We start from the raw sequence: 104809 nt of genomic DNA on the forward strand, positions 1-104809 counted from the left end.
CAATTGGATAATACTTGAGTTAAGACAATTTCAGTGCCAACCCGTTGATTCCCAAATTTTAACAGATAAGGTTAGTAACATTAATTTAATTTCAAATATGAGGGTTTGTTATTAAATGCAATTAGAGATGATGATAGTTTTAGTTTAAGCAATCCCCATACATGATATGTGAGATTCTAATTTAAGCAACTACCATAAATCCAATTACAATTAATATACAAGACAACTAAATTAATTATCCGGGTTTGGGTATGATAGCGTTTCCAGTTCTAGTAACTCTCATGCGTGACATGAAAGCTCTAAGTTAGGCTTACGCTCTAATCCAAACCTAGTGATTTCTCAATAATTAAGACACACTCATACTGAAATTTAAATTAATGTTACTCATTTAAAGCACAGCTTTCTTTGGGAATCATTGGCATTGGACACTGTCATTGCCTTAACCCAAGATTAGATTTAGCTACTCATTTCCATGTGAAAGTTAATTGACATGAATTTAAACGACGTAATTTAAATAACAGAATTTAAATGACAAGAATTAAAATAGTAGAAACTAACCGGCCATTTAGGCGGTGGATAATTAAAATACAAGAATTAAAATTACAGAAATTTAAAGACATAAACTAACCGGCCATTTAGGCGGTGAATAATAAAGTAACCATAAATGACATAAGAATTTAAAAGAAGAAAAAAAGAAGTAAGATCACAAGAGAAAACAATAGAGAAAGAAGTAAGAACAAAAGCAATTCTCAAAGAGAGAATTCTAAGAAAATAACTAAACTTTGATTCAAGAATAATAATCACACTTATAAATGCAATCAAGTGAGCTATTTATAGGCCACAAGATGCAATACAAACCACACAATTTCAATTATTCAACTAAACATAATTATATCTAATGGGTACTCACACACTTAAAGTTAAATAGATTTTAGCTATAATGCACACCTAATATTAAATGGATTTTAGCTAAAATACATACCTAATAAAGCACTCATAAAGTTAAATGGATTTTAGCTAAAAAACACACCTAATAAAGCACTCACATTAAAAAATAAAAATATATTTCTATAAATTGATTTTTGATCTTCAATAGGATTAAAAATAATTCTTGGGCTTTCTCCAAATGATATCTTTCATGGGTTGCTCAAGTTGGACCTTAATTCTTCATGGGCTTGATTCTTCATGGACTTTAATTTTTTCATGGGCTTGAATTCTTCATGAGCTTGGATTCTTCATGGGCTTGAATTTTTCATGGGCTTGAATTCTTCATGCCTACAAAAAAAATAATTTAATGTTATTAATAAATTATATATTATATATATATGTATTACACATGGCACATATATATATTATATTATATTATATATATATATTACATGCAAGCATATAATGATGTATATGTATTTTATATATTATTATTATTATTATTATTATTATTATTATTAAATTTTACTTTAAAATTTCATTTCATTCATTTTTCAATTTAAACTTGCATATAATCATAAAATATATATTAATATCTAATTTAAACCATTTTTAAGATCAAAAGAATGGTATAATTATAACAAAATTTTTACAAAATTAACCACTAATTATCCGCCAACAGATTGCATCTTCCAACGAAGTGCATCTTAGATGCAATCCGCTGGAACTTAGATACAGTCCAGCGGTAACTAAAATTTATAATTTTGTGATTAAATAAAAAATTAAAACTAAAAAAAAAAATAGTTTTTGTGGGCCGCTAATTTGATAATTTAATGAAGCTTAAAACCAAATCAAATATGCAGTCCGCTGGAACTTAGATGCAGTCCAGCGGACTGCATCTTCCACCAGCGGACTGCATGATGATGAAGGCTAAAGAACACTTTCAAGATTTGCCCTTAATTTGACAACTATCATTGCTGCTGTTTCTTTCATGTTTTTCCTCAAATCCATACAAACTGATTATGAGCTGTTTTAATAGTTTTAATTAATATATTAATATATATATATATTTATATACATACCCAATGTGGGCATGCTGGGAGAGTTAAGATGCAGTCCGCCAACAGATTGCATCTTTCGGCGGACTGTATCTTAGATGCAATCTGCTGGAACTTAGATGCAGTCCAGCAATAACTAAAATTTATAATTTTGTGACTAAATAAAAAATTAAAACTAAAAAAAAATAGTTTTTGTGGGCTGCTAATTTGGCAGTTTACTGAAGCTTAAAGCCAAATCAAATATGCAGTCCGTTGGAACTTAGATGCAGTCCGCTGGACTGCATCTTCCACCAGCGGACTGCATCTAAGATGTAGTCCGCTGGAACTGCATCTTCATCTTGTTGGTGGACTGCATACTTCATCTTGTTGGAGGACTGTATACTAGATGTATGCAATCCGCCAGATAGTGAACTACATCTTAGTGCGGATTGCATCTTAGTTGCAGTCCGCTCAGTGTGGGCAGACTTCAACATAGATGAAGTCCGCCCGTCAAGTTCGAGGCAAGGTGGTAATTTTAAGATAATCCATAAATGAAATAAAATAGAAAGAGAATACATTGATTACAGTCAATTGTGTACTGCCACCTAAGTATCATGACTATCATTATTCATTTCATAATTATTTTTTTTGCTTTGGAAATGTGCAACTTTAATGTGTTGGGTAATAGTTTTAAGCGGAAGTTTTAGGAGGGAAGTATACAAGTGAAGACATGAAATTTTTATAAGATTAAAATTGTCTTTTTGTTTTGTTTAATATAATTAAAATATTATAAAATAATACATAACAAGCATTAAATACTTTTCTATCCGGATAGATTCTATCCAAATAAATTTATCGATATGTTAATATAGCCTTACCTTCTCACCAATTTCAATGTGATTTTGGGCCAAGCAATTACTCTCCAATTTTAATGTAATTTCAGCCATAAACGCGGAAGCTTGGATTAGCGTTGGAGAAGAAGAAATCAGAGGAATTAATTGTAAATAATGATGGCAATTGAGGAAGGGATATATTTGTAGAAAAGTCAAAAATTAAGAAAATAAAATGGTGAAGCAGTGGCTGCCGAGTTCGCTTTATAGTTATATATATATATAAGATGTGTGTGATAACTTGAATTAATGAATATTATAATAAAATTAAATGTAAGGCAAGTCAAGGTAAATTATTGTCAAGTGTGGAAAAAGATGATCTTGGAAGAAGGGATGGCCATATTGGGTGCGGGAAAATTGTCAAGTGTGGTCAAATGGATTGGATAGAAGCAGGCAGGCGTCATGATACTCCTAGGGAACTTCAATTGGAAATCTAACCTCCATATTGCTAAAAATTAATTTGTGGTGCAAATAAAATTACAATTCTATTTGTCTGCTCCTCCCTCGCGTCTGTCAAGTCTTCTAGTCGCTATCCATGTATATAAATATATTTATGTTAAGAGGAGAGAAGGTAACAGAGGAGGCCGCACGTCGTGGGCAGCAAGCCAAGCCAGTTAAAAGAGGGAAATTAAGGGAGCAAATTGGAGGAGAAGATTGAAGAAGAAGAGCAATAAGCAGCAGCGAAGAAGTGGAGAAATTTGGGGTGAAGAAGTTTGGATTTTAATTAGTGTTTGTATAATCAGGTATGTAGGAAATAAGTATATTAGACACTGTGCGGTGGATTTAATTTTTAGACGGATAAATTTAGTATCTAGACTGTGGCTTTGAAGTATTAGTAAAAAGTTATTATTTTGCAGCGGTTGAGCAAGGAAGTTGGAATCCATTACTGGAAGGCAAGCTCCTAACACTCTTATCGTGCTATTTATTTCTTGTGAAAGTTTTTGAGGTTTCTTATACTCTAAACCCTTCCTCACCCTGACTCGGTTCTACGCATAAATAATAATAATTCGCGTAGTAACCATTTTATGACTTTTACTTTATTAATGAGTTTATGGTTAATGGGATAAGCTAAGTAAGGATGTCATGGCGTCTTTTATTTCGACTGTCGCGGAGCTTCGTATCGCTCCGTTTTCCTTGGGAATGATGCTGAACCCGTTGGGGTTAGGTTCTTAGAGAAATTGGTTATGGTCAGAATTAGGAGAATGTGTTAAAAGAGTCTATTATGTATGTGGAGATAGTTTTCTATGAATGAGGAAGAATGAGAATGGTATCATGATGTCATGTGGTTATGTACGTGAAGAGTTTTGGAGAAATGTTAAGTTTATAAGCTAATAAGTTAATGGTGTCAGTAAGTGTGTCTAAGGGTATGGGTACAAAGCCACTGTCTGTTGACCATGGGTCGTGGCAGTTGATGGCTGGATGTATGAGCGTCAGTCATCGGTTGTTACGATAAGCGCTAGACGGTCAGAAGAACAGGTACTCCAGATTCCCGCCTTGGTTTGTGCATTTCATGATGTGTGTGCTTCAAGGGGCCGAGTTGCATTCACGTGGGGACATGCTTTGTGTGTGATGGGACGTATGAGCATTTGCATGACCCGGTTGGTCTAAGAGCCAATTTGGGTATCCTACGCGAGCATATGCATTTAGACCATGTTGCATGTGTGTATTCCTATGTGAGGCGTAGCAGGGCCTGATGCTTGGTTTATGGGGGCCTTGTCATCACGTTTATGCTACAACGGCCATTGCATTTCCTATGTGTTGCATTGCATGATTTTATTATTATTGTTATTCTGGACAGGAGTACCGTGCCAGGCGTCGGGAGTACCGACTCATGTCAGGATGTATCAAGTATCAGGAAAAGTCGACCATATCAGGAAGACGGGTCTTTATGGATCATGAAATGGTAGCCTATGTTAGGCTACAACAGGTTTGTATGTAGGACCCGGGTGCCAATGTGTGACTTATGTGGGCCCCTGGTTCCTTATGTGCAATTAACTTTATGTTATACATGTAGAAGTAAGATACGTATGGATCATGACATGGCATGATTGCATTGGCATGAATCACATGGGGTGTCATGGGAAGAGTCATATCCTAAGCCCTCAGCCTTTCTTTCTAGAGTTTGCTGGGTCTCGCGACTCATGTTGTTTTACATCATTCCAGGTACATTCATCGGGGTTTGGGTCCAGGCCGTCAAGTTATAGTAGCAAGTGCAGAGCTCTCCCAAAACTAGATCCTGGGTGTCATCATGTCTTTGATAAGGTTAATGTTTATGTTTTCGGAGTTTGTCATATGTTATGTAAGCCCAGGTGGGCCAAAGTGATGAATGGTTTGTAAGGATCATGATGAGATGTTATAATAAAGAAAAATTATGATTTCTAAAAAGATTATGTGTGTGTTGTAGGTGCGTCATTGTTCGATATCATTTTAATAATGACCCTCTCACAGATCCTCTTTGTGCACGAGGAGGTTCCGGGAGGCGGGCCGTTACATAAGTGATGGATCTTATTTCGACATTCACAAGCCTTCATATGTGATAAAGCCACACACAGTGATAGTTTGTCAATGACTCCATTAGAATCCAAAAAACACCAAAGCGTAACTAGTCAAATATAAGACAACCATCACTACAAAAAAATTGGTATTTAGAGGCGATTTTTTTTGCATTTAGCAGCGATTTCTAACTGTCACTAAGTAATTTAGCAAACCGCCACCAAATCAACCGTCGCGGATTATTTAGCGACGATTTTGACCAACCGCTGGAATAACTGCCGCAAATCATATTTTTGCGACGATTTTTAAACTGCAGCAAAATTAGTGATTTAGCGGGGATTTTTGAACCATAGTAAAAATTATAAAAAAATTAAAATTTATAATTTTAGTGGCGATTCTAAAAACCGCTGCTAAAATTAAAAATTTAATTTCTCCCATGTGGCCCGCCCACCCGTGCCTAGCTGCTTGGACCCTCCCACCCACACCTACGCCCAGCCTCTTGGACCCGCCCACCCCGCCAAGCCACGTGGCCGCATGTCCGCACACCAGGTGGCAATGCTGGAAATTAAATTTTTAGCCTCCCTTTCCCCAGTTTCGAACTCGCAACCTCCCCTATGCGCGTGTGCACGCAAAACCGTCTAATCTGCCAAGCCCCCTTATTATATAACCGCGTATATAAATTATATACCAAAACAACCACTATTTTTTAGAATTATATTTTATATTTTTTTAATATAAATTAAAAAATATTAATTAATTTATTATATTTTAAAAGAGTAAAGGAATAAATTAAAAATAAATTAATTGAATTAAATTAACTAAATTAATTGATTAAAAAATAAAAAAGATTTTATATATTTTTTAAAATTATTAAAATTTTCTTAAATTTATTTTTATTTTTTTAAATTAAAATTTTTAATTAATTTTGCAATTAATTTAAATTAAATTTTAAGATTTTATTTTTCTTTTTATTAATTTAATTTTTAATTATTTTCTTAAATAAAATTCAAATTTTTAATGAATTTTGCGGCGATTTTGAAAAATCGCCGCAAATGTTAATTTAATTTTAATTTTAAATTATTTAATTATTTTTCAATTTAGCGGCGGTTTCTCAAAAACCGCCTCTAAATTCAATTTTTAATGAATTTTGCTACAATTTTGAGAAACCGTCGCAAATGTTAATTTTATTTTAATTTTGAATTATTTAATTATTTTTTAATTTAGCAGGAGTTTTTCAAAACCACCGCTAAATTAAATTTCTTAGTTAATTTTGCAGTGATTTTCAAAAACCACTACAAATATTAATTTAATTTTAATTTTAAATTATTTAATTATTTTTTAAATTTAGCGGTAGTTTCTCAAAAATCGCTGCTTAATTCAATTTTTAGTCAATTTTGCGGTGGTTTTGAAAAACAGCCACAAATGTATTTTAATTTTAATTATTTAATTAAATTTTATTTTAATTAAATTTTAATTATTTAATTAAATCGTCGCTAAATTTAATTTTATTTTGTAATTATTTAATTATTTTCTAAATTTAGCGATGATTTTCAAAAACCGCCGCAAATATATTAAAAAGCCGCCACTAAAAACATATTTTGCGATAGTTCACAAACCATCGTAAAATTCCATGTGTTGCGGCAGTTTTTAAAACTGTCACTAAAAATCAATTTTTTTGTAATGCATGATGTCTCAAGTGTAATAACCAATCTGCACTATTGCAATACAAAAATTTCAATTCGACATTAAATAATAATCATTAGGAATTCTGTAGCGGGTTAATTTAGTGTATTTATTCTTATAATAAGCACTCACATATATGCACTAGTGTCCTTACACCAATGTCCATAAAACAAGACATTCTCTTGATTGAGCATGCATCATATGTGCTAGTCTATCCGAGTTATTAATGTTCAATCATAATAACTCTATGACTATGAACATTTAAGATTAATGTAGATAAGGAATATGTTTCATGATCGTCATCTCTATGCACGACCATATTCCATGAGCCTGTTTGATCTATGAACTTTGTCAAATATGGAATGCAATAAATAATAACGACAACCATCAATGACAAATAAAAACATAATGTCTTACAATAATAATTGATTGAAAATAAAAAATACCAATATAAAATATGATCAATTACATAAAACATAATTGGCTTGTGGGGCATAACTCTAACATACACAACAACAAAAAATTAGATTTTAGCGACGATTTTTAGTAACCGTTGGAGTAATCGCCGCAAAGTTATATTTTTTACAATGATTAGTAACATTTAGCGACTGTTTTAGAATGGTCACTAAAATCGGCTAAAATCATTGAACTTTAGTGGCGGTTTTGAAACAGCTGTTGTTTTCAAGGCGCGTGCGTGCATGGCTTTCAGTCATGCGCTTGTGCTCGCACGGCTGCTCGCCTCGCCGCCTTGCGCGTCACATGGCAATGTTGGAATTTTATTTCAACTACTACCTTCCTCAGTTTCGATCCCAAAAAATATATTTTTCGACGGTTTATAAATCGCCACAAATTCCATGTTAAAAACCACCACAAAAAAATCATCGTAAAATATCAATTTTGTTTGTAGTGTTGGGAAGTCAAATTTGATTGTGATTTGAACTTCATCTACAATTAAAAATTTATCTTCATGATTCATCAAGATTTATTTTCGTGGCTCATCTTCTGATCAGGATATAAATTTATACAACTTAATTCTTTTTTTGTATACATCTGTAGATGAATAATAGATCTATAAATAAGTATCTAATACCTTGAAATTATCACAGTAATATTATTATTGTAACAACAATATCATCATAGTGATATTTTGTTCTTTTTTGCACTTAGTTTTTTGTTTCAATTTGAGTTTTCCACAAATCTTTTGTGTTCATTTGTGTACTTGATGGTTTGATCGTGATTTATTTTCAATCCTAAATTCATACAAACTAGTACCAAAGCTATTGGATCAAATTATTAGCATATTTTCAATCTCATCTATTAGATCTGAAATCCTTTATATGTTCGTCACTTAGGGCTTCTTGCCATTACTGTCGTTAGCTACATGTTCATCGATCGCCACCGACAGTACATCTTCTCAATTATTATGAATGATTAGTCATTTGTAGTTGATGTGTTGATTGTTTCCAATTGTCGCACGCAGTCATTCGTTTTCTCGAACCGCTTGTTCATCTTCTTCAATTGTAGCTTGTTTCATCATCATCGTCAGTCACATGTTCACTACTGTCGATCAACCATCCCTTTGCCTTCGCCATTGACTGACCATCTAGGTTTTCTAATTTACATGATTCGACAATTGGTTCGCCTTCATCTTTTACGGCCACATGTTCGTCTTCGTTGCCCATCGCAATCGACTGTCATCCTTCTCCTTTTTGCTTTCTGCCATCGTCTAAGATGGCTTCTATGTCACCTGTCATTATTGTCGACTATTCGACGTTTTGGTTGTCATCTTCCTTCGCCAACGATTCTGTCCATTTGCCTTGGTCTTCTTCGATTGTCATGTACCATCGTTGTTTTATGTTAGGCCTTTCTTTATCAATCTTTAGACACTATTTGGAGTTATTTGATATTAGCAATGGCAACTTTTGAAATATAATATTCCATTGTAGGATCGAAATATTAGGCCTTATTCTCTTTGCTATTTTCAGATCGTTTTTAATTTTTTAAAATAATGAAAACGTGTTTACTTTCATATTTTCAAAAATGCATTTTCGAAAATAAGAAAAAAATTTGTAAAGAAAATTCAAAATAATAAAAAGTCATTTTGATTCTTTTCATCACAAACAACCCTCAAAATTTCTAAAACATGAAAAATATTATAGACAAAAAGAACACATTTTTAATAATCTCAAAATAGGCACTCAAAACATAAAACTGAAAATTAATTTAAGACTCAAAATTAAAAATTAATTTAAAACTTAAAACTGAAAACTAAAACACAAAGAGAACAGTCTCTTAGATTTTCAAGTGAAAATGCAAGCAATTTTGGCATAGATGAGTTTAGATGACGTGAGTATCTTTGATTTAAATGAATATAAGTATATTGATGAATATGAAATCATTAAAGTCAACAAAGACATGCCAAGACAAATCTTATTACCTATATTTTGAGTGTGGTTAAATATATCAACTACAGTGAACATTATGTGGATTTAGTTAGTATTAGTTAGGGAGATTAACTCTCCGTAATTTTACTATAAGAAAGAATTATAAATAAATTTACATTTGAATTTATTATAATTTTCACCTAAAATTCAAATTTAACTGTGTTGGATATTTTAAATTTAAATAATTTGTATATTGGGTTGATTTAAATGTACAGCAGCGCGCATTGGTGTGGGTGATTGGCTAAAATTGGCTGTCCCTGCCTGGAGAATGTTAGGCATTTAATTTTCATTTGGTGGGCAGTAGCTTTCAAGGGTGGATCGTTGTTTGCCAAATTAATATTATGAAATATATAGGGTACGTACGTACGTAGTATTCAAATAAATTAATTTATTATAAATGATTACTATATATTATATTAGTTATATATGTTTATAATACAACATATAAACTATAATAATAAAGAAAGAATTTATACAAGTAGAGATAAATAATGTTTTACCTTAGACTTGGAAAGTGAACAAAATTTTCTTTCATACAAGTAGAGTTGATGTTTTGACTTGGAAAGGGAACGCAAAATTGGGCGCAGCCGCAGCCGCAGCCGCAATGTTTCAAACTTGAATTGGCGAGAGTGGTCTTCGTTAAATTTTGTTTGGACACGGAGAAACGAGAAACACAAGGAAAGGGTCATCACTCATCAGACATCATCCCCGTGGAAAGGTCTTTAATCTGGGGCGGATCAGAAATTTATCTGGGGAGATTAATTTTTTTTTTTAAAGTATAAAATTATATATTATAAATTTTGAGGTGAATTGTATTTTTTTTTTTTACTGAATTGTTATTAAAAAATATTTTTTATATTAAAATATTCATTTTTATAATAAAAAATTAATTTTAATAGTAAACTACCCTAAATCACACCTAGATCCGCCCTTGTCTTTAATAATGTCAACAAGACGAAAATCTCTCTCTCAAATTCTTAAATTAAAACTTTTCTAAAATTCTCAGGCCTTAAGAGAGAAACCTTCCATCGTCGTCGCCCCCGTATTGTCGTCACCGCTGGCCACAAAGGCCATTTTATTGTAATTTAATTAAAGAAATTATATCTTCTAACTTCTTAGATTATAGTTTCTAAAACTTAGAATAAGTTGTGAACCTGTTTGCTGCAACTTCTTAGAAGTTGTAGTTAAATAGTTATAGTGTTTGATATCATAAGTTATAAAATAACTTATTTTTGTATAATTGTCCATAATACCCTTAGTAGTTATAGAATGATAATTTAAAAATTAATTAGTATATATGTATAAGTTTCAAGTATTATAAAAAAATTAATTAAAATATATAGAGAAAGAAAGATGGTGAGAGAGATGAAGAGATCTGAAAATGGAGACGGCGGTGGAAAAGAAAAACCCATGATTGCGTAGACAAGAGGATAATTCTTTGTTAAAAATAAGGACAAAATTGTCATAAAAATGTAATTATTTAAGTAGAAGTTGCAACAGTTAGGGTACCCCAACTTTGAAAAAGCCAACTTCTATCCCTTCTAAAAGTTAGTAAAAGTTATAAGTTAGAATTCTATAAGGTAAAACAAACACTACATCCTAACTTTTTTAAAATTAAAAGATATAAATTACAACTTAAAAGCTACAACAACAGGCCCCAAAAACCCGCCACTATCGCCAGTCACATTTACTATCGCCCGTACCTACCTACACCTACCACAACTATGCTAACCCAAAAATCTCCAAATTAAAACCCACAATCATTTGAGGGCTTGAGAGAGAAAGGGAAACTGTTGGCCACTACACCCGCCGCCAACTATCGCATGTACTCGCCACCTATCGTCACCTTTACCCGTCAACCATTAATGATCTTGGACAAATTTACCCTTAATTTGAAGTCTTATATGATAATTGGGCTTTATTTGGATGGGCTTCATTAATTAAACTCAGGCTTCAACTACATGGATGAAGTATGATTCTAATGTTTTTGATCTTTGAATATTTTATAAGGATAAAATGGTCATTTATTTACTCTCCAATTTGTACAAGTAGATTCATTCTTTAATAAAAATATCCCCTTTGTTTTGTAATAATCTCTCTCTCTCTCTCTCTCTATATATATATATATATTGGTATTCATGTAATTAAACTCTAGCAAACTTACAATATTAGGAAAGAAAATTCAATGCCTAATTATGGAGAAAATTATAACTTTTCCAGTGACAGACCACCTTTTATGACATTATCTATTTAATAGGCCTCATTAAAATGATAATGTGCAACCATACTAAGCATAAATTTTGTAATTAATAATTTAAACTAATTAACATAACGTACGGTCGATGTTGAATAAACATTAATTCTGACGATGTTCACTCTAATTAAAGTCCGACAACACGCGCACATGCATGCATGTATTTGAATAATGGTCTCAAGAAGGCAATTTTGTTGCCTTCGGGGTATTTAATGTTCCGGGAGAATGCATGCATGCATGCATCACGTTACGTACATGATGAATTAAAATTGAAACGAAATTCCTGAAGTCCGGCCGGCGTTAGTTAATACCAATGGCAGTGGGTTGGCTTCGCAACGAAGGACTTCTTCCACAGGATCAGATAAATTAATAGACAAATTTTTAGAATAAAAGTTAAAAAAGATTAAAATATTCTCATTTATATTATATTAAAAAAAATACAATATAATATGAGTAAGAATATTTTAGGTTGCGTTTTCTTTGTTTTTTAATTTTTAATTTGGAGTTTTGAATTTATTTTCAGTTTTCTATTTTGATAATCTATTTTTAAAAAATTGAAAACGCGTTTTCTTTATCATTTTGAAAAACTATTTCTCAAAATAGAAAATTAGAAAAAGCGTTCTCTTTGAACTTTTGAAAATAATTTTTTAATAATATTTTATTCAATAAATTTGTTTATTTAGTAAATTAAAAATATTTAATGTTAATAAATTATTAAAAAATATATACATTTTAAAGTTAATAAATTTTATAATATTTTTTTCTATTATAATAATAAAATACAAATAAATAAATGTGTTTTGAGTTTTGAGTTTATTTTGAATGAAAACACTTGTTGTTTTGAGTTTTCTTTATAATTTTTTTTATTTTCAAAAATATATTTTTAAAAATAACAAAAAGAACGAGTTTTCTTTATTTTAAAAAATTAAAAATTAAAAATAATTTAAAAATAACAAAAGAACGCAGTCTTAACCTTTTAATCTTATTCTATAAGTTTGTCCGCTAATCTTTCTAACTCTCAAAAAAAAAAATTCAGAGTGCCACTGTCATGCGTGCAATCTCACCACACCACACGTGTGTTGAATAACAATTAGTCGTGGATACAGTCAGTCAATTGATTATATTAAATGCCAAATTTCTAGGGAGAATGGTACATACATGTGTTTTCTGTTTTTGATAAGACTTCCGCCCAATAATCCATTAATCATGAAATTTGTCTCTAAATTGGGTTTTTTAAGAAAAATCCAAATTTTGAACGCAGAGAAGTAATTAATACGATCTCTCTTAATTGTTCGGATGTCAATTCTTAATTGAAAAATACTATTTGTATTCCCTAGCCAATACTTTAAACTACACAATTTATATAAAATAATAAAAATATTACTTACTCAATACGATATAAAGAATATTTTAATTATTTACGCACATATATGTATATAAGTAAGGATGTAAGTAGTATAATTCTTTAACTTCATCTTCAATGTTTCTTTGCTTGCTTTCAGTGCATGCCTTGTACGGAAAAGTTTTAATATATATTGAAGGTTAAATACATATTTTACTTTATGCATTTTCTCGTTTTTTATTTAAATAATTAATTTTTTTATTATTTTAATTACATATCTAAACTATTCAATTTTGAGTGAACTAAGCTTTTGAATTTTTGCTGTTTCAATTACACTTTTAAATTATATAATTAATTGAAATAATAAAAAATTCAAGAGTGCAATTAATTTGAAATTTCAAGTTTATAAGTGTTTCTGAAATAACAAAAAGTTTAAATGTGTAAATGAAAAAAATGTGCAAGTACAAGGGTATATTTTTTCATTTTTTAATCTCTATAACCAGTCTCACATCGGTCGTAGCCATCTCGATTAATCTTGAGCCTTCCTTTTTACTCCGATTAGCAATCTGCAAGTCATGAATAACCCACTGTTCCCCTTCTTTGACTAACGATCCGTGACCGACCCACCATTATTTCCCTTCTTCTTTGCTCCGATTGACAACCCACAAATCAGAACTGATCCACCCTTCTCCTTCTTCTTTACTTTGATTGGCAAACTTGCAACTTATCCACTTTTCCCATCTTCTTTGCTTTGATTGACAACTCACAACCTATTTACTGGCAAGTTTGATTACTAGATAATTAAGTAGTCAATAGATGTAAATTATAAAGGTTAAATATTCAATGTCAGATTTGAAGTTTAGGAGGCGATGGGTTTTCATGTAAAGTTTAGGAGAAAAATATGGGTTTTGACTTATATTAAAATTATGTTAAAATTTTAATCGTATACCTATATATAAGATTTAATTATCAGAATAAAATATATTTTAAAAATATAAGTCAATTTTGTAGGGTATTCGTGTTGGGTATTCATTGCCCAATGGTCATGTCAAGTTAAAGAAGAAATATAATGGGCAAGTTTTCTAATAAACTTTGTCTAAAAAAATACCATTAAAATTATATATAAAGCAATACCGATAGTATATATACGATTTATTCTATTATTTAGGTGAATACTAAATTTAGTTTGGGAAGCTTTTCTTTTCTATTTTTAAAATGCCCTTTTTCATATTTTAATTTGTTTTCAAGATAAAAAAAAAAAAGAGAGACAATAATAAAGTCACTCCTTTTAAGTTGAACCTATGACCTCAAGTCACAATAAATTTAAAAACAATTTTACCGTTGTATGGAAGCTTATCCTTATCAAACAAGGGTTGATACATTCCTTTTAGTAATTAACATGTATGGGCCACACCATTAATTATCTGGGACCATTTTCTAAGACAAGTGTGAATAAGATTTTTATCCCCACATACGTCGTTAATTAAATGGTTGAAATATTCGTGGCATGGCATGCACGGGCAAGTTGGCTATAAATAGCTTGCTAGAGCTAGAGTTGGTTTATAGTTCATTATCCAAGGATAGAGTCGTTGTTTAATTTGCTTATTACAAGTAAAATTGTCCAGATTATATATAGCTTGGCTTGAATAATTTCCATGGTTTCCTCACAGTCCTCAGTTCAGACACTGGTTGAGAAGTTCAAGCTGGAGATGTTCTCTTCTTCAACCTTTGACGTTTACTCTTTTGTTTCCCCTTCCGCCTATGAGACTGCCTGGTTAGCCATGGTTCCAGATCAGAGCCATGGCGATCAACCCATGTTCAATTGCTGCTTGGACTGGGTTCTCAACAACCAGAAGGAAGAAGAGTTCTGGGGAGAATCCCGGCCCGATGGCCGCCCCACCATCGATGCCCTTCTTGCAACTCTTGCTTGCGTTCTTGCACTCAAAATGTGGAATGTTGGAGACACCCTCATTCAGAAAGGTATGTGATATGCGAGTATAGAGAGAGAGGGCACGTGAGCCGGCCCATGGTACGAATTGATTGATAACTGTTAGGGTCATAGAATACACTAATATACTCAATGAGAATGACCTCTCTAACAGACTACGTACCCCACCCCTGGAATTATGTATGTACAGAATCCCACATCTCAATATAGTTCAAACCAATGTCAAAACTGTTTTTGTGGTGTGCATATCGTCTTATAATATTTTTGAATTAACTTTGATATATACCACTTTAATACTACTAAAGTTAATTGGATGAATAATTCCGAGATTTATGAGACTACGTAACATACCTATCTCTTAAGTAACATTTGTTAAAATGAATAAGATAAGATTGTATCAAGATAAGGTTGAAATACCTTTCGGACCAATATACAAAATGATTAAAATAAGACTAAGAAGCATTTTAAGATTTTTATCAAACTGTTTGTTAAATTTTTTAAAATGCATTAGAAGACACAAGTGTTATTTTTTTATTATTTATAAAGACCAATATATGTTTATTTTGAGAGAGAAAAAATAAATATATCTGAAAAAACTTAGATAAGAAGTTACGTGATTTCTTTTTCAAGAATCGCCGGATAAATTTAATAAATATATTAGAAAAGACAAAAATCTGAAATGCTTTTCATATCTTATCTTTTTCGATCTATATATTGGTTAACAAATATTATCTTTCAAATAGATTATTAACATAAAATTAAGTCATTGTGCCATTATATTCAAGATTTTTATGCGACCCCTATATATATTTATATATATTATTCGTATTCTGTCTTCATTTCTGGTACGAGATAATGATTTGAGAACTTACATGTTCCAACGTAATTTAGGTTTGGCATTTGTTGAAAAAAACACCGGGGAGCTTCTCAAAGAGAAATCTGGCAATCTTCCTCGCTGGTTCACCATTGCTTTCTGTGGAATGATTGAACTTGCAGAAGCAAGAGGATTGGATGTTCTTCCCAGTGAAGAGCTGAAAGCACTAATGGCGGATGTTTTCTTCAAGAGGCAGCAGATTCTTGAAACGTAAATTATTAAGTATATGCGTATATCTGTGTGTGTTCTCCTACGTACTGATCAATAGCTTTCAGTTTGGCCCAGGCTACTTTGCTTTTTTAGTGAACTTTCTCTTTCTTACGAAAAAATAAAAAAAAATAAAAATTGAAACTGACAACGACTGATCTGATACCCATGAATAATTTGCAGGGAAGGTCTCGTGGATCAGTGCCCCTATCCGCCATTGTTGTCGTACCTGGAGGTGTTGCCATCGACATGTGATGTCGATGGAGAGCTTATATTGAAGAACTTGAGCAAAGATGGCTCTTTGTTTCAGTCTCCTTCTGCAACAGCTCGTGCATTTATGGCTACCAAAGAGAGCAAGTGCGAGAAATACCTGCAATCTCTTATTAGAAGATGCTCTCATGGAGGTGACGAATTAATTAATTAATTAATTAAGTTTCTTAATTTCCATCAACTGCTTTCTTTAATTACTAATCCCAAAGGGCTCGCACATAATCTTCAAATGGATAATAATTTATAATTGAAGTGTTGTTTTTAACAGCTTTTGTTTTCATGAAATTTTCGTAAAAAGAAATTTGTTTGATTGTTATCCTGATTCATATATATATAGAATCGAATGACTTAAATTTTGGTGCAGTTCCACCAATGTATCCCATGGATGGAGAATTCGTAAAGCTTTGCTTGGTAAATCAAATCCTGTTGCTAGGGTTGGCCGAGTACTTCACCGAAGAGATTGGAGAAATCTTATCAGAGGTTTACAGGTATTTTATTTGATTCAACATTTCAAATGAAGGCTCGCCCTGGACCTCGACTAGTCGTGGTGCTATTTCACTGTGATATAGACATTATATATGTTCAAATTAGCAATTCCAAGTCTATTGTATGTAATTTAATATAGATCTAATCATATACTGGTGCATATAATACTGAACTGACACTGTTGTCTTCTTCCTTAAATTATTGGCTGAAACTGTCCCTCTGATCTGCAGGACGTACAAGAAGCAAGAATCGCGGGCCACATTAATTGATAATCTAACACCAGCCAAGATGTACAAAAACTCTCTGGCTTTTCGACTCTTGAGGATGCATGGCTATGATGTGTCTCCATGTGTGGCGCTCTCTCTCTCTCTCTCTCTCTCTCTCTATATATATATATATATATGTATGTATATGTGTGTATGTATGATGTGATGATATGAGACTATGTGCAGGGAGCTTCTGTTGGTTTCTGAGGCATGAAGACATCATGGCACAGATGGAAAACAATAGCGGTCAGTTTAGGAGTGCAATGTTGACTGTGCATAGAGCCACCGATCTCATGTTTCAGGGAGAATATGAACTCAAGGAGGCCAGATCATTTGCCCGGAAAATGCTAGAGAAAAACACGGTGCAGCTCAGCTGCTGCGAAGAAGATGATCTTGTCATTGTCCCCAATTTGCAGACTCTGGTATGAACGCTCGCAGCTCGCTGATCCGCCTTTCTCATCATGCATGATTTAAGCCTAGAAAGTCAATCCCCAAGCCTATATATTCAACTCGCCATTTTATTCACATGCATGTATATATATAATATTCAAAAAATTTCTTACTCTGTCATAATAAAAAACAAGTAGTCAGCTAATTTTAGTCTGAAAGGGAAAGATTTTGCTGGAAAGGAAAGAATTCAATTCAGTAAAAGATACTGAAAAGGAAAGATTTTACTCTTTAGTCTTTTTTTGTCGCTTTCCCGTCAAAACGTTCAGTAAAAAATCAGACAAATAAAACTTTTAAAGGATGAGAATGACCATGTATTCAACCGGTGGATGATATACACTTCAATCCTTTTCACCAGCATCTTGATAGTTATAATATTTGTTTCTGTTTGCCCTGGATTCCTTCTATCTACTTATATTATTGCATGCACGATAATGTTTATCATCTATCACTAAATTACCACATTTTTTGTTCTTTCATAGATTGAGCATGAGTTAGATATTCCATGGATAGCTCGAATGGATTATCTTGATCATAGGTTTTGGATTGAAGCAACTCAAGTTGATTCTCTTTGGCTTGGGAAGGCCTCACTCTACAGGTATATAAATATAAAAATGATTCTTCTTGTAAAATATATATGTATATAATGAGCGTTTAAGTACTAATAAGAACACACACACACACACATATATATATACTATCAAGGTTTGATTTCCAATCTCGTTAACTGAAATTGCATTAGATATACATGGGTGAGAAGCTAGTTAATTAACTAACATCAACCCAAAACTTTGGCTGAATTATGCTAGGTTATCATGTCTTCAAGCTGAGAAGCTAATGGTGCTGGCCGTGGAAAATTTCAAGTTTCGGCAACTCATCTACCAAAGCGAATTGCAACAATTGGAAAAGTACGAGTAGATTGCAGTTGGATCATATATATATAGAGAGAGAGAGAGAGAGAATTTTTATAGAGATGATTAATATTAATGTGTAGCATTCATGATTCATGATTTGTGATTGAGCATCTTCCTGGTGGATACAATGACAGGTGGGCCAAAGATTGGGGGCTTCGAGATATGGGATTCGGGAGAGAGAAAACCACATATTGTTACTATGCTGCGGCCACCTCATCATCGTCCACCCTACCACCCGACTCGCTCGCCCGCCTAATAGTGGCCAAGACTGCCATTCTCGTCACAGTCGCCGACGACTTCTTTGACATGGAAGGTTCCCTCAATGAGTTACGTGCCCTCACTGAGGCAGTTGAGAGGTCCAAATCCTTCCTTCCTTTTGAAAACTAGTTAACGCCAGTACATATACATGGCCTTGAATTGTCAATACATTCGGTACATTAATATATTTAACACCCACTTGGCTGGTCGTGTTTGTTCAATGACACTGTCACAGATGGGACGGGCAACATTTAAGTGGGCATTGTAGGACCATCTTCGATGCCCTTGATGGTTTTGTGACCGACATGGCCAACAAACACCTTCATCAACATTCAAGTGACATTTTAGAAAATCTTCGGAATATGGTAAGCTTTTTATATCCAAGCCATATTATTTCGTAAAAAATAATTAGTTTAAATACGCGACACTGACTCTCTTTATTTAGATTGATCATGAACCCACCACTTCAACTTAAATATCTTATTTTTAATACATGTTCTCATTTTTTTTATATATGAAAATGTGGTGGGATATTTTCAAATAATTCATTTTAGATATTAAGCTCTGAAAATTGATTCACCAAAATATATATATATATATATATATATTATCCACAAATTTTTCATGAAGAACTTCATGAAAGAATAACTCCTAAAGTTATAACCAAACAACCACTTTGTGAAATAAGAATAAGGCTGCGTTTGAAAATGACCGCATGCCCTTGACCTTTTTAAGGTTTGATGGTCTATGTTATATATGCAGTGGAGAGAAACATTTCGATCATGGATGATGGAATCAAGCTGGATGAAGAGTGGATATGTGCCATCAATGGAAGAGTACATAGAGACAGGGATGACATCCATAGCAGTGCACATGCTGGTTCTTCCACCTTACTATTTCATCAACCCTAAATTGCCTAAGCATAAGCTCATACTTTCCCACTATGAAACCATCACCAAGTTGCTCATGGCTGCTGCAAGGTTGCTCAACGATATTCAGAGCTACCAGGTATATATAATTAATTCCCACACCAATCTTCTCTAAATATGTAATAATCTAGGTATAGGTATATATATATATATATAAACAATTTTTTTTATATAAAATACAAGGAGATTTATATATGTTGTGGGTTATTTACATCCACTAGCTAGAAACAAGTTTAAAAAAAATCCATCAAGTCAATTGGGTTCTATAAAAGATAGCATTGTCACGTATATATAGTAAAGATGCATATCAATAATTGTTGCGCGCGGTTGCTCACATCCCTAATTGTATAATTAGTGACATGGGTAAAAGAAGTGGCGATGGTCGACCTTAATTAGGGGGAAATTGATGGCACTGGTGGGGGCTTGGGTGCCTAGGGTTTTTTGTTGTTAGATCTGGTGGCTTTTGATGGGCATTTGCTTGTTTTGTTTTTTAGTGTCTCATGGTCTGACGATCTATGTTAAGTCTGTTTGGATCAAAGGTTTAGTCGACCTTGCTTGTCTGGTCTGATCGATGAGCTATTCTTTCCTTTGCATTTGGGGCCTTAATAATTTGATGCGTGTGCATATATATATATGCACTTGCAGAAGGAGCAAATAGATGGGAAGACAAACTTAGTGTTGCTCACCTCAAAAGCACATCCAGAGGCAGGGATTGAAGATTCAATTGCCCATGTCCAAGAGATTCTTGATGAGAAAACAAGAGAGTTAGTAGAGCATGCTTTCATGGATCACTCCAGTGACTTGCCTAAACCAGTCAAACTTTTGCACTTGTCATGCCTCAAAACCTTCCAGATGTTCTTCCACACTTGCAACCGATTCGACTCCGACACCTTACTCAGTCATGACATCGAGAGAGCGCTGTATAGGCCAGTCGAGATTCGCAAATCACCTGAGCCCGTGAAGCCTCAGAAGAAGAAGGAGTTCTTGACAACCTTCGCTACCCTCAATCAAGCCTTCAAGCACCATGGGAATGGAGCCTTTGCCCGAGAAGGTTTCTTGAGGCCTGTTCGGGAAGACGGGAACTGGAGGAAAGTGTGTTCCCCTCCCAAGTTCAGTTTGAGTGTCAGTATCTGATCACCATTACATATTGTGTTGACTTGTACTGGTGAGTTACTTGCTATATATATAATGTGTACAATTAAGTAGGCAAAGTAGGGTTGAGCCCTTGGAGCCATGGCTGTGTAGTCTAAATCCCTATAGCATTCTTATGTCGAATGCATGGGCTTGTGTCCTAATATATATACCAATAAGGGCTATAAAGTATTCGCGCCCTATATAATATTAAAAGGTGTTCATGTGATGAATATTGTATACATATAATGTTTCTTTTTTTATTATGCAAGGGGAGTTGGTTCAATGGATTTTAAATTTTCAATTATATCTATCCACAATCATATTATCTCTAAGATTATTATAATTTTGTTTCTCACTAGATTTTTTTCAATTTCTATTTTTTTTTTCATTATAAACTTTTTCTATTTTATCCGATCATATATACCTGTCCGCCTTTTCCATAACACCATATAAGAAGCAGCTGGCCTTTACAAAAGTTGGATAAAGGTCCAATAGGCCCATATAATGAAACTACGGCTTCTTCATATGGGCTGAAAAGCCCAATTTAATTCTCACATTATGAAGTTCACTTGGTCCAATATAGTCAAAGGTGCCGAGGAGAGACTGATATTCTTATGAAGTTTTCTATATGAAAGATGTATTTTTTACAAGTACTAAATATAATAAACTCTTTATGTCTTAATAAATCGATATAAAATAAGATAATAAATTGTCCACATTGAGTTTATGTCTTAATCACAAACTCTACTCCCAGCTTATTTCTATCCCAAAAAAAAAAAAAAAAAATTCACATGTCACTTCAAGCTTATAGCGTAATTTTATTTTTTCTCATAAGATAAATATAACATTCTTATAATAAACTTTAAGATTTTTAATCATATTTTACACTCAATATTGCTTAATTACTTAATATTCTAAACTTTAAGATAAAATTAATACAACCATCCAATAAAACTTTAATTCTAGTTGTAAAAAAATTTACAATCACATAAAAGGATCAACACTGGACTGCTTAATTCTCTAAATAACACCATCCATGATATTTTCATAAATATGTTTTAGTTGAAATTTATATAAAAATTTTATTTAAATATCGCCATCTTCCACATACATGAGTTGAGGGCGTGTGGCACAAATGCCAAGAAAAATGGCAATAATGGGCCATGCACCCGCACCGCACCTGCATTAAAAGTAAAAAGAAAAATGGAGTACAACATGCCATACACTGCAACTGCAAGGACACTGCAAGCCAACATTATGATTCCATTTATATAATTCAAGAGCTGGGAATTTGGACCCAATGCCTGAATTTATTCTTCTCACTTTCTAGACAACCAAACAGGAAACAGAGAAGACCTAACTCTGTATACTTGGTGCAGCACCAAACCCATTCACATATGCCTAAATACCTATTCTCCCAGCTCTTTATTGCCATGCAGTTGACACCAAGCCTACTCACTTACAAGTTACAAGAACAAAATCTCTTGACAAGCCACTGCTTCTAAGACCCATTACTAACAGTTCTTAGCGCTGGAGGGGTGGCGATCCCCCGCGAAGGAAGGACGCAAAGAAAGCAAGCGATTCGCTCGGTTTGAAGATGGGAACTGCATGTCCAGCTCCTCTGAAAGTTGCAAATGTAAGCCCTTCATATTCTTGGAACCAGCCACCAACCTGATCCAAGAAAAACCAAGAAGTTCCTCGGCAAAAGCTACATGAACATGCTTTATTCATTCATCGCTTGAAAAGGCAGAGAATATAAAGGAGCTGTTTGTATAGACTTGTCAAGCTCACAATCAGAAAGATTTTGGTCAAAGTATTCTTTGTTTAGATATGTCATAGCCCCTGCTGCTAGATAATAGGTTAGGCTCTACATAGAAATTGTGGAGCCTTTTCAACAAAGCATCTTAATTGGTTTTCTATATTCCATGGGCCTGAATATATTCCTTTCTCATGCAACCTATGGGATCTATGGCAGAACATCTAATCCAAGGACCAATAATCAACAAAGATACTCACAATTTATAGTTGGTCTTGGTAAATAGATTCCTCTCTGTATATAATCGTATAGAAATTCAGGTACTCACAATTTATAGTTATTATTCCATAGAAACAAATAGCAGAAAAGAAGCATCAATAGTCTCCACTTTATTGACTACAGCAGAAACTAAACTAGAAAAGATAATCCCTGTTGGGTGGTGGCCTTTTCGGATAACTACAACAAAAATAGTGAAAGCTGATTTTCAGTCCCTTCTTCTCATTTTCAAAGTTAGAGATCATTCCATAACTTATCATGTACCTGCTTCATGTGGTACCAGGGCCTCCATGCCTTTGTGATGGGCAGTCCCAGAGAACTTAAGCTGTATCGCGTGGACAATACAGGGACCCTTCCATCTGTGTCTCCACTGAACCACCCAGAGAAAGTTAAAGATCAAATATGAAAGAATACGTATGATTACGATCTGTAGAGGACGTTGGTTGGGAATATATATCTACCTGTACAGCCATATTCTAAGCCCAGCAGCAATAAGATTCTTGTATATGGGAAGAATTGACTCCTTTGAATCTGTCCAATCATTGAATATTTTCATACTGCATCCATTGTAGTTCAGTGAGTAATTAAGTAAAGGGCTTAAGCTTGTACATTGTTTTTTAAATCCTAAAAGAAGTATACTTTGTCGTGCTCAAAGAAAAATGACAATCATCATAAATAAGAAAGTGAATTACTTGCAGATGCTCCAGTTCTTGAGGTGGCAACCATCACTAACATGGAGGGCCTTCTGCACATCAGGTCTGTTGTAATAAGTTGTTGCATATTCATCAAGGCACGGATCATAACCACCCATGATCCTTGGCATCTGATAAAAGCAGAACCAACTGGCATCATTATGATTCAATAAGCATGCTAAAGGAGTCTGACAATACTCGTAATCTTAGTTTTGTCTCCACTCAGTTTGATATTGGAATTCATAACTAGAACTAGATGAACCCTTCAGTCATTCAACCAGTACATGGTTAGCTTATTATTTTTTCTGCAAAAGTACAAGGCTCACTAGTTTTAATCCCTTGGCGGCCACTTTATTGGAATTAAAGTAAATGGTTGATGTTTTATGGCTCACCATCTTAGAAGTGCTACTAAACATAACTTGCAATGATGCCTGTTGCGAGCCTGTTGAATTACTGATACAAACTGGGGTATAAAGGCTGTAGATGTCAATGTCCTTGTACTGTCTGAGAACCTCATCAACAGCTTGACTACAGTCTTCATTGCTCCATGGGTTATTGCTGTCAAAATCACAGGTCTCCTTGATAGTTATATGAGTTTCATCTGAAATCACAGCATGGCTCCAAGCATAATCAACCAGACCTTTCCAGTCCTCAGCATCACACATTTCAGGATTACCCAGCTGCACATAAACATAGATGATCACCTCATATTCACAGATCCCGTAAATATATATGGTAGCTAAAATGGTATAAGTATCATAATTAACAATACTAGCCGGAGAAATGTAAAATGGAGAGCAATAACAAAGATTAGACTAATGTACAATGAATGCAGAAATTATATGATGCACTACTGGAAACTCATGAATCTGTAATCCATTGTTGGAAATATGGTTTTAATGGGGGTTTATTATTTGGGAAGGAGAATACCAATATGCCCCTCAGGTTAATGAATAGTGATGGATTCTTGTTCTTCTCCAGGATGAGTTCGGCCAACTCAGGTACATATTTTCCTGTTATGTCACAGGAAAATGGGGAAATAGGTAAGATATATAATTAAGAAGGGTACAACAAAACATTAAGGTGAAATATATACCTGCATAGCTCTCCCCTGCCACATAAAACATCCTCTCTTTATAGGATGGGAATTTGAGGAACCATTTATGTAGGAATGTGTAGGCATCATTAGCTATTTTTATATTCCATAGGACAAACCAATGCAAATAGTTAGATAAGCAGACATCTAGCTATCCAGATGCAATAAAAAGATAATATGACAACTTAGGGAGGCATAACAAGGACAGATGCTACAAGCAAAGAAGCAACATAGATATTAAAATTTCTCCCATCCCCTAAAGGAAAAAAAAATAACAAAACAGAACAAGGTAAAGAAGAAACAAAACAAAACAGAAACAACAAAGGTAAAGAAGAATGCCCCCTTTAGGTCCTATAACATAATAAGATAAAGAGGCAGTAACTTAAATGTAGTTCACCTGTAAAGTCATCTCCAAGATTATTATAATCGGTAGTTCTATTTGAGTATGAAAAACCAACTCCAACTGGGGATTCCAGGAATAACATGTTGGCTTCTGCATCATCAGCATGAAGAATTTTTAATAAGATACCGTAGTCAACTATGCAAATATACATGAATAGTGGCCCTCCAATTTAAGTTGAAAGCAACAGTTGTTTGAATACACAAATGTGTGATGACAATAAAGCTGCACTAGTTAATTGCATGCATATGTATGCTTGTCCATAGATTGATAGACATCACACCTGTATTCCATGCAAAAGGATTATATTTAAGGGCATGTCCATCCTTGTCTACAATAAAAGGTCCAATCTCTTGCGTTGCTCCATATCCCACAGAAGAGCATCCAGGACCTGAACATATATAGTCTCTTGTCACCTTATTTGAGAACATGGATAAAGCACCAAATACCTTGTAATATTTGCCTCCGTGAATGATTTAGAAATGAGAAAGAAAAAGAACGAAGTCCACGAAGTGATTAAAAATTGGATAATCATAATTTATCTTTCAAGAATCATGATTATGCATTTAGAAATGGATGTTCCTTGATTGATCTGCAGGACTGTTAAAAGACAAGGCAGCAGTAAAACTACAAGAATCTCTTTCTCTCTCACACACACGCATGCGCAATTTTAGGTTGGTGTACATTTGCTTGCATATACTTGGGTTGATAAATAGATTAAGTCAAAAGATAGTTATTGGAATCTGAATGACCCTGAACATTTGGAAATCGGATAAATAGCTTCACCTAAGAAATAAGTAACTTCAGAAATAACTAGAGTACCATAATCATGATATTCTCCTAGACCCAGTCAAAACCCATAACTAGAGTTTCAGAACCGGGAAGGTGTAATAGCCAATAGAAGCAATACAATGGTACTATCTTGAGTTATTCATGTAAAAGAAGCTGCAGACTATGGAAAATGACATCCACCCATACCAGTTACAAATATTATTTATCAAAAATAACGCCATGTAATGCTAAACAAGCTTACCTCCATTAAGCCATAGCACCAGAGGTTTCTCATCAGGGAGAGTTGATGCCTCGTAGAACCAGTAGAAGAGTGATCTTCCACTTTGTTCATTCACTGTCACATACCCAGCATAGTGCAGGAAGTCTACCTTAGGCTGACCTGGCAAGTTAGTCACAATGTCTTGAGATGCCAATGAGTTCAGTTTCTTCTCTTCATACCATGGTCCAAGTCTAGCTCCCACAACGGGCTCCAGGGACAGTGGTGCAATGAGAGAAGGAATAAGTACAAACATCACTTTTACTACAACATCCATGAAAGAATAAAACACTAATTTATAGACTACTTAAGCACTGGAGGATGAAAAATACAAAGATCCACGTCTATATATACTTGAGGAATACTTCTTGCCAATCCATGACCAAAGAAACCAGAAAACAGTGAAGATTCTATGTGGCATAGTGACTTTATTTAGGTCACAGTCGTGTGGCATCTAATGTAGACTTGAAGCAGGTTCTAGAGATTTTCTTGCATATGAGAAAGAGTGAGTGGAGCCTCCATTTCTTTTTGGGTTGTTAGATCAGAGTCACAAGTGAGTAAAATCAATGAAGTTACTAAATACAATAATATTTCTACCACGTCTGATTTTTTCTGGCTAGAATAGATTCCTAACATGTCTGATTTTGATTCATATTGAACCCAACTTCGGTTTTACATAGGAAACTCAACAGAAAATGACACAACTCATGAATATTTAATTTTGTGTAATAAAAAATTACAATTCTGTTATCATTATCTGTCCTTTCTCACATAATCATCATCCAACTTTCCTTCTCTATTCACTATTGGCCAACAATTTATTCTCTCATATAAATTAAGGACTGATCCTGACAAGGGGGCAACAGTGGCATTATTGATGAGCACAAACCCTGGAACAAATAATTTACTTCATCAATAAAGAATAGAGCCATTCCATAATAAAGTAAACCTAGATTGCACAAGCTCCTGGTGTCTAAATTGTGGTTGGATTTTCTCATATTTTGCATGTTGAGACTACTATCAACTCAAAAGGATTCAACTTGGGACAATAAATCTATCCAAAGCATGTGTTTCTTCAAAGCTTCATCCTTATTTCCCAAACTTCATCCTTTACTGGACTAATAAATTTAAGGAAAGAAATCCTGATGGCAAGTAGGATGGAACATATTGCATTGCTTGTCTAGCAACAAGAAGCATTAACAAGCACTCTGGTTTATCCTTTTGGTTGATTGTCACAAGTCTCGTAATTGAGAAAGATACTAAACATATCAAAGAAGTAAAGTAGAACTATTACATTTACTTGCAAGCACCCAGAATAAATCTATCTTTGATTCAGGTAGGAAACCATTTTTTTTTTTTTTAAGGTTTATGGAATAGGACAAGAAACTTGATGAATTAAAGAAAATAACAGTCTGATTTCAATTTACCAATTTAACAACCAAACTATCAAACAAGATGCCTAGCATGAAAGGATTTTCTGCAGGACAACCTAAGGCCATTGGAAGTAATATTCCCAACACACAAATAATTCAATTCAAACCACTGGACTGTGAATGCATCAAAACTGTTTCTTTTCAGAATAATATGATAATGTTCCTTTTCACATCAAGGCTACTGTGATAGAGTCAACAATATTAGATGATTGTGAACAAAAAAAAAAAGATGGATAAGGCATTTTGTATCATTCAGTAATTTGGCTGTGCATATTGGACACGTTCTTCCTAGTCAGCATTCAGTTCATAAAAGAAAATGCAAACTGGAAATACATTGGTGGTCTACATATTCCATATGAGTAGTGTCTCCAAAGTATTACAAAAAGGTAAGCTTCCTTCAGAATCTCATCATCAAAGAGAAGAAAGAAACAGATTTGTGGCGAAAGAAACAGATTTGTGGCGACCCTTGTTGGTTGACTCCTGGATCTGAAGTCACTATGGTGTAAAGAAATAAAGGAATCAATCCAAGATGTAAAATGAGTTGGATTCCAACTTTTTTTAGTTGAATAATGAGTAAGGAGACCATCTTCTGATTATTTAGATATTATCTTATTCAGTGGTGCTTGCAATTGCCTATACAGGATTACATTTACCAGAAGTCTGATCATCCTATGGGCTTTTGAGAATGCTTCCTATGTCAAAATGCTTGTGATTCATGCTCATCTTTCTCTGTTCTCATGAATTCTCATACATCTGGCTTATAGAGGATTATGTTTATCAAAAGTCTGATCATCCTATTGGCCTTTGAGAATACTTCTTGCATCAAAATGCTTGTGATCCATTCTCATATTTCTCTATTCTCACGAATTCTCATACATCTGGTAACATGTCTTATCTCCCATAATTATTGATACTATATTGCTAATTAGTTTGAGAGGTTTTTCTTTCCCTCGTTCTTTTTTTTTATTATTATTATTAGTAGGTTGAGAATTTTTGTAAAGCTTAAAATGCACTTAGTAATGGGATACAAGGACCAATATGTTATGCTTTTAAGGTTACTCAAGGACTAATTTAGTAGCCTAATTCCTACACCTTACATAATGTAGCTTTCTTGTATTGACTAATAACCCACATATTTCTGCAGCAGACCCATGAGGTCACTTCTTGCTGATTCACCACAATTAAGATTAGTGAAAGTTAAGAAAGAACCAAAAATATGTGCTAGGAATCATGCTTTGCGTTATCAAATTATCCATTATCCAACTATTGTGTTTTGTTTAATAACCATGAATATGCTTGTGCAGTGCATGATTTCTTAAATTAAAGCTAGTCAGTTTTGAATGGCTATCTGAAGCACAAGGAGACATGCTAGCCTGATTTGTGAGCTCCAAGAAGAGCTTCATGAGGGAATTTTCCACCATAATCATTCATCTAGAATTCATGTTGAAGAGATCCGACAATTTTTAAGTTGGTTGTTGGCTACCTACCTAACACAATCCTTTTTCTTTATCTGCAGAATACTTCCAATACAAGAAATGTTAAGGGGATTACTCAACCCACAAATGGAGTTTTAGAGTTTCACCACCATCGCATATCAAATTCTTAGGGCTCTAATTGGTAACTACTAATAAAATCAATTTTCTAAAATTGAGATAAAACACTGTCAAGTATCATCTTAGCAAAAGGAAGCATGTGTCAAATCCATAAGATTCTAAAATAAGTTATGACATCATGGTTGTCAAAAGCACACCTAGGCTCAAGGCTCAGTTGAGGGTGCCTTGCTCTATGAGGTGCGCGCCTAGGCTCTAAGGCAAGTGCCTCACCTTGAGGAGTAAGGCACGCACCTTCAGTGCCCATGTCATAATTGTTTTTTTTTTGGTTTTTAATGTTTGATGGACTTGTTAAAATATAACTAGTAATAACTAGGGAAAAAATTAAAATAAATTTGGGAAAACAATAAAAATACCCTACTAGCTATCTAATAAATGAGTGCCTCACATCCAAAAGGCTCGTGCCTGTGCTTATGCATTGCATCTAGGCTCCAAGCACTCTTGCGCCTCAGTGTGCCTTGAGCCTTTGACAACAATGAGTTATGTGTCACTAAGATCATCTAACTTTTGCAGAATGTCTATTACACATTAACTGAAATTTTGACCTCACTGTTCAATATAACTACCCTATGAACTTGAATTATGTAAAACTATGGGGTCATCCTCTATTAAAGAACTTAAGTTGGCCAGTGATAAATCTTAACCCAAGGACAAACCAAGTAGTAGTAGTATTACAGATGTTACTTATCATGAACTTGAGCTATGAAAATAATTGGCTTTTAGACCAATGACTGTTAAAACTCAACTAACAAAAAAAAAAAAAAAAGAACAAAGAAAGTGTATGAACTCAAAAATCCATGGAATGACAAAGCTCCTTCCCCTTCATCAATATAGTTTAGGAAACAGATTGTCTACCAACTAGCCCAACTAATTTCAGTACTGATGATACCTTAATATTAATTAAATTGTACCTGCACTAGAAAATCTAATTTCCAGTGTTTTAGTTAACCAACGGGAACACCACTTGATCACACTAGTATAGTGCAAACTTCATTAGCACTAGCCTTTAAAGCAGGTCTCATTTCTTAAATAGCAACTCTACCTGTTACTTTCAGTAGACTAGCATTATGAAATCAAGAACGTCTATGTTGTTCCTTTTTCCTTTCCATTGTTAAGCAAGCTATCCACGTTTGTTGAGGAAAGATCCTGTCCTGTTGAAACAGTTAAAAGTTATGACAAGGCAATGATTTGCTACTTACATTTGATCCCATGAAGGCTCACATATGACAATTCATCCAAGAAAGGAAAATAACAAAAAAAAAATTTGAAATAAGATCGAACTAGTAGCAGCATTTTATACATTTTTTATGCATAAATGCACTAACCATGCCCTGAAATAAAAGCATCAACGATTATGAAGAATGGGTATGCATGCGCGTGTGTGTGTGTGCTGTATGTTTCATAATTCTAATTCTCTTTTCCTGAGGTCATTCCTCCAGCTAAGTTAGTACTTGTCACTGAACAACAAGCAGTCAAAAATTAAACCATTCTCCATTCCAACTGAAAAAGTAAAGACTTTCATTTGGAACCGCACATGAAAAGAAAAAAAAAAATGCAGATTTCACAACTTTGCATTTTCTTTTTAATCTCCCATTTTTCCCAAGTATAAAATATGTGAAAAGAGTAAAAAAGAGAAAGAAAAGCAAAAAGCTGAGACATAGCTTTCTTTCTTCACCCTTTTTTATCATATCTCCCATCTTTCCATATCAAACAATATAAAAGAAGGGTTTAAACAGTCCTCCAATATCCTATAATAGGCACCACTACCCTTACGAAATTTTAAGGAGAGACTGACAAGGGATGCTTTATTCACACAAGAAAATTTTTGCCCAAACGGATTTGCCCACAGCTCTAATTACCCAAATTTCATTTTGACATCCATCACCACAAAAATCAAACAGGGGCTGTTTGATCAACATAGCAGCACAATCACCAATCTTTATATGCATAGAATACAAGGGATGAGAGGCGGGCATGGGATGCTCTATTCACACAAGGAAATTGTTGCCAAATGAATTTGTCCGTAGCTAGGTAACCAAATTTTATTTTGTCAATCCATCACCACCATATGGAAACAGAAACTGTTTGGTCAACATAGCAGCACAATCACCAATCTTTATGTGCATAGAAAGGGATGAGAGAGACAATGATGAGAGAAAGACGAGGGTGCTTTATTCACACAAGGAAATTTTTCCCCAAAAAGGATTTGTTTTTTTACTAATTACCCAAATTTCGTTTTGTCAATTCATCACCACTATATGGAAAGAGAGCCTGCTTGGTCAACATAACAGCATAATCACCAATTTTTATATGCACAGAACAAAACAGAAAAAGTGATGCTTTATTCACACAGGAAATTGTTGCCCAAATGGAGTTGTTCATAGCTCTAATTACCAAATTTCATTTTGCAAATCTATGCACTATATGAAACAGAGTCTGCTTGGTCAAAATAACAGCATTATCACCAATCTTTATATGCAGGGAAAACAATCACCTGGATCTCCAATCCAGTCTTCATATTTATGGGCTCCTCTCTAGACTTGTTTTCCTTTAGGTTTATGCTAGTGCTTCCACTCAAGTAGTTGCATGATAATTCTGAACCTTGAGAAACTTTTTATCATGTAATGTGACAGACTTTACATAAAGTTTTGCATGGATCAATGACCTAATTTGATAAGCCTCAGCATAGATGCCATTCTTATATTTTATAGGTAATGCATTATGAAATATATGACTTTAAAGTTTGGATAGAAAGCACAATCTTTTACATCTCAAATATATGCTTTTTGAACGCATGGTATCATTTTGGATTAGGCACAACTAGGAAAATTATCCAACTTTCATGATGGTCTGAGGACCTTAAAATTGGTTGTGGGGAAAATCAAACATCTAAATTTATGCAGCCACTACAATGCATTTACAAGCAGCAGAAAAATATTGATTTGTCACAACAAGCTAGCCCAATAGACAATTTCACGCATGCGTCAAATATTTTTCCTAAAATGGCTTCTCTATGCCCTAGTAGTAGGTAAGATATATAGCAATTATCACAGATCAGGGCCAAAAACAGCCATCCGATAACTAGGTTTGACAGACAGACAAGTGCTTGTATAATATTTTATACAACTTGAACAGTGTACCAGTTACCATTCCCTCAGTTCGGATGCTGTGGAGAAGAAGCTTTATTAATACATTAAAAAATGAAGGAACTTTATTTTCTGGAATAAGTACGTTTTTAACTACTCTTTCTCATTCTATATTTAGATATTATTCCAGAGGATATTGAATGCCACTTTCATAACCATCTCCTATTAGCAAAGAACTGTCGTTTCCCATTCAAAATGCTTTTGGGGGGCACAGTTAAATAAGAATTAGACCAACCCTAAATGCTATTCTGCAAGGTCCATCTTGGCTCCCACCCCCACTACAAAAGGCACTATAGAGTCAAAATAACCTTATTTGAGCCACCACCATCAGTACAATTTCTCACATGGTGTGAACCTACCAATCCATTGTGGTATAAGGCTAGAATATCATATAAATCTTATCTTAAAGTCATAAAATGATTCTCTTAGTGGGACATAAACCCAACCTCATCCTAGAGCAATACTGCACAATCCAGCCTGCCAACCCTTCTATTCCGATCATGTGCTTGAAATACTTTTTTATACTTGAACAAGGATAATTGGGCCATAACCTCTCCAACTGGATTCTTGATAATAGGACCACAACTTCCTTGAGTTAGATTGTTAGGACAGGAAGGTATTACATTGAGTTCCTCCACTTTTTTCTCTTAATTTCCTTGTTTTTATTTTTCATGGCTAACTTCATTTTTCCCCTTGTCCTTGTCTGAAGAGAAAGAAAAGGGAAACCTTTCCAATTTCACAAACCAGCCCAATCCTTTCTTATTCTCTTTCCTTCTACAATTCTATCCCTGTTTACATTTGCAAGGAATCTGTACCGCTCGCGTGAGCATATCATGGAAAAAGTAGAGGTAAAGGAAACCAGAAACAACAAAAGGGTAAGTGGAAGGGAATATAAGTACAAAATGGCCTAAAAGCATTATTTTTTGTTAAGGAAATCTGATAAAAAGTGCTCCCATGCTAGAAATATTACTTCTGGAATTTAGTCCGTCTCACGTCAATATTGTATAGAGAGGTTTTGAAATAAAGGAACAAATAACATAGTTATCTAAATCTTCTTTCGATTGACCTCCATGACCATTACTTATGACATCCAAATCAACCCACGGACCACCATGGAAGCACCCTCTATTCTCATTTCTATTTTGTAAATCAATATATCTTTTGCTCGAGGTAATGAAATCATGATAGAAGGTAGTCATAAAGGCATTACCAAAGTGGCAGTTGATGTAACACAAATTATTCACACCAGTAGCAGTGCCCAGGAGTAGTCACAAAGGCATTACCAAAAGTATTGACATTTATTCTTATGGTAACTTGGCAATGGTGCGAGATGGATGCAATTTTGCGGGTATGATTTAAAAAAGTGCCAAAATACAAATACTATTGTAAACAAATCCTGACTGAGGGAACAACTCGTTCTGGCTTTAGTATCACATGCATGGACTTGGAGAAAGGAAAAGATAAAAGAATTATTGGCATAAACAAATAAAGAAACCTCGACCACAACAAAGCAATCTATCATTTTCTTATAAACAAACAAAATAATACCTCTAATAGTCCATACAAAGTAAGAAAAAAGATCGAGCAAGTTGGCAAGGCAGTCTCTTGATTTGGATTTGGCAAATAACAATCGTTCTTGAAGCAGTGATAAAAATAAACAGGTAGTGGGCACAACCGCGAAGACCTCAGAACCATGCTACTGACTTTAAAGTCAACTTGGATGAGCCATAGGCCAAACACAGCTCAACAACCCACCGAGTCACTGAGCCACTTCCGAATCGGAACCAGCTTAACAGTCAACGATTCAACAAGCCAACAAAAATCATCCATCATCAAACGCCAACCACAGAGCTCCGCCATATCTCTCTCTTCTGCTTCCCCCCTTTCCAACCGCTCAAAAATGGAGGAAGAAAAAAACCGCCGGTATTATTGGGGAGACACTCCAGAGGAAGAGTATTACAGCAACCATGGCATCAAATCCACCAAGTCTTTCTACACCTCTCCCAGAGGCCCGACTCTCTTCACCAGATCATGGCTGCCACTGCGCACCCCACCACGTGGCCTCATCTTTATGGTCCATGGCTATGGTAACGACATTAGCTGGACCTTCCAAGCCACGCCAATCTTCTTGGCCCAAAATGGTTTTGCTTGCTTTGCACTTGACCTCCAAGGCCACGGCCAATCGGAAGGCCTCAAAGCCTTCGTCCCGAACGTCGACATCGTTGTCGACGACTGCCTCGCGTTCTTCAACTCCGTCACCGCCCAAAACCCCCAATTCCGGCACCTCCCAGCGTTCCTGTACGGCGAGTCGATGGGCGGCGCAATTTGCCTGCTGATCCACTTCCGAACCCTAATTCCTTCAAGGGCGCAATCCTGATCGCTCCGATGTGTAAAATCTCTGACAAAGTCAGGCCTTCATGGCCGATTCCTGAAATTCTGACTTTCGTTGCGAAATTTGCCCCCACTGCACCAATCGTGCCGACAGTCGATCTTCTCGATAAGTCCGTCAAGGTGCCGGCGAAGAAAGTGATTGCCGGGATGAATCCGATGAGGTATCGGGGTAAACCAAGATTAGGCACTGTGGCTGAGCTTCTCCGAGTCACTGATTACGTGAGCAATCGGCTCGGCGATGTGAATCTTCCGTTCATTGTATTACATGGAAGTGGAGACGTCGTGACCGATCCAGACGTGAGCAGAGAGTTGTATGATCAGGCGAGAAGCAGGGACAAGACCCTGAAGATCTACGATGGAATGATGCATTCGCTATTGTTCGGGGAGACCGATGAGAATGTTGAGATTGTTCGAGAAGATATATTGTCATGGTTGAAAGATAGGTGTTGAATGCTAATCAATATGATTGCTGGAAGCAAAACATTGAAATTTGAATAGATCTGTTGTTGATTATGATATCAATTTTTAATATGAACTGTAATTACTCCATGAAAATGGATGGATTGCTACGACTGCGATGCATAATTTCCACTGGGCATAAACTGTTTGATGAAAGTCCTCAAGAGGAAGAACTCTTCTTTGCATAACCCGAGGGCCAAAATTTGATGCTGCTTCTTGTTCCTGTCCACTGAGCTGCTTCTTGTGGTAACTGAACTTGTTTGCAAGTCCCCAAATGCAGCTACTGGTCACATCAAGATGCATGTTTTTTTATGTCTTGTTTTTCATGGTTTAACGTGTTTGTCCAATGGAATCAGACGAGCCCTCCCCTTTGCTGGGGCCATGACATGCTTCCAAGGTTCTTTTTATTCATTTTTCATGGTTCTGATGAGAAATCGTACTAATTTTCTTTTGAATATATGTTGGATAAACTTGCCAAACAATTATGATGTTGTTGAGATGTTTTTGGGCACTCAAAGTCGCAACTCACATGACAACTTGTCCTGCAGTTGTGTGTATGATTGGTGCACATGTCTTGATTGTGCAATTGGTGCTTGTGATTGAGTTGTCTGATAGAACATGGAATTGTATCACATGCAGCAGAGCATAGTCAAGTTTGTTTTCTGAATAGAACATGGATCTAATTGTTTCTTCCCCTTCCAATTGGCCTCTTCTGGCTGTAATATGATATGCCAGCCATTGGCACGTAAAATGTTTAATTTTAGGCTGTGCAGTGATATGTATATTAGAATGCTGCGATGCGATTGTGGCTGAGGAACATTTGCACAGAGACAAAAATATTGGAAGAAGGTCCCACCGAGATTTGAACTCGGGTTACTGGATTCAGAGTCCAATGTCCTGACCACTAGACCATGGGACCATTGCCTTTACTCGAGGTTAATCAGCAATAATATTAATTTTCAAATAAAGATAGAATCAATCGGGCAATGGCGTCTTCAGAGTTACCATCATATAGCAAAAATAAAAGAATAAATTGCAATGACCACCTCCAATCTTTTGAAAATGATGATAATCTTCTTTACTTTGTTTATTAAACAAAGGAATAAAATGACTATTTTAGCCTTTCATTCTCCTTCCTTTCTCCTTTAGTTTAAGAAAATTAAAAAAAAAAAAGAGTAACGGGTGGCAATTGCTGTCATGAATCCTAGTGCTAAATGGTAGGAGTTTTATTTCCATACATACCAAGAAATAAAAGGAGAGAGAGTAGGGGAGAAACCTTCCATCAAGAATAAGGAATTGAACCATTCAATGGTTTGATATTAACTGCCAGAAGCGGCTGAAAAATTAGATACATAAAAAGAAAAAGAAAGGGAGGAAGGTTGCCAAGCAGAACCCATCCGATGGCAAAATCCCATTCGCGACTGGGGGAGGGAGAGAAAAAGAGGAAGAAGAAGATAAAAGATTGTTGTTGCAGCCTAGCCTCCATCCTTCTATCTCCATCCACTGCCTCCAATGCATACTAAAAAAATATTAATGGCAGATTCTCATCCACAACCCAACCCCAAAAATAAATTTAAAAAAAAAAAAAAAAAGCAAGGCTTATTTGAGAATTGCAAGACCCAGATCTCCATCAATGTTTCACATCAAATCCATGCATTAATAGGCTTAGCCCAAATTCCCATTACATCTGAATTTTAGCTTTGTAAAAGGAACGAAAAAATAGCAGAAAATTCAAATCAAGTACGCATATGTAATTCTTATAAGAATAACCATATTTCAAACAAAACAAGCACACACAAAAAAAAAAAAAAAAAAACTATTTACATTTGTTTTATCTTGGCCTAATGAGATTAAGGCATCATGCATTGCTAATGGTGTTGTTTATCTAGATGATCATCCACCAAGCCCATAAACATGATGGCATAAGAACAATAGAACTGACAATGTAAATGGCCAAAGCTGTCTTCTGCATTCATCCCATAATTTGACGTACAGTTCAAAGATTTTACAGCACAAACAGACCCAATAAGAATTTCACTGCCAACGTCCTTCCATAATAATGTCGTGGAGAAAAAAAAAAAAATCAATAGATCACAACAAATGAAAGCGGGAACACCATTACAACAAAAGAAAATGGGATCATAATTACCAATCAAGCTAACACTTTGTACTATCCGTATTTGGTTGGGGGGGGGGGGGGGGGGGATGAACAGTAACAAATCTATCATTTACAATTTGAATGAATGAATCTCCGTTCCGCTCCTATATTTACTTACTGGTAACTATGAGATTCCAAATCCTATCCTCCTATTGCCAAAACACAATCTGGGAGACAATTGGTTAGAGAATGTAACTGAAGCCTTCTTTTCTAATTACTCCTAACAATCTATTGTCAAAAAGCACCGACCGTCGAGATAATGCCGCTGGTAACAAAAATCTTGGCACCCATTTAAACTATGAAAAGGTCTCTAATCAGCCATGAAAAGGTACTTCAAATCCTCCACTGTAAGACGAGTCTGGCGACTACCTGTCTCATCCTCCCCGAATGCAGATGCCACCATCTCTCTCTTCTTTTGCTGCAAAACAGTGGACGAATATTACATTAGCATCTTCACAATATAACAGGATACGGGTACTATGTTGGAAAGTAATCCAAATAAATCTGATCACTGAATCAAGAAACTAAGGAAACATTATTAGTTAGCAAATCAGTCTACTGTCATTACTGTTCCAACAGATATAGCAAACCTTGTCCAGTAACCAAAATATCTACAGAGCCACATATTTCAACGCATCATGAGAAGAGATATGCTCAATCAGATCCCATAATACTATCAAAAACCAATTACCCAGCACAATTTGTTTTATTGGCTAGATGTTCAATCTTAATAAGCCCTTCAAACGGGATTGTAGTGATATTGTTTGGGCTATCCTTATAGAATATGGTCAACAAGATTAATTTTATGGACTCATAGACATGTAAAAGAACATGGGCCCACAAATATTTAAATCACCACTAGGGCATCCACACAAAAGGGCACAGGGAATATTCAATTAAAAAGATGCACTCTAAACTAAATGCGAAACTCCCTTATTAGATCCAACAAACAAAGCGCATTGTATAAATCAACTTGTACAACACTACAATAGTAGAGTTGCAATTGGCTGGGCCGAGCCGAGCTTGCAAACTAGAGCTCAGGCTCAAGCTCGTGTCGAGCCTGAGCTCTAGTTTGCCAAGTCAACCCAAGCTTAGCGAAGCTCGGCTCAGCTCAACTCAGCTCGATTGCAACCCTAGCTCGAGTCAAGCCTGAAAGCTCGACTTGGGCTCGACTCGTCAATTCGGTTGATGAGCCAAGCTCGGGCTTGCCACCACTAAAAGAGGAGGCTGTGCGGCGGAAGCAGTAGAGGGAAGGGTGTGCAACGGCAGTGAGAGGTGGTGGAGAGAGAGGATGCAACCTCGGTCAGCAGCAAGAGGCAAGGCAGCAGCAAGAGGGTCGGTGGCGAGAGGCGAAGCAGCAGCAAGAGGGTCGGCAGCGAGAGGCAAGGCAGTGGCGAGAGGAAGGCAGTGAGAGGCGAGGCGGTGGCGAGAGGAAGGCAGCGAAGGGAAGAGGAACAAGCAAATGTAGACTCTGCTGGAGAAGAAGAGGAACAGCAACAACAATAATAACAGTAGGTCTTAAATTTTACAAGGTGAAGTGTGCCCTGTACTCTTAACTTACCAATCATCTCTATCCATAACTATATCTTTTGTATAACCATTATTTCTCACACCATTCCCAAAAACTTCTCAACTTTTTTTTTTTTTCTCTTCCTCCACCTTTTTAACTACAAACTTCTTCATTCCACCCAGTCAAATCACAAGAAGTGGCAGACCCAGAAAATTAGTTATTTTTTTATTATTATTATAAGGAACTCGAGGTGCTACCCTTTGGATGCACATGGGAGCAAGAATATATTGATAATTGTTTTTACAAAAAAATAGAGAAAAAGAAAAAATATAAAAATAATACATAATTATAATATTCTTTTATGAGATCTCACGCTCTAGAACTATTGTAAAATAGCTTCATTTTCAATGGTGCCAATATATCTCTTTAAATTAGCAACTGGAAAGAAAAAAATTCTTTCTATATATGTGACTAGGCAATCATTCATCCAATATGTGTCTCGAATAAATTGGTTAAAATCTCAAACAAGCTTAACATGTATAATAAATCATCTTAGATTCTCAAATCTCAATTGAAACAAGAAATATAATTATATAAATCTAAAGGCATAAATTTTCAAATTTTATCTTAAGACTAAAGGATAAATTTTACCTAGTAAATAAATCTTCAAGATTGAAGCTTGAAAGAGATTAAGAAAAGGTGTGGGAAAACAGGGAAAACTAGAAAATTGCAATGAAAAACTAACCCAAAAAGCCATCTCTTGATAGATCAAATATCTCTAAAACCTTGCAAGTAGAGAGTATTTAAAACCCTTAAGGCTTAAACTGCTGAACTTATTAGCATGGTCGAAACCAGGGAAACTAGAATGGTGCAATTATTTTATACATGGTTGTGCATGACAAGTATGCATGTGACTTGGGCCAACATCTATACCACAATCGTTTAAAGTTCAATAGTAACAGGAAAGGCCCAATCTAATTTGGACCAACAAAATAAATTATGTATTTTAAAAAAAGGTGCTTAGAGCTTCAAATGACAAGAAGCATTTAGGACTATAGCTTAAATTTGGTGCTTAAACTACTGGCCAAACTACTGCTTTTAATAGGGGAGGGTGGCAACTCACATATTTAATAGATAACATTATTATTTTGTACGTTATCATCACCAAATTAATTAATACTTTTTCAGTGGGAGTAGCCAACCCCCCCGGGGTCACATGTGCATTATAGGTATTTCTCTAATATATCCAAACTATCTTAAACACGTATCTCATATCTTGTCCTCAATAGCCTTTTAACTTTACTGCAAATAACCTCATTTCTAATTTATATTTTTCTTGTATAATTGCACATCCTAATAGGGACAATGATAGGGATTTCTTTATCTTCTTGTGAAATTTACTTATCTTGTTTTGTTTTGATTTATCATAGTTGTTTAGATGATAGAATTATATTTGATTTTGGGATAACATAGAGTTATATTTGATCTAGAGATTAGATTGTTATCTTTTAGGTAGATTTATCTTTTCATTGCCTAAAAAATAAGGCAAATAACGTATTCCTAAAGGAGAGCTGTTGATAAATTTGAATAATATCAATTTTTCTCTTTTGGTTATCCTCTTCCTTCTCTCTTGTTTTTTCCTCTGCCTTGCTGCTGCTACTTTTTCTGACACTTCTTCTGTTTATTCTTCTTCTATCTTTCAGCAAATCTCAATTGTCTCACATCATATTTGGTATCAAAGCAATCTTGAGTATTCCACATCAAATTGGTATCAGACATTCTTTTAAGTCTTCCACACATCCACTATAATTCCTCAACTCTGTTGTGCTCATATTTTACTCATCTTGACACTTAAATGCCAACATCTCATGCCAAACAAAACATTTATATAGATGTTTTGTTTTTAACTTTAAATTGATTTTACAATCATAGTTATCAATGGTGAAAGGCACAAGGAGGAGCAAAGGGTGGTTGGACAGAAGGCACGAGACCCAAGCGCACGCCTCAAAGATGTACATCTTTCCAAAATGTTTATAAAATGCTTCTGTACCATCACTTTTAATTTATTTAATGAAATGACAAATGCAAAATAACAAAATGATATGCGACAAACAAGCAACATTGCACTAACAACTAATATTGAAGTTACTTCAATAAAGTACAGGAGCTCAACCAACAAGCATGAAGCATTATTCAACACAAGTTGACAAATTCAGAAAATCAAAAGCGAGTAAAATGACATGTGAACAGAAAAGGTGACAATATTATTTTTATTATTTGAAATTTGCAAATAACAAATTCCATCCTGCATCTTTTCAGTGGAAATGGAAAGGAAACAGATCCCTTGATTAGTGGGCACCAGTTCCAATCCCTTGAATGATTTTTTTGAATAGGAATATTTTGCAAATAAGTTTCCTAGTTTGGATATTAGTTTCCTAGTTTTATTGTAACCTCCCTCTATAAGAAGAGAGGAATCATGTATTCCTAAGTGCGGGGGAATAGAATCATTCTTCAACAAATCAAGTTTGTTTCTCTCAGCTTATATGGTATCAGAGCAGGGAATTATAGGCAAAACCCTAGACAGCGACTGCAGCTGTCGGCTGCCAACCCTCCAATTGCTCCTGTAATCACTGCCAATCTTGGATCCGCCGCCACCGCTGTTAGTCAACAACTGTCTTTCCCTCTCCGGCCACAACCCCTTCCGGCTCCAGCAACCCCTGATTTGCCACTGTTCGAGTTCTTTGACGCAATTTTCCGTCAAGTTCCAGTGCCAAAGTGGTCCAACACAATTCATCGTCGCCTCCCCTCTCAGATCCAACGACACCCAGCAAAACAGCCATTATCACCCACAACTGCGACATCACTGCTTTGTTTTCTCTCCGGCACCTGTTTCGGCGAGCATCGCATCACAACCACCACCATGCCAGATGATTCCTCGACATCCACACCAATAACTCAGTCACAAACTGATCCTATCAAATTCCAAATCCCTCGGGTCCCCTCCAATTCCAAATCTCATGCTGTGCAGATTACCACTATTCGACTCAATGGTGCCAATTTGTTATGCTAGTCCCAATAGGTTTGTATGTACATCCTAGGAAGAGGAAAAATAGGGTTATATGAAACCTGGGATGCTGAGAATTCAATGGTGATGACCAGGCTTGTGAACTCCATGGAAGAAGATATTAGTTCAAACTACATATGCTTTGCTACGGCTAAGGAGGTTTGGGACAAAATCAATGCAATGTATTCCGATTTGGCTAGTCAACCTCAAATATAAAAACTGAATCTGAAGCTTGGTGAAATCCGGCAAGGGAGTGACATAGTCACCACATATTTCAACTCCTTGAAGCGAATACGGCAAGGCCTAGACCTTTTCAACAATTACAAGTGGAAAAACCCTGATGACTGCAAATATTACCAGAAGATTGTTGATGCTAATCAGGTATTTAAATTTCTTGCTGGTCTCAACGTTGAATTCGATGAGGTTCGAGGTAGGATCATTGGAAGGGATCCTCTCCCTTCAATCAGTGAAGCCTTTTCAGAGGTACAACGAGAGAAAAGTCGAAGATTTGTCAACCCTATTTTACCAAAAATCATCTTTAGGGGAAAATCATGTAGAAGAAGATAATTTTTTGCCAATCCCTGAACCACTACCAAACATAATTGACACCCCAGTTCACTCTGATAAACAATCCAAGGAAACTGGCAATCAAAATAATGAAGAATAAGATTTGTTTAGTTCACAGGTGCTAAGCATGATGGAGTAAGAACGAGGGGGAGAATTACTACAAGGGGATCAAAGCAATCTGAAACTTGAGCTTTAGTTTTATATCAGAAGAAAAACTCAGACAAATGCTATTGATCCAAATATCCCTCCAGCAACTAAACAATTGGAATCTTCGAATGATGGTCCTCTTTCCACTCAAGGTAACTCTAAACTTACTCCATTAAATTCTTCCCCACTTGATTTGTCTGATCTTGATGTCCCCATTGCCACTAGAAAAGGAGTGGGATTTTATAACAAACATCCTATTTCCAAGTACTTGTCATACAAGAAATTGTCCAATAACCACAAAGCGTTTTTCCCAAATATTTCAAACTTGCATGTACCAAGATCTATTTAGGATGTCTTAGGTGACCCAGATTGGAAGTTAGCAGTAAAGGAGGAGATGAATGCTCATAAAAAGAATGGGACTTGGGAGATTGTGGAGCTACCGAAAGGCAAGACAATTGTAGGTTGTAAATGAGTCTTCACTGTAAAATATAAAACAGATGGGAGTATAGAGAAGTACAAAGCAAGACTTGTTGCCAAGGGGTTCGCCCAAACTTACGATATTGACCATTAAGAGACATTCACTCCAATTGTAAAGATAAACTCAATTCGAGTACTTTTCTCTCTAGCAATGAATTCCAATTGGCCTCTACACCAACTTGATGTAAAGAACGCCTTTCTAAATGGAGATTTGGAGGAAGAAATGTTCATGGACCTTCCACCTAGATTTAAGAATAACTTCAGTACCAACAAGGTGTGCAAATTAAAAAAATCCTTATATGGTCTGAAACAGTCACCAAGAGTGTGGTATGAAAGATTTGAAAAGGAAATAAAGAGCTATGGTTACATTCAAAGTCAAGCTAACCACGCAATGTTCTACAAGCACTCTAGAGACGATAAAAATGCTATTTTAATTGTATATGTAGACGATATAATAATGATTGATGATGATAGTGCAAAAATTGGAGAGCTTATGAGAAAGCTAGCACATGAGTTTGAGATCAAGGATTTGGAGGCTCTAAAGTACTTGGGATGGAATTTGCAAGGTCAGAGGAGGGAATTTTTGTCGATCAACATGAGTATCTCCTAGATTTGCTTAGTGAAACAGGAATGCTTAGATGCAAAAAAGCTAAAACTCCCATAGATACAGCTTGCCAAAGCCAAAGACGTGGTAAATAAACAGAAATACTAAAAGCTTGCGAGTAGACTCATCTATTTATCTCATACTCATCCTGATATAGCTTTTGTAGTAAGTGTGGTAAGTTAATTTATGCATTCACTAGGTCCAGATCACTTTAAAGCTGCCTACAAAATCCTAAGGTACCTAAAGGGAACACCTGGAAAGCACTGCTCTTCAAAAAACGAGAACACCTACAAATAGAGGACCTATACCAACGTAGATTAGGCAGGTAGTGTTACGATAGAAGATCCACTTCAAGCTATTGTACTTTCGTAGGAAGTAATCTTGTCACTTAGAAGACCAAGAAACAGAACATAATAGCCAGAAATAGTGTTGAAGCCGAATTCCGTTCAGTAGCCCATGAGATTTGTGAGGTTATGTGGATAAAAAATTACTAGAAGACTTGAAGGTTTTCATTCCCTTACCAGTAAAAGTCTATAGTGATAACAAAGTTGCAATCTCTATCGCTCACAATCCGGTCCTACATGATAGCACAAAGCATATAGAGGTGGATAAGCACTTTATCAAGAAAAAACTTGACAAAGGGATAATCTGTATACCTTACATTCCAGCAATTGATCAAGTTGTTGATGTCCTCACAGAGGGATTGCAAAAGAAACAATTTGAAAATCTAGTGAGCAAGCTTGCCAGTATCTTCAAGCTAGCTGGGGGGGGGGGGGAGTGTGGAAATGGAAAGGAAACAGATCCCTTGATTAGTGGGGATCGGTTCCAATCCCTTGATTAGTGTTCCAATCACTTGATTGATTTTTTAGAATAGGAATATTTTGTAAATAAGTTTCCTAGTATGTAAAATTAGTTTCCTAGTTTTCTTGTAAATAAGAAGAGAGAAGTCATGCATTCCTAAGTGTGGTGGAATAGAATCATTCTTCTCCAAATCTAGATTGTTTCTCTCGGATTATATTTTCAAGAGCTGGATAGACCTTTTTAACACCAACCCTTTTCACTCGGACATAAATATTATAAAAATAAAACAAAAATTTGTTTTCTAATGACAATATCTGACACATTTTAGCTAAAACAAATGACTGAAGCTTAGGAGTGTCTTGGCCATACAGCTATTCCCCTTCTCCTTTTCAAACATGCACTAACCCAGCCTAACACCACAAGAGAGAAGAAAAGAGACAGCAAGGGAGAGCTATAGACAGTGAGAAATAGCAAGAAACAGCAACAGGAGTATGCATCTGACCCTGGAAACTCTAGACCAAAAGAACCCAACAAAGTGTGCAACCCCCCCAACACACACACACACACACAAAGTCTGGCTTATGAAATCCAATCGACCAAAAAAATGGTTATGTGCCCCATGAGACAGGTTTCAGCCACCAGCAATGGGGTTGTCAATGGGTTGGATCTGATCCATATCCAACACATAAGATCCATTCCATTTACATATACATGTCATCCAGATCAGACAGGTCCACTATAATTCAGTTAAATCTGGTTCTACCTAATTGGATCTGGTATTAAACCAGATCCATTAGTGCAAATACATTCTCCTAACTACCAGCTACTCACAAAAACTCAGAACAGAATCTCATATTTCTAAATTCTAATATTCAATTCTCATCTACACATAACATTGTCAAATTTTTTATGATTTTTTTATCATAAAAATAATTTATGCTCCAATTTATATATTTTCTAATGTAAACATTTTCCTTGTTATTCAGTTTTGTATTGAGTGGCTGGAAGATTTGAGGGACTCGGACATGTTTATTTGAGGTTATATGTACGGCAGTGGCAGTTAGGTAATTTAGGCTAACTGTATGTTATATAAAGTGAGGGGCAGTTAGGGAAATGTCCCAATTATATCTCCCTTTGTAACTCACGCCCTTAAGTCTATAAGTAAGAAGTGGAGGGTAAACTGTCAGGTACTTGTGATTGATCATTCTCATTGTTGTGTGCGAGAGCTATATTGTGAGAAAAAGCTAGAGAAGGTAAATCTTGTAATCTCATAATGAGGGTTCTCGTGTATCAGTGAGAGAAGGGATTGTGCGAGTGAGAAGTCATGTACTGTTTTTCATCAAGATCTTAGTGGATTGCTCTCTCTGATCAAAGGCTGGATGTAGGACCGTCTTATGCAGTCTGAACCAGGATAAAAGCTGGGTGTTTCTTGTGTGGTTTGCATGTTCTTTCTTTAATCTTTTCAATTCTATTCTTGTTATATTTCTGTATTGAATTAAACTAGTGTGTGTAAAGGTGTTTTGAGTGTGTATTTGGACTTGAATCGAGGACTGCCAGTGCTCCCAATCTAACATTCTTAAATTATACGTAAAATATATTACATAAAATTAATATTTATATGCATTAGCGGATCTAGATCCATGAGATCCGTATCCAGTTCCATAAAATCTAGTGGATCCAAGAGTTTTGGTCCAGATATAAAATGGATATGGACCAGATCATTACTTTGTCAGATCTGACCCAAATCCAGACAGGCCTACCCAGAACATGAAGGCTCTGGTGGCAGTTGACCACCAATCACTCTTCTCTAGGCCACCTCTTTCCAATCTGTAAGGATATTGCTTCATCTCTTTATTTTCATGTCTAAGAAGAGAAGGAAAGAACAAACGGGAATAAGTACAGAAGAAAGGGGGGAAATTACCTAAAAGGCCAAGTAAATGAAAGGTGTCACTCTTGAAGCAGATGCATGCTTTGCCTCTTGCAATGAGTTTGTCAGGTTTATTTTGTTGTTTATGTTTAATCTCTTAAATTGGAAAATCAATGATAAGTTAAAAATATATATATGTATCTCCTTTGCTGAGACACACAGGGCTACGCCTCATGCGTACGTGTGCCTGGGAACTGTCCATAATCACATAAAATATTGGAGGTATTTCTTCACTTTAACTACTCTGACTTTATCAATAACATTCTTAATAATCTGTCCATCTTTTCAACTAATGATCTTAGAAATCCAAACTGATCTCCATGTCTTACCGTAACATATTCCAAACTTAATATCTTTTATTATACTTACGTTCCACATATTTGATATTCAACTTGTTTTGCTAGGGTCATGGAGAGTCATTTTTGTACACAAGTCTTATGTTATGGCTGAGACTCCTTAGACCTCCAATTCATAAAATTTATAATCATAGGACCACTAAAACCAAAACAGAATAGGCTTATTCCTATTCCAATATTGATTCAGGTTTAGAGTTATTCTTATTGCTACTTTTGTCAGTTTTTCATTACTACTACAAGTCCTAGTATTTTAGGGGACTTCAAATTTGTTACTAGTAGTGTCCAAGTAGGAGTCTTCTAGGGATTGCTTATAAATATTCTCTTGTAATTGAATGAAGGCAATCTGAATAATAACAAACTTTTCTGCATACTTGTGTGCAAAAGATTGAAGGGTTCTCTCTAAGGAGCCCTAGCCTCAACAAAGGTCAGAAAGGACATAGTCTTTGAAGGGATTAGCTGCAAATTTAGCTAATTGCCTATGGACTCGATCCATTAACATCTTACAATGGTTTTGCAAAGAGGTTATTTCCACAAGTTGATCCCATGACCTTCCAATAGGAGCAATCTTACCATTGATACCAAGGCTTGCCCTCAACTTAAAATCTTGGGAAAATATTATTTCTTCTATAAATCCGTGCACACATTTCTACTTTACCATAGGTTTCTATAATAACCTAAACTTTTCCATAGGTTTTTTCCAAATCTATAAACACCATATGTAACTAAATACCAACAATACTTGAATACCAACAATACTCAGGCAAGCCAATGCAAACATTTCTATGCTACAAATCAAATATAAATTTGACATGGCCAATATAAAAGAACTACAAGATTTGAACAAAAAGTAATACCTGAAGTGCTAAAATGCGATCTTCAACTGTATCCTTTACAGTCAAACGCAAAACTGTAACAGGACGAGTCTGTCCAATCCTGTGGGCTCTATCTACTGCTTGATCTTCAGTTGTAGGGTTCCACCAAAGGTCCAGAAGCAGGACATGACAAGCTGCCACCATGTTGAGCCCAAGACTAGCAGCTTTCAAAGACATAATCATAACAGACACCTGCAATGAAGCATAACAGATCAAACCCACAAATTAATACATATAAAAGGCACATTCACTGAAAGAAGCTAGAATCCCTACAAACCTCAGGAAGAGTTTTGAAATCCTTCACAGCTTTATCCCTGGCAGCGACAGACATGGTCCCATCAAGCCTCCGGTACTGAATAGAAGAATTTTTTAGACAAGTTTCAAGCAAATCCAGCATCCCTGTCCACTGGGAGAAGACTATTGCTTTCTCTCCCTCTACTTTGGTAAATTCATTTGCACTTTTAACCAAATCAGAGTCTCTTTTGTCAAGCATATCCGGCTCCACCCCTCTTGAAAGAGTATCAGATGAGTTTCGGAGATCAGTGATACCAGCATCATTGGCCTTTGAAGAGCCAGTTTGCAGTGTACAATTGTTCGGTTTAGAAAGCGATTGTAAGACCTGAAGAGCAGCCTTGATTTTGGAGGAATCAAATGAGTGACTCCAACAGCCAGGCACAAGCTCCTCAGATACTTCAGAACCAGTACAATCCAGGGTATCATTCTGACTGTACTGCTCAGAGAGAGAACACTTCAACGTGGCTCTAGAAAATACTGAAGAGACACATAGTCGAGCTTTGCAGTTTGTGATGGGGCACTGATTGTCATCACCTGTCAGATGTTCGCAGATGCATTGATGGCAGAAAACATGTCCGCAGCTTGTAACTACAGCATCCTCAGGTGGATCCTATATAGAAGTTATCGTGAGTATCTCCAAGAAATAATTATCTCACCAAAGTAATCAATTAGAGAAGTAATTTTATAGAGACTCCTGCAATGAGCTTTCTAAGCAAAAACAAAGAAACAAATATTATATAGACTAAAAATACTTATGGGGACAAAAAAAACTAGAAGCTTGTGAATGAAGCAATTAAAACATGGAGTCAAGTTTCTAACTAATAATATTCCATCTGATTCCTTACCACATCCTTGGTTAACAGGAACCAGCAATGGGCTATGCCCTCAGGGTAAATTTCAGTTAAGACTCACCCCAGAGATATTGAAAATAAGAATCACTATTAAAAATATGAGTGGGGTTCTAGTATTTTTCAACCACAAAGATTAGAATACTGATTAAATAACCAAACCGAATAATCTCATCAAGGTACAAGGAGGCATCACTCTAGATAAAAAAAAAAAAAAGAGGCAATTTTTATCATGGTCATTACCTAGACCTACAGGCACCAGATGTTTAAAAATAGCACACTTTATCCATAAAAAGTTGATTACTATAACAATCAATTTTAAATTAATAATTTTAGAACTTGAAAGCAGGTGTAGCACCTTTTCTGCTTGGACATGGTATCACACCTGATTCTGGAGTTTTTTTTTTTTTTTTTTTTTTGTCATTAACCCATAAACAAGATCCATGGATCCATATTGTAGGGTATTCCAACAATAGGAACTAGAACTAGAATTCATGTAGCCAACCCCATCTAGTAGGATTAAGGCTTGTGATTGTTGTTGTTGTAAGTTATTTAAAAGTTAGGAACTAGATGCTCATATTTGGTCAAATACCCAACAGCATCTCCTTATATATAGTCACGCCCAAACCCTCAAGGGCATCCTCAGGTTATTTATTAAGTGATTTTCCTCGGGTATCCTTGGGTTATTTTTTTGTGTACAGCCTATCTTTCCTAGTTTAGCACAAATGTAATTTTTCTTATGGTGTAAATTACAAACCCTATAAATGGGGCTGTACCACAAATGTAAAAGATAATATACAATTTTATTTCTCCTATTTCTCACATGGTATTAGAGCCCTAGTTTCACTCTTCTCACTACATTCATTGTCTGCTTACTGTGTGCCTTCATCGCCACAGTGTTGCCTTCATTGCTTTACCCTTTTTTGGCCTTCATTGCCTAATATACCTACCAGCTATTGTGCCATGTCAGAAATCTTCGAAACAACCACTCCTATGGCTGCAGTAGATGTTGTTCCTGAATAATTTTGAACGGAAGAGCTTATTGATTCATTTACATGCAACCCTAGTTATAGGGTTGGAATATACAATTATAGGAAGTTTACAATAGGAAGGATTACAACACATTTAGGAAAGATTATAATACAAAGGCTTAGGAAAGTTTCTTAATCTGTTTTAAGAAACAAATCTAATCAAGAACCCCCCCCCCCCCCCAAAAAAAAAAAAACATTCTAAAAACTGCATTGCTGCCTCCTCTTCTTTCCTTTCCCGATAATCCTTTCACGCCAACACTCTCCCTCAAACTAGTGAATGAATATCTATCATTTACAGCTTGTATATTAGGTCTTCAAATCTCTTAGTCACCAATCCTTTTGTCAAACAATCTGCCATATGTTGCTCAGAAGGAACATAAGGAATTTGAATTATACCTTTTTCAAGCTTTCCTTTTGTAAAGTGTTGGTCAATCTCAATGTGTTTGCTCATGTCATACTATATAAGATTATGTGCAATACTTATGGCCGATTAGTTGTCACAAAATAACCTGATTGGTTCTCTGACAGCAATCTTCAAATCTTCTAGCACAATCCTCATCCATAGTAATTCACATAGACCAAGTGTCATAGCTCTAAACTCGGCTTTAGCACTTGATCTCGCCACTATGCTCTACTTCTTACTTCGCCAAGAGACAAAATTTCCTCCCAAAAACATGCAATACCCTGTAGTAGATCTCCTATCAGTTATAAATCTAGCATAATCCGCATTTATATACTCTTGTATATCCAAAGAACCTCCTGCTTTAAATAGGATTCCTTTACCTGGAGTAGTTTTCAAGTAGCACAATATTCTTCTTACGGCCTGCATATGACTCTCAGTAGAGCAACGCATAAATTGACTTACTAAGCTCACTGCATAAGCTATGTCTGGTCTAGTGTGTGATAAGTAAATCAAACGCCTTGCTCACCTCTAATATCTGCCTTTATCCACTGGTGGATTGTCGGTGTCTTCTCCCAATTTCACATGAGGCTCTATTGGAGTGCATACTCCTTTGCTTCCCAGTAAACCTGTCTCCTTCGAAAGGTCCAATGCATACTTATGCTAGGATAGAAATATACCTTCTGTGGAGTAGGCTACCTCTATTCCCAAGAAATATTTAAGTAATCTCAGGTTTTTGATCTCGAAATTTTAGGCCAACTTGTTTCTTAGATCTCCATCAAGACCTCTTCTTCTAAATCACCATGAAGAAATGCATTCTTCAATCTAGTTGGTGTAGCTATCATCTATAGTGAGCTACTAAGGACAAGAGAATTCTTATCATGGTCATCTTGGCCACTAGAGAAAAAGTCTCCAAGTAATCAATCCCATATGTATGGGTGTAGCCTTTAGCCACCAATCGAGCCTTATACCTCTCCAATGAACCATCTGCATTGTATTTTAGGTTAAAAACCCACCTGCAGCCCACTGGAACCACTCCCTTTGGCTTAGGAACCAATTTTCATGTGTTATTTTTCTTTAATGCCCTCATCTCCTCCACCAAATTAGGAATAACAATGGTGTCTAAAGCAATCAAAAAACTTCTATGTCTTGGGGACAGCCTGTGGTAAGAGAGGTAATTGGCTAGGGGATGCTGAGTGCATCACCTAACACCTTTTCTAATGGCAATAGTGTCACAAGAAGAGCCCTTCGAGCCTATTTTTTAAAATTTATGTTGTTACTATTTACTGTTTTGTTGCTATAGTTCTTTAGATGGTAATAGCCTCTTATTTTTACTGTTGTAAGTTCTAGAAGAAGGTGGTTACTGCCATGTGCAAAGATGGTTAGAGAATCTCAAGTTTGTTAGAAAAGTAGGGCCCACTTGGCAGGAGAATCTCTCCTCCCAAACACTAGGGGTATATCTGCCTACACAAACGAGAGAAATGGTATGAATGAAAATTGGAATTCCTATTGTTCTCTCCTCCAATTCTCAATTTTCTCTCTCATTCTCTCTCGTTCTTCCCTCTGATTGCTCTCACTCTTCTTTTCTCTCTGCTACTGCTTCTTGTTCGGGTATTGGGTTCTCCTAATTCATATCGGAATTAGGATATAGAATATTGTCAAGCTAGGCCGTGACAAATAAGAATATCCAAATCAATAGAAAAGAAATAGACAGGCTTAAGGGAACAAACCTTCTTAGGATCTGGCTGAGAATCAAATGTTGTTTCATGCTGAGAATGAGGCATGAACTGTAGTTTCCTATGGTACACAAAAAGGGAGCACTTGAGCCTTACAGGAGATGTTATTCGTGTCCCTAACCTTTCTACCAATCTTATTTCTATTCACCAGCTAACTAAAAACCTTAAATGTCATGTTGTTTTCTCTCCCCATGATTGTGTTTTTCAAGAACTGGGCTAGGGGAAGATGATTGGGGCTGCTTAGGAATGGAATGGGCTATACTATCTAAGGACCAGCTATGATATTTTCATGTTCCTAGGGGTAGATTGGTCCATTCCCTATTTCTATTATACTAAATTGGGAGTACCTAAGCCATTACAAGCTATGCTACGGCAGGGGTACCTTCTAGAAGGACCCCTTAACCACCTATATATATGTAAGAGAGCCATGCTCCAAGGTAATTAGTGAGAATATTCTAATTTCCTTTCTCTCTTCTTTCTGTTATTCTCTCTCTCTCTATTCTCTCTCCCTCTCTCTCTCTCTCTCTCTCTCCAATAATCACAAAATTCCTTCCTAGAATTCTGCTATTGTCCTTGTCAGTCCCCCTAGCACTGACAATAGGTATCAAAGCCAACAATCATTGATCGAAAAACATGACGAAAGGCACCCATATGAAGCAGATGGAATCGTGATTGGACGTCATAGAAGCCGGTTGAGACAAAGCCGTGAACAAGTTGACGAGATGTTGGAAACCATAAAAATGGGGGTCGAAAACACTCAAGAAAATGTAAGTTGTATTCGAGCAGACATATTGGAGGTGGAGAGGAACTTAAGGGAGGATTTCTCACACCTGCGGGAGGAATTCTCAAGGTTAAGCCAGTACTTGAGTGCTGCATTGGCCATATTTTCTAAGCAGCCCAATGCAAGCTTGCTGGTGGATTTCCCACCACGAACAACTGCAGTTCCAATCATCGTCGGAGCTAGGGGGAGACCAGATAGGGAAGAACGGATGGAGTTTGCAGCAGAAGCCACACCAAGGGGAAATGTGGCAAATTATACTAATACCCCCATGCCTAAGCCAGAGATTCTAGTGTTCGAAGGGGAGAAACCTAGGTGGTGGATCAGAAGATGCGAACGCTTCTTCTATCACTATCGGGTGGTGGAGGAGAATAAGGTGAATATGGCAGCTACGTATTTGAATGATGTAGCAAACTCTTGGTTCCAGAGTTGGAGTGGATGGAGAATGGAGATGGCCAGAATTCATAGAGGAGTTTTGTGCTCATTTTGGAGAGAGTAGTTTGATGGATGTAGTGGAGCAATTCATAGAGTAGTTTGATGGATGTAGTAGTTTGATGGATGTAGTTTGAGGAGTTTTGTGCTCATTTTGGAGGAGTTCAGTGTACGCCATTGAAGTAGATGAGGAGTACACGGAGGATGGAATGGCTAGAGCAGAGGACCACCAAGTTGGAAGCCTTCACCTGTTCCCCAAGCAAGGTAACCCCTAATGACTCTTTACACTCTTTATTGGTTGAATTTTAGGACTTATTCTTAGAACCATCATCCCTGCCTCCTAACCGCTTCCTAGAGCACACCATCCACCTTAAGCCTAACACAGAACCCATAAACGTCCGCTCATACCGATACTCTCCTTTTCAAAAGGTAGAGATCGAATGCCTAGTTAAGGGCACGCTCTCCAAAAATATAATACAACTTAGCCAAAGCCACTTTACATCCCCTATTGTTCTTGTTAAGAAGAAAGATAGAAGCTAGAGGTTCTGTATTGACTATAGACAACTAAATTCCCACACCATTAAAAACAAAATCCCCATCCCAATTATAGATGACCTATTAGATGAATTAGTAGGAGCAACTATTTTCTCAAAGCTTGATCTCAGATCCGATTACCACCAGATCTGGATGAGTTGTCCAGACATACCCAAAACAACATTTTGCACCCATCTAGGATTGTATGAGTTCCTAGTTATGCCTTTCGGCCTAACTAATGTACTTGCTACCTTCCAAGCACTGTTGAATCATATTTTTTGTCCCTACCTTAGAAAATCCATCTTAGTTTTCTTTGAAATCTTAGTGTATAGCCCTACCAACGAGCAACACTTGAGCCATCTCAAAACCACCTTCCAAGTCCTCAGATCTAACTGGTTGTCTGTAAAGAAGTCTAAATGTACCTTTGCAGAAGGAAATGTGGAGTACTTGGGGCACATTATCACCAGTAAAGGAGTGACTACAGATCCTAAGAAGATCATGGCTATAGTGGAGTGGCCAACACCCAAGACCATCAAGGAGTTAAGGGGATTTCTTAGGCTAACAAGCTATTATAGAAAGTTTATTAGGAGATATGGGGTGATCAGCAAGCCTTTGACAGAGCTACTCAAGAAGAATGGGTTCGAATGGAGTGACAAGGCAAAGGCAGCCTTCAATTCTCTAAAGAGAGCTACGACACAAGCTCCTATACTAGCTTTGCCTGATTTCACCAAGCCTTTCATCCTAGAAATGGATGCATGTGACACAGGAGTGGGGGCAATTCTAGTTCAAGAGGGCAGGCCTATAGCTTTCCTTAGTCAAGCCTTAGCTCCCAAACACATGGGGCTCAATATCTATGACAAGGAGCTCATAGCAATACTCATGGCAGTTGAGAAATAGAGGTACTATTTGGAAGGAAATCCATTTGTCATCAAGACAGATCACAAGAGTCTTAAATTCCTAGGGGAACAAAGCCTGCACAAGCAACTACAGAGGAAGGGAGTAACAAAGTTGCTTGGGTTAGATTACACTATCTAGTACAAGAAAGGTAAGGAAAATACAATGGTTGATGCATTGTCGAGAAAGGAGCAAATGGGGGAGTGCCTAGCAATATCCGTGGTAGTCTCAGATTGGATCAAGGAAGTGTCAAAGAGCTATGAGCAAACATCTTAGGCTAAGGACCTTATGACTCAGTTGGCAGCTGGGCCACAAGAGCATAAGGGATATACGTTGAAGGCTAGGTTACTAAGATACAAAGGGGAGGCTGGTAATTGGGGAAGACATTCAGCTCAAGAAGAGGATACTACAAGCCTTGCACACATCACCCATTGAGGGTCACTCGAGTTTGAATGTCACTTACAACAAGGTGAGGTAGATATTTTATTGGCCTAGGATGAAAAAATAGGTGATTGCCTTTGTGTTAGGATGCCCTATTAGTCAGAAATGCAAGCATGAGCATGTCTGAACACGCATGGCAGCAAATCTCCATGGATTTTGTGGAGGGACTCCCAAGGTCTGAAGGGAAGAGCACTATCATAGTAGTCATGGATAAACTGACTAAGTTCAGTTATTTCCTAAGCCTAGCCCACCTTTTTATAGCCCCTGATGTGGCTAGGTTGTTGTCGGACTCAGTGGTGAAAGTGCATGGACTACCAGTGTCCATCACTTCAGACAGGGATAAGGCGTTTACGGGCATTTTTTGGAAGGAATTGTTCAAACAGTTGGGGATAGGTTTGCACATGTCCACTGACTACCACCCTAAAACATATGGACAAACCAAACAGGTGAACCAATGTTTGGAGGCCTATCTAAGGTGCATATGCTTCTCAAAACCTAAGAGTTGGAACCAATGGCTACCATTGGCTCAATTGTGTTACGATTCCAACTACCAAAGTTCCCTTAAAAGATCCCCCTTCAAGGCACTCTTTAGCTAAAACCCCCATTGATACCAACAATGATGCACTATTCAAATGTGGATCTAGCAGTAGACTAACATTTAAGGCAGAGGCAAAAGGCCCTACAGGTGATAAGAAAGGAGTTGACAATGGCACATAATAGGATGAAACAGATGGCAAATCGAAAGAGGAGTGAAAAGGAGTTTTGAGGAAGGGGATATGGTGTACCTAAAGGTGAGGAGATTCCAATAGTAGCTATTCACTGGACATTCCCCATCTAAACTAAGCCCAAAATAGTTCGAGCCATTCCAAGTGCTAGCAAGGTGGGCAAGGTTGTTTGTAAGCTACAACTACCAGCAGGACTTGGAATCGATCTAGTCTTCCACGTGTCACTACTCAAGAAATCAGTGGGGGGCCCCATGATCCAATCAGCTCAGACCTACCTACCTCCGAGACAGACCTTTGAGAGGTGACAGAATCCTTAGCAATGTTAGACAAAAGGGGTCATCTATCACAACTCCCTACCCTTGACACAAGTGTTGGTGCAATGGACCAACCGCCGCCCAGATCACACCACATGATAATATCTACCATAGCTACTCGGGCAATTTCCCCAAGTAACCAAACTATTGTAATTTCTTGCAGACAGGAAATGTTTTTAAGGGGAGGGGTATTATCACATTCCTAGGGGTAGATTGGTCCATTCCCTAATTCTGTTATGCTAAATTGGGAGTACCTAAGCCATTACAGGTTTTACTACGACAGGGGTACCTTCCAGAAGGACCCCTTAACCGCCTATATATATGTAAGAGAGCCACGCTCCAAGGCAATCAATGAGAATATTTTGATTTCCTTTCTCTCTACTTTCTGTTATTCTCTCTCTCTCTCTCTCTCTTTTCTCTTTCTCTCCCTTCTCTTTCTCCGGTAATCACAGAATTCCTTCCCAGAATTCTACTATTGTCCTTGTCAATCCCTCCGACATTGATAGATATCTCTAAAGGGGACCAATCTATTCTTGCCTACCCATCACAAACTACACCTACCATGACTGAATTCTGGCTCAGTTAGTTCCGTTTTGGCCATCCTCCTTTCAATCTATTGCAAACTACGTTTCCTTCTTTATTTAAGGGTTTAAATGTTACTAGCTTTCATTGTGAAGTTTGTGAATTCTCCAAACATCACCGAGTGTTCTATCCAATTAGTAATAAACTTTCTTCCATTCCTTTTTCTTCGGTGCATTATGATGTTTGGGGACCATCTAGGGTCCCTAATTGTTCTAGGGATAGATGGTTCAGTTCATTTATTGATGATTGTACTCAAATGACCTAAGCGTATCTCTTAAAAGATAAGGCAGCCACTAATACAACCCTACCATCGTTCCATAAGATGATTTCTACCTAGTTTGGGTCCCTTATCAACAGATTTCGTATTGATAATGCAAGGGACTATTTTAATCAACATCTTCATCATTTCTTTCATCAAGAAGGCATTGTTCATGAATCCTCCTCCATTGATACCCCTTAACAAAATGGAGTTACTGAAAAAAAAATGAAACATTTACTCAATATTACCCGAGCCCTCCTACATCATCATCATGTTCCTAGATTTTTTTGGGGGGGAAGCAGTTGTAACTGTTGCCCACCTCATTAATTGAGTTCCTTCTAAATTTCTCCAAAACAAGTCCATCGTAGTGTCTTTCTTCTCATTTTTCAGATGTTAGTCTTCATACCTTGCTAAGTTCCTAGGGCTAGCCTAGGGTTTGTAATGGAAATTGGAAGGAATTTAGAGTCAAAAAATAGAGGGAGATTAGAACAAAAAGGGAGGGATAACGAACAGAATTGAGGAGAATAGGAGAGATCGAGAGAGAACGGAGAATTGAGAAGGAAAATCTAAGATTCAGTTATCATCTAAAACATAACATTCTCTAAATGATATAGCCTATTTATAGGTTCTTCCAACCTATTCAACTAAAAGGTACAAACTGCTTCAACAAAGTACAACTGAAAAGAAAAATATCTAATATCTATTACTACTATACCCTTGAATCATGACAATTTCTCCCTCCTTGAGAGTGTTTTTTGTAATATCCCAGAATTTGGGAATTAAATAAATAATTATTAAGTTGGTAGGAGCAATTAATAATTGTTAAATATTTTGGGGTTTAAGAGACATTAATTATTAATTATCGCATTTGTGGTAATTATTAAGTGTTTAGTGTTTAAAAAAAATAATTATTTATTGGGAGATTATTTAGGAAAATAATAAAATAAAGTAAATTAGTGGAGTTTCTGGAAATTGTGGGGTGAAAGTGAAATAATAAGGAATTGGGGTGTGTGTAATTCACGGAAACTGTGGGGGGTTAAAATGTGATATGCGGAATTGAGTTGGGATGGGTTTAAAATTAATTAGAGATGTATTTAGGTTGAAAATGCGGCTGGCGCGGGCGATCGCGTGCGCGAGGGGCCATGGGGGTGACGCGGGTTCGAGCCCTTGCATGTGTGCGCGCTGCAAGGAATTTTGGCTGGAATTTTCCAGCCATTCCTTGCCCAAAACGACGCCGTTTTGGGCAAGGCGGTGGCAGCCATGCATGGCTACTGGTGCGCCACGTGGCGTGCACTGGGCCTCTATTTGCTTTAGCCGCTGAACGTCATTTTAAATGCCAAATTCGGCCAATTTTGAGCAGAACAGAGAGGAAAATTGAGGAAAGAAAACGCAGAAGAAGCAACGCGCACGCAGTGAGCAAATGGAGAAAATTTTGGGGAAAATTAAAGATTAAAGGAGGTCTAATTATGGTTTAATTAGCCAGGTAAGTAAGTAATTATGTATTAAACATTCTCTACGGTTGAAATTTCATTTTGGGCATAATTTTATTAATTTTGGGAGTTTAATCTATTTATAGCGTGTATTAATTTGGTGATATTTAAGCGGGGAAACGCTGTAATCAGCTCAAACGAGGCAAGCTTCCTTTACCTTTGCGATCTATTTTCATTTGGTGAACCCCTCGCCTTCCCTTAATTCGTTTCGGTATCGCGTATTAATTATATATATAATTGAGGATGTTATTGGCGTGATTTAATTTAAAATAAATATGTGATTTATTGGGATTTTATTTGAGGTGCACCTACGTAAGATTTTAGACGGTTAAATTATTTATATTACACGGTAAATTTATTTAATTAAAGCTGCAATTTAATTTATTGTCAGCAAATGCTTTACTTCGCAGCGGGAGTGCAAGAAAGGCAGGAAACGGCCGTGTAAAGGCAAGCTCCTAACCCTCTCCTCGTGTTCTTTAATTCTCGTGAGAGACTTCGTAGTTTCTCGTATTTTATCATCTCCCTTACTCTAATTCGGCGCCTAGCCTTATTTGTTGAATTATTATTCATTTGTTTTAATATAAATAAATCCGAGACTTCTAGAGTTTTATTCGTTGAGTGCCTACGGGGGTTTGTATCGCCTCCACTCCTTTTGGGAATGATGTTGAACCAACCTGGAAACTAGGTTCCTAGACGTGCGGGTTTATTTACGATTTTATCGGGTTTATTTACAGTTTTTCTCGGATTTATTTAAGGTTCGGTTAGAGCTATCGAGCAGTAGGGCAGGGGTCGGTTGTTGGTGACGTTGGGGTAGACTATTGTACGGCCCTGAAGTGGACCGTCGGGTAGACACTCCTAGTCACTGGCCGTTGACCGATGCCGGGCACTGCTGACTAGCTCTGCCAGTATGTGATTTACTGCACGTCTAGATTCATTATATTACTGTTCATGATTTGATATGCACATAGGTACGAACTGCATGTTGGGTTTATCATGATTTGATTATGCTTGGTCACGGACATTCTAGTTTGGTTATGCTGCATCCAGCACGGGCATATGCATCGCGTGTGATTTACTATATGGGCGGAGCATGGCCTGATGCCTGGATGTATAGGCACCTTGTATCACGTTGATGCTCATTACGCCATTGCATTTTATATGCATTGCATGGTTACTGGTAGTTATTAGTTCTCGGACGGGAGTATTGTTCCGAGGGAGCCTCTGGCTCGGCTGTCGGGAGTACCGACATGGACGGGTGACGGGAGTACCGACCCGGGATGGCGCGCACAGATTTGCTGGAGGTATTTGTTACCGTCCAGGCAGCGACAGGTTAGTTTGGGACTTGGGTGCCAGGTGTCTTATGTGGGCCCCAAGGACCAGTATATGCTTTTATTATGCTATACTATTGTGTTGTAGCGTCTCATGGCTTGTGTGTACCTAGGGGTTTATTCTGGGAAGAGATTTTTGATTTTGTGTAGCCTGAAGCCTTTCTTTCCTTATGCTTGCTGAGTCTCTCGACTCACTTTGTTTTCCATTATTACAGGTAATGGCAGCATGGGCCATGGCAAGGGAGTTATCTTTTAGCAGCCGAGTCAGTGTGGTATACAAGCAGTCCCGTCAATCCCTATCAACTCTGATGTCTGAGTAGGGTTTACTCTATTATTTTGTACTGTACCAGGTCTTTTCTCGAGTCTCATGTATGTCGGCACAGGAGTCTATGTTTATTTATTTATTATGTGACCGCTGTGCTAACGGGGTACTTGTAGTGCATGCACGTGTTTAGCTTCGCTTCCGTTGTCCTTATGTTCGTATATGCATGCCAGGGTGGTTTTTGTCTTGTGGTTCATTCTTTCTCCTTCCGTAGGCGCTCCCGTTCGGGTAGTCCTGGTGGTTGGGAATATCCGGGCGGGGGTGCTTACAGTTTTTGTCCCCAACAACTTGCAGCAACTAGCCCATTGCTTTAGCCAATCTTGACGTACTCTTCTTCTCCCTTTCCATCCTCTAGTCCTTCCATATATAATAGTTGTCTCCTGCATCAATGGCCTGGGCTAAATTTTTCTCCACATCAATAGCATAGCCCTCCCTGTCTCTTTTGTTCCACCGAAAGAGAGTTGGCTGAATTAGGGTTAGTATAAACCCTATGATTTGGATTTCCCTTCCAGCTACAGACTGTTTGCAGGATGAATTTCAGTTAGGCACTGGTGCCTCTTCATAATGGCTTCTATGGTCATCTCCTATAGTCTTGCACTTTTTGCAGCCTGTTTGACAAACTTTGGCAGCACCATTTTGGCCATTGGCCTTAGCTCTTCGTTCAAGCTATTGATAAAGCTCAAAACGAAGTAGGCTTCACTTAAACTAGGATTGAGATTGATCTATAACGACTTAAGTTCCTCAAATTTCACCTGATATTGCTGGACAGTGCCTTCTTGTCTCAGCTCCTCCACTACATCTACTAGGTTCTAATCACCAAATCTAACACAGAATTCTTCCATGAAATCTGTCCAATTGTTGTCAGTTTGTAATCTGTTCCAGCCTTGAAACCAAGAATCTACCACATCATTCAAATATGTTGAAGCTATAGTAACCTTATATTCCTCTGGTACTTGATACAAGGAGAACAACTTCTCACAATGCCAGATCCACCACCGTGGATTCTCAAAGATATCTCCACTTACATCAGGCTTGTCATGACCCAATGAACAATAGAAGGGCATCATTGTAATAGGGTTGCAATAGTTTGTTAGGATATTTCTCTTTTTGTCTTGTAGTTTAGGTGGTTAGAGAGCTTTGTCTGGTACACTAAATTGAGGTCAGCATTACAAGGTTGGTGTTTTTCAAGAGCTGTTTCTGATGCATCTCTTTTCATTAAACGCACTGGTGCAACAGTGCTCTTTCTTTTGGTGTATGTTAATGACATACTTGTCACGGGTTCTGACCCTATTGCTTTACAAGCATGTATTCAAGATTTGGATGATCATTTTTGTTACTGTTTTGCCTAAAGTAATTGAATGCTGGATTTAATGAAGAAATAAGGAAGAAATAAAGATGATTTGGCAGCAATTAGTTAATAAGACATAAATGTAACTAATTATTTTATTAAGGGTAGATTTGACTTTTATGAGTTAGTTATTTTTCCCTTAGTTAGTTCCGCCCCTCTAGTCTATAAATAGAAGGGTGCGGGGGTTAGCCATGATCATCAAAACATTCATATCTTTCATTCCTTGTATTCGGATATAGTGAGAGGCGAGAGTAAGAGCTGGCCGATTCTAGTTCTTGTTGTCTTTATTAGAGTATTGTATTCAAGAGGCAAAGTGGGGTGAAAGTGGGGTTTTCTTGTACTGGTTTCTTATTCGTTTCTAGTGGATTGATTGCTTCTTGGATTGCTAGATGTAGTGCCGTGTAAATGGCATGAACCAGGGTATATCTTGTGTGCTGCAATCTGGTTTGGTTTTCTCTACTTTTAATTCTGTTTTTCATTATCTACTTTCAGTCTTCAATTTTGTTTGAATTCGGTGAGGTTCTTGAGTGATTCTTGAGAGATCATAGTCTTGGTTTCAACAATTTTGCTCTCAAAACTTTGTGTTCAGTCAGTTATTTTCTAGGTTTTGAAGCATATAGAGATGTTAAAGGTATGTACCTTATGCAGTCAAAGTATACCTTAGATCTTTTGAAAAAGGCTTCTATGCAAGATTGTAAGCCTTGTGACACACCTTTGAATTCTAGGGTTTCATTTACTGATGAAGGAGAGTTATTTTCATATCCTCCTCTATATCAGACTATAATTGGGTCTTTTCAATATTTGACTCATACCCGACCTGATATTTCTTTTGTGGTGAATAGGCTGAGTCAGTTCTTATCCTCCCCTAAAATGCAGCATTGGTTAGCTTGTAAACTTCTGCTCCGATCTCTTAAGGGCACAATTGGTTTGGGGCTAGTGTTTAAACCTATGGCAGGTGCTCTTTCTTTGACTGTGTTCACAGATGTTGACCATGTCGGGTGTAAGGTTACACGACGGTCTACCAGTGGTGTCTGTGTGTTTCTTAGTCTAAATTTTGATCGTCTGGAGTTTTAGGAAGCAGCCGGTGGTGGCTCAGTCTGTTAGTGAAGCAGAATATTGAGCCATAGCTCAAGGAGTTACTGAGATATTGTGGTTACAGTCACTGTTTTCTGAACTGGGGTATCCTCTACATCATACTCCTATTTTGTGGTGTGATAATATGGCAAACAAAAGTATTGCAGAAACCCCTGTTTTCCATTCCCGCACTAAGCACATAGAGATAGATGTGCATTTTGTTCGAGAAATGGTTGAAAGAGCCTACTTTGCATCAAGTGGCTGACATTTTTACCAAGGGTTTGCCTCGTGATCGTCTATATTTTATGTGCAACAAGCTTGGTCTACAAATCTCTCCTATACAGTCACAGTCTGCTTGAGCCTCAAACATCTTAAAGGAGCACAAGAGTTCTATGTCAGTTGGGAGGTCTAAACTGAGGGGAAATGTTAGAGAAAATAGCAGCAAATAGCACTTTGGGTTACTATCTTCTGTCTGTTTACTTTGATTAACTGCTGTATATGTTCTGTTAGGTTTGTTATTTTATGTGTTAGTAGTAAGGCATGGCCTCCTTGTATTAATAGCTAGGTATAAATACCAGCTACCTTATGTTTTATCATTCATTCAATGAGAAACTTGATCGAGGCATTCTTCCTATTGTTTTCCTCTCCTATTGTTTTTCTGATCTTTTGAATCTCACACCCCTTATATCTCAAAAAAATACATCATTTTGCATGCTATGCTAGTTCACTCTCCACCAACACTCACAAAAATAAACAAATATAGCAAAATCACAAAAGAATAATTAACTTCTTGTGCTTACAACCTGAAAGGTATAACAAAAGTTTCTTTGCCAAAAAAAAAATAATAATGATCTTCAAGTTTCCATCAATTTTTTCCTTTGAAAAATCGACTTCATCAACTACATGTTAAATTTCCAATAGTGAGTGATGAAGCTTAGTAAGGGTTTAAAAACACTTTTTATTATATGATTCTCATGATAAATGAATGCTTGAGCGTGAAATAAACAACTTTGTCTAGAGGAGCCAAACCAAATCTCTCCACAAGCCCACTATATCTCAAAACCCATGGACCGCCTTGTGAGCCTCCTTGCTCAAAGTTGACAAGTCAACCATGGTGAAAACTCCCAAAGACCCCCAAACAGCACATAGCTATAGTTTCATGTGATGTAAAAAACCAAACTTTTATATGCACATTTAGCCAATATTCTGATGTTTCTATATAACTCGAAAGAGAAAACACATATATCACTTTCATGTCAAGTTTAATCCAAATGAATACTTACTGTAATGAAGCTTACTTGAAGAATGGTCGAAAATTCTAGAACCCCCCTTCCTTCCCTCTAGAGCAAATAGAGAGAATGAGGCATTGGGTTCCCTTTTTATGGTGGCCACAGTCAAGGGGTGTTTTAGTCTTTTGGGTAATTTCCCATTCCATTATTTATTTTGGAAATATACACACACAGATATTGTACCTTAGGGGAGACAAAGTTCTCCTCCCCCCCCCCCCCCCTCTTACCATGTGTTTCTTATAAAAGACTTACACCTCATCACCTTCTCCAAACACCCAAGTCAATCACTCATCACAAGCCATCATTCCCTATTTCCAACCCACCTCTCAAGTCAACGCCTTAAGTCATTCCAAGATGTGTCTCCTCTTACATGAGGTTTTCAGTCATTTTATACACATCATGTCATTTACATGCACATAAATATCACCTTTGTTTTGCATACCCAACTGCATTCTACCTGGAAATCATCATTCTAGGTGCCATTGAGCTCATCATCATACGAGAAATCCATTTCTGATATCCATAATAATGTCCACCCACTGCTTGAACGTAAATTTTTGGATTTATCAAACTGCCAGCTCGGCAGTCAACCGTGCAATTGTCCGTGAGTCGACTATCGATCATTTTTGCTGACCGCCAGTCAAACAATTGACTGGTCATCGCTTGCCACATGGAAACTCCTGCAATTGGTTGTGCATCAATTGTCACCATCCTCCCATGCTACCACACAGGTAGCCAATCTGACAGTTGACTTTCGGCCAATAGTCTTAACTATTTTGCTGGAATTTCTACAATGCAAATACCATAATATCTCCATAAAATTCCACCAAATAATCTCCTTAGTAATACCTTTATTTACAAATAAAGGTATGGGGAACAAAACACATTCATGCACAAACACGCAACAAAAAACAAAAGCTCACCTACAACAACATATTGAATCTCAATCCCACTAGGTGGAGTCAGCTAAAATAAAAGATCATCAGCATACCTCGACGAAAAAATGCCCCCCTTAATAAAGGAATTGTTTTCAAATCACAGCCTAAAGGATCAATGCATTATTTCAGAAAGCTGTTCTTCAAATAACTTCACAATTCCTGACACCACAACTGCCTAGGTGCCAATTTTTCATACTTCCATTTTTTTTCCTCTCTATTGGCATAGTTTTGGTCAACTCTGTTAAAAAGGAAAACACAAACTCTCAGACAAAAGGCCAAAAAACCATTCAAATTCTATCCATTTGTATAATTCCCTAGAGGAGATCTGTCACATTACATAATCCTCTCGATTATATTCTCATTTGTTGCATGGAGTGATTGCTTCAAAGATGAAGGAAACCAACTTTTTGACAGTTTCATATAGGTCATCCTAGTCATTCACGGATCTAGCACAGAAAAGCCCCGTCGTCATTCACTGAGACTGGGACCACAACATACAAAAAGGGTAGGACTATAGCCACAGCTAAAATATTGGACTTTCAGTTAGTTTTTACCAGAAATCTCACCATGTAGTGAAAATAAACAACGGAGACATTATTCCTACTTGTTTAAAAAGTGTATAAAACCCTCTCTTTGTAAGTACATGCATGAAAAGAACATCCACAATATAAAGGGGAATCCGGTATGGAATGCAAGCGACAGCATAGAAGAGAACAGAATACTGGAAGCACAGAATCCAATAAATCCAAATGTTTGGGTGTAATGAAGGGATGAAGCAGCAGTAGGAAAGGAGGAACACAAACAAATAAGGAAAAGTACATTAGTGAATTAGCAAACAGTGAGAGGGAATGAAGAACAGGAGAGAGAAAGAGAGAGAGAGAGAGAGAGAGAGAGCCAAAGCAAGGAAGGAAGGAAATCCTTAAATTCAACCATATCAACTCTAATTAAATTTAAATTCAATATACCAAACCCAGCAAATTGGGATACCAAATGAAAATAGTTTTTTTTTTTTTTACAAATCAAATGAAATAAATAACTATACATGAATGCTGAAACCCCAAAATATTCCCTCCTTCAGAATCTTCATTAACAAAACCATATATCGATTAGACGACCAAAGAAAAGCCACAACCAATATCTTCACATAACATCTAACAGATCATCTAGCATACAGTTCCCTAAAGCAATCAATAAGAGAAACATCAATAAAAATGTCAAAGAAGTAACTACATACATTGCATATGCCACAAATTGCCAAAGAAGCTTCCAAGCAATTCAAGAGACGAACTTGCATCTCCCTGGGAAGTTTTTTTGCCATCTCAACAGATGATGCAGAACGAGAGCCATATCCCCTCACAAGAAGAGGATGGTCACAAGCTTGTCGCAGACGGAGAAGCATCAACAAAATGTTGACATAATTCTGTTTGACAGTTCCAGCAGCTGCATATTCCTGATATACCATACCAATCTAAAGGTCAAGGGGAGACGTCTAAAAGAGGAATTGTAAGCGTGCTTACAGAATAATAACCATATAGATGAGCAAAAAGAAAACTAGAACCATATCAAAAGGAAGACAGAACAAAATTTCAACATAGACAGTATCATGGAGTAGAAGCGTACAGCAAATTGAGCTCGGGAATCAGCCTCGAGTCTGCAGTAGAACTCCCGCTCTTCCTTTGTGAAATCCACTTTTTTTAATTCTACTGATTTTGGTGGCAAGTTAATGATGGGTTCCCCATCAAGAAGTGTTCCTAGAGCAAAAATTACCCCACTGATCATAAGTGCCTGCAGTAAGTTGTATCCTTCTTTGCAGTTTTGGTAAAACAGTGCAATAGTCATGTGTTGGTAGATACAAGGCAAAAACAAAACTCATAAAAGCATCAAGAAATATATTATTTGGCATTCCATATTGGAAATTCGAATCACATTAGCTGACAGCTGAAAAACAGTAACAAATACCTAAAATAAAAGTAAAAATAATAGCAGGATATGTTCTTTTGAAAATATACTTTAAGGTGCACTTCACAGTACAATCTACAGTGAGCTCATAGGAGCACAATTTGTTTTCCAAGTGCAGTCCAGAGTTTACCATTTTCTCCAGGTGCTAATATAAACTAACTGCGAATGACCCATGTAAACACGAAGGCAGTTTACAAATGATAGCTTCAACCACATACTCGCACAGATATTGTTATAGGACATAATAGTAATTGGCTAGAGACTGATGTATCAAAACTTCTAATAAAAGTGTTATCCTAAGGTCCCAATGGATTTGATGGAAAAGTTCAATGCTATTTGCAAATAGACTAACAAGATACATACAACAATACCACTAATCCAGACACCTTGGGAGGAATGATGATGAAAGCTAAACATTTTCAGCAATCTAAGAACAATACAAAACAACATAAAAATCTCTACAGAATAAGGACCAACAGCAATGTTAGAAGCCCTTCCCCAACAATGATCTTCGAAAGTAATCCACAAGTTACACACTTTTGTTGCAAACATAAAGGAAATAAATGAGGAGAGAAAGCAGAGAGAGAGCTAGAAACCAAATTAAGTCAAATTCACCTATATTATCATTTAAGATAAAGCTAAATGCCACACAAAAATTGTCATGCTAACTTACCTTTTGTGCGACGCAGCATTATTGTCTTCAAAACTGCTTGTAGCTTTTTGTACCCATTTGTTGGATTCCTATTAATTGGGACCTTTATTGTGGAGCAAAACGATTTATATACAGCATATGGGTCATATCTCAGAAATCTGAAGTAGCTATAAAGATCATCAACTGCATTCTGAATAGGTGTCCCTGATAAGCACCATCTGCGTTTAGCTCGGAGCCCCCAACAAGCCCGAGCTACTTGAGTTCTGTGATTCTTAATGCTCTGTGCCTCATCTAGTACAACTCTGAACCAGCCAACCCTAGCAAGAGGTCGAGCAGTGGATTCAAGTGAAATGTTATCAATTCCCTTCTTATCTTTTGCAGATCTTTTATCAGGATATTTCCTCTTCTTACTGGATGAAAGTTCAACAGATGGAACGCCATCAGCTTCTAGCCTTCTAGTCTCATCATCATCTTTATCAACAAGAGGCTGTTTAGGGACCTCCATGCTTACAATTGAATATGTTGTCAGGACAACATCATACTTGGCCAGCTCCCAAGGATCTTTTGTTCTATTGCTTCCGTGATATACTAAAACAGATAGATTAGCTATGCTATTCACCTTATTATGCAATTCCTCGTCCCATTGGCGCAGGACACTCGTAGGACATACAACAAGGGTTCCAGCAGCTGGCCTACCCTTTCCTTGCACAGAAGTGTTCTTGCTCGTCATTGGGAAGCCAATTGGCAACACTTGGCATGATTTGGCTTCCTCCTTTGATCCATCAGGATCAGACACACAGTCATCGTCGTCGTCATCCAAATTTAATGTTTCCATTTTACATTGCTTCAAGTTTTCCAGACAAACTCGGGAAGGTGGAGCCCTTTCCTTGAGTATAAGTGCTATGGTTGATATTGTTTTCCCAAGTCCCTGCCAAAGAATGATGGTACAAACCCAGAATAGCATTAGGAAAGTCTACCCTCAAGTAACAACAGAAGAATAGCATACACAACCGCCCTAAACACAAATAAATAAACAAGAACAAACTAACTAACCTGATCATCTGCAAGTATTCCTCCAGAGCAGTGTGGGCTGGCTGTCTCCTTCTGGACCATCCAAGACAAAGCAATTCGCTGGGCAGACAATAAATAAAGTAAACCAGATTTAATTTTTTGAAATGCTGTAAGTAAACCAGATCCTAATTCTTGAAATGCATTAAATGATAGCTGCACACCCGTAATCAATTAGATATGTATAATTACAATAATCCAATCTATCATTATCAAGTTTGACATTAAAGCATTGATTACATTCTCTACACTGAAACAAGTACCAACTTGCTATGAAGTGTTATATTTCCCAACTAAAATAATTGCCACCCAGTTGCTACAGTTTCCCTATCCACCAGAAACACCTAGATGCTACAGTTTATCTATCCTCATTACTGCAATAGAACATAAAAACTTCTGCCTTGATTTCCAGAAAGAGATTTAATAACGTATTGCTATCTCATTCACCTATGCTTGATCAGGTTAATTAAAATATTTGCTCATCAAAGTAAGTTGCTAACTCAAAATCATATTCCCAACAAAATAAAACAAGGTAGAAGACAAACCTGATGTCTTAAAAGAGGCACTGACAAAACACCATCTGGTGGAGTAGCTTCTGTTTTTGGTTGAGAAAGATCCTGCAATGCAAGCAACCAGTCTAATAAAAAGTTCAGCAATCAAAAATGATAGAAGTAATATATAGTTGGAGGCGACAAAACTTGTAAAAATCATGCAAACTTGAAGAAGCACAGTAAATGTGGATATCTCTCTCACTTTGTCACGACTCCAAGAATTAGGAAGATATTTTCTTATTTTATTTTCAGTAGTTATATATTTAATTAGTAGTTATGTTCTAGAGATTACAGTAATGGAGTTGTGTGGAGGTAGTGGAGTGATTTAGGAACAGTTATTGGCAGTAGAGGAGTGGCAACTGCCACAAATAACTGTTGGTTAGCTTTCTATATAAAGCTGTAACCCCCGCAATGTCAAGATTATGTTATGAGTTATCAAGCTATTGAATTCTCTTTATTCTCCCTCAATTTTATCTATTTTCTTCCCCATTCTCCTGGATTCTCCCTCAATTCTGTCAATTTCCTCCCTTATTTTAGTCTGTTCTCCCAAATGTTCTGCCTGTACCCCCCTCAATTCTTGTTATTTCTCCCTCAATTTCCAGTTCTATCTTCTAAGGAAACATCAATTAGGACTAGGATCCTGACACTTAGTATCAAAGCAACAGTTTCTCAGCTATGATTTAGGGTTCCTACCAATTGATTTCAATTAGAACAAGGTGGTTATTGCAGCAGTGATACACAGTAAATTTTGAAGAATTTGGATTGTGCAGGTGGCTAAAGGAACTCTTGAGAAACTACAGTTGCTGGGGGAAGTATTCAAGGAAGAAATCAATAAAAAGTTATATGAACTCATGATCTTGATGGCCAAAAAGTATCAAGTTAGTCTTCCAGCAGAATTACTTTATAGGAAATATTCCGATCCAATTATTCAACAAAAGGGACCAATCCCTGTGACAGAGGACTGTCCACCGAAGAAGAATGATGGTCAAGTTTTGGAAGGTATTGATAATGATCCTGCTAACATTACATGTCCTAAGCAATCTGCGAATGAGCAAAGCAAGGAAGCCAAGTTCAGCAAAGTTGTTCATGACTGGGATTTGAATTTGTTCAAATCATATGACCCTGTCTCCGTCACCAGTTCGTCAAACATAGTCAAAGATCCTCTTCCTTTAAAGTATCTCCCTCTTCTTTTTCATGGAAAAGTTCAGTCATTTATAGGCATTGCTGATCCAAAGGACATTACAGTCCAAGATGATTCTAGGTTTGTCAAGAAAGGTCAAGTGGTTCCAACTAAACCAACTTAAGACCTTTCACTGGAGGTGGAAGAAGTGGATACGCCATGGAGTGATCTAGTTCTAAAAGAGAGAATCAAAGCAGGTATTTTTTATGTTGTCCATCATGTTGATCGGAAGGGCTTGGATGTATACAGCTTTGAGGTGAGATTATGGCAAGCTGCATGGAAAATTGACGTGGATGAAGGGAAGGTAGAAGAAAAAGACGCTACAAGGATTGGATATTTGGATGAAGCAACTGTGGTTACTGGTTAGTTACTAGATTTCTTGAGGACTGTAGGACGAAATCAAGAAGATTTGAAATTCAAAAATAGGAGAATAATAAGATAAGTCATTATCCTTGTAGAGTAGTTGTTGTAAATTTATATTTGAAGTTTGTATTTTAAGTTTGGTTTGTTCCTAGTTTTTAGGAGATAAAAGAATCCTAAATCATCCCCTAAATTACAGGAGATAAGATAAGGGACTATTGTGTATATATTCTTCCCTATTCTTTTAGAATTAATCAATCAAGCATTCTGTTTTTTTGTTTGTTTCATGGTATCAGAGCTAAGGCTCGACAAATAGCATTAAGGCTTCGTTGTTCTTCTTCTCTTCTCAAAAATCATGCCCAATATTCATCAGAATCCTACGCTAACCGAAGCCTCTCCCCAAACCCTTTTCCTTCTTCTATTCCAACCCCTTCTTCTCAGAATCTACCAACTGCCTCAATCAATAACCATCCCATACAAATTACTCACCACAAGTTAAATGGTAGTAATTTTAGGGAATGGTTTTATTGATGATCAAAGGGAAAGGAAAATCCAGCTATCTCACGAGGGATATGCCTGCTCGTCCTACTGATTCCTCTACCTATGGCACTTGGAAAGCAGAAAATTCAACCATAATGGCATGGTTGATCAACTTAATGGAGCCAAGACTAGGGAGGACTTACCTATTTCACAAAATCGCCAAAAAGATTTGGGATTCGATTCAAGAGATATATTCCGACCAAGAGTACTCCTCTCAAAGATTTGAAATAAGGTTAGCCATTAGGACAATAAGGCAAGGTAACATGAGTGTTACAGATTACTTTAATATATTGGTTGAGCTATGGCATGAAATTGATTTATTTCATACTATAAATTGAGAGTGTACGGCTGGTAGCAAGAGGTATTACAAGATGATTGAAAAAGATAGGATATTTGATTTTCTCCATGGACTTAATACTGATTTAGATGAAGTAAGAGGCAGGATTTTAGAAACAAAACCCCTGCCATCTCTAAGGAAGGTCTTTGTCGAGATGAGAAGAGAAGAAAGTCGACAAAAGGTAATGCTTCATCAACTCAGTGATCAACAAAATTCTGCTCTTGCAACTGTTAAACCAAGAGAAAATCTCTCGAAAGGAGAAGGAAGGGAAAAACAGTGGTGTGACTACTGTAAAAGGCCTTATCATACCAAGGATACCTGTTGGAAGATCCATGGTGAACTTGCAAACTGGAAACCTAAAAACAAGAGAGACAATACCCGATCAACCTATATTGCCAAGGCATCCAATAAGGACAGAAGTAGGACAGATTTAAATCTGTCGGAAGAACAAATTCAGACCCTCTATCGATTGCTAAATCAAGGTACCAGCCCTACCAACCCCTCTACATGTCAGCCTACTGCATCCATGCCTCTACAAGGTAATCCCTATCACTCCTTAACAACACACAAACTGCCTAAGGACGCATGGATAATAGACAGAGGGGCATCCGACCATATGTCTAGTTCTACTAAGCATATGACCGAATACACTCCCTGTAAAGATTCAATTGATATTTCAATAGTTGATGGTACTATATCTCTTGCAGTGGGTCATGGGATTATTTTGTCTTTCAAATCTAAAGCTAGAATCAGTTTTATATGTGCCTGGGTTGAGCTATAATCTCTTATAGTGAGTAGAATTACCAAAGATATGAATTGTAGAGTGATATTTCTTCCCTCATGTTGTGTATTTCAAGACCAAGCATCGGGGATGATGATTGACAATGTTAAAGCAAAAGATGGACTCTATTGGTTGACGAAGAATACGGCAGCCTCATCTCTTTTGAATAAAACAATCCTAACTATTACCTCCAATGCCAAAATCATGTTATGGCATAAACGATTAGGACACCCTAGCTTTCCCTATCTCAGATTCTTCTATCCTCAGTTTTTTATTAATAAAGACCATATTCTTTCTTGTCAACAATGTACTCTCGCAAAACAATCAAGAGCCCATCACCCCATGCAATCTTATAAACCTTCTAAACCGGTTCATTTAATCCATAGTGACATTTGAAGCCCCTATAAACATCCTAATCTTTCCGGTTCAAGATGATTTATAACTTTTATTGATGACCATTCTAGGGCATGTTGGGTGTATCTTATGAAAGATAAATCAAAAGCAAGTAGCATATTCAAGAGATTTCACAAATTTGTTTTGAATATATTTCAAACCTCTATTTGTATCTTTCGAACCGACAATGGTCGAGAATATTTTTCTCATGACTTGACCAACTACTTACTTGAGCATGGTATTTTGCATCAAAGTTCTTGTCGCTACACACCACAATAAAATAGTGTGGCTGAAAGAAAAAATAGGCATCTCTTAGAAGTGGTAAGGGCTATGATGTTCACCACTCATGTGTCTCATTCATTTTGGGGGGAGGATGTTCTTATAGTTAGATATTTGATAAATCGTCTCCTTTCTAAAACACTCAAATTCAAAACCCCACTTGAAACCCTTTGTGAATCCTATCCTAATACACCCTTCTTTCCTTCCATTGAGCCTAAAGTTTTTGGTTGTGCAGTGTATGTTCACAATCACAGTGTGTCTCAAACAAAATTAGATCCAAAAGCCCTAAAATGTGTTTTTATTAGCTACTCTCCTTCACAAAAGGGCTACAAGTGTTATTGTCCCATCAATCAACGGTTTTATACCTCTACCGATGTCACTTTCTATGAGAATCTTGCCTATTATTCACACACCGATTCTCAAACCAACCCTGCTGGTCCCATTCTTGCTTCTTCATTTTTTCCTTCCCTACTGCCAAAATCTTCTCAAGAGGGAGATTTAATCCCTGATAAGATGTTGGCAACAGCAGACCCTAAGCCAATTTCTCCAACTCCTCCTATTCAGTCACCCATCTCTAAACCTGTGCAGTCTCTATCTCCTTAGTTTCAAACTCAACTCAACAGCCTACCAGTCCTCCCTAGCTTGTGTATTCTCGAAGACTTAAAGGTCTATTTGAAGTCTAGTAGGGTCAATCATCCTCCCTTGATGATGGTCTACCAAAAGACAGTAAAGCAGGTGTTGATTTAACAGGGAATGAGACTGAATTAATAGAAGAAACTAAGGATCAACCCAATGGTGCTATTTAAGATGATGGGCTAGACTGGGCAGTACCTATAGCTCTCCGAAAAGGTGTAAGATCTTGTGTTAAAAATCCTAAATATCCTCTATCCAATTATTTACTTATGCAAAAGTGTCTCATCAACTTAGAGCATTTATTGCAAGGCTTGACAGTGCTAAAATCCCTAAAAATATTCAAGGAGCTATGAGAGATCCTAAGTGGAAAGCAACACTGATGGAAGAAATGAAGGCCTTCGTTGGAAACCACACTTGGGATATAGTTGAATTACTCCTAGATAAGAGAACCGTGGGATGCAAATGGGTGTTTACCATCAAGCACAATGCAGATGGTAGTATTGAAAGGTATAAGGCAAGGTTAGTGGCACAAGGGTTCACTCAAACCTATGGAATAGACTATGAAGAAACCTTTGCCCCTGTAGCTAAACTCAATTCTATCTGGGTAATACTCTCAATTGCTATAAATTTGGATTGGCCTTTGTTTCAGTTTGATATAAAAAAAATGCATTTCTTAATGGGGACTTAGATGAGGAGATCTACATAAAAATTCCACCATGCTTTGAAGATGAAATGGGCTGTGAAGGAAAGGTTTGTAAACTGAAGAAATCTCTATATGGTTTGAAGCAGTCACCTCGGGTTTGGTTTAAAAAATTTAGCCTAACCTTAAGCAAGGATAGGCTGACCATATTTTGTTTATCAAAACCACATAAATTGGAAGAAAGTCTATACTAATTGTCTATGTTGATGATATCATTGTAACAAGTGATAATGAGCAAGGTATCAAAATACTGAAAGAGCAACTGAGAGCTGAGTTTGAGGTGAAAGACCTAGGACTCATGAGGTACTTCCTAGGAATGGAGGTGGCTAGAAGCAAGGAAGGCTTATTTATCTCTCAAAGAAAGTACACTGTGGATTTACTCAAAGACACAGGTATGCAAACATGAAGACCAGCGGGTACCCCATTAGACAAAGGCTGAAAATTTGAAGAGAAAGATGATGATATACCAGTTGAAAAAGAGAGATATCAAAGACTAGTGGGCAAGTTGATCTATTTGTCTCTTACTAGGTCTAACATAACCTACATAGTAAGCAAGATCAATCAATACATGCATGCTCCTACAAAGAAGCACATGAATGTTGTGTTTCATGTGCTTAGATACCTAAAAGGGACACCTGGGAAAGGGTCGATGCTTAAAAAGACCAAGAAACGAGGAATTGAAGGGTTTGTTGATGCAGATTGGGCAAGCTCTATAGAGGACAGCAAGTCTACAACTGGTTATTGCATTAAGGTATGGGGAAATGTTGTGACCTGGAGAAGTAAAAGCAATCAGTAGTGGCTCGCAGCAATGCTAAGGCAGAATTCCAAGCAATAGCTCAAGGCATTTGTGAGGTAATTTGGTTAGAAAGCTTAATGGAGGACCTAAGGATACCTTTGACTCAAACTACAAGATCATACAGTGATAGTAAGTCTACTATTAGTATTGTGAAAAATCCTATCCAACATGATCATATGAAGCATGTAAGGATTGACAGGAATTTTATAAAGCGTGAAATTGACGAAGGTGGAATAATTCTATCCTATGTTCCAACCACGGATCAAATTGCAGATGTGTTCACCAAAGCTATGATGAAACCTGGGTTCGAATCTCTAATAGTCAAGCTAGGAATGACTTGTATCTATTGCTAATCTTGAGGAGGAGTGCTCGACGAGATCAAGAAGATTTGAAATTCAAAAATAGGAGAGTAATAAGATAAGGATAAGTCATTATCCTTGTAGAGTAGTAGTTGTAAATTTATATTTGAAGTTTGTATTTTAAGTTTGGTTTGTTCCTAGTTTTTAGGAGATAAAGAATCCTAAATCTTCTCCTAAATTATAGGAGATAAGATAAGGGACTCTTGTGTATATATTCGTCCCTATTCTTTTAGAATTAATCAATTAAGCATTCTGTTTTATTGCTTGTTTCAAGGATAATAAATCTTTTAAGGGGGAGGGAATGTCATGACCCCAAGAATTAGGAAGATGTTTTCTTATTTTATTTTCAGTTATTATATATTTAATTAGTGGTTACGTTTTAGGAATTACACTTATGGAGTAGTGGGGAGGTAGTGGAGTGATTTAGGAGCAATTATTGGTAGTGAAGAAGTGGTAAGGGCCACAAATAACTATTGGTTAGCTTTCTATATAAAACTATAACCCCCACAGTGTCGAGATTATGTTATGAGTTATCAAGATATTGAATTCCCTTTGTTCTCCCTCAATTCTGTCTATTTTCTTCCCCGTTCTCTCAAATTCTCCCTCAATTTTGTCAATTTCCTCCCTTATTTCAGTTTATTCTCCCTAATGTTCAGCTTGTACCCCCCTCAATTCTTGTTATTTCTTCCTCAATTTCCAGTTCTATCCTCTAAGAAAACATCAGTTAGGACTAGGGTCCTAACACTCTTATCTCTCTTTTGTTTTTTTTTTTTTTGTTTTTTTTTTTTTTTGGTTGAATATGTCAAAAACACAGTAGGTGCAGATCATAGTAGACTGGTACAAATCTGCAAAAACTTCTCCTAAACAGAGTTTACTGAGAAGACACCCAACCAGCAAACCAGAGAGGATATCAAAGGAAAGGCAAGAACTTTCTCTGCAACATCTTTGCCACAAAAACCATAAACTACCCATCTATCCAAAGCCTTTACAAAACCAAGGAACTATTGCAGGTATGGTATATTTCAAAAGTCCAATATATAAATTGGATAAGGAAACTAATTATCAGGTTAAGGGAGTTCTGGAGATACCTCAAAGAGGAACTTGCTCCGTGGCATCTAAGAAACACTCAATACTTGTTCACAGTTCAAAAGGAAGTAAAGAAAATTGTGTTTGTGTTCACAAAAAATAAATTGTGTGATATATATACTTATATGTACAGAGATAGAGAGAGGGGGGGGGCAACACAGACATCCTGTTCACAACAAAAAATAGTCAAAGCAGTACTAGGAAGAAAAATATCTGGTGGCCCCATGCCAATACCAAAATACGGGCATAAATTCCTTTTATGCTCCATTCAACATAACCGATGAACATGGAACCATCAAACACAAATATAATTTTCAATTCCAAAAATATTTCAAACTTTAGATACACAAAGGGCCATTAGATTATAGTAGCTGACTAGAGAGAAATCAGCACACTTGCTTAACAGCAATGTACAGGCAAATTTATCAAAACTCACCTGCAGTACCACTCGAAAAATAAGGCGTTCATCATTGGCCTTAAGCTTCACACCTCCCATTCCCATGTAAGTAAGGGGATCACTAAACGTAGAATGGTGCGAAGTAATAAAGGAACTCTTTTTCATTGAACATACATTTGAGCGGGCAGGTTCACTGATATCTTCAAGAATGCATACGTCTGGGTCATCATCATAATGGTAACTGTTAACCATGATATTACTCTGAACTGTTTGGCAACTCACTTTTGCAAGATTAGTATCCATTCCCTTAGGTTGAACCAGAGTACTGTCTATTCCTACACTTCTGCAATCAAACTGCTGCTTCATTGCAGTGCATGGCTGTAGCTGCTGTACACAACGCTGCTTTGAGGCCCTGACTTCCAGACAATGGTCATCAGCAACCACTGGGTTTCTAAGAACAGTTTCATCAATGTTAGCAAGAGTGTGGTGAGCTCTTTTAGACAACAATAACAGATCTTGATTTTCCTCCTTTTTGTGAACCAAAAGCTTCTTACTTGAAATGGACGGCAAAATAGGAGGCAACAATTGCTCTAAGCCTTTCCTAACAGGATACTCATACCCAATACTGAGAGATGTTCTATGACAAGTATCATCAGACGCATCATAAGATGAATATGCCATTCCCTGTGCTGAAACCAGCCCAATATTTCTTTCATCTTTTAGATGAAAAAGAGGTTTGTTGCTAGGCGTGCTTGACACAGTAAGAGGTGATAGCCGTGATGAGGGATGGTTAACAATAGGCCTATGATCTATTTCATTTAAAGAATTTTCCTTGGTTAGAGTTGTAATATCATAACCTGCACATTTGATATTAAGTCCATTAAAATTGGGGTCACCAGTCATTGATGCCTCCAAGTCTGCTCCACATGAAGTTTTAACCTGAGCCTCACGCATAGCAGCACTGCATATGCCTTCAATCTGAGTTGGAAGCACCTCATCAAGTTGATCCTTTGTGTACATTGTCATAACATTATTGTTCGACATATATTGAAGATTGAAACTATCATCCAGAACCCATGGCAAAGTTCCATCATATTCCATCACAGGAGTCTCCATGGTTTCTGATGTTCCTGAGCCTTTCAAGCTATTTTCACTTGAATCACAATGCCTTCCATGATTCAAATCTGATTTCTCCAGAACTGAAGTCACAGGTCCATCTGAAATGTCAAAAATTCTTATTACCTGAATCTCAAAATTTTTACAAGCCAAATATGACACACAAAAATGAACAAGAATCTACAACATATTAGCCCAACTACAATAGTAAAACATAGGTTTTTATTAGCAGACAATCACATACATTGAGTATCCCTCTCCAAAAGCTTGAATTGAAATTCAGCTTCTCCTTCAGAATGATTGGAATTCAAGACCTCCCTAAAATCTGAACCATAATAATCATCTCCAGCAGGAAAACTAAATGTGGCACCACGATTGGGTATCTCATAGGGAATTTCTTCATGATAATCTCTCCCGTAAGATTGAATATCCTGCATAACTCCATTACTCCCTGCACTTAAAGAACCATGACTTGAAATTGGCAACATCCAATCTGCAAGACTTCCAGAGCAGCTAGCTGGAGAACTAATCTGTGCTGAATGTTCCTGCTTTCCATAGTCAGACATGACAGAGTTCCGAGCAGACTCAAATGAACCATCAGAAGGCCCGGCCCTAGAATCTGAAGATTCAGAATTTTGCGAAGGAGAGAATGTAACTGAACCTGCTAATTCAGCACCAGATATAGATGCACTTTGCAACTCCGCAAGTCCTAATTAAAATCCAGGAAAGAACAATCACAATGGATCATTATGCATCATATTGCAAAACTAAGTGTCCAGCAATACTGCATTGCATAAATTGTGGAAATTTTTGGCAGTAGACTAACATAAAAATGGAGGCAGCAGAAGCAAAAAGGAAGATGATCATCAAAGCCATAAATTTACCCAATTGAATCATTGAGATTTCATTATTCCCAACGTAAGAAGATGGTTCACCTTGTTCTTTTTTGATTGATAAATCCTCAGGATTATTCTGCAAATTAAAACACATCTATTCAGTATCTGATGGAAGTCTGCACCTTCAAGAAACAAAAAGGGCCAATTCACATGTACAAGAAAATAGAGTAGGCAGTCCAAAAAATTCTCAAACATGATAGCTTGAAGAAAATAGCAGTCATTAAAATCATAAGAAATTTCCACAAGGTCAAAACTACGTTGAATATGTTAATCAACTCCTTTTCTAAACAAACATTTAGGATATGAAACTAGCATGCAGAACTCAAAAGTCAAGAGGAAACTCCCTAGCTTTTCACAATTTTTAAGCAAAACTTCTTCTTTTTCCAACATGTGCACCAGAGTATACAAAATTTAAGCCTAAAGACAGCTCTACCATAGTAAAGTTCAACTGCAATAATATCCAAAGACTTTATGTTTCCCCTAAACACTTAACAGTATACAAGATAACCATGGAAAGCTTTTCCACAAGGACCATTGAAGTCTTTATCAAAAAGAGATGCATGAAAACTTAAAACTGTCCCGTCCTCCTTTATACAATCAAGAATCACTAATCCACAACCACTTACCCTTTATTCTATCTAATGGTCATTTGACAGCCCTGTAATGCTATTTGCTAAGCATACCAAACACTGACTACATTGCATGATATCTGATTGTGATAATACCAATCCCAGAAGCTCCACTGTTATTTTTCTAAGAACTTATTCCTCATTTTTTTTTTCCTTTAGGCTGTAAAAACTATACACACATACATATACATCCAGATCAATTACTTGACACTGAAAATATGAAGAGATCAACACAGACATGCATCCTCCAGACTCATTACTTGGCATTCACAATATAGAGAGATCAAGGCAAGAGATCACAGTATGTGAATGAACACACAAAGAAACACTAATCATTTAAAAACCCATACACAAGAAAAGAAAGAATCTGATCTAGTAATTAAAGCATGTTTTCAAGCACTTCAACGTCTTAGTGGAGATCGCAAAGAAAATCAGACTGAACTACAAAATCCCCACAATCACTTCAATTTTTTAATCTTCCACAACAAAAAGTCCACTAATTGTTTCATATTTTGACTAGTAAAAACCAAAGCCGAATCAGTACCGACCTGCGAAGGATCGCGACCGGGACTCTCCTCGAGAATTTCCCACAACGACTGAATATCGATAGACAGATTAACATCATCGTCGCCCGTCGACGGATCACCAACAGCCAAAACTTGCGACCAATCGTCCGCCATCAACATAGCCAATTCCAATCAAACCGAAATCTCCAAAAACATAACTTAGTCCCGAGTCCGAAAATTTCCAAAACCCTACGCGGCCTATTCGACAAGTATCGGCAAAATCAAGCCTCCGTAAGGGCGAAAGAAGACGAAGACTCGAAGCTGCACGCGTATACCGCGACAGAAATAAAGCGGACCTATGCAGAGAGATCAAACACTGTTTGGTTGGCAAGAAAGTTCGTAGCGGTTTCGGTGATGCGACTTTTGTTCCTGAATTCGTGAACCTTCTGGAAAAATAACGCCGAGAAAAAGTCGCGAAGGATGGGGTGGCGCAGGTTAAGAAAGCGGCAAGGGGGTGCGCAGCTTAGCGGCTGCCTATTCTCTTTGTTTTTCTCGTGGTTTTGGTATTCTTTAACTGTTCCGAGCGTGAGAGATTACGCGAGGAGTGGATTGCGAGGACTGTTCTTGTTCCGCGTTTCAATGGTCAATGGCGGCAGTTTTAGCACGTATCGTGTGTAATTATTGTTTAATTAGTTAATAATTTAATATTATAATTCTATTTTGAGTCAATAATTTTGGTAACAAGAGTTGTCGATTGGGAAAATAGTCATAAATATTAAAATTAAAATAAAAAATATTTTCTATGTGACATATATGAAGATATATGAGATACAATATAGAGATATTAAAAATATAATATATCGATATTCATGACATAATATAAATATAAATATGGTATAATATAAATATATTTAAAGTATAATGTAAGGATATTCGTGTTGTCATTTAGCAATATTTGTGATATAAGACATAAGAATATTTATGATATAACATAATATTATTCATGATAATGTAAATGTATTTATGATATAATATGGTGATATTTGTTATATAAGGCATAGGTATTCATGATATAACATAATTTAAATATAGAAATATTCGTGTTAAACCTAAGGGTATTTAAAGTATAATATATGGGTATCTATCATATAATGTCTAGATATTTGTGATAAATGTATTTATGGTGTGATATATATAAAAGTTTTCATGATATAATATAAAGGTATATGTGGTAAAATGTAAGAATGTTCATGGTATAACATAATAGTATACTCCTAATATAAGTTAAGAGTATTCATAGCATAAGATAGGAATATCCATAATGCAACCAAGTAATATTCGTAATATAAGATAGGAATATTCGTAATATAACATTAGAGTGTCCATGATATACCATAGGTGTGTTATTGATATAGTATAAATGTATTTGTAATATGACATAAAGATATCCATCATAAAAAATAAAAATATTTGTGATATAATATAAAGGTATCTTTGTTATGACATAAAGTTATTAATGATATAATGTAGAAACATATGGTATAGCATACTTACATATGAGGCGTAACACAAGTTTATACATGATATAACATTGATGTATCCATAATATAAAATAAGATATTCTTTCTCTTTTTTAGTTAACGCACTATCACGAGCGCCCTCGCTGTTTGACCCCACGATTTTAGTAAGAGAGGTAAATCAAAGAACCTAGCAGGCAAGTTTCAACCCTTGACACAACCACAAACGTGAGGGCGACAAGCATTTTTTATTTTTCATGGTCGCTCATTGCTTATTAAACAATTTCATGGTCAGGGTTCGAACACGGAACCTGGGGTCTAAAGAGCAACACTCTAGCGGTTATTCCTTTGCCAGCTAATCTATGCCCAGGAGACATAAAATAATAAGATATTCTTGATATAACATAGAGATGTTTGTGATATTACGTTAAAATATCTATGATAGAATATAAATTATCCTTGGTATAACATAAATGTATGTTTCATGTCATATAGAGTTATCTATAGTATTTCATAGGACTACTTATAGTATAACATAGATGTATCTGTTTTACAATTTTCACATAGTTATAGGTATACATGGAAAATATATCTTTTTTAAAATTTAAAATTTGAATAAAAACAAGCTAACTAAAATAAATAAATAAATAAATTCTTACTTTATTTGAATAACATTACCAAATTTTATCTATGTTTGAAATTTTAATTAAGCTATTTATGTTGACCGGTTAAACAAGTTAACGTTAAAATAATCTAATAATTATAATTAATTTACAAAAATATAATGGCTTACAATTGATTTTATATGTTTAAAATAATTGCAATACAATACGAGATTATGATGATGTTTGGGTAGACTTAAAAAGTGGCACCACCATTAAAGATGGTAGCTTTAAAGCTATGAGTCAGCCATTTAAGAATATTTATCTCCTTGCCGTTGTTGCTACAATTATTTCAGGCATCCTTTGTTCCCTCGTTATCGATAAGAAGAGTGTTTGAGTGTTAAAAATAATATATATAATTAAGGGGTGTGACTCGGTGTTATGTCCGTATAATTTAAAAGATATATTTAAGAATTAAAGTTTAGTTTTTATTTTTAATTTTTGTAGACAATATTTATATGGACATGATTATAGTGTTATAATTAATTTTATATAATGGGAGATGTCATGAACTTAAATCTTATTCACATAATAAGTTTATGTGTTTGACAAAGCTAAGCTTCAAAAAAAGAAACAGTGGTTGTTTGCTTAGCACTCATTAACATGACCCTACAATATATTACAACAATGTTTGGATACAAAAAGAATTTATGTCTTCACAAAGTCGTGTTTTCATTAGGGATGAACAAAAATTTAGGTTAACTAAATTAATTGAACTGAATTAATTAAAATTATTATTTCAATTAAGTTAATTTGATAAAATAACTGAACCAATCAAATCGATCAAATTATAATAAAATGTTATTGTATATGATGATAGTTTTTGGGACCGACCACCACGTGCCACCTCTGCGAATGGATCTCAGGAATCGGACCTCGGACTTGACGATGTCGGACCTCGGTGATAGAACCTACAAGACAACGGAGTGACAGGGCTAGGGTCCCCCGGGGTGGACTCCAACGCTTAAATCAGTAGAGTAAATGCAAGTAGAAATAAATGTGAGAGCTGTAGAGCCTTTTATACCTGATGAGGAGCGGCCCGGATCTTTCGGACTCCGCACAAGATTATTGACTTGCCACGTGTCAGCCTCTCGAGTAATCCATGTGGCAAACGAGGCCACTAGTGCGTAGGGATATTCTTGTGATTTTAGGTAATGCCACATCACTTGCCTCCACTCCTTGAGCTGAGTTGAGAATCACGCTAGGTCGAGGAGTAGCTTAATTTTTTAGATTATTTGACTATAAATTTTTCCCAAGATGCATAAAAGTATTTCTAAGTATGAGACAACTAAATCCCAAACTCTTGAGGTTAGTTTTTTCCTCTCTTCTATTTTTTTCCTTCCTTTGCTTTTTCTATTTTTATTTTATTTTATTATTTTTGCTTTTATCTTTCTTTCTTTTTTTTTTTTTAAAAAAAGGTCATCCTCTTCCTCGGCCAGGCAAGCCTTTTGCCTGGCCGAGGCCAGATCTCGGCATGGCCGAGCTCAGCCATGGCTGAGGCGCGACCAAGACTGACCTGGCCGCCCTCAGCCAAGGCTAGCCTGGCCGAGATCGGCCATGGCCAGCCTCCCTTGAGGAGCTTGCCCCCCTGCTCGTTTTACTTACTTTTTTTTCTTTTTTTTAATACATAAATATATATATAGATATATATATATTGGGTCAGCCATGGCTGACCCTTGGGGCTCTTGCCCCCCTTCCTTACTTTTTTTATTTGCTATTTGTGTTTTTTTTTTTGGTCTGCTTGCTTTTTTTTTTTTAGAAATATATATATATATATGGGCGCACATTGGGTTGGCCATGGCCGACCCTTAGCGCTTTTGCCCCATTTTTTTTAATATATATAAATATATATATATGTATTTATTTATTTATTTGTTAATAATAACAAAATAAGCATTGACTTGACTAACCCATTTCTTTGGCTTTTCTTTGTCGCAGGTATGGCTCGAGATTTTCCAAGGTAGGTTGCACTTATTGAGCTCCATTTGGTTTGTGTCCAGCTATGGTTTTCCTTCTCTAACCTTCTGCATTCCTTTAATTCGAGAACGAGTCAGGGCTTTTAACCCTTGGATTTTAGCTACTTCCATGAGGGTGTTGATTTCCTTCCGGCCACTAGTCCGCCCTCGTCTTGGGGATAGTTTAGGGCTCTTGACCTTTGGATTGTTGCCACTCCCACGCGAAAGAGGGTGTTGAGTTTCTGTAACATCCCAAAAATTTGGGAAATAAATAGTGATTATTAATTTTGGCGTTTGACGTCATTATGGAGTATTTGAGAAATTAAGAGAAAATATTTACTTATGTTATTTTGAGAAAATAAGTAAATAAGGTAATTATTTAATTCTTGCATTTATGGAAATTAATGGTTAATAATTATTAACTATTGTATCTATGATGTTTATTAAATATTTGTGGGTTAAAAGGGAATGTCAATTTATTGGGTATTTGGAGATTTAGGAAGATAAATAATAATTTGTGTATTTTGAGAAAATAAGAAATTTATGTATTTAATTAATTTATTTGAGAATATTTATGGAAATAAAAAAAAAATGAAAGTAAATTAATTTAGTATATTTTCTGGAATCTATGGAGGTATAAGTGAAATAAAAAAAATAAAAGAAATATAGGGGTGTGTATGTGATTTAAGGAAACAGTGGGGGTTAAAAGGTGATTTGCGAAATTGGGACTGAGTTCACTTTAAAACTAATTGGTGCGCATATATAATCAAAGGTAGCAGCTAGCCTGGTGGTGCGCGCGCACGTGGAGGATTGTGAGGTCGCGGGTTCGAGGTAGGCTGGGCGCGCACAAGGCTGGTTTTGCTGATTTTTATTAAATCTCATGCTGATTTTTATTAAATCTCAGGCGCCCAAAACGGCGTCGTTTCGGAAAGGCGGTGAAGCCTTCAGCGGCTGCCCCAGCGGCCACCACGTGGCGCGTTCCCAGCCGCCCAATTATTTTACGCGAGCAGCCTTCGTTATGCTCTGATTTAAGGCCAAATTCGGCCATTTTAGAAGCAGAAAGCAGCGAGGAAATTTGGGGGAAAAAGATCAGTGCGCGTAAGGCCATTTTTGAGGAGAAAACCAAGATTAAACTTGGTTTAAATGGATTTTAATTAGCCAGGTAAGTAAATAATTATGTATTAATAATTTTGCTCGGTTAGAATTTAATTAAAAGAAGAGTGTTTGAGTGTTAAAAATAATATATATAATTAAGGGGTGTGACTCGGTGTTATGTCCGTATAATTTAAAAGATATATTTAAGAATTAAAGTTTAGTTTTTATTTTTAATTTTTGTAGACAATATTTATATGGACATGATTATAGTGTTATAATTAATTTTATATAATGGGAGATGTCATGAACTTAAATCTTATTCACATAATAAGTTTATGTGTTTGACAAAGCTAAGCTTCAAAAAAAGAAACAGTGGTTGTTTGCTTAGCACTCATTAACATGACCCTACAATATATTACAACAATGTTTGGATACAAAAAGAATTTATGTCTTCACAAAGTCGTGTTTTCATTAGGGATGAACAAAAATTTAGGTTAACTAAATTAATTGAACTGAATTAATTAAAATTATTATTTCAATTAAGTTAATTTGATAAAATAACTGAACCAATCAAATCGATCAAATTATAATAAAATGTTATTGTATATGATGATAGTTTTTGGGACCGACCACCACGTGCCACCTCTGCGAATGGATCTCAGGAATCGGACCTCGGACTTGACGATGTCGGACCTCGGTGATAGAACCTACAAGACAACGGAGTGACAGGGCTAGGGTCCCCCGGGGTGGACTCCAACGCTTAAATCAGTAGAGTAAATGCAAGTAGAAATAAATGTGAGAGCTGTAGAGCCTTTTATACCTGATGAGGAGCGGCCCGGATCTTTCGGACTCCGCACAAGATTATTGACTTGCCACGTGTCAGCCTCTCGAGTAATCCATGTGGCAAACGAGGCCACTAGTGCGTAGGGATATTCTTGTGATTTTAGGTAATGCCACATCACTTGCCTCCACTCCTTGAGCTGAGTTGAGAATCACGCTAGGTCGAGGAGTAGCTTAATTTTTTAGATTATTTGACTATAAATTTTTCCCAAGATGCATAAAAGTATTTCTAAGTATGAGACAACTAAATCCCAAACTCTTGAGGTTAGTTTTTTCCTCTCTTCTATTTTTTTCCTTCCTTTGCTTTTTCTATTTTTATTTTATTTTATTATTTTTGCTTTTATCTTTCTTTCTTTTTTTTTTTTTAAAAAAAGGTCATCCTCTTCCTCGGCCAGGCAAGCCTTTTGCCTGGCCGAGGCCAGATCTCGGCATGGCCGAGCTCAGCCATGGCTGAGGCGCGACCAAGACTGACCTGGCCGCCCTCAGCCAAGGCTAGCCTGGCCGAGATCGGCCATGGCCAGCCTCCCTTGAGGAGCTTGCCCCCCTGCTCGTTTTACTTACTTTTTTTTCTTTTTTTTAATACATAAATATATATATAGATATATATATATTGGGTCAGCCATGGCTGACCCTTGGGGCTCTTGCCCCCCTTCCTTACTTTTTTTATTTGCTATTTGTGTTTTTTTTTTTGGTCTGCTTGCTTTTTTTTTTTTAGAAATATATATATATATATGGGCGCACATTGGGTTGGCCATGGCCGACCCTTAGCGCTTTTGCCCCATTTTTTTTAATATATATAAATATATATATATGTATTTATTTATTTATTTGTTAATAATAACAAAATAAGCATTGACTTGACTAACCCATTTCTTTGGCTTTTCTTTGTCGCAGGTATGGCTCGAGATTTTCCAAGGTAGGTTGCACTTATTGAGCTCCATTTGGTTTGTGTCCAGCTATGGTTTTCCTTCTCTAACCTTCTGCATTCCTTTAATTCGAGAACGAGTCAGGGCTTTTAACCCTTGGATTTTAGCTACTTCCATGAGGGTGTTGATTTCCTTCCGGCCACTAGTCCGCCCTCGTCTTGGGGATAGTTTAGGGCTCTTGACCTTTGGATTGTTGCCACTCCCACGCGAAAGAGGGTGTTGAGTTTCTGTAACATCCCAAAAATTTGGGAAATAAATAGTGATTATTAATTTTGGCGTTTGACGTCATTATGGAGTATTTGAGAAATTAAGAGAAAATATTTACTTATGTTATTTTGAGAAAATAAGTAAATAAGGTAATTATTTAATTCTTGCATTTATGGAAATTAATGGTTAATAATTATTAACTATTGTATCTATGATGTTTATTAAATATTTGTGGGTTAAAAGGGAATGTCAATTTATTGGGTATTTGGAGATTTAGGAAGATAAATAATAATTTGTGTATTTTGAGAAAATAAGAAATTTATGTATTTAATTAATTTATTTGAGAATATTTATGGAAATAAAAAAAAAATGAAAGTAAATTAATTTAGTATATTTTCTGGAATCTATGGAGGTATAAGTGAAATAAAAAAAATAAAAGAAATATAGGGGTGTGTATGTGATTTAAGGAAACAGTGGGGGTTAAAAGGTGATTTGCGAAATTGGGACTGAGTTCACTTTAAAACTAATTGGTGCGCATATATAATCAAAGGTAGCAGCTAGCCTGGTGGTGCGCGCGCACGTGGAGGATTGTGAGGTCGCGGGTTCGAGGTAGGCTGGGCGCGCACAAGGCTGGTTTTGCTGATTTTTATTAAATCTCATGCTGATTTTTATTAAATCTCAGGCGCCCAAAACGGCGTCGTTTCGGAAAGGCGGTGAAGCCTTCAGCGGCTGCCCCAGCGGCCACCACGTGGCGCGTTCCCAGCCGCCCAATTATTTTACGCGAGCAGCCTTCGTTATGCTCTGATTTAAGGCCAAATTCGGCCATTTTAGAAGCAGAAAGCAGCGAGGAAATTTGGGGGAAAAAGATCAGTGCGCGTAAGGCCATTTTTGAGGAGAAAACCAAGATTAAACTTGGTTTAAATGGATTTTAATTAGCCAGGTAAGTAAATAATTATGTATTAATAATTTTGCTCGGTTAGAATTTAATTAAAAGTTTGATTTATTTAGTTTGGTGATTATGCTTTGTTATGTGTAATAATTTGTTGTATAAATATATATATATATATATGTATATATATCTACACGAGTGCACTGTGTGCAAGTGATGAGCTTTGTGTGTGTATATTAATTTGATTGTGAGGATTTGTGAGGCAGTGAGTGTGCCGTATGTATATATGTGTAATCAAAGTGAGTGTGAATCAGTGGTGAGTCCAATGAAATTGAAATGAAAGAACAATTAAGGAAAGCTAGCCGTATGTGCATATAGGTGAGTTATTATTATTATAAATTAATTAATTAATTATATACATTGAGAATGTTATTGGTGTGATATAATTTAAATTAAATTTAAGATTCGTTGGGATTTTATTTACAGAGTGCCTACGTAGAATTTTAGACGGTTAAATTATTTATATTACACTGTTAGATTTAATTAATGCGAGTTAGGGTTTTATTAATAATCATCAAACGTTTTACTTCGCAGCGGGAGTGCAAGAAAGAGAAGAAACGGTTTTGTAAAGGCAAGCTCCTAACCCTCTTCTCGTGTTCTTTAATTCCCGTGAAAGACTCCGTGATTTCCTGTATTTTATCACCTCCCTTACTTTAATTCGGTACATTGCCTTATTAGTTGAACTATTATTCATTTGTTTTAATTTAAATTAAATCCGAGACTTCTAGAGTTTTGTTTGTTGTGAGCTTATGGGGGTTTGTACCGCCCCCACTCCTTTTGGGAATGATGCTGAACCAGTTTGGGGACTAGGTTCCTAGACATGAGGGTTTATTTACGATTTTATTAGGCTTACTTACAGTTTTTCTCAGATTTATTTGTGGTTCGGTTAGAGCTATCGAGCAGTGGGGCAGGGGTCGGTTATTGGTGACGTTGGGGTAGACTATGGTACGGCCCTGATGTGGACCGTCGGGTGGACACCCCTAGTCACTGACCGTTGACCGGTGCCGGGCATTGCTGACTAGCTCTGCCGGTATGTGATTTACTGCATGATTAGATACATTGTATTACTGTTCATGATTTGATATGCACATGGGTACGGGATGCATATTGGGATATCCATTTATTGAGAATGCTTGGACGCGGACATTCTAGTTTGGTTAGGTTGCATCCAGCGCGAGCATATGCATGGAGTGTGGTTTACTATGTGGGCGGAGCATGGCCTGATGCCTGGATGTATGGGCGCCTTGTATCACGTTGATGCTCACTACGCCATTGCATTTTTATGTGCATTGCATGGATACTAGTAGTATTTAGTTCTCGGACGGGAGTACCGTTCCGAGGGAGCCTATGGCTCGGTTGTCGGGAGTACCGACGGATACAGGTGACGGGAGTACCGGCCTGGGACAGCGCGCGCAGGTTTGTGGAGACATTTGTTGCCTTTCAGGGCAGCGGCAGGTTGGTATGGGACTTGGGTGCCAAGTGTCTTATGTGGGCCCCAAGGACCGGTATGTGCTTTTATTTTGTTATGCTGTTGAGCTGTTGTGTTGTGGCGTCTCATGGCTTGTGTGTACCTGGGGGTTTATTCTGGGGTGAGATTTCTGGTTTTGTGTAGCCTTCAGCCTTTTCTTTCTTTATGCTTGCTGAGTCTCTTGACTCATCTTGCTTTCCATCATTCCAGGTAGTGGCGGCGTGAGCCATGGCAAGGGAGTCAGCTTTAACGGCAGAGTCGGTGTGGTGTACAGGCAGTCTCGTCAATCTCTATCAACTCTGATGTCTGAGTAGGGTTTACCCTATTATTTCGTACTGTGCCAGGTGTTTTCTCGAGTCTTGCGTATGTCGGCACAGGAGTTTGTGTTTATTTATTTATCTTGTGACCGCTGTGTTAGCGGGGTACCCATAGTGCATGCATGTCTTGAGCTTTGCTTCCGCTGTTCTTATTTTCGTGTATGCATGCCGGGGTGGTCTTTGTCTGGTGTTTATTACTTTTCTCCTCCCGTAGGCACTCCCGTTCGGGTAGTCCCGACGGTTAGGCTATCCGGGCGGGGGTGCTTACAGTTTCTTCCGGCCATTAGTCCATCTTTGGCTTGTGGACGGCCTAGGGCACTTGACCCTTGGATTGTCGCCACTCCCACACGAAAGAGGGTGTTGAGTTTCTTCCGGCTATTAGTCCATCTTTGGCTTGTGGATGGCCTAGGACACTTGACCCTTGGATTGTCGCCACTCCCACGCGAAAGAGGGTGTTGAGTTTCTTCCGGCCATTAGTCTCTCTTTGTCTTGGGGACGACCTAGGGCTATTGACCCTCGGATGAATTTTTTTGTGGCCATTAGTCCACCTTTGGGGACAGTCTAGGGCTCGTGACCTTTGAATTTTAGCCACTCTCTCACGGAGAAGGGTGTTGGGCTAGAGTTTTTCCTTAGCCATTAGTTCATCTTCGGCTTGTGGACGGCCTAGGGCTCGTGACCCTCAGATGAGTTTTTCTTTGGCGAAGTGTTAGCCTTCGTGAGATTGTTATTAGATTGAGAGAATCCGAACTCTTGCCATTAGTCGTAAAAGAAAAAAGAGTACAAAGAGGTTCGAGGAATTCCTCTCCTCATTGAAAAAACTTCCGTAAGTTTTGGACATTACAGGTATACTTCAAGGACTTGCTTTCCATGTCTTCTAGTCGATATGCCCCCCGGACTTAAGGATTATATCACCCGGTATGGTCTCGAAGCTCATCCATCCCCAGCGGGCTGTTTTCCTTCTCTCCGGGAGGGTGTCCAACTTCGCTCTCGGAAGCGATCCCAAGTAGGAGACCTTCTCCTATTATCCAACTTGGACTCAACTCTACTCGAACTCACGCCTTCTTGGCCAACGAAATCTCGGAGGTAACCCCGGTTGATAAGCTCATGAATCTCTTCTTTTAACTGGATGAAGTCCTCTGTAACATGACCATGGTCGCGGTGGAAACAACAATACTTCCTTTTTCTTCGAGTGTTGGGTGGAGACCTTAGCGGTGGAGGACGCCGCAGATAATCCTTATCCTCTAATGCCAGTAAAATCTCTGCTCGACTGGCGTTGAGGGGAGTATAACTTACCGGGCTGCCATGGGCACCCCCAAAGCCCAGGCGATCCTGGGTTCGAGAGGGGCGATAGTTTGTCTTCTGTTCCATCATTGGCCTTTTCTTTTCCTTTTCTCTGTATTTCTTGTCAGGCTGTTCAGCCCTTTTCACCTTCATCACCTCTTCAGCATTGATGTACTTGTTAGCCCGTGTAAGGGCTTCTGTGAAAGTATGAGGTGGAGTCTTAGCCAAGGACTGAGCGAATGGTCCAGCCCTCAAGCCATTCTGGAGAACCACCATTGCGATCCGTTGATCGAACTCGTCAATACTCAACGCCTCCTCATTGAATCTAGCCACAAAATCCCTTAGGGATTCACCCTAATTTTGCTTAACGTTTACCAGAGCCATGGAAGACTTCCGGTGGCGCTTCAAGGGAGCGTAATGGGCTAGGAAGCAAGTCTTTAGCTCTTCCCAGTTGTTGATGGAACGATAGGGAAGACAGGAGTACTAAGTTCAGGCATGACCTCCCAAAGTAGCTGAAAATGCCCGGCACCACATTACGTTGGACCCCGATTGCACCAGCATATGAGAGGAGAAAAGTTCTACGTGATCATAGGGGTCTATGCTTCCGTCATAGAGCTTGATGGATGGGATACGAAACCTTTCTGGTGGGACCTCCAACATGATACCCTTGCTCAAGGGTTGGTTAAAGCCAAGGTGGGGCAGCTCTTCTTTTCCTTTTTTGAGTTCCTGGACTTGCCTCTCTAGGAAATGCAATCGCCTCTCCTGCGAAGTCCTTCCTTCTCGTGAGGGGGAAGAAGTAGATCATGCCGCCTCAGAGGAGTGGATTTCCTGGCTCGACTGGCGGGATTGACGAGGCTCATGAGTAGGAGGAGGCGACTAGTGCTCCGCCCTCTGAGAGGGCACGTGCGAACGATGTTGTTCATTCTGGTGTAAATAACCAGTCAACAATTCTGTTAACTGTTGGACCTGATTCTCCAGCCTGGTGAGTCGATCCTCCGGCATTGGATTGGCCGGAGGTGGTGGATTCTCCCCTTGTGGTGGGGCCTCTAGATTGACACTCGCCTGGCTACGAGTCACATCTCTTCTGGGAGCCATGTAGTTTGTTATGGCAAGAAGTGAAAGTCGTTGACACTTGTGGAAAATCCGAAGTCCGAGGTGAGGAGTTGAAGTCCGAAGTACGAGGCAGGGAAAGAAGAGGCTGGCGAGTCTGGACGTCGGGCCCCACGGTGGGCGCCAAATGATAATGGTTTTTGAGACCGACCACCACGTGCCACCTCTGCGAATGGATCTCAGGAATCGGACCTCGGACTTGACGATGTCGGACCTCGGTGATAGAACCTACAAGACAACGGAGTGGCGGGGCTAGGGTCCCCCGGGTGGACTCCGACGCTCAAATCAGTAGAGTAAATGCAAGTAGAAATAAATGTGAGAGCTGTAGAGCCTTTTATACCTGATAAAGAGCGGACCGAATCTTTTGGACTCCGCACAAGATTGTTGACTTGCCACGTGTCAGCCTCTCGGGTAATCCATGTGGCGAACGAGACCACTAGCGCGTAAGGGTATTCTTGTAACGCCCGTATATGGTAATTAAATTAATTTTGGGGTAATTGGATTTAAAAGAATTATTAAAATAAGTTGTTGGGATTAAATAAAAATTTAATTATATGATTTTATTGAAATAAGAAATTAAGGTAATTAATTTTGTTATTTAGGAATTTCTGGGAAAAAGAAAAAAATTAAAATAAATCAAGTTGTGGGATTTTTAGAAGTTTCGGGCATTTCTGTAATTAATATAGGGGGCGAGAGTGTAATTAATGGAAGTTGTGGGGTGCTGGCGTGAATCGCGGAAAAGGGAAAAAGTCACCTTAAATATAAGTTAAAACATATATAGGTTGAATGAGGCGTGTGGCGCGGGTGGTCGCGGGCGCGCGTGCGAGGCAGGCGGTCGCGGGATCGAAACGCGTGGGGGGCAGCTGTGCGCGAGGGCTGATTTTTAATCAGCCAAGCACCCCAAAACGACGTCGTTTCGGGGTGAAGGCGGTGGCCGCCTAGCGCTGCCACGTGGCCGCGCGCTGGCCACCCATTTTGGCCAATTTTGGCCGCGATTTAAAGCCCGATTTCGGGCATTCCTTTTGCTCAATCAGTGAGCAAATTTTGACAGAAAGAACAGCAGCTCGCGAGGGAAATCTGAGAATTTTGGGGCTTCAAAAATTGGATTAAACTTCGTTTAATCCCTGATTTAATTATCCAGGTATGTAATTAAACTAGTAATTAATATTCTCTGCGGTTGAAATTTTATTTGGAGCCCAATTTTATTAGTTTTGTCTATAAATGGAATATTGCAGTTGGTATAACGTTGACCGTGTTTTGTCAAATTGAGCTTAAGGCTATCTCCGGAAAGGCAAGTTCTATATACCCTCATTGTCGATTCTTTCGATGTCAATTTATTTGGCCTCACTTCGTTAGATTTGGCTGTTAATAAATTATGGAATTTAAACGATGTGTTTAATAATTTAATTTATTAACCTGGTTTCGAGGGTATTAATCGTTGGTTGCCTACGGGGGTTTGTATCACCCCCAATCCTATGGGAATGATGTTGTACTCACCTGGGGCTAGGTTCTTAGCTGTCGGGTATTATTATGGATTTTCGGTTATTTATTGGCTAGAGCGGTTGGGCAGTGGGGGCAAGGGTTAGCCGTTCGGTGACGGTGAAACTGTTGTATGGTCTATTTTAGGCCGTCAGATGGTCTCTCCTGGTCACTAACCGCTGACTGATGTCAGACACTGCTAACCTACTCTACCGTTATGTGATTATAGCATGCCTGATTATTTCATTTTTGTTGCATAGTTTGGTATGCACATGGGTTCGGGCTGCATGATGGGATCATCATGATTTGGTTATGCTTGATCACGGACATTCTAGATTGGTCAGGTTGCATCCAACACGGGCATATGCATCGCGTGTGATTTACTACGTGGGCGGAGCATGGCTTGATGCCTGGATGTATGGGCGCCTTGTATCACGTTGGTGCTCATTACGCCTTGCATTTTATATGCATTGCATGGTTACTGGTAGTTATTAGTTCTCGGATGGGAGTACCGTTCCGAGGGAGCCTTTGGCTCGGCTGTCGGGAGTACCGGCAGGGATACGGGTGACGGGAGTACCGACCCGGGACAGTGCGCACAGGTTTGTGGTGATTTATGTTGCCTTTCAGGGCAGCGGCAGGTTGGTATGGGACTTGGGTGCCAGGTGTTCTATGTGGGCCCCAAGGACCGGTATATGTTTTATTATGCGGCACTATTGCGTTGTTGCGTCACATGACTTGTGTGTACATGTGGGTTTATATTTGGGGTGATCTTCTCTTCTGTTTCGTTTACAGCCTTCCTTATTATATAAACTTGCTGAGTCTTGCGACTCACCTTGCTTTCCATCATTCCAGGTAAGGGTAAGGCTAAAGTCGAGGGCGAGGACCGTGCCACCTAGCAGCCAGCCGTATCGGTAGGGTGTACAGTTAGCTGCCCCCGTTTTCTCTGATGTTTTGTTAGGAGTTCTGACTCTCATTTTTTACTGTGCCCGGTTGTTCCTTGTATCATTTATCGTTGGCACAGGTGTCTGTATATTTTTATATACTCCTTGACTGCTGTTCCAGCAGGGTACTTGTAGGCGTGCATGTCTATTGTTTTGCTTCCGCTGTTGTATTTTTCATATGTATGCATGCCAGGGTATTTTTGTCATGTGTTTGTTTCTCTTCTCTCATGTAGGCGTTCTCGTTCGGATTGACCGGGCGATTGGGATATCCGGGCGGGGGTGCCTACAATTCTTGTAATTTTAGGTAATGCCACATTAGTATATATGTATATATATATATATTTCACCCTAGTTTCGTTTTGGCCCCCTCTACAATTGCGAGACTACATCTTTGCAACTCCTCGATCATTGTTAACTCAAGCTCTATCTCTTTTCTTTTCTCTTACCTTTTCATCATCTTTAAGCTTTGAAATCTTCAACAATTGGCCTTCACTCTGAATTTTTCCCTTCTCTATGAGATTAAAACTCATTAACTTGGACTCTTGCCTCTCTTCTCTTATCTTTTCCTTGTCTCTATCTCTTATATTCTATTTATCATCTTTGGATTTTCTCTTCACTTGTTTCTTCGTCATCTTTGTTTATTTTCTTTAAGTTTTATTTGTTTGTTTAATCAATCGAATCGAAGTTTTCTCCTATCTACTCGATCAATAGGAAATTTCAATCAGTTCAATTTATTTACTAATTGAATTTCAATTTATTCACTTTTCGATGTTTGATGAGTTCAAAAATCAAATCGATTGAATGATCCCTCCTAATTTTTATACTATCCTTTTTTGTTTTATTCACAACTAATGCTTTCACAAATCAAACATTAAACTTTTCCAAATATTAAAGAAGTAACTCACAACGTTGGTGTGAATGCCCCCTCTCCCCCTTTCTCTCCCTCTATGATAAAGGGAAGATGATTTTATTGTCATGGGTCAATTGCCAAAGGACACTCCCTATTTCTTAACATAATCAACCGATTGGGTTGACAACAATATTAGAATCTTTATAAAAATTATTTTATAATAATAATTATTTATTCTATTCTATTAATATGAAAACACTACATCAATGTAAGTAGGAAATGAGTTTAATTTACACTGGATGTCATGAGTTCATAACTTGTTAATATAATTAATTTTTGCTTTTAAGGACATTAAAAGGTATTTTTGAAATAACTAGAGTTTCACCGGCTTAATTGTTTCCATATGTAATAGAATAAATTTATTTCTACAACAAAGATATGATCAATTATGATACACACAAAATAATATCCATATATATATAGATATAAATAAATTGTGTATACATTAAAATTTGATATATTAGTACTGTATGTTAAGGTAATTGAGTTGTTTAGATTTAGTTATTTTGCTCATAATTCATTTGATTTCTTTCGGGTTAATAAATAAAAATATCTAATTAAATCAAATTTGAGTTTAGGGTTGATTTAATAAATAAGAAACCTAACTTAATAGACTTGGGTTTGGGCTAAGAATAAATCTAATTGAACTAATTCGGGTTTGAGTCCATTGGCATAAACCGAGGGTGATGAGTTTTAATACAAATCAAAATTTTGCTCTAATTAGTTGTCACTTTGTAACTCTCATCTTAAAGCACCTCATCTCAACTCAATTCCCCCCCCCCCCCCCCCCCCCCCAACTCTAATTTAAGTATATATTCTCAATCATCTCTAATTTAAGTATATATTCTCAATCATCTTCAAGTCTCCTATCCTCCTTTATTTTCGTAGACTGGGTTAATTGAAATTTTTGGGTTTTTTTTTTATGTTACAAGTATATTATAGTACCATATAGAATCTTTAAGGATAAATTGTCTCTAAACATCTTGTGATTTGAGTTGTTTGTATGAGACTATTTAAAAATGACTCATTCATATGGTTTGTAGTTTTGGCTCGTCGTGTATTAATTAAAATATAATTAAATAAAATTAATATAAATTTATTAAAAAATTAAAAAATTCATTGTTAATATATTAAAATCCATTGGTGATAGTTTCAGTCGCCAATAAACCATCAACAGTTAGAACAAAAAGAAAGAGAGATTGAGCTATTAATAAAAAAGAAAAACAAGAAAATGAAAAAACGAGTGATCCATCAATTTTAGTCAGTTCCAAAATCTAGCAACCCGTTAATGACATTGCGATGAATTATATCATAGGAAACTGTCAATAGTTTAGAGAGATGATGAATTTATAAAGAGAAAGATAGGTTGAGATGTTAAGATCACTACATCAACAATGACAATAAGGAGGAAATGTAGGGGTAGTTAGGGTTTTTTTAAGGAAAATAGGTGACAATAAAGGTTAAATAGAGAGATATCGAAGAAGATCAAAGATATAGAAGAAGAAGAATAGAATAAGAAAAATTATGGTAGAGGTAGTATTAATAGGATACGGAAGCAACAGCCAGTTTAGTTAGGAAAAACAAAAACGAACAAGACAAAGATAGAAACAAGTGATAAGAAAGAGGAGATGAGGAAATCAAAATGAACAAAGGCAATAAAGGAGAAGAAGGTCTGAAATGATCTTTCTAACATAAGACGGTGAAATCAACTTGCAATGGTGCTTGTAGTTGTGTGCAAGAGACTCCATGTGAGAGAAATATGGCAGTAGGTGGTGGTCAATGGCCAACAACGGAGACGGAAAAATGTGTTTGTGTTACCAACTATGACAAGGGTTTAGAATAAAATTGAATCGAACTAAAATCTAGAAAAATCAATTTAACCAATATTATCGTAATAATCACAATTGACCAAAATAACTAAATTGATTTAAATTTTGGATACATCAAACAATCAAAGACTGAAATTAAAAATCTAAGTACTATTTATACCTTGTGGCAATTTCATAAATTTAGATCTTAGGAATATTTTAGTAAATTAATAAAAATTGGGTATTCAATTTTTAAGTAATTTACTGTCTTCAAAATTAAACTAAAAATAAAATATATTTTATATATTAAAATGAATTTAATTATATTTACTAAAAAGACAAACTAAAATAACTACAATTTATTGATTTAATTTAAAATTTTAATTTCAATCGATAATGTTTGCCCCAGTAACGCCCCACTCTCTTAGAGTGTTATGCATTTTCAAAAATTAAATAATTTTTTTTAAGTCACCAAAAAAATATTGAACTTTTGTCTTTATTTAATCTTATAACGAATTTATACTTTTTTACTAATATATCAAAATTTGTGTTTATTAATTTTATAATAGTTTTTTAACTTTTTAAATAATTTACGGGACTTATGGTCTAGCGAGACCATTTTCTACAAAAAATTACAACTATGAGAGGTGATGTGGCACTACCTAAAATTACAATAATACCCCTACGCGCTAGTGGTCTCGCTCGCCACGTGGATTGTCAGAGAGATTGACATGTGGCAAGTCAACAATCTGATGCGGAGTCCGAAAGATCTGGGTCTGATCGCAAGACCAATTCCATCTTGATCGGGGTCCTCATCAAGTATAAAAAGTTCTCTAGCTCTTACATTTATTACGACATGCATTTACTCTACTAATTTGAGCGTTGGAGTCCACCCCAGGGGACCCTAGCCTCGCCACTCCATTGTCTTGCAGGTTCTATCACTAAGGTCCGACATCATTAAGTCCAAGGTTCTATTCCCGAGGTCCAACTGCAGAGGTGGCACGTGGTGGTCGGTCCCAAAAACCATCATCATTTGGGGCCCATCGTGAGGCTGACGTCTAGACTCACCAGCCTCTTCTTTCCCTACCTCGCGCTTCGGACTTCCACTCCTCACCTCGGATCTCAGTCTTTCCACAAGTGTCGAACGACTTTCACTCCTCGCCATAACTAACTACATGGCTCCCCGAAGAGACGTGACTCTTAGCCAAGCTAGTGCCAATCTATAGGCCCCGCCATAGAAGGAGAATCCACCACCTCCGACCAATCCATGCTAGAGGACCGACTCACCAGGCTGGAAAATCAGGTCCAACAGTTAACTGAATTGTTAACTAGTTATCTACACCAGAATGAACAACATCGTCTGCATATGCCCTTTCAACGGGAGAAGCACCAGTCACCTCCTCCTACTCAGGAGCCTCATCAATCCTACCAGTCGGGCTAGGAAATCCATCCCTCTGAGGTGGCATGATCTATTCTTTCCCCTCACGAGAATAAGGGATTTCGTAGGAAAGGCGATTGCGTTTCTTGGAGAGGCAAGTCCAGGAACTCAAGAGGGGAAAGGAAGAACTGCCTCATCTCGGCTCTAACCAACCCCTGAGCAAGCGTTAAGGTGCAACTTGGATTTGATGGATGAGTTCTGAGACCTGGCGCGAATTCGACAAGCCGCGTATAATCAGTGCATTGTTAGATACTACAATCGACGAGTCCAAGCTAGGAGTTTCATGCCAGGAGATCTTGTACTGCGACGGTTCGACTTGAGTCATCATCGGGACACGAATAAACTAACTCCAAATTGTGAAGGACTGTACCAGGTGGTGGAATCCTTAAGTCTGGGGGCATATCGACTAAGAGGCATGGAAGGCAAGCCCTTAAGCATATTTGGAATGTGCAAAACTTAAGGAAATTTTATCAATGAGTAGGGGAATTCTCCAAACCTCTTTGTACTCTTTTTAAGACTAATGGCAGGACTTCGAATTCTCTCCATCTAATAGTAATCTCACAAAGGCCAACACTTCGCCAAAGAAAAATCCAAGGGTCACGAGCCCTAGGCTATCCCCAAAGGTGGACTAATGGCCACAAAAAAACTCATTCAAGGGTCACGAGCCCTACGCCGTCCTCAAAGGTGGATAATGGCCACGAAAAAACTCATCCAAGGGTCACGACCCCTAAGCCGTCCCCAAATGTGAACTAATGGCCACGGAAAAACTTATCCAAGAGTCACGAGCCCTAGGTCGTCTCCAAAGGTGGACAAATGGCCACGAAAAAACTCATTCAAGGGTCACGTGCCCTAGGCCATCCACAATCCGAAGATGGAAGGCCGGAAGAAAGTCAACACCCTCATTCGCGTATGAGTGACAACAATCTAAGGGTTAAGTGCCTTAGGCCGTCCACAAGCCGAATGTGGACTAATGGCCCGAAGAAACTTAACACCCTCTTTAGCGTAGGAGTGGCAGAAATTCAAGGGTCAAGTGCCCTAGGCCGTCCACAAGTTGAAGATGGACTAATGGCCAAGGAAAAACTTATAGCCTAACACCTTCATCCGCGAGGGAGTGGCAAAAATTCAAGGGTCACGAGCCCCAGGCCATCCACAAGCCGAATGTGGACTTATGGCTGGAAGAAACTCAACACCCTCCTTAACATGGGAGTGGCAAAAATTCAAGGGTCAAGTGCTCTAGGCCGTCCACAAGCCGAAGATGGACTAATGACCAAAGAAAAACTCTAACACAACACCTTCCTCCGCGAAGGAATAGCTAAAATCTAAGGGTCACGAGTCTTAGGCCGTCCACAAGCCGAAGATGGACTAATGGCCAGAAGAAACTCAACACCCTCATTCACGTGGGAGTGACAAAAATTCAAGGGTCAAATGCCCTAGGCCGTGCACAAGCCGAAGATGGATTAACGGCCAAGGAAAACTCTAGCACAACACATTTCTCCGCGAGGGAGTGGATAAAATCCAAGGGTCACGAGCCCTAGGCCGTCCACAAGCTGAAGATGGACTAATGGCCAAAAGAAACTCAACACCTTCCTTCGCATGGGAGTGACAACAATCCAAGGGTCAAATGCCTTAGGCCGTCCCCAAATGTGGACTAATGGCCAAGGAAAAACTCTAGCCCAGCACCCTCCTCCGCAAGGGAGTGGTTAAAATCCAAGGGTCACGAGCCCTAGGCCGTTCACAAACCAAAGATGGACTAATGGTCGGAAGAAACTCAACACCCTTCTTCGCGTGGGAGTGACAAAAATCTAAAGGTCAAGTGCCCTGGGCCGTCCACAAGCCGAAGGTGGACTAATGGCCAGAAAAAATTCAGAGCCTAACGCCCTCCTTCCCGTGAGAGTGATAAAAATTCAAGGGTCAAATGCCTTAGGCTGTCCACAAGCTTGACCAGGGGAAATCCCAACCTGACTAGAGGATATCCCAACCTGATCAGCCAGACCAAGGGATCCCAGCCTAACTAAGGGAAATCCCTGATCAGCCAAACTAAGGGATCCCAGCCTGACCAAGGGAAATCCCAACCTGACCAGAGGATATCCCAACCTGATCAGCCAGACCAAATAATCCTAGCTTGACCAGGGAAAATCCCAACCTGACCAGAGGATATCCCAACCTGATCAACTAGACCAAATGATCCCAGCTTGACCAGGGGAAATCCCAACTAGACTAGGGAATCCCAGCCTAACCAGGGGATCCCAGCCAGACCAACCTAACTAGGGAATCCCAACCTGACCAAGCTTATTGCTCCATTGCCTTACAGGCTACATCCCCACAAATAGCGTCAAGTATAACCAAGTTCGAAGTGCAGGCTACAGATCCGAGGCCAGGAACACCCAAGTCCAAAGCTTCCACTCCCGAGATCCATTTGTCGAGGCAGCGCGTGGTGGCTTGTCTCACAGATCATCATCATCATTTGCCGAGCTAAAAATACTCTTATGCACCTTGGGAAAAATCTACAGTCAGATAACCTCAAAAATTAAGATACTCCTCGACCCAGCGTGATTCTCAGCTCAGCTCAAGGAGTGGGGGGCAAGTGATGTGGCACTACTTAAAATTACAATAATACCTCTACGTGCTAGTGGCCTCGCTCACCACGTGGATTGCCCGAGAGACTGACACATGGCAAGTCAATAATCCGATGCAGAGTCCGAAAGATCTGGGTCGGATCGCGAGACCCATTCCATCTTGATCGGGGTCCTCATCAGGTATAAAAAACTCTCTAACTCTTACATTTATTACGACATGCATTTACTCTACTAATTTGAGCGTTAGAGTCCACCTCGGGGGACCCTAGCCCCACCACTCCATTGTCTTGCAGGTTCTATCACCAAGGTCCGAAATCATTAAGTCCGAGGTTCTATTTTCGGGGTCCAGCGGTAGAGGTGGCACGTGGTGATTGATCCTAAAAACCATCATCAAGAGGTATGAATTGTTTTCCATATAATTGAAAAATATTTTTCTTTTCCATCATTTTCCAATCAAATCACTAAAATTTTCTATAAAAAATGTTAAACAATCAAACATGAAGTGTGGAAAATTTTTCATTGATGTGACATTTTGCATGGAAAATAATTCCAATCAAACACTAGTTTGTTTTTAAAAGTTGAAATATCGGATTGACTCAATTACTTATATGAAAAATTAGATTATTTAGTGTTAAACTTTTATCATATATTTTATTTTGCTTCCCCCAATTAAGTAAATTTTTCATTGATGTGACTTTTGCATGGAAAATAATTCTAATCAAACACTAGTTTGTTTTTAAAAATTGAAATATGGAATTGACTCAATTACTTATATGAAAAATTAGATTATTTAGTGTTAAACTTTTATCATATATTTTATTTTGCTTTCCCCCCAAATTAAGTAAGGGTACACTTATTACAAAAGTATATAACTGAATCTAAATCTAGGAGTCTTTAATTTTAAAGACAATTTATCTAGCTTATTCGCTTGTTAATGGATTGAGTTCAGACACAAATCTGGATTTGATTATATGTATAATATATTATATTTATATTATATAATATTTAATATTGTATTACTAAATATATGATGTATTTAATGTAATATATATGATATATTTAATTAGTTATCCGTATTGAGTCTATTTATAATATATATAATATTCAAATTCATGTATAGTAGCAGACTTGATTAGATGAATCAAATCTGGGTCTTGACTCGGTCCATTAACAAGGATATGGTATGGAAATCACCTTTGAAATTGTATACGCTTAGATTTAGGTTATTATGATTTAAACTTAGCTCATTTTAGTTACTTAACTATTAAAAAATAAAATAAAATAATTTGACAAAAATTTATCTTAAATACTCCAAATTTGTATATAAATAAAAACCTAAATCTGTTTAAGACTTGAAACTTTAAAAAAACGAACCATTTTCATACTTGTCGTGTAACTTTTAGTTTGATTAATGACAATTAAGAACAAGTATTAAATTAGGACAATTTTAAAAATTCTTTTTTTACCCTTAATAAATAAGGTAAATTATACTCACTTCGTTTTAGGCCATTTATTCAAAAACTTTCTATATTTTAAAAATGACACTGAAGATCTTTATAATTTTTTTTTTTGCCACACACCCTTTTTGTTATTAGTATTATTAGTTAACTGTTAATTAAATTAAATGAACTAAATTTAACTCAAAATGAAAAACCACAAATAGAAAAATCAATAAAGGCCAACCATCAAGCCAATAAACCCATTGGCAATGGGTTCTAACATTGGAGCCTTTTGTTGAATTCATTGATGAATGGAGAGAGAGAGAGAGAGAGAGAAGAAATCAATGAACAAAAAAGAAGAAATTAGTGAAGAAGAATAAAAAACTAGTGGGGAAGACAGAAATTAGTAAAGAATATGAGGAGTGAATCGTCCTAACAGTGGGAACAAAGGACTCAACAGTGCCCTCTGGAGGGATTTTTCTTTTTTTTTTTGTGGGGAGCGGGGTGGGGGTTGTGGGTCCCTTCCTGCGTGGAAAAATTGAAAAGCTTTGTCTCGCGACCGACAAGGGCTACTTTACTTTTTTATATTAGATTAAAAAAATAAAGAGGTCCAGAATGGTTTATTACTTTTCTTCTATTAGGTTAAAAGAAAAAAAAAGAAGAAAGTAAACCGACTATTTTGTTTTTTTTTTTAAAAAAGGGATAAATCAATTTGAGAGAGAGTATATTTTTGATTAAGGTGATATCAAAGCATTATTCATGATCCAATTCTATTGATTTTTCATTTTTAGTGAGGGGACATGTGATTTTTCTTTCTGGATAATTAAATTGGCAAGTTGAAGTTTGCAACTTTAGTTATGTATCATGACATGAATTATTATTAAAATTTTATGGTTAAAATTATGGCACCTAGTTTTGATCATCTTGACGATTTGGTCTAATTGTGTTAATTTTTTTATCAATAAATAATAGACATGTTAGATTTTGATCTGTATGATTGGATCATATATTTATACTATACTTTTTATATTTTACATTCTTAATCAATAACTTTTTTGGTGATACTTTTCATATTATTTGTTATTACTTTAAAATTGTTCAAATAGTTGGTTGAATTTGAGTTATACCCCTATTATTACTTTTGCATAATTTATTATTGTATTTGATGTATTGTGATTTTTTTTTTTTTTTTTTTTTTTGTGATCGCTTCTTTAATCAAACCAAGAAGATGTTTTCTAAGAATTGTTGAATTTGATTTTTCTCTTGTCAATTTATAAAGGGCAATGAGAGCGAAAGAGCCAATATCAATATAGCAAGACTTCTTCATCAACTTCTATATAGTTTTTTTATCTCTTTATCACTAATATCTCAAAATCACCTTTAATCTCTTTACGTAAACCCTTACAAATGGATTTCAAAATGATTATGGATTCCTAACAGAGTTGGTCCAACAAAATTTGGGGCCCTAAGTGAAAAGATTTATTGAGGTCTTTGAGTATTATTTAAAAATAATAATAATAATAATACATTTTTGTATACAAACATTTCATCTTTTTATTAAAAACAGAAAAAAGGTTAAAATTCAATCAATTATAAAATATAATAATTAACGACAATAAATTTTTAACTAAAATATAATATCTTAGAGATAACAAAAAAAAAAAAAAAAACCAAATAACTTATTACAATAAACAAAGAAGAACAAAACTATTTTTTCTTGAAATTCTAAAAAGATCAGTGCGAACAAAAAACTATACATTCATGATTCTTTTATAGAAAAAAATAAAATAAAATATTAAACTGATAGTATTAAAAAGATAAAATTCACCAATAATGAGCAACTTTAGGTGAGCAACGATTAAAAATTGAAAAATTGTGAAAGAAAGTTAACAAAATTTATAATATTTTGTATTTAAAATTTTAATAAAATATTTATTATTAAAAAATAAAAAATATATATTACAAATTTTTAAAATTTGGGACCTTCCAATTTTGGGGGCCTTATGTTATGGCATATTTGGCT

The 104809-nt window shown here is 37.0% G+C and overlaps 4 protein-coding genes and 1 non-coding gene across 7 annotated transcripts; 2 read left to right on the forward strand and 3 right to left on the reverse strand.

Annotated features, from left to right (window-relative positions):
• The first annotated feature begins 14651 nt into the window (after window positions 1–14651).
• Window positions 14652–21115, forward strand: LOC127795391 ((E,E)-geranyllinalool synthase). Its single transcript, XM_052327039.1, has 12 exons — window positions 14652–15050; window positions 15910–16102; window positions 16283–16503; window positions 16734–16857; window positions 17086–17204; window positions 17308–17543; window positions 18051–18166; window positions 18378–18476; window positions 18617–18838; window positions 18976–19105; window positions 19503–19748; window positions 20315–21115. The coding sequence occupies exons 1-12, from the start codon at window positions 14726–14728 to the stop codon at window positions 20801–20803; spliced, it is 2520 nt and encodes an 839-aa protein (XP_052182999.1). The 5' UTR covers window positions 14652–14725; the 3' UTR covers window positions 20804–21115.
• Window positions 21116–22049: 934 nt separating this feature from the next.
• On the reverse strand, window positions 22050–30133 carry LOC127795867 (serine carboxypeptidase-like 31). Its single transcript, XM_052327820.1, has 10 exons — window positions 26057–30133; window positions 25307–25414; window positions 25021–25116; window positions 24624–24716; window positions 24458–24540; window positions 23920–24207; window positions 23528–23658; window positions 23297–23392; window positions 23100–23205; window positions 22050–22474 (listed from the first exon to the last, which is right to left on the reverse strand). Exons 1-10 carry the CDS (start codon window positions 26346–26348, stop codon window positions 22328–22330), a joined length of 1440 nt encoding a protein of 479 aa, XP_052183780.1. The 5' UTR covers window positions 26349–30133; the 3' UTR covers window positions 22050–22327.
• A 3780-nt stretch (window positions 30134–33913) lies between these two features.
• On the forward strand, window positions 33914–35298 carry LOC127795868 (caffeoylshikimate esterase). The gene is given in 2 exon segments (XM_052327821.1): window positions 33914–34602; window positions 34605–35298. Coding segments are annotated over 2 exon segments (1146 nt in total). The 5' UTR covers window positions 33914–33953; the 3' UTR covers window positions 35102–35298.
• A 659-nt stretch (window positions 35299–35957) lies between these two features.
• On the reverse strand, window positions 35958–36029 carry TRNAQ-CUG (transfer RNA glutamine (anticodon CUG)). Its single transcript has one exon. It is a non-coding gene; the product is annotated as a tRNA-Gln (tRNA).
• A 1199-nt stretch (window positions 36030–37228) lies between these two features.
• On the reverse strand, window positions 37229–80333 carry LOC127793747 (helicase-like transcription factor CHR28). Of its 3 annotated transcripts, none has more exons than XM_052324450.1 (12): window positions 79911–80333; window positions 78773–78809; window positions 78082–78546; window positions 76761–77938; window positions 68875–68946; window positions 68315–68392; window positions 67283–68189; window positions 66271–66401; window positions 65885–66100; window positions 47871–48497; window positions 47576–47785; window positions 37229–37686 (listed from the first exon to the last, which is right to left on the reverse strand). In XM_052324450.1, the coding sequence occupies exons 1-12, from the start codon at window positions 80046–80048 to the stop codon at window positions 37579–37581; spliced, it is 4167 nt and encodes a 1388-aa protein (XP_052180410.1). In that variant the 5' UTR covers window positions 80049–80333; the 3' UTR covers window positions 37229–37578. The 3 variants fall into 3 exon arrangements, with proteins under 3 accessions (XP_052180410.1, XP_052180409.1, XP_052180411.1); XM_052324449.1 differs by having other exon boundaries at window positions 78722–78809; XM_052324451.1 differs by lacking the exons at window positions 78082–78546; window positions 78773–78809; window positions 79911–80333 and having other exon boundaries at window positions 68875–68966; window positions 76761–76805.
• Window positions 80334–104809: the final 24476 nt, after the last annotated feature.

The sequence above is a fragment of the Diospyros lotus genome, chromosome 2, assembly GCF_014633365.1.
Source record: "Diospyros lotus cultivar Yz01 chromosome 2, ASM1463336v1, whole genome shotgun sequence".
Classification (NCBI taxonomy): Eukaryota; Viridiplantae; Streptophyta; class Magnoliopsida; order Ericales; family Ebenaceae; genus Diospyros; species Diospyros lotus.

Coding starts and splice junctions, on each gene's coding strand:
- LOC127795391 (XM_052327039.1), top strand. CDS start 14,726: ATGGTTTCCTCACAGTCCTCAGTTCAGACACTGGTTGAGAAGTTCAAG. Junction 16,504..16,733: donor TAGAAGATGCTCTCATGGAG/GTGACGAATTAA, acceptor ATTTTGGTGCAG/TTCCACCAATGTATCCCATG. Junction 19,106..19,502: donor TAGAAAATCTTCGGAATATG/GTAAGCTTTTTA, acceptor TTATATATGCAG/TGGAGAGAAACATTTCGATC.
- LOC127795867 (XM_052327820.1), bottom strand. CDS start 26,348: ATGGATGTTGTAGTAAAAGTGATGTTTGTACTTATTCCTTCTCTCATT. Junction 24,717..25,020: donor TCTTGGAGATGACTTTACAG/GTGAACTACATT, acceptor ATATAAAAATAG/CTAATGATGCCTACACATTC. Junction 23,393..23,527: donor AAGAACTGGAGCATCTGCAA/GTAATTCACTTT, acceptor CAATGGATGCAG/TATGAAAATATTCAATGATT.
- LOC127793747 (XM_052324449.1), bottom strand. CDS start 80,048: ATGTTGATGGCGGACGATTGGTCGCAAGTTTTGGCTGTTGGTGATCCG. Junction 68,190..68,314: donor GAATACTTGCAGATGATCAG/GTTAGTTAGTTT, acceptor ATTCTTTGGCAG/GGACTTGGGAAAACAATATC. Junction 48,498..65,884: donor CAATTTGTGGCATATGCAAT/GTATGTAGTTAC, acceptor ACTTCTATATAG/GATCCACCTGAGGATGCTGT.